General features: G+C 40.1%; 1 protein-coding gene across 1 annotated transcript; it reads right to left on the bottom strand.

Moving 5' to 3' along the window:
- Nucleotides 1–44,282: 44,282 nt before the first annotated feature.
- Nucleotides 44,283–126,970, bottom strand: LOC126198698 (cyclic AMP-responsive element-binding protein 3-like protein 2). The gene is made up of 6 exons (XM_049935198.1): nucleotides 126,472–126,970; nucleotides 126,014–126,389; nucleotides 82,002–82,397; nucleotides 64,835–65,006; nucleotides 58,948–59,228; nucleotides 44,283–45,801 (listed from the first exon to the last, which is right to left on the bottom strand). Exons 1-6 carry the CDS (start codon nucleotides 126,592–126,594, stop codon nucleotides 45,443–45,445), a joined length of 1,707 nt encoding a protein of 568 aa, XP_049791155.1. The 5' UTR covers nucleotides 126,595–126,970; the 3' UTR covers nucleotides 44,283–45,442.
- Between the last annotated feature and the right edge of the window lie 17,209 nt (nucleotides 126,971–144,179).

Genomic DNA, 144,179 nt, shown 5'->3' with positions numbered 1-144,179 from the left:
TTCCTCAAATCCTGCCCTGAAATGAGATCCATCCTTCAGGAAATCCTCCCCACTCCACCAAGAGTGTCTTTCTGCCATCCGCCTAACCTTCGTAACCTCTTGGTTCATCCCTATGAAATCCCCAAACCACCTTCCCTACCCTCTGGCTCCTACCCTTGTAACTGCCCCCGGTGTAAGACCTGTCCCATGCACCCTCCCACCACCACCTACTCCAGTCCTGTAACCCGGAATGTGTACACGATCAAAGGCAGGGCCACATGTGAAAGCACCCACGTGATTTACCAACTGACATGCCTACACTGTGAAGCTTACTATGTGGGAATGACCAGCAACAAACTGTCCATTTGCATGAATGGACACAGGCAGACAGTGTTTGTTGGTAATGAGGATCACCCTGTGGCTAAACATGCCTTGGTGCACGGCCAGCACATCTTGACACAGTGTTACACCGTCCGGGTTATCTGGATACTTCCCACTGACACCAACCTATCAGAACTCTGGAGATGGGAACTTGCCCTTCAATATATTCTCTCTTCCTGTTACCCACCAGGCCTCAACTTCCGCTAATTTCAAGTTGCCGTCCCTCATACATCACTTGTCATTCAACAAAATCTTTGCCCCTGTACTTCTGCCTCGACTGACATCTTTACCCAACCTCTTTGCCTTTACATATGTCTGCCTGTGTCTGTATGCGTGCGGATGGATGCGTGTGTGTGTGTGCACGAGTGTGTACCTGTCCTGTTTTCCTCCTAGGGTGGATCTTTCCGCTCCCGGGATTGGGGTGACTCCTTGCCCTCTCCCTTGGGGCCTACGTCCTTTCATCTTTCCCTCTCCTTCCCTCTTTTCTGGTGGGGCGGCCTTGGGTTGCGAGGGCTTGAAGTTTGTGTGTGTGTTTTTTGTTGTCTCTGTCAACATACCAGCGCTTTTGTTTGGTGGGTTACAGCATCTTTGTTTTTAGATATATTTTTCCCACGTGGAAAATATATATGATTTTGTGACTTGCCAAACGGGAGAGTGCTGGTGGATAGACACAGTGAAAAGCACACAAGCGCACACGCGGGTTGCAGGCTTTCGCGGCCCATGGTTGCTTCGTCGGGAGGGGAGGATGAGGGGGTGTGGGTTTTGGGGGGAGGGTGGGGAGTCGTTCCGGTCCTGGGGGCGGAGGGACTTGCCTTTCGAAAGGGGGGGGAGGGGGAGACAGGTGTGCACTCGAGCACACGCACGTGTCCATCCGCACATATGTGCGGATGGATATGTGTGTGTGTGTGTGTGCGAGTGTATACCTCTCCCTTTTTCCCCCTAAGGTAAGTCTTTCCACTCGCGGGATTGGAATGACTCCTTACCCTCTCCCTTAAAACCCACATCCTTTCGTCTTTCCCTCTCCTTCCCTCTTTCCTGATGAAGCAACCGTGGGTTGCGAAAGCTTGAAATTTGTGTGTGTGTTTGTGTGATTTTTATTGTCTATATCAACATACCAACGCTCTCATTTGGCAAGTTACAGCATCTTTGTTTTTAGATATATGTTTCTATTAACTAGTTTGACTTAAGGTCGCGCACTCATCGTTGCAGACGATCTGTCGCAGCCATAGTCCTGGGTTCTTAGACAGTTACTGCAACATTTAACTATTTGATTAAATGGGTATTTAATCCTGTGTTCTGTTTTATTAGAGTGTTTATTATGACCTCAAAGAAAATCAAAGCATCTTTACAAAACTCAAATAAGTAGTAACATACTTATAATAATGAAATGAAACATATTGAACAAGCTACATGCTTTCTGTCCAACTTCACACAAAGTACTGACTCCCTTGCCAATATGGCTGCCTCTTTATATATAAATCCGAGCAATCCTCACTATTGTTATAAAGCGTTTTTTAATAAAATTACAATTAAAACTGTTATCTAATGTCTGATTTCATCAGTTGCATTGGCACTTATAGAACGAATACATTTAACAAACTTTAACCATCTGATATTTTATAAATATGAAACTACTCAAATATGAAATATTAACAATACTTTGGAAGTTTTTATTAATTACAGAAGACTCATACTGAAGTGAACATTCCTACCAATTACAGGACCTACACTCTTCAATTCAATTTCAGTGTACTAATTATCTTATTAGTAACTATTCCACAAGTACATGTCTATCTACACCCCTATAGTATTTACATCAGAAATTTTCTGTTATGCTCAAAATTTATTTATTTTTTAATCGGTTTTAATGGACTGTTATGTCTCAGGTGGTGCAAAGCATTTGTGGATTCTCGTAATGTGGACTGTTTCACTGGGCACTGGTCCACTGCGGAGACATTGTCCATGTGGCACTGCATTGAAGGGTGTATAATAATTATGTATAACATTTATATGTTATTTATGGTTGTGTATAATAATTGTGTGTTATTTATGGTTGATCAAAGCAGAAATCCAACAGAAAAATATGTAAAGACTTATTATAGATGAAGTGAAAATTTTAGAGACTTACACATTAATCCACAAAATTCTGAAGCAAAGCAGTCGAACAAGGAGGCAGTTGTCCAGCAGAGTTTGCGCAGCAGCAGTCAGCACTTTGACAGATCAATGACTGAGCAGACAGGCAATGTTTCCAAAAAGAACAATGATCAGCACAGTTCGCATATCAGCAGTCAATGCTCCAGAAACTATCTGCATACTGAACTGATGTGCATGATGTATCTGGCGACAGAAAGGTACGACAGGGCACTGCCCAACCTCACCAGCATAGAGGTAAAACAAGGAAAGCCAGCATGTGCATTGAAATTGGTCACATTCCTGCCCAATGTGAGAAGCATAGATCAGTGACCAAACAGTCAGTCACTGCCCTAGAAACATAATGACCTTGGAAAAAACAATGAATAAATACCTCCAACAAATGGTCATGAAGGGAGTGCTCTGAGGGGGGAGAGAAGACAAGAAGAAACGTTGCCTGGACAGACGGATGGACTGATGGTTAGTCAGAGGATGTCATACTTTGCTACAACAGCTTAGCCGCTACACTGCTCGACAGATGATGATATTGATCCTGCACCAATAGGTAAACATGGAAGATGCCATCCCAGATGTTACCAGAAAGAAGTTAGCGTGATACTGTGGCCTCACTGAAAGGGTCACCTGTGAACCTAGAGGCTGATGAACTCTGCCAGAAAACATTGAACCTGAGCGTAAACAGTGAGTGAATTCACAAAGAGAAGACCGCACTACCGCCACAGAGGGTCATGGGCATGGTACTGAGGGAAGAATATGCTGCCTGGTGCTCTGCTGCAACATGAGCCGTAGCTGCATCAGTGGTCACTGGAAACTGCATGCTACAACCCTGTGCCGTTTTGCTGCTGCAAGGAATTGAGCTAGTTAAAACACATTGTATTACTCTGTTTGTTTAAAGCATCTTATGTCTCAGTAAATGATTGTTAGTGGAACCACCAATGTTTCACTCACACCTCACCCACTGAGCCAAGGAAAGAGCCCATCCACCGCCCACAATGTGTCACTTTCCCTCCCACCATCCCTGACAAAATAATGACCTTTGTTCCCCTCTGGCACTGATGCTCAATAGCTAGTGTCACAAAACCCTGACCCATTACAGAATGACACATTGAAGCTCAGACCCTCAGAGTGTGAGTTTACTGCGCTTCTGCTGTCCCAGCAAGATGGAGCGATAACTGCATGGCCACTGCTGTGGCATGCCGGAGCACATGTGGTCTGCAGTGTGTTGTTGCAAGTACCTCACAGCTGCTGTGCCAGTAATAGAAGTGCATTCATTGTGAAACCAAATAAACTCGCAATCCTAAATCCTCACTTGTAATCTGCTCCTGCTTAACCTGATGTTCAGGTCTAGCTGCTGGGAAAACTAAATTTGAGACTCAAGACCCCAGTTGTGATAGTTGTAAATGATAGCACATAATACTTTGTGTTAGGTGACAATTATTTGACTTCAGTTGTTGTTGTTTTAAATAAAAATAAATATAATAAAATAATCTCTGATGTACTGATCAGATTTAAAATAAATTTAGGTTGATCATTGGTGTAGCAAATATAAATAATATACTCCAGCTAAAGGTGGTTAGGTTTATCAAATAAAGTTTATAATTCTTGATGTCCCACAAAATTTCATAGGGTGTTGGTAAACTCTATGAAATTAAGTTAATTTAAATTTAGCTCAAGCCCACAATATAGGGTTTGGCAAACACACTATGTAAATAAAGCTGGAGACACAGGTGGTGTTCACAGCTAAAATTAACAGAATTCAAACTCCACACAAGCAAAAATAAATATTAGCCTAACCAACATATGATGCAATAATCTTAAGTGCCAATGAGAGACAAATATAATCAAAGCCACCATTGCCAAACTGAGTTAAAAATCAGAGTCCAAATCGACTTCACTCACAAAAATAACAGTTCTGCTGAAAAGCACCTGTAATGAAACAGAGTCCTGACCACTGCAGAATATCTCTATGGCCCCAGTGATGTGAGGTGCAGTATTTCAAAGTGTCATGATGGATATCATGAAAATTTATGTCACCAGAAAGTGTGCAGCCGGATCACTGCTCAAACTAGCTCTTGCCTCTACTAATCCATCTGAACATTGCAAAGGAGGGTAAGATGTCCACCGCCATTTTCACACTAGCATGGCCCAGTGGAGGCTAACTGACCATTTTTTATTTTAAGCTGCTAATTTCTTTCATGCTTGACACAGTCTATTCCTGTGATTTTATGACTTTTAATTGTTTTAGAGGAGGCTTAACCTCCTTTAATTGCATTATTTTGTAATTATAAATTTTCAAAATAATTACACATTTACAATTGGTGTCACTGATGTGGATTATCATTCTTGTAAACTTTGAAGTACCCATTGTTGGCATCTTGTTATGAACAGCAGTAAAAGGCAATCTGCACGATGTTAAAATAAATGTGTGTGTGTTTTCTTTTCTTTTTTTTTCATTTTCCATATACTTTGTATTTGTGTTTCCTTTCATTTTTCTACAGAAGATCTACAGGTTATGAATCTTGGATCATTGATTCACAGCAACAGGGAGTGAGAGCACCATTTAAATAACGTGACAAGCTAGAAGATCATTTGAAATGCCATGGAACTTTGAGAACTGGAAACTTTTTCTGCTTTGTGGACTGTAAAGAGGATTCATATGTGATATTGCAAAAATCAGCGTGAAAATGAAAAACAGTATTGAATTCAACAAAAATAAGCAGGAAACTTTTCTTACTGCTGAATGTATTTATAGCACCTAAGTAAAAAATCAAACATGTTGTATGAGCAAGATAATTACCACCACTGGTCCAAAGAATTAAGGTAGTTCACATAAGTAAACAGTGTTGGGTGCAATTGACTCTGGTATGAGAAAAACACCCAGAGTGGATGGACAAAAAGCAAATAAGAGTAATAGGGAGTCAACTAACAACAGTAGATGATAACTCACTTGAATATATACAAGACTGTGAAACTGTGAAAGAAATGTGGCATATGCTGGAAGATTTACATACATATTTTGATTTGTGGAATGGAATGCTTGTGTTAAAGGAATACATGAACAAAAAGAAAGCAAATGAATCAATGTTAGATTGCCTTGCAAAGTGCTGTGCAGTGCTGTTCAAAGTACATGGTTCCATTGTACAGACAAGCAAGCAGTTGTGTATACCTTGATGGGTCTACCTTCCAAATACAAAACTTTTGTAAGAAGTATGGAGAGTGATGATTCATTTTTCTCTCATAAAAAGTTCAATAACCATCCTTTAAGTTAGAGGCAGAATGACACAAAATGTGAAAGTGAGGCGAGAGCATTAAAAGCTCCCTCAGCCAGAGGAGGCCAAACTGCAGCGACGGCAGCCTGCAATTCTGTACAGTGTGGTGCACGAGTGTTTTACGTATGTCTCACGCCACCATGAGTCTTCAATTTTGCACTATAAAAATAGTTCTCCACTGGTTGCCAGGAGCACTGTGTTTCATATATTAATCCCATGCCATTTACTCGTAGTTTATAGCAATTTACATGTTCACGTTTATTATACACTCCTGGAAATGGAAAAAAGAACACATTGACACCGGTGTGTCAGACCCACCATACTTGCTCCGGACACTGCGAGAGGGCTGTACAAGCAATGATCACACGCACGGCACAGCGGACACACCAGGAACCGCGGTGTTGGCCGTCGAATGGCGCTAGCTGCGCAGCATTTGTGCACCGCCGCCGTCAGTGTCAGCCAGTTTGCCGTGGCATACGGAGCTCCATCGCAGTCTTTAACACTGGTAGCATGCCGCGACAGCATGGACATGAACCATATGTGCAGTTGACGGACTTTGAGCGAGGGCGTATAGTGGGCATGCGGGAGGCCGGGTGGACGTACCGCCGAATTGCTCAACACGTGGGGCGTGAGGTCTCCACAGTACATCGATGTTGTCGCCAGTGGTCGGCGGAAGGTGCACGTGCCCGTCGACCTGGGACCGGACCGCAGCAACGCACGGATGCACGCCAAGACCGTAGGATCCTACGCAGTGCCGTAGGGGACCGCACCGCCACTTCCCAGCAAATTAGGGACACTGTTGCTCCTGGGGTATCGGCGAGGACCATTCGCAACCGTCTCCATGAAGCTGGGCTACGGTCCCGCACACCGTTAGGCCGTCTTCCGCTCATGCCCCAACATCGTGCAGCCCGCCTCCAGTGGTGTCGCGACAGGCGTGAATGGAGGGACGAATGGAGACGTGTCGTCTTCAGCGATGAGAGTCGCTTCTGCCTTGGTGACAATGATGGTCGTATGCGTGTTTGGCGCCGTGCAGGTGAGCGCCACAATCAGGACTGCATACGACCGAGGCACACAGGGCCAACACCCGGCATCATGGTGTGGGGAGCGATCTCCTACACTGGCCGTACACCACTGGTGATCGTCGAGGGGATACTGAATAGTGCACGGTACATCCAAACCGTCATCGAACCCATCGTTCTACCATTCCTAGACCGGCAAGGGAACTTGCTGTTCCAACAGGACAATGCACGTCCGCATGTATCCCGTGCCACCCAACGTGCTCTAGAAGGTGTAAGTCAACTACCCTGGCCAGCAAGATCCCCGGATCTGTCCCCCATTGAGCATGTTTGGGACTGGATGAAGCGTCGTCTCACGCGGTCTGCACGTCCAGCACGAACGCTGGTCCAACTGAGGCGCCAGGTGGAAATGGCATGGCAAGCTGTTCCACAGGACTACATCCAGCATCTCTACGATCGTCTCCATGGGAGAATAGCAGCCTGCATTGCTGTGAAAGGTGGATATACACTGTACTAGTGCCGACATTGTGCATGCTCTGTTGCCTGTGTCTATGTGCCTGTGGTTCTGTCAGTGTGATCATGTGATGTATCTGACCCCAGGAATGTGTCAATAAAGTTTCCCCTTCCTGGGACAATGAATTCACGGTGTTCTTATTTCAATTTCCAGGAGTGTATGTTGAGTACTATCATGACTGACACTGTGCATAACTCATAGTATCCAGTCAACAAGAGTCTTATTCATCTTGTCAGAGTCTTACCTTGGCATGCACTGCATGTAAAAGGCATTCTGTATTACTCGACCTACAAACGAATCAAGTCCTTGTTGTTCCGCAAAGGAGTTATTGTTTGTGTGTTATTTATCATAAACTAAGCAAGCTAACCAGTTAAACACACCAGTAATCAATCCTATGGCCAAATTGGTAGCCCAAACATGATATACACCTACCTGATGCATAAATTAGATGAAGGACTCTCACAAGATATTGGAAACTCTGACAATGACCAACTCTGCTGTGTCCTGGCTTACCATACAATTACCACCTTTCTAGCCTCGCAATCTGGCTCTTTGATTTACTCAAATTGTAGCCAGTTTCTTTTATTCAGGGATGACTACTGATGCTATGAAGTTCATACTGGTAATAAGCCAACTCGATCACCAGTATGCAATTGAGGTGCAAGATGTGATTGCTGTGCCATTAGAGCATAATTCTTATGACCAGTTGAAGGCAGAGCTCATCTGTTAAGTATCAGCTTCACAAGAGCGCATCCACCAAGTTCTGAGACAGGAGGATATTGGGGATCGGGGACCATTAACCATCTCAGTGCTTGTAGCACCTCTGAAACAAGATCAACTCTGGTACCATACCGAACCCTGCTGAGAACCATCTGGAGTAGTCCGTTGCCACCTTACATCAAAGCAATAATAGTGTTTCAGTGTAAAATGTCTTTATAAATGATGAGAGAACTAGCAGACAAGGTGCAACTTGCCATCTCACCTGCATCTGTCAGCATAGCAACTGTGCAGTGCATGAACACATCTGTCATATAATCACACGTCGGCTACAGTGCTCTGATAGCAAAGGTAGATGTTTTGACACAGCAGATCAGCCTATTAATGTCTCGTTGTCATGCCGGTGGTGATAATTACCAATTGAGATTCCAGAAGTGCTCACAAGGCATATCATTGACCGCCTCATCAGTGCCTGTGACTGCAATGCAGCAGGAGGTATGTTGGAACCACAGAAGATTTGATGATCAAGTGCATCACTTGCACATACCCAAATACCAGCAGTGATTCGACAAAGATAATTTGTCCAATTGCCGGTCTGCACCACAGTATCTGTTCATGAGTGAGCAGTGTATAGGCAAGAAGAACAAGGTTGACACAGGCTCCAATCTGCATATCTTTCCACGAACAATGCTACACTAGAATAGGCTGCATAACTCATTCTGTCTAACTGCAGCAAACAATTCTTCTATCGTAACATATGGCACATACTGATTTGACCTGGACCTAGGCATACACCGGGCATTTGTGTGGGACGTTATTATCATGGACATTGCAGAGCCAATAGTTGGAGTGGACTTCCTGGGATACAACAACCTTCTGTTTGACATCGCCAGCACATGCCTGATGACCAAATCAACAGACTGATGACTGCGGGATTGTGGCACCACACAACTGTCCAATCCTCCAAGCTGACTGAAGCTGCAGACAGCAAGTACGCTGCCCTATTTTGAGGTTTTCCTGCACTGACAAAACCTACAGGCATGCCCAAGGAAGTGCAGCATAATACTATTCACTGTATAAACACCACTGAGGGACCACCATTATCCTGTAGGCTGTAAAAGATTGGTTAACAACTGCCAAGGCTGAGTTTGACAGTATGATTCATGAGGACATCATTTGACCATGCAGTAGCCTCTAATCTTCAATGTTGCATCTTGTGCTAAAGAACAATGTTACATGGTGTCCATGCAAAGACTATAGAGTGCTCAATGCCTGTATAGTGCCAGATCATTATCCTATACTGTTACTCCATGATTATAGCTATGCACTGTGAGCTGCCTACCTGTACAGTGTGTTGGATGGCACCAAAGCATACATGCATATACCTGTCCCCAAGGAAGAGGTCCCAAAGACAGCCGTGATTACACTCTTTGGCCTGTTTGAAAGCCAGTTTATGCAAATCATGACATATAGCCTCAGAAATGCTGCACAGACATGGCACAGACTTATCAGTTCAGTGTTGCAAGGCCCACCATTCTGTTTTGGTTAGCTTGACTACATACTGGTATTCTCAGCCTCACCAGAACTACATCATCATGATCTCATAGAAGTTTTCTGTTGGCTGGACAAATACAACCGTGAAGTATATTTTTGGCCAGTCACAAGTCAGTTTCCTCGGCCCACCACATCTCTCTGTCAGATAAAGTGGACACCATCTTGCAGATCTCCCATCTGTCCACAGTTAAGGAGCTATGATGATTTCCAGGGATGTAGAATTTTTATTGCTGATATCTACCATACACAGTGGAAATACAAGAACTGTTAATGGTTGTGCTAGCAGGTCCAAAATGCAAAGGGAGCACAGCAATTATGTTGACAGACCACATGACTGCTGTATTCGAACAAGCTAAACAACCAATAGCGGATGCTGCATTACTGGTATGCCCTGAGCCAAGTATACCATTAGGATTGGTAGTAGATGCAAACCATATGGCATTGGGTGCTGTATTGCAACAATGATGTGTGGCAACCTCTAGCCTCCTTTCCATGGAAACTGTCAACATCTCATCAAAAGTGGGGAACACGTAATCAAGAACTGTTAGCATTGTACGAGGCAATCAAATAGTGTCATCATCAGCTGGAAGCCCATGAGTTTACCATCTTCACAGATCATGATGAACTGCTGATGTATGGCTTCCAACAGTACAACATCAACTGTTCACTGAGGCAGCACATACAGCTGTTGTATATTGCACATTTGAGCACCAACGTTCCACACATATCCAGGAGAGAATGTAGTGGCAGCCTGTCTCTCCCGTGTCAGTAGTATCTCCACCATAGACTATGTGGAACTCATAGAAGCACAATGTACAGACCCGGAAGTGCAATATCTGTTGCATGAAATAAAGTCGCCATTGGATGTGCAATTAGTCAACATTCCTGGCACTGGCATCAAGCTGTACTGAAATGAGTCCACAGCAAAATCAAGATCTTTTTTTCTGGCAAGATTTGAATCTTTGCACAACCAGTGCCATCCTGATCTGTGACCCATGATATACCTAATCTTAGATCGCTTGTGTGGCCAGGATGAAGAAAGATTGCTGTGAATGGACATGATGCTGCATGTGATGCCAGTGTAGCAAGGTTAGCTTGCACCTGCATGCGTCAATCAGCAATTTCTACAAGACTGCCATGCACATACATGTTTACATCATGGAACCATTACCACCTTTGAAGAGTCAACAGTATCAATTGATGATGATCGGGTGATTCGTGCATTGGGCAGAAGCAGCATAAATCTTGGCATATGTTTTTATATTAAACTGGGTGTCACACAATTAGGATGTTCTCTGCGCATTACTACATACTGTGGTAAACATTTTGAATCAGATTATTTCACCAAGCTTTCCATGGAATGAACCATCACAAAACAACCAGCTACCACCAAGCCAGTAATTGAACGATAGAGCATTGGCACTGAACTCTGAAAGCAGCTCTGACGTGCTATGATGCTGAGTTAGCAGAAGTTCTCCTGATGATTCTGCTTGGCTTACAAAATATGTAGAAGCCTGATCTGGAGGGTTCCCCTGCAGAACTAGTGTACATAAACTCATTACAGTAGCCTGAAAAATTTGTAGATATGGCAGTCTGATACAAACCCATCTAGCTTCATCCAGTATCTCAGATATTATGTCAAGAAAACTGACCTTCACAACCATCTAGACACAGAACTGTTTCCAGGCTCATCCACAAAGATCTCAGTACATACACACATGTTATGTGATGACATCAAACTGGCCCTCCAACCACCATACTCTAGGCCACATTGAGTCATCAATAGGGGAAACCACACCCTGGGCATTCTGGTCAATGGAAAAATTACAACTGTCACAATTGACAGGGTCAAGCCTGTATACATATTCAATGAGCCACCTGACACCAACACTCAATGGACACGCCATTGCCCAGCACCTGGTTGAACAGCAGCAATGGACACAATGTCAGCTCCAGGGGACCAGCACACCACGAGACGTGATCAGTGCTTCCACTTCCTGGTGTGCTTCTTGGATGGCACTCCACTTCTGCCAAGGGTACTACTGTGGTGACCACAGCCAGTAGTTCTGTACAGTGTAGTGTACAAGTGTTTTTGTGTGTGTGACATGCTGCGAGCGTTTGATTTTGTGCTGTCAAATTAGTTCCGTGTCAGTTGCCAGGACTTCTGTTTTTTGTCTTTTAACTCTGTGTTGTTTGCTCTTAGTTCACGGCAGTTTATGTGTTCATGTTTACTCTATGTTGTGTTCTGACATGACTGTTGCTATGGAACCAGTCAAGAAGAGTCTTTATTTGTTTTCCCACAAATCTTGTCTTGGGGGACAAGACATTCTGTATTACTTGACCTACAAAGAAATAAAGTCCTTGTCAACCTTTTATTTATCATAAAATAAGCAGGCTAATTGGTCAGACGGGCCAGTTCTCAGTCCTATAGCCAAAAACTCAACAAATCAAGGTGTAAGTGATCAAGGGGATGATGCTGCAGCAGGAACAGCAGTATAGTAACAGTCACAGCAGTTACAAAAGTATGACCTTGGTGCACAAAGTTTCCATTGTCAGGTGCATGGACATAATGGTAAGTATTTTCCACAATTTGTTCATCATGTTTCAAACAAGCAGCAAGAATACTGTAAAAGGGAAGTAGATGAAACATGTTCAAATTCTGTAACACTAACTGCTAGTGAAAGTGCATTACTGACGTCTAAACATAGCAACACAAAATGTCGTCCTACAAATGAATTAAGTGTGACCATTTTGGACACTGTTGTGTATTCACATGTGACATAAGTGTAAGTTTCTGAGAAAATGAAAGAAATGTGTAGATTCTGGAAAGTGGACCATATGATTTATCCATTTGCCCAATTCATTATTTCAACCAAATGTAGAAAGTCAGTAAAAGTAGATAGTGGTGAATATTTGCAAAGCACTGATTTCAGCATTATGTGCATATACCTATTGGCAGAATGTGGAGGACAATCAGTCAACTTGCACAATATGTTGTACATTCCAGACACCGTGTATAAGAGTCATTATGAGGTGCTGCCCCATATGTGTTTTCTATAGCATCCTAGATATAGCTACGATCAATGTCCACACCCTTATAAGTTGATAACTAGCTCTACCATCTCTCAATAGTCTTTTATAATGCAAGATGTAGAAGATTTTTGGGGTAATAATAATGAATTCTTGCCTTCAGTAAGCCTTGGCCTCAGGAATTCCAGACTCTGTCCATTAGGACTGCCAACAAAGTAGAAGAAACATCTGAAGGCACTAAATGAAAAAATTGCCAAGTTGGATCATGCAATAAAAACAGAACTAGAGATAACTGTTTTATTTGTGAAAAAAATAAAAAAAAACTTTGTTGTCCATACCTAAGCAAAAACATATGCAAAAAGTGCAACTGTGATTTTCTGATTGTACAGAGTTCTACATATTGATGTGTGTAGTAAAACATTACTTATTTGTTGCAGGATAAATGTAGAATTAGTGAATAGCTACACTATTCTATTATAATAAAAATTTTCATGTATTGCTACATGATGTAAAGCACAAACTCAGAAAAAGTAAGCAATTTTATGATGCTCTAATACAGTGACATCTATTTTTATATAGTGTAACATAAAAATAAAATTTAGCAGTTTCAAATAAAAATGTTTCCACATTATCATTATTATACACAAAAAATAACAACAGTAATATTAAAGACAATAAATATGAAGGATTGTTACATTTTGTAAAGAAAAAGGAGCTTAAAATGTGATGAACACCTCACTTGTCAATTGATCCTCACTAGGATTCTAGGGGAAAGTTCAGAACTGGGAAATATGGTGTAAACACTTGCCACACCCCTATCCACAAAATCGAAGCCTATACCCCACTTAATGACTTCATGCTATCACCAGCCTCTTGTACAACATTTTATACATAAATGCAATTAAAAATCTAAATGTGTCATTATATGCATGCTACAAATCTAAACAAAACTGTTGGCTTATAGTTAAGTGTACATACAGTAGTTTGCCGACAAAGTAATTTTAAACAATTGCAAGTTTTAGCAGCAGTAATCAAAATAATTCATCCTATCTGTGCCTGCCCTAACTCCAGCAAAGATATGTATGGCCCCTCTATCTCACAGAAAACGACCTGCTCTTTCCATTGCCACAATTAGAATTAACACACCTTTAATAAGTTTTTAATTATAGGGAAAATATGCAAATTTATAACTAACTGATTAAAAATGACAATTAAAAATGTAAATCTTACAATGTAATGTTGTAAGTGATGTGTATGCACGTCTGAAAACACATACTGGCTTGCTAATGATGGAGCTGTGTTGGATGAAATGATATGCTGATTTTAATTAAATGTTCAGTTAAAATGTCTCCCACAGGTTAATTAATTATGTTGTGAAATATCTGAATAGCTCACTTGATGTACATCACTGAGAACTACAAATAAGAATTGTAAAGGTTATTAGTTATTTACTGGATTTCAGTTAAACAAATCTACTCAGTGCTATATCTTCCCACAAACTTTGTCTCAAGAGCATATCTGTATATCAACAGAACCATATTTACTTCCTCTTTAACATCACATATTGTACTTCTCTGTATCTACGATAGCTTGCACTGCCCATATGTAAATATTAACAATAAAAATCTATCCTTCATGCACATTTCTGGAGGCAACTGACATCATGTCCAGAGCGTTGAAATCTGAGAGGAGCACATGAGAGCCCTTAGCCTCATTGCTCTGCCCAGCTGTGTGGCCTTTGCTGGTTGTCACAAACACCAGATATCCGTCACGGTCACAGACACCTGGCTCTTGTGATGCGGAGTGGACCATCCAGAAGCAGCGTTTCACCAAAATTAACCACTAATTTTCAGATATGACAATTTTTGTCTCACATGGTGGAATTCCTTGTGATTATAAGGAATTGTGTGAACAAGAAGTAGTAAGTCAAGGACAGAAAAATGTTAAGGAAGATCTTATGTCTAATAAGAGATTGATAAAGTCATTACAGATAATAATAATGGGACCATGTATTCCAGCAAAAACCATAAATAAGCTACCACTAGATAAAATTTAAAGAGTTACTTATTTATGATTGTGAAATGAGAGATGACGAGCTACTAATTTTTTTTGTGTCAGCATTAATCACTTTGACAATCACTTGAAAAATGTTGATTATATCTGCAGAAGTTCAGTTAACTGTCAACCAATTTACCAGTACTTTTGCCTCCATAAAAGTACAGGTTACTGCTGTATGGATCAGAATTAATGATGAGCCATTTACTGTAGTAATGATACCTCCCTCCTGAGAATGATCATTGCACAGAGATTAGAATACTCCACTCTGGTATTTGAATCTCTCTTAAAATTGTTTTTTATTTCTGTGGAAGTCTGAATAATACACTGCCTGACAAAAAAATGAATAAATAAATAAAAAGAAATGAAGACTCCAGAAGGGGAGGAGGAAACAAAATTAAATTTAATGAGATGAGAGGGAACATGGTGCTATTTCAGTGATTACAAAATTGAGTTGAAATTACAAAGAGCTTGATGGCAAGTGCCCATTTACCAGTATGACATTGCATCCTCTGTGACCTGGATCCAGGCAGTGATTTTATTGGGAAGTGTACCATAAAGCCACTGTATCCTTCCCTGAGACAAGCTGGACCATGACCGTTATAACTGATACTTAACATCAATAGACTGGCCCAGGGACAGGATTGATGTCTGACCTGGTCCCACATGTTCCATCGCGGATAAATCTTGGGATCTTTTTAGCCACAGGAGTACTTCACTATCATACAGGTAGTTCATGGACACACATGCCATGTGCAGATAAACATTGTCCTGTAGAAAAATGGCTCCATGATACCATCACATGAAAGGTAACATATGATCATTGCCTTGACAACAAGAATACCTGTCCTCATGTTCCCATGCAGCCCAAGATCAAGCCACTGTCACCTCCAAATGCCCCATAAATCTGGACATTGCATAATTCAATCAGCTGGGCTAATGGAGATTCATAAGGAGGCTTCTTTGAAACTCTGTGATGTGGTGATAACATATGAATGTCCAGCATCCCCATGTCCTTCACAATTATTATTCAACATCCAATGCTGTCCTTGTCCCTTATATATTCTACCAAGTCTGGTAACAACAATAAATATTTTCTACCTGACACAGAGAGAGGATTGCAACTATAAACATACCTGCAAACGGTGCAAACATCTACAAATTTACACTGGCATCCAACCATGACTTCTGGATATTTCACTTTCTTGATCAGGCAGTGTATTTTTCTCACAATAATTCATATTATATCCTAGATACAGGAATGCTAATATTGCCATAGCTGTAAATGCACTAAAATTAAACTTCTGTAACTATAGAATTGTAAGCAACAGTGTCTAAACTAATGATTGTCAAACTTTTTTGCTCAGAAGCCAATACAGACATTGTGGGGTAGCACTTTGGGCTGCCTATCTACCAATCTTATCATCAATTGGTAACTTACATAAATTAGTAAGCTATGGCCCCCAAATAAACTAGCAAAATGTGGAACCCACACAACAGAGTCCGTGTAAAATAAAGTGTGCAGATATCGTAAATAGTGTGTCTTCTTCAGTAATAGCTCAAAAAAACAAATTCGATATCCCACTACAAAACGGTGGTCATTGTGAAAAACAAACTTCTGCTGCATACAATAAATTTGCTCCCAAGACCGCAAAGTTAACACAGGTTCATAGTTATCAAAAAAGGTTACCGAATGTGCAAAAACAGAATATCTCTACACAGCAAAAACACGTTTCAAAACCTTCTAGCCCCAAAACTGTGATAAACAAAAAAATTTGTGTGCTTGGTGACAGTCATGGATGTGGAATTTCAGCACTATTGAAAAATAAATGTAATTTAATGGTAACAGGTTTTGTGAAGCCAGGAGCACAGTTTTGTGAGGTAAATAAACTAACAAACTCTACTGATGTATCTCACTTAAGTAATTGTGATTTTGTTGTGGTTCTAGGTGGTTCAAATGATATATATAGGAATGAAACAAAAGGGTTTGCAAAAGAAATGAAGGAATGCTTAAACAACCTATTACATACAAATGTACTCATTGTTAACATTCCTCATCGTTATGATTTGCCTTCCTGGTCCTGTGTCAACCAAGAAATTTACATTGCAAACAAACTGATATCAGAAATATGTTCTACATTTCATAACGTAGAGATAATTGATACATACAATTTAGGAAGAAGATTTCATACAGCTCATGGACTACATTTAAATATGTTAGGAGAAGACCAAATAGTAGAAAAACTCCGAAATCATATCCTGAAGAAATCAGCCCCAAGTATCAAGATCGCCAAACAACCACAAATTACAAAATGGTTTAGGCCAAAACAGAAGCTTTGATGGAAGTAGAACTGAACTCTGCTACTGAAAATTGCGTGCAAGAAGCCACACACAAAAATAAAATCTTGGCCAATTTTTTAGGGTAAGTGCTGTGTCAGAAATACCTTTAGGAAAGAAATTAATTAAACCCTTAACTGAAAAGTCACAAAGTCCATCATTTCTTGCATTACACCATAATGTCCAGTCATTCAGAAATAAGATTCAAATGCTGGAAGTGTTACTTCAGTCTCAAATAAATCCAGATGTAATATGTATTACCGAACACTGGCTGTCTAAAGAAGAAATTCAGTCAACCTCTATTCCAAGGTACTCATTAACAAGCTTTTATTGTAGGAATTTCTCCACACATGGCGGTACTGCTATATTTGTAAAGGACCAGATAAAATTCAGTGAGGTAGACCTAAATGAACAGATTGCATTATCTGAAGATAAGGAATTTGAGCTTTCTATGGTTAAGCTGCCTGAACTAAACTATATTATTATAAATGTATACAGAGCACCAAGTAGTAATATTCCAAATTTTATGACCAAATTAGAAGTTCTGCTGAATAGTGTCAGCTCATTAAATATGAGAATAATACACTCCTGGAAATTGAAATAAGAACACCGTGAATTCATTGTCCCAGGAAGGGGAAACTTTATTGACACATTCCTGGGGTCAGATACATCACATGATCACACTGACAGAACCACAGGCACATAGACACAGGCAACAGAGCATGCACAATGTCGGCACTAGTACAGTGTATATCCACCTTTCGCAGCAATGCAGGCTGCTATTCTCCCATGGAGACGATCGTAGAGATGCTGGATGTAGTCCTGTGGAACGGCTTGCCATGCCATTTCCACCTGGCGCCTCAGTTGGACCAGCGTTCGTGCTGGACGTGCAGACCGCGTGAGACGACGCTTCATCCAGTCCCAAACATGCTCAGTGGGGGACAGATCCGGAGATCTTGCTGGCCAGGGTAGTTGACTTACACCTTCTAGAGCATGTTGGGTGGCACGGGATACATGCGGACGTGCATTGTCCTGTTGGAACAGCAAGTTCCCTTGCCGGTCTAGGAATGGTAGAACGATGGGTTCGATGACGGTTTGGATGTACCGTGCACTATTCAGTGTCCCCTCGACGATCACCAGTGGTGTACGGCCAGTGTAGGAGATCGCTCCCCACACCATGATGCCGGGTGTTGGCCCTGTGTGCCTCGGTCGTATGCAGTCCTGATTGTGGCGCTCACCTGCACGGCGCCAAACACGCATACGACCATCATTGTCACCAAGGCAGAAGCGACTCTCATCGCTGAAGACGACACGTCTCCATTCGTCCCTCCATTCACGCCTGTCGCGACACCACTGGAGGCGGGCTGCACGATGTTGGGGCATGAGCGGAAGACGGCCTAACGATGTGCAGGACCGTAGCCCAGCTTCATGGAGACGGTTGCAAATGGTCCTCGCCGATACCCCAGGAGCAACAGTGTCCCTAATTTGCTGGGAAGTGGCGGTGCAGTCCCCTACGGCACTGCGTAGGATCCTACGGTCTTGACGTGCATCCGTGCGTTGCTGCGGTCCGGTCCCAGGTCGACGGGCATGTGCACCTTCCGCCGACCACTGGCGACAACATCGATGTACTGTGGAGACCTCACGCCCCACGTGTTGAGCAATTCGGCGGTACGTCCACCCGGCCTCCCGCATGCCCACTATACGCCCTCGCTCAAAGTCCGTCAACTGCACATATGGTTCATGTCCATGCTGTCGCGGCATGCTACCAGTGTTAAAGACTGCGATGGAGCTCCGTATGCCACGGCAAACTGGCTGACACTGGCGGCGGCGGTGCACAAATGCTGCGCAGCTAGCGCCATTCGACGGCCAACACCGCGGTTCCTGGTGTGTCCGCTGTGCCGTGCGTGTGATCATTGCTTGTACAGCCCTCTCGCAGTGTCCGGAGCAAGTATGGTGGGTCTGACACACCGGTATCAATGTGTTCTTTTTCCATTTCCAGGAGTGTACTTTGTGGCGATTTTAACATTGATTTATCAAAAATCAGTAATGCTAAACTTGATTTGTTAAACATGACCAAATCCTTTAATATGATCCCCACAATACACTCTCCAACAAGATCAACAGAGCATACTGATTCAATAATTGATCAAATCTTCGTAACTGATACTGGTTACAAATTCACTGGCGAAGTACTGAGCATGGGATACAGTGACCATGATGCTCAGCTACTGAGCGTTGACATGGAAAATAGTAAAATCAGCCCCAAAAAAGTATTTCAAAGAAGAAACTTTTCAGATGACAATATTAGGATTTTTAACTTCCTATTAGCTAAGGAAAATTGGGACAGTGTTTACATGCAAACAACTGTTGATAATATGTTCTTAAGCTTCCATAACACCTTCCTTTATTACTTTAATACAGCATTTCCTTTTGAAACAAAAACTTCAAGCAATCAAAATAGAAAGTCGTGGGTAACAAAAGGAATCAAAATTTCTAGTGAGAGAAACAGATTTCTCCAATACTGCTCCAAAAAATACATAGTCACTGAAGAATTTTCTGACTATTGTAAAGCCTACAAAAAAACTTATCTTAGAGTGATTAGACAGGCAAAACTTTTATGGAATGACAATTTCATAAAAAAACTCTTCAAACAAAATGAAAGCTATGTGGAAAGTTATTAAAAAAGAAACTTGTAGTTCAACACCTAAAAAGGAAAACATTTCTCTAACACTTAATGACTCTAAGGTCACAGATCCATACACAGTTGTAAACAAGTTCAATGAACATTTCACCTCACTAGCAGAAGATCTCATTCAGTCAAACTGCAAGGTATCATTCTTCAATTCCACCAATACGTCAAACATCACTAATGCTACAATGTTTGTTTATGAAACAAACCCTGATGAAATTAGGAACATAATAAAATTGTTACCCAATAAAATCTCTAGTGGCTATGATGAAGTACCTGACCTCATATTAAAGGTGTGTGCTCCCCATATAGTAAAGCCATTATCAGCCATCTACAACCAATCATTAAAAACTGGCATTTTTCCAGATGCTCTCAAAATAGCTAAAGTCTCACCATTACTAAAGAAAGGTTCCCCTAATTTAGTATCCAATTATAGACCATTATCCATATTAAGCATCTTTTCAAAAATCCTGGAAAAACTTTTTTATGGCAGGCTTATAAATTTCATAAAAAACCACGCACCAATCAGCATTCAACAACATGGTTTTAGTAAATCTTTATCCACCCAGACAGCAATTTTTGAACTGTTGGACCACATACTGAAATCAATTGACCAACATAATATAGCTGCAGGTATCTTCTTAGATCTCTCTAAAGCCTTTGACGTACTAGATCATAAAATACTGCTTGCTAAATTGGAAAGAAGAGGAATAAGAGGTGTGGCTCACAACTGCCTATGCTCTTACCTACAAAACCGCAGACAGAAGGTATCACTTCAATACGATATTAATGTACAGAATAAAATAAATAATACAGTTTTCCTCTCGGAGGAAAGAACAATAAGATATGGTGTTCCCCAGGTTTCTGTTCTAGGGCCATTACTTTTCCTCATTTACATAGATGATCTTGTTGAACATATGAGCCCACAAAAAACTATCCTGTTTGCTGATGATACAAGCATAGTGTTGACTGGATCTAGCCCTGAATCCCTTCAGACAATATCTGATAACTCCATGAAAAAACTTTCTGAGTGGTTTAACAAAAATGGCCTACTTGTTAATAGTGGGAAAACTGTATGTATCAACTTCCATCTAATTCCCACATCCAATCAAAAAACTATCCAAGTAAAGTTAAATAATGATAAAATTGAAAATGTAAATGCAACAAAATTTTTGGGTCTATGGGTCCAACAAAATTTAAAATGGGACACACATATAAACAACTTATCAAAGAAACTCTCATCATTGTGCTATGGACTAAGAATACTAAAATCTACTACAAGTAAATCCACACTAATGCAAGCATACCATGCGCAGTTCCACTCATTGCTCCGCTATGGAATCATCTTTTGGGGAAATTCAACTCACAGCACAAATATATTTAAACTACAAAAAAGAGCACTGAGGATAATCTGTGGCCTCAAAAAGCTGGAATCCTGTAAATGTCAATTTATAAAACTTAATGTTCTAAGCATCCCATCCCTATTCATTCAAGAAACAATCCTATTCACCAGGGAATACCTCTCAAGAACAGGCAAATTAATCCAAAACAATGATGTACACGCTCATTATACCAGAGGGCAATCTAATATCCATCAAATATTTTCAAGGACATCATCATACCAAAAATATATAACTCATCTGGGCGTCGTATTACACAATAAAATTCCAGAACAAATAAAAACTGCTCCAGATCCAATATTTAAAAATAAACTAAAGGCATTTCTGACAAAGCACTGTTTCTATTCAGTACAAGAATTCCTGGAAATGAAAAATTATAAAGTTCCTTTGTAAATACTGTGATTAGAGTAAAACATTCTGTAGGCAAAATAATAACCTAATTTCTACTATACACAACTATGTTTCAGTTTCACTTCCCCAAATTTTTTAACTCGCTTTTTGAATGTACAAGTACACATTCTATTAGTATTAAAACTTAATTGTCTGTGAAATCTCAATGTTAATTTCATGTTTAATGTAGTTTTTAAATGACATTGTCCTTCTGTTGTGTTTCCAGTTGACATTTTCACTATTCTGTAATCTCAGTGATTATTTGTGTAAATTTAAAGTAGCACTACATTGCCTACATGTTTCTGTTGTGTTTCCAGTTGACATTTTCACTATTCTGTAATCTCAGTGATTATTTGTGTAAATTTAAAGTAGCACTACATTGCCTACATGTTTCTTAGTTCCCCATGTAAATTGTTTGTATTCTCTGTATGTGAAGTTACTATATTCATCAATGAACAATTTTGTGTACATTTTTTTAAATGGCAGTCCATTGCCTATTTTTTTCTCCAAACTACATATTTGTTAAGAAAAATGACTTGTCCTATATCATGTGTACTTTGTACAATATGTGATCCACAGGATAAATAAATAAATACAAATACAAATACAAATACAAATAGCTATAGAAAGAGCATGACAAATTGTCTGCTGGCTCTCAGGTATTAATCATTAAAAGTCGAAACCATTTGGAACACTTTGTATCAGCTGTTCTCTGTTACAGATTACTACCATTCTCAGTGAACTCTAAGTTATAGTACTGTAATTGCCTAACAAAGTGTTGTTGTGTTATCTGTGTGAGCATATCATTAACTGATTAATAACATCAACTCTGCGTGTATTTAAATGCAATTTGTACAGAAACCAGATGGCAGTTATAAGAGTCGAGGGGCATGAAAGGGAAGCAGTGGTTGGGAAGGGAGTGAAACAGGATTGTAGCCTATCCCCGTTGTTATTCAGTCTGTATATTGAGCAAGCAGTAAAGGAAACAAAAGAAAAATTTGGAGTAGGCATTAAAATCCATGGAGAAGAAATAAAAACTTTGAGGCTTGCTGATGACATTCTATCAGACCTGGAAGAGCAGTTGAACGGAATGGACAGTGTCTTGAAAGGAGGATATAAGATGAACTTCAGCAAAAGCAAAACAAGGATAATGGAAAGCAGTCGAATTAAGTCGGGTGATGCTGAAGGAATTAGATTAGGAAATGAGGCACTTGAAGTAGTAGATGAGTTTTGCTATTTGGGGAGCAAAATAAAATGATGGTCGAAGTAGAGAGGATGGAAAATGTAGGCTGGCAATGGCAAGGAAAGCGTTTCTGAAGAAGAGAAATTTGTTAACATCCAGTATAGATTTGAGTGCCAGGAAGTTGCTTCTGAAAGTATTTGTATGGAGTGTAGCCGGGTATGGAATGAAACAGGGATGATAAATAGTCTGGGCAAGAAGAGAATAGAAGCTTTCGAAATGTGGTGCTACAGAAGAATGCTGCAGATTAGGTGGGTAGATCACATAACTAATGAGTTGGTATTGAACAGAATTAGGGAGAAGAGAAGTTTGTGGCACAATTTGACGAGAAGGGATTGGTTGGTAGGACATGTTCTGAGGCATCGAGGGATCACCAATTTAGTATTGGAAGGTAGCATGGAGGATAAAAATAGTAGAGGGAGACCAAGAGATGAATACACTAAGCAGATTCAGAAGGATGAAGGTTGCAGTAGGTACTGGGAGATGAAGAAGCTTGCACAGGATAGAGTAGCATGGAGAGCTGCATCAAACCAGTCTCTAGACTGAAGACCACAACAACAACAATATAACACAAATCACAAACGTTTACTACATGTTTTGAATGTCATTTTTCTTCTAATCATTGCATTGTAATAAAACAGCTTTAATTTAATTTCATATTCCTTGCTGCAAATAAGTACTACATTTGAAAACGCTCATGTTTGTAATATGCATTCACAAATCCATGTTACTTACATGTCAAAATCTATACTATAGAAGCTGTTTGGTATAAGCAGCACACACAAGTGAGTTGTAAGTACTGGAAGACAAACATTGAAACATTTCTCCTCTCACATCTTCTAAACTTGCAGTGGCAGTTTACTTACCTTTCTGTCTCTGAGGTAAACAGCCAACTTTACTTGGCTCATGCAGAATCCACCAACACCAATTAAAACTAAGCAAGTTTGTATGTTTTTTTTGTTTTTACTGGGCAGGAAAATTACTGTGTTAGGGATCTCTTAACACTAGTTTACATTTTTGAATTTAGCTGTTAACTGATAGATGCATATTATTACAAAATATAGCTGAGACACATAAATACGGGATTTGGGTATCATGCAGCTCGCAGGTTTGTAATATTCTGGAATTATTCTGTGTTTTGACAAAGGGTACTAGCAATAACATGCACTCTCTATTCACTCATAGGCTGCAGTTTGACAACCAGTGTCTAAACGATTAATTTAGCTAATATGAACATAAATCCAATAATGAGAAGTTTCTCAAGTGCAAAACAGATAATAAATTAGCTGTGACAGTTGCAAGTGTTTGTGCTCTGCTTATAAAATTGAGGCGGAAGAAACATTTGCCAAAATATTGGGTACATCCAGTAATGAGTGCAAGACTAGTAACAGGTAAATTTAGTATGTCATGTGAAGGTTTGAAGTTACACCTTTAGAAATTTTAGGACTACACATATCACTGCTGTTTCCCACTGGTTCAACAATATACAGTTCTACTTCACTGTGAACAAACTACTGATATGCATGTTTGGTGTTCTGAGATACTGTATTTCTGCAAAAACTTAATTTTTACTCACAATTTTCTGTAATCATTCACTGTTTTAAGGGAGGGTACTAGTAATTATATAAAATTGATGTTTTTATCAACTATCTCTTTGCTTTTCTTCTTCAACTTTGCCAATAGTCATTTTCATAGTTACGAGGGCAGTTCAATAAGTAATGCAACACATTTTTTTTCTGAAACAAGGGTTGTTTTATTCAGCATTGAAATACACCAGGTTATTCCCCAATCTTTTAGCTACACAACACTATTTTTCAACGTAATCTCCATTCAATGCTACGGCCTTATGCCACCTTGAAATGAGGGCCTGTATGCCTGCACGGTACCATTCCACTGGTCGATGTCAGAGCCAACGTCGTACTGCATCAATAACTTCTTCATCATCCGCATAGTGCCTCCCACGGATTGCGTCCTTCATTGGGCCAAACATATGGAAATCCGACGGTGCGAGATCGGGGCTGTAGGGTGCATGAGGAAGAACAGTCCACTGAAGTTTTGTGAGCTCCTCTCGGGTGCGAAGACTTGTGTGAGGTCTTGCGTTGTCATGAAGAAGGAGAAGTTCGTTCAGATTTTTGTGCCTACGAACACGCTGAAGTCGTTTCTTCAATTTCTGAAGAGTAGCACAATACACTTCAGAGTTGATCGTTTGACCATGGGGAAGGACATCGAACAGAATAACCCCTTCAGCGTCCCAGAAGACTGTAACCATGACTTTACCGGCTGAGGGTATGGCTTTAAACTTTTTCTTGGTAGGGGAGTGGGTGTGGCGCCACTCCATTGATTGCCGTTTTGTTTCAGGTTCGAAGTGATGAACCCATGTTTCATCGCCTGTAACAATCTTTGACAAGAAATTGTCACCCTCAGCCACATGACGAGCAAGCAATTCCGCACAGATGGTTCTCCTTTGCTCTTTATGGTGTTCGGTTAGACAACGAGGGACCCAGCGGGAACAAACCTTTGAATATCCCAACTGGTGAACAATTGTGACAGCACTACCAACAGAGATGTCAAGTTGAGCACTGAGTTGTTTGATGATGATCCGTCGATCATCTCGAACGAGTGTGTTCGCACACTCCGCCATTGCAGGAGTCACAGCTGTGCACGGCCGGCCCGCACGCGGGAGATCAGACAGTCTTGCTTGACCTTGCGGCGATGATGACGCACGCTTTGCCCAACGACTCACCGTGCTTTTGTCCACTGCCAGATCACCGTAGACATTCTGCAAGCGCCTATGAATATCTGAGATGCCCTGGTTTTCCGCCAAAAGAAACTCGATCACTGCCCATTGTTTGCAACGCACATCCGTTACAGACGCCATTTTAACAGCTCCGTACAGCGCTGCCACCTGTCGGAAGTCAATGAAACTATACGAGACAAAGCAGGAATGTTTGAAAATATTCCACAAGAAATTTCCGGTTTTTTCAACCAAAATTGGCCGAGAAAAAAAATGTGTTGCATTACTTATTGAACTGCCCTCGTACATGATTATTTTTGTTTCCTTTTTTCAGAACATCTACAGCTGTTCAAAACTACATGGGCTGTATTGGTTTCACACAACTATATTACTTTAATTGTGTTTCAAGATGCCATTGTGTTGGATGGGTCTTCTGTGCTTAATGATTCTGCTGCAATTGATGATTCAACTGTAATTGAATCTTGTATGTGTATGAGGATCATTCTGAAAGTAATGCCTCCTATCTTTATTCATGAAAACTACAGGAGATACATAAATCACAACAGCACAGCTAAATAGAGCAATATTTCAGCTAGAGACTGTCATCTTTTCACATAGTCACCACCATTCGTTGTGCACTTTTGCCAATAATGCCGCACTTGTAAAAATCAGAACCAGCTGCATGCCATGCTTGTAAAAATCAGAACCATTCCATGGACTGTCTTCTGGATTCTGACTAATAGTGGTGACACCATGTCTCATCTCTGGTGAAGACGCTATTCAGAAAATTGTCACCTTCAACTTCATACTGGTCCAGCAGGCCCCGAAAAATTTCCATTTGATGAGTTTTTTGTTCTCCTGTAAGCATCTGCGGGACCCAGGATATTCCATCATTGTTTCCAAAGCATTACAGCTGAATTTCATATTTGCACACAACTCTCTAGTTGTTATCTGCTAATCAGCATGGATGAGTTGATCAATATGCTCTTCATTGTGAGGGCTGACGGCTGTGTAGGGTCGACAGAGCTGTGGCTTTTCACCACCTTGAAAATTCTCTACCCATCGCCTCACATTGCTCACATCTATTGTATCCTCTCCATACACCTTTAGCAAGTGTCAATTGATTTCAGGCAACATGGTTTCTTCAGCAGTGAGGAATTCAATCACATCACAGTTTTATATGCGCATCCATATCTGATTCCATTTTGGAACACTCTTCTGCTGTCACCAACTATGGCAGAACAACAAAACCATCTGCAAATGAAAGAGAAAGATTCAAGCATTAGCACTACACCAACGACATCTGCTGTGTACATCCAAAGTCACCACAAAAAATAGGAGACTTTACTTTCAGATGACCCTCCTAGTTTGGGAACAATGATGGTGGTTTGCCTTCCCTTTATAATGTATGTTTCATAAAAAGCAACCAGTCAAAATATTAATATTTTTTTGCTTTCTTGTGGTTCACCCAGACTTCATGTCCCACTGTGCATACTGGTGTCCTCCTTTTTAAAGCAAGTTATTAAATTTAGCCAGTGATTTTGGATACATTCTGTAAATATTAAAATACATTCACTATTTCAAGTGCCGTAGTTTGTGTAGTAATATATATCACTAAGATATTACAATTTGTCCACAGGGAACAGATTCCAGTCATTATACTTCCAAACTTTTTTTGGTAATATTGATATTATCAAAATAACAACAGTATTATGAAATACCAACTCATCACTCTGCTATATTGTGAGTAGCAGCTATCCTTTTCATAATGGTATTATGATAATGATAGATTGCTACTAACCAAATGGAGACAATGAGCTGCAAACCAGAATAATGAAAAGACTGAGAAACATTTAAGCTTTCTGAGAAAGAAAGTTCTTCTTCAGAAGCAAACAACACAGGTACTCTTCAATTTAATTCAATTTATCATCATCCATTTTATCATATACATAATATTGGAATTGTCATATGGAGAGAGAGAGAGAGAGAGAGAGAGAGAGAGAGAGAGAGAGAGATTTATATTTTTAACAATTAAGGGAAATAACATTTTATTAGTTACACTTTGCATATTTTGTCTTTTTTTTTCTTCTTTTTTACATGCAAGATGAAAAAAACAAAGGTTTATACAGAAAAATCAAAAGATGAGCACTATCTGTTTAGATAGCGAAGAAATTCATCAACATTATAGAAACTTTCACCTAATAGTAGCCTCTTCAATTCTTTTTCTAAATATATGTTTGTTTTGTATGTCCTTTATTTCTTTTGATAAGGCATTAAACATTATTTTGGGTAGATGCATCACACTATTTTGGTCCAGGGCTTTTGAATGTATGTTTCTATAGAAAACATGCCTGCTTCTGGTTTGATAGTTATGTAATCCACTGTTTAAAGAAGATAATTCTTGATTTGACTTGAGGAAACATACTGATTCATACATGAATAAACTAGGAACAGTCGAAATTTTCAACTCCCTGAAGAGTCCTCTACATGGACTTTTGTAGGCAACATCCTTCAGAATATGAATAGCTCTCTTTTGGAGCTTAAAACAACTTTTTGTGTAACCTGTATTCACCCAAAATATAATGCCATATCTTAGATGGCCATGTATGTAAGAGTAATAGACACACAGTACTGTTTCAAAATTGCAGTTTTCTTAATATATGACAGTACTTACTGAGTTTTTTATTCAATAGTTCAACATGTTTTTCCCATCTTAAGTTGTTGTCCAGCGATACACCTAAAATTTTTGTAAAAGAAATTTGTTCTATTAGCATTTCCCTGTCTTTTCTCTTATGTTATTTTTTACTCTGTTCCTTATGTGACTAAAATTCATCCAAGTGGTTATTTTGACATTTATAATTAAGTACGAGGGCAGTTCAATAAGTAATGCAACACATTTTTTTTCTCGGCCAATTTTGGTTGAAAAAACTGGAAATTTCTTGTGGAATATTTTCAAACATTTCCGCTTTGTCTCGTATAGTTTCATTGACTTCCGACAGGTGGCAGCGCTGTACGGAGCTGTTAAAATGGCGTCTGTAACGGATGTGCGTTGCAAACAACAGGCAGTGATCGAGTTTCTTTTGGCGGAAAACCAGGGCATCTCAGATATTCATAGCCGCTTGCAGAATGTCTACGGTGATCTGGCAGTGGACAAAAGCACGGTGAGTCATTGGGCAAAGCATGTGTCATCATCGCTGCAAGGTCAAGCAAGACTGTCTGATCTCCCGCGTGCGGGCCGGCCGTGCACAGCTGTGACTCCTGCAATGGCGGAGTGTGCGAACACACTCGTTCGAGATGATCGACGGATCACCATCAAACAACCCAGTGCTCAACTTGACATCTCTGTTGGTAGTGCTGTCACAATTGTTCACCAGTTAGGATATTCAAAGGTTTGTTCCCGCTGGGTCCCTCGTTGTCTAACCGAACACCATAAAGAGCAAAGGAGAACCATCTGTGCGGAATTGCTTGCTCGTCATGTGGCTGAGGGTGACAATTTCTTGTCAAAGATTGTTACAGGCGATGAAACATGGGTTCATCACTTCGAACCTGAAATAAAACGGCAATCAATGGAGTGGCGCCACACCCACTCCCCTACCAAGAAAAAGTTTAAAGCCATACCCTCAGCCGGTAAAGTCATGGTTACAGTCTTCTGGGATGCTGAAGGGGTTATTCTGTTCGATGTCCTTCCCCATGGTCAAACGATCAACTCTGAAGTGTATTGTGCTACTCTTCAGAAATTGAAGAAACGACTTCAGCGTGTTCGTAGGCACAAAAATCTGAACGAACTTCTCCTTCTTCATGACAACGCAAGACCTCACACAAGTCTTCGCACCCGAGAGGAGCTCACAAAACTTAAGTGGACTGTTCTTCCTCATGCACCCTACAGCCCCGATCTCGTACCGTCGGATTTCCATATGTTTGGCCCAATGAAGGACGCAATCCGTGGGAGGCACTATGCGGATGATGAAGAAGTTATTGATGCAGTACGACGTTGGCTCCGACATCGACCAGTGCAATGGTACCGTGCAGGCATACAGGCCCTCATTTCAAGGTGGCGTAAGGCCGTAGCATTGAATGGAGATTACGTTGAAAAATAGTGTTGTGTAGCTAAAAGATTGGGGAATAACCTGGTGTATTTCAATGCTGAATAAAACAACCCCTGTTTCAGAAAAAAAATGTGTTGCATTACTTATTGAACTGCCCTCGTAATTGTCCTTGAACCATTCAGCTGTCTCATTCATTGTTGCAGTTATTTTTCTTGTAGGTCAGTTTCACTAACTCCCTTGATAAAAAGGCTCATATTGTCTGCAAAAAGTACTGATTGTGCTCTAGTTAGATGGCTAGGAAAATCATTAATAAAAACTAAGAAGAGCAGAGGGCCTAGAACCAAACCCTAGGGAACACCACAGTTGACTTTCTGATATGTTGAGTAATATTTTGTGCCATTAAGTATTATTTCAACACTTTGATATCTGTTGCACAGATACAATTGAAACCAGCTGTATGCTTTTCCACGGACTCCATAGCAATACAGTTTCTCTAGCAAAACATTATGGTTGATGAGGTCAAATGCCTTGGATAGGTCTAAAAATATTCCACGGTTAAAAGTCCTCATTATCCATTGCAGTTAAAACCTGTTCTAAGAAGTGACATACAGCTGTTTCTGTAGACATAGACCTGTTTTTCCTGGACCCATTCTGTGGATTGGTCAGAATTTTGCATTTGTTTAGGAAATTCAACAGTCTCTCATAACTTTAGCAAAACCTGATAGTTGTGACAATGGTCTATAATTTTGTACGGTGTACGGACAGTCTTTTTTATAAAGTGGCTTTATTATTGATTTTTTAAGTGCAGAAGGGAATTCACCAGTTTTAAATGGTATATTAATAATATCAACTAATTCAGTTATTATTTTGTTTGCTCTATGTTTTATGACCTTATCAAGAATACCATCACATCCACAGGATGTTTTATTTTTCAGCATATTAATTGCATTTCTTACTTCTGAATGTGTAACTGGGTACAAAAACATTGACCTTTCATTTGTGGGAACTTTTGACTTGCCCTCCAAGATTTGTTGGTTCATTGGTTGATTTGGAGGAGACGACCAAACATTGAGGTCATGGTTCCATTGGATTAGACAGGGATGGGGAAGGAAGTTGGACATGCCCTTTCAAAGGAACTATCCTGGCATTTGCCTGAAGTAATTTAGGGAAACTGTGGAAAACCTAAATCAGGATGGCTGAATGTGGGCTTGAACCTTTTTCCTCTTGAATGTGAGTCCGGTGCACTAACCACAGTGCCAACTCACTCACAGCCCTCCAGGAACAAGAGTAGCATGCACAACACCATCTCAAAAACTCTCCAATCTTTTCACTGCCTACTTCCGTCTTGGGCTATCACAATCCACAACCTAAACCAGAGCCTCTGTCAAGCCTCTCCCATATCACCTCATAGCTGACAAACATCAACCGATGAAAAGCCATGTCATGCTTTGTGTCCACCTCCACCAAACACTTGGTGTAAATGTAGGCAAGCTGAATTTTCTGGCACCCTGCATGAGTTTACACACAAACATTCTCTTCATTTGTCAGTTATGGAGGCAATCAAACCTATTTACAGAGATTTGGCAAATCCTGAGCTACTAAAGAGGTGTTTACATGGGAAGACCCAGAATGTGGATGAATCTTTCAATAATGTTGTGTGGTGCCGTGTGCCTAAAAATGTATTCGTTGGCCTTATGACTCTAAAGTTAGTAGTGTCTGATGCTGTAATAACTTTTAATGGTGGGAACTATGAAAGACTTAAGGTTCTGGAGAAGTTAGGGGTTAGATCTGGACAGAACACAGCTAAAGGACTGTGGGAACTGGATGATTGTACATGAAGCAGAGTTAGCTGCTCAGCAAATGACGAAAGGAGCAAGAAAGAAAAGGAGGAGGCAAGCATTGGGCTGTTGTGACACTGAAGAAGACACATACCATGGGTCAGGGCAATTCTAGTGCATAAAATACGCAGGAATGTAAGTCTGGATAAGAATTTGTAATAAAAAAAAGTTTTAAACCTCAATATCTCTGAACTACATTTTTTGCAATAAATGACCCTTTTTTTTTAAAAAAGTACTGATGGTAGAGACATGAAATTTTCACAGCATGCCAAGTGTGGGATTCAACACATATGGAACTAGAATAATTAAAATATTCTGAGTTGTTTTGTTTTTATGTTCATTTATTTACGAAATTCTGTCAAAAAATTGAGTGTTTGAAAAAAAGATAAACATGCCCCACAATACAATTTTAGTAATAATTCTAGTTCAGTGAAATCTAGAAAGATGCATTCAACAATTATGGAAAATTGTAAGTTGGGGTAACTTTTTAAGTTTCCAAGATAATGGGTCACAAAATTCGATAATTTAATGTTCGTGGCACAGGACATACAATGTCCCCTTAAGTTTACACATATTTGCTACCATCATTGTTGACAACAGATTTAAATCAGAAGTAATTCTAATGCCATTCAAAAATAGAATCCAGTTAAAATATGACTGTAACTAAGAAACTACAAAAAATATCCTGTCTGCCAGACCTGATTTTGAAAATAATATTTTGCTAAAATGGAGTACATTTTTAGTAAAGCTAGGAAATGTTTTAATAATAATTTATATTCTGTAACTTGCAAATAATCCACCAGAAGGTAATATGTATTGCTATAAATATGCATCCAACTATTTTCATTCTGAATGAGACTGCTTTATAATGAATGTCATATATTATGTAATATAATTTTATTTTATGATTTATTCAGTGTTATTTAATGTACTGTTATCTGTGGAAATTCATTGCAATTCTTTAAATTTCTGTTTTTTGCAATTATGTCATTGTAGCAAAACCTATACAAGGCCCATGTGGGGCCACTGTAGTATGCCCAGTTTTGTTTGAATTATCGAGATGGCACCTGTGCCAGTCAGTTTACTTGTAATCAGTTCTAAATGGCACACACTGAGCCAACTTAGCCATGCGGGATTAGCCGAGCGGTCTAGGGCGCTGCAGTCGTGGACTGCGCGGCTGGTCCCGGTGAAGGTTCGAGTCCTCCCTCGGGCATGGGTGTGTGTGTTTGTCCTTAGGATAATTTAGGTTAAGTAGTGTGTAAGCTTAGGGACTGATGACCTTAGCAGTTAAGTCCCATAAGATTTCACACACATTTGAACATTTTTGAGCCAACTTAACACAGTCTGTAACACCAGAGCTCTAAGGCTCTATTAATTTACTTTGCCTTTTTGTGTTTTATTTAATATTCTGTAGCTAAACTGTTGTAAACATTGTTTGATTATATCAATAACACAAGAGTGTTCACTTTTTCCTTTGTAAAAACTTTGATGTCATGGTTTGATTCTATCCAATGTAGTGTATCTATCATTTAAATTCTTTGTCTCATTTGGAGGGAGACAAAACTTACTGTCTATATTTGGAATTTGGGTGAATTATTTTTTGTAAAAATGTCAATATGTGCAAATGTTCTGTTTTATTTAACATGTTTGGTTGCTGTTATGTAATTGCTGAACCTCACTTAGGGTTATTAGTTCTTTATATGTATAAAAGGTGTTGTAGTTCCCCTTGGGAACGGAACTGTGTAGTGCGTGCAAAATGTGGTTGGCATGGATAGAAAGGTGGAACAAAGGGTCAATCAGACACGAGCTACTGAATCACTAATGGCTCATGTAAAGGTTGTGATTTGTGCTGGTGCCGAGAGGGGCTTTTAGTGCTGTATTAATACGCGTCAAAGCCTCGGATGAATGGAGAAATATGCTGCCAATACTCTGAAATTAATATCTATCTTTGTCACCAAGAAATGACAGAGTCCAGCTTGGCTATCTGCATCTCCATCCAACAACGTGCACTCACCACCACAATGTGCAATCACTGAAAAGGGATCAGGAAATAGTAGAATTGTACAGTGAAGGATCAGCTCAATGGATTTTTCAGTGTGCTCAAATATAAGGTAATTTATACCTGAACTCTTGTACCTATCCTGATTTTTTATCCTCAGTCACTTACTCAATCAGGGTCATTCCCATGTTAAAGCGCTTACCGAGTATCCTAATTGAAAGAATATCAAATCCCAGTGTGTTATATTAAAAGGCCTCTTTAAATGATTAAAAGTTTTGGTTAAAATTAATGTGGATAAAGAATGTGCCATGGTAACTGTTTGTTGAAGTAAATTTTGCAATCAAAGTTGTTGCTTGGAAATCTATGGGTTTTCAAAGAATTATCGAAAATATAGAAGCAGATAAATTCAATTAGGTCTTAAAACAATTTGATAATAGAATACGTACTCTTACTGAGGCTACAAAATTTTGTTCAGTTAATGAATAATACAGCTTGTTGTCCACTGTACCAGGTGAGTCAATGCCTGATGTTTTACGTTAACTTGTGTCTTACTGCAGTAACAGGTCAAATTACTCATGAAAGTTTCATCGTTATGTTTACTAAAATAAGGACCCCATGTGTATAGGAAAGTGATATCATTAGTGAAATAGGATGTACAGTTTGTTTATTGTGCTCACTAGTAGGAAACATTTGATAGATAGACCATTTGTTATGATTACAGTAACTGCTTTCAGTCATGGATCAGTGAGAAAGTGTTTGTCAGTGCATTTCATTTAAATTTTATTCTAAGTAAAAAGTATTTAGTTGAGAGAAACTTAACCTATGCCCAATTCATAATTTTGTAGTGAACTATGTTTACAATTTTTTTAGATAGAAAAACAGTTGAAAATTAAGACAGAATCTACATCCAATTCATAATTTTCTAGTAAATATTAATAGTAATATTATTGAAACCATTCAGTTTGACTAAGCCCTGAAGGCAATAGTGTGTGTCATGGTCTGTTGTACTAATGCAAATAGCCCTGTTCTTCTATAACTGTTGGCACTTTCTTTAATGTCAACATATGTTAGTGACAGAGTTCACTGCACTCTTGTGTGATAAAGTATAGGCTGTGTCTGTCCATTAAAGTTACTCATATTTAGTTTCTTGAACAAACAATGGAAATTCAATACATACAAGGATACATGATATGACACACTTGAGTCACTGAGCGAACTGCTGCTACCATCATCCATCATGTGCGCTCATTACATAGATGGTTTGACAATATCTGAGCTGCAGGGCAAAATTTATTGAGTTAGAAGCACATATGCAAATGAATTAACAAAAATACAAGAAAGTGTAATTGTAGCTGTGGCAATTCTCGTCTACAAGACTAAAATCCCATCGTTCGAGTTGGCCAACTGTTTGTTAAGGAATATTGTTGACAGGAGGGAAGGCTATCTCTTTTCAAGAGAGTAGTTTGCAAACCATTCTCTTCTTAATGCGGCCTGCTTCGAGTAATTATTGTTGCTAATGTCAATAATTATTACTGTCAATGTTAATAATTATTGGTGTTAATGAAATAGCGTCATCACCAACTAAAACTGATCTTATAGCATGCCGAGTGTTTTCGATTGTGCACGCAATATGATATGTAATTTCAGTTCTGGCGACAGTGTATTACAGTACCTTTATTCTTATTGCATAATTAACTCTGTTTAGAAGCAAGGTGAACAGTTCTGGTGACATTCTTTAAGATAATTAAAACAACTTCTTGGTTCTTCTGTTATAAATTATTTCAGCAAGGATGCTGAGCAACCGAGCTGACGTCTTTTCTTCATCCAGTCACGAATCGAAACACGTTTTTTATTTATTTGTTTTCCCCCTTATGTAGCGATTCCACGCAACAAGTTTTAACTCCATTACAACTCGTGCGACTTGCAGCTGCCAAAACTTTCATTTCAGACACGACTCAGGGACCCATAAACAACGGAACTGAAGTGTATTCTGTGTCGCCGTGTCTACAGTCATATATGAAACGATTTGCGTGCAACTCATTGCACGTAACGAGGGGCGCAACCCAATGTCGTCGTGTAAACGAGGCTTAATGGTTTCGTTAGGCAGTGGCCTCTCGGTTAGTGATTGCATGCAGTTCTAGGTTGCGGTCAGTCGGAGACACATCAAAACTAGATAGAGGTATATACCGCCCGTCTAAATATTTGAAATATTGTAAACACAGAGGAAAGATATGCATCGTCACTGGTTTTTAGTTAAAATATGCAGTAACCGGTGAAAAGGAGCCAAATATGCAACATGCAAATGCATATAATCCGGTTTCTAGAATAAAATAATCAGCACAACTACTATATGCCAGTGCAGTTTTCACATGCGATCTATCCTTGATTGTATACGAAACGCACATGACTGAACAACAGTGGAAACCTGTCAGTCTTCTTGAATAAACTAGAGGTTCTGCTGAACATGATCAGTACACTAAATATGAAGATAGTGCTTTGTGGGAATTTCAATATTGATTTTTCAAAAGAGAGCAGCACCAGCGATGCTTTGATAAATATGACCAACACATTGAATATGGTCCCCACAATACACTGCCCAACAAGATTAACAGAATGCACAAACACCATTATTGACCAAATATTCATCTCGGAAACAAATTACAGATTCACAAGCAGAGTACTAAGCATGGGTTATAGAGATCATGAGGCACAGCTGCTGTGTATAGAAATACCAACAAGCAGTAGCAGTTCCAGAAAAGTAGTTGAAAAAAGAACTGTTTCTAAAGATAAGATTAGAATTTTTAATCTCTTAATGGCGAAGGAAAACTGGGAAAGCATCGCCACTCAGTATAATGTTGATATTATGTACATGAGTTTTCAGAGCATCTTTATTCACTATTTTAATGTATCATTTCCAAACGTTGTAAAAACAGTAAAACCTAACAATCATAAGCAATGGATAACTAAAGGCATAAAAATTTCAAGTCAGAGAAACAGATTTCTGCAGCACTGTTGTAAGAAATATAGAGTAACCCAAGAATTAGCAGATTACTCAAAAGCCTACAAAGAATCTATGGTAGAGCAGTCAAAGAGCCAAAAATTATGTGGAATGACTCTTTTTAAGAAACTCATCAAACAAAATGAGATCCATGTGGAGAGTTATAAAGAAAGATATTTGTAGTTCAGTGCCAAAGAAAAAGACTGTATCATTAACACTAGAAGGCTCAAAAGTCACAGACCCAAATTCAGCTGTGGAAAAATTCAATGAATACTTCACCTCACTAGCTGAAGACCTCATTCACGTACACTGTCAAGGACCAGTCCCATGTTTCTCCAGCAAGTCGGTGATCTCGACTGCTCCTATTTATGTGTATGAAACAAACCCCAATGAAAGGAAACGAAAAAATTTAGAGAGACCTTGAAGGGAAAATGGAAAAAAATATTCCACAAAATGGGTTCTGAATTAATACCCGAACAGATATCCCCATCTGTTAGGGAAAATATGAGATGAAATTAATGGTTTTATAATGAATGAAATACTCGTGAAGCATATTTCCTGTGATCATCTACAGTATTATAGTAAACATATGTAGGCTAAATCATTTGGGATCTGTAGGTGGTGATAAAATGCATTTGATACTTCATAATGGCTAATCTATTCACCTTAGTGACAAACTGAGAAAACTGCAAATATTTCACACCATTGTATCACAGATAATTTCTAATGAAAAGTGTCTGCATGGGGTGGGTTCATCAGCGCTCTCCTCACAAAATTGTGGAATTGCCGTAGCAACCATTTCACAGCTAACAAAATAAATGTACTGCTGAAAAATGTGTCCAGCACAGAGAATAACTGACAGTCAAGTCTGTCATTCTGTGAAGAAGCAGAACAAATCTTCTTGTAAAATTTGAATTTTTAATTGTGCAAAATATACAAAAACAACAACATGAAGAATGTGGCCAGCTACAACAGACATCTCAATATGGAGAGTCCGCAGTCAGACTAGCAGTAAGTGTGAACATTAAAATATTGATTGTTGACATTGTCACACTTTCAAGGGGAATCATCTTTTTTGTATTTATGAGAAAAATACCTCTAATACCACCCCTTGCTGAGAATTTCAAGTCACACCATGTTCTAAACAAAGTCGTACTGCAGTCTAACACACAGTTGCGACACTCGCTGCTGTGGAAGTTTTTACAGTCCTACAGTTGGAATGGCCCTAGTGCCCCTATAGGCAAAAAAATCCAGCTGTAAAAGTAATGTTTGTTTTTAATTATTTTTCTACTTACCAGGTGTAGAAGTGCAAAATTTCTTTATATATGGCACTAGCCTTCAGTGTATGGCCTGAGAGACCGTGTCTGCAGCGCCATCTGCTTTATGTAACAGCTGACAACGAATATCAACATACAGTAACCGAAGTTCCATACATCAGTATCTATTTCAAACCTGTAAACATGTCGAGCTTTGTGCCTACAAACTATGATTTGCACGCAGCACTGGTTTTCTGTTACCATTTGAAGAAACCTGCTACAGAATGACATTGAATGCTTGTCAAAACTTTCAGTGAACATGCTCTTGGGAAAACACACTGTTTTGAGTGGTTCAAAAAATTCAAAAGTGGTGATTTTTATGTGAGAAACGAGTGCAGGAAACCACCAAAAAAGTTCAAATACAACAAATTGCAGGCCTTATTGGGTGAAGACACTACTCAAACTCTACATGAACTCATGGAACAATTGAATGTGATGCAGAAAGCCATTTCTCTTCAGTTGAAAGCTGTGGGAAAGATGCAGAAAGTGGGAAAATGAGCTCCGCATGAACCGAATGAAAGTCTGCAAGCAAATCAAAAGATTACTTGTTAAATGCTGCTCACCAGATACAAAAGAAAGTTGTTTCTTCTTTGAATAGTGACAGGTGATGGAAAATGGATATATTTTGAGAATCCTAAGCGTCATAAACCATGGGTGAATCCAGGCAAACCATTGACATCTCCTGCAACACCAAATCACATTGGATAGAAGACAATGCTCTGTGTTTGGTGGGATCAGAAGAGTGTGATCTATTATGAGCTGCTAAAATCTGGTGAAACCATTAACACTGATCGCTACCAACAGCAAATGATTGATTCAAATTGAGCATTACATGAAAAACAACCTGAATATGGAAAAAGGCAACACAAAGTCATATTGCTCCATGATAATGCCCCATCACACACAGCAAAATGGGTCAGAGAAATGACCAAGGTGTTCAGTTGGGAAATACTAAGGCATGCGGATTATTCTCCTGACTTGGCTTCATCTGATTATCAATTATTTGCATCACTGGGACACGCTGTCACTGAACAATACTTTAGTTCGGATGTAAATGTACAAAAATGGCTCGCTGACTGGTTCACTTCAAAAGAACAGGTTTTTTTTTTCTTTTTTTCGTGGCATCATAGCCTGCTGGAGAGGTGGGAGAAATGTATAAATAGCAGTTGAGATTATTTTGAATAAAATATTGTTTATTTGTTTCAAACAACAGACATGTAACTATTGCAACCAAATTCCAGTTTCATACTTCTACAACTTCTGGTAATTAATGAGATAATTGTCATATTTTTGCGTTCAGGCATTAGTGAATCATCAAGAGATATGAACGATCATTAAATAAATGTAAATAACAGCCCATCTCACTGATTCATTGACATAAGCTATAACTTATTCATGTACAAAATACTTTCAGATGTGTGTGTAATTGCAGCTTACTCCACTGAGAGCAACAGAGTATGATCACAAACTTCAGGCATGTATTTTCTTTGTTGCCTGTTATTATTGTGGTAGGCACTTTCTTTGACACACAGTAATTTTGTGTGGAGTCTAATGATTTGCATATTGTTACACTTTTCTTGACTTTCTAATACATAAATATTTTTGTGAATGTAATTAATTTTCCTTCAAAACAAATGAGTTGAACATTCTTGCTGTTTGTGGCTCAGATGTAATAACAATATTGCGGAATTGGTTCCTTGTGTTGGGAAACAGATTTAGTGCGCTTGATGTTTTATTATTATACCTGCATATTTTTTGCTTCAGCTACAGTTGTGGTGGTTTATTTAGTATGCAAAACAAGGTAGGTATTGTATTCCATAGAAGTTTTCTATGTTTCACATTCATTGATTTGAATGGAAGTGTAATGATGAAAACTTCACAGTGTTGAGTACATATACTACACCTTTCTACAAAAGGTCAGGTTTTCTGCTGTGTACTAGCCTTTTTTGATCTTAAAAGAAAATGACATTCTTCCTCAAATATCTGTAATGTTACATTTCATACCTCCAAGAGTCCTTAGGAAACTAAAGAAAGACAAATGCGGTGTCATATTTTAATTAATGCCGATTTTTATTGTGCTACATACACTTTGTATTGTAAAACTGTATTACATATCAACAGACGTGATACTATTTGCACTCGTCTGATATCGTATTCAGAAATGCAGCTTTCTGTCCGCAGCTTTCTGTACAAAAATATAACACAATATTTGACACCAGCTCTATAAGAAGTTGTTGAGTTCACCCACATAGATAGCAAAAACTTGCCACAAACAGCGAAGTTTCTGTATACTGGCTGTTGATGGCTAAAATAATGATGTGGCCAAGTCAGGGATAAAAACCCCAAATACTGACGAACTCACATATAGTTGCAGACAACATCAAAAAATAGGCCTGAGCTGCTAGTCATAAAGACATCACATCATTCCCAAATATGACCACGTTTCTCTTCAGTGCCTGCCTCGTGGATTTTTAACTTCATCATTGCCACAGTCTATAAGGAGCTGCATCTTTGTTCTTAATGTTTTCACATACTTTTGATAGCTTCTTTCAGTGTAGTACCAATGAAGGTAAATAATTTGTTAAAAATATTTCTTTATCAATTACAATTCTGTGCACATTTACCAGGGTGTGTTCTCCCAGGTTTATTTTTCTGGGTAGCTGAAGATGTTGCACCTACCAGGCTCACTGTAAAATTGTTGTATAGTTTGCAATGCTAACCAAATATACTTTTCTTCTAAGTAATAAAGGATTTTACAGAAGTCACATGTCATCTTTCACAAGCTGCAATAGAATTTTTGGTACAAGCTGATAAACAAATCTGATATTAAATGCTTTTGGAAGTCAATGACATGTGAACCAGTAGTAGCTACCCATATATGTAGTGTTCACTGAGTCAGTAAGTATTCCAACATTTACACAGGGCAGCACATCAACAACCCTCATTCACAGGTGCAAAATTATAGGAGACATATTTTAGACGAATGTCATTATCTAATACCTTAAATACATCTGAAATGCATGATTTCAGATGAGGCAATACCTGTATGTGTGGGCTGGTATATTTTTATGTGGATATATACAGTTTCATGTCTCCATGTGATACTGTGAAGTCACCGAAGTACAGATGGCATTCTTAATGCTTAGGTACATTTTTATACCAGTACACATAATGTCAATTTCATTCTACAAAATGACAATTTCAAGCATACTTGTCTCCTACATTAATGTATTTCATTCCGAACAATTTAACACGGTACTATGAGCTCCAAATCTCAGTCCTTGAGACTATGTTTTGGTTGTTCCAGGAAGGTGTCACTGCTACTTGTTGCAATCATCCTCACCAGCCCACTGCTGCACTGAGAGCAGCTTCACAAGAAAAGCAATCAATTTTTCTTATTGGCATTGTACTAAACTGACACATCTGTTTTATATATGTTCTAAGTTTTAACATTAATTCTTTCCCTGGAATTGACTCTCCATGTTTTATTGATGTTATGTTCTAAACTTTGCCTAAGTTTCATCACATTCAAAAGAAAACTTTTTGAGCTTATGAAAATGTGACTTCATGGCTCAGCAGTGAATTGCCTGAATACAGACCCATAGCTCTGGTTTTCAATATCCGATCAGTTCTTCGGGTCTTAACTGTCACTTATCACTTTTCTCGCCTCTGGAAATGTTTGTTAATGTGAAAAATGTTAAGTTGCACCTCAGTTTGGAGTCCACATTGAACTGTAGGTTCTCCTATAACTGCGTAAGTTAGTTCAAAGGTTCGAAGAAGGCATTGGCGTGCCAACTCCAAAAGCACCATTCCTAGTAAAGCTCTGTGGTGTACTACCAACTTTTGGTTCAATGACACTTTTACCTTTACCTTGAGGTTGTGTGACACTTTCCATAGCTTATTAATTTCTCTAGCCCTTCTCAGTTGCCTACTTTGATCCTTGTTCTCAACCCAATTCACTGACATTAGCATCACTGTAGTGCCACAGGTTATTTTGTAGCAAATAGAATGGCACACTCAAGATCTAACTTAGCTGACAAAATATGTCAGAAGATTAAGTTTAAGCAAAAAGACTGGACAATCCACTGTGAGGTATATTCTGTACAGAGATGGAGTAATCCATGGATGCTGTATGCCTGGGGAGCAGAACAGGTGTTAAAAGACCGCCACCTGCTGTGATGCGGTGTCGCCTTACTCCATACTGCTGCCACACCAGATATGAGCTCAGTGGATGGAATACTGCTGCAGACAAGAATGTGTGACTGGCTTCTCTGTGCAGAGATATCAAATGATGTTGCTTTGGGCCTTGGGTGACACTCTATCAAATAGAGAACATTGTCTGCTCTGGCTATTGTGATACTTCTCTGGTGTTCTGCAAGATGTTAATGTGAAATGTTGTTTTTGATGTTGAAGAATATTTAAGTTAAACTGACATCTGAGTATTTGTTGAATTGGTGACATTGGTCAGAGAACAGCCTTTCTTACAGCTCTAAGCATAACTACTAAGTGAAGAAGAATGATTAGCACTGCATACTGCAATTGATAGCAGGTCTAGTCCACTACTGCAAACAGCGACTGAATTATTTATGAAAATCGTGAGTATACAGAACACCAGATGAGACAGTGTACGCACTGGCACACAGTATATGCACATGTACAAGCATAAACCAAGGCTCTGCGACACCATCAGTCCCAATTTTTTGTAGCTCTGCCCCGAACATTTTCAAAGGTAAATCCAGACACAGTCCCAGATTTAGTCCACCTGTATTGGTTTACATTATTATTATTAGTTTTAGTTATGTTGGTGAAACTGCTTGGCAAAGAGATTCTAGTCTTGCCATAGAGTACCCACTCCACCGAGTGACATTAGTTCTTTGAACTCAAAAGGAAAAGAGAGATGCAATTCATGTGCTTTAAGATTTTAAGTAACAGTGTCACTCCTCTGCCTTCCTGGCACTAATTCTGCTACTGACAGGGTATTTTCCCATGTGAATAATATATAGACCAGTGACAAGACACAGCTTGCTGTAGAAACTATGAAAGCAATGTTAATTACTAGAGGGAACTGTGATGAAACTTCTGGTGAATTTTTTAATGCTGTTGGAGAATACAGATGTGCTGAAGAAAATTCACAGCAATGATAAATACAGTTGATCTGCCCACATTCCATCTTAGAAGATACTAATAAAGGGTAAATGAATGAACTTTTGTAATACATTAAAATGATGTTTTGTATTTATTATATTTAATTAAGACCTTTTTTGAAATGTGTCCTGAATTAGTATCTAATCTTAAACACATTTCTTTCTACCTACCACAACAGTAATCATATTTTTAGTCCACTTACACACATCACTATTCCTTATAGATTCTCTTTTTCCATCCTTGGACTTCCTGTCCTTGACACTGTTTTCTTATTTCTCTCCATGTGCTTTGCCTTTCTTCATATAATATGTGGCTGGGAGAATTGTTGTGGTCTTCAGATCAAAGACTGGTTTGATGCAGCTCTCAACGTTACTCTGTCAAGTGCAAGCCTCTGCATCTCTGAATAACTACTACAAACTGCACAACTGCTTACTATATTAATCCCTTGTTTTTCCCTCTACAACTCCCCCCCCCCTCACTTCCTACCAACATCAAATTGCAAACTAATAATTCCTGGATGGCTCAGAATATGTCCTATCACCCAATCCCTTCTTTTAGTAAAGTTGTGCCATAAATTCATTTTCTCTTCAGTTCAATTCATTACCTCATCATTATTTACACAACCTACTCATCTAATATTCAGCATTCTTCTCACATTTCAAAAGCTTCTGTTCTCTTGTCTGAACTGCTTATCACCTGAAGCCAAGTTCCACTTCTGTACAAGGCTACACTGCAGACAAATACCTTCATAAAAGCCTTCCAAACACTTATATTCTATGTTAACAAATTACTTGTTTTCAGAAATGCTTTCCTTGCAACAAGAAGTCTGAATTTTGTATCAGGTATTTTGCTAACCAAATAGCAAAACTCGTCTACTACTTTTAGTGTCTCATCCTCTTATCTAATTCCATCAAATCACCTTATTTGACTGCATTCCATTAAGCTTGTTTTACTTTTTTTGGTGTTCATCTTATAACATACATGTAATGGACAGCAAAATATCTGATGATGGCCAAAGTACAAAGGATACAAAATGTAGACTGCCAATAGCAAGGAAAGCATTTCTGAAAACAAGTAATTTGTTAACATAGAATACAAGTGTTTTGAAGGCTTTTCTGAAGGTATTTATCTGCAGTGTAGCCTTGTACAGAAGTGGAACTTGGCTTCAGGTGATTAGCAGTTCTTTTCAAGACTCTATCCATTCTGTTCACCTGCTTTTCCAAGTCCTTTGTTATCTCTGACAGAATTACAGTGTCAGAGAGAACTGTTCCCAATAGTATATTCTTATTCTTCTGCTATTCTATATTCCCTTCTCTATTCCCGGCTTCTTGCATATTTACCTCAGATGAAACACTGGTTCATTTCACGCACAATTTATGGAAATGTTATCAAAACCTTCACGTGCCCTTCTTGCTATTTAAAACATATTTTGTATATTGCGAAACTGAAGTCCAGTGTTTTAAGTAGCAACTAATGAATAAGCAAAGTTAATGTACAGGTATTTTATTTCATATGGTAATACATATCTGAAAAGCAGCTGATTATTTAGCCAATATGAGAATAAGTATGTGGTCAAGGTGGCAGCGGAACTCCAACATGGAAATGAAGACTTAGTCACTGGTCACAATTTGTATGTTTTTACCTGAACTTATGGAAATAGTGTGTTCCATCTATTAAATATGCAACTACATGCAATAAAAATTCCATTACTAGAATTAGCACATACTTATTAAATTCACACACATGTTAGTACATGGATTCAATAAATGATGTAGATACATACAAAAACTCCAATAGAAAAATATTATAGTCATAAAAAAAGGAACTCTCTCGCTCTCTCTTTCTAAAATATATGCACAAATACACATTATAATACATATATTTGCAGACACTGACAAAATATAAATACAGTTTTAATAATACAGAAACCCTATCATGATTCTGCAATGGAAATGTCCAGGGAATCTGAGGGAGTTTTTTCTACAAAGGCCACAATTCTGAGTTGCACAATTCAGCATATCTGTGAACTGTATTCACTTAAATATATGTATTGCTAACTGAAATACTATTTATAGCTAAAACCCAGACTGTGGGAAATTTCACAACAGTCAAGTCTTTTTATATCTTAGAATAGCATTACATTTATGCTTCTGCAAACAAAAGAAACCATTTATAGTTGTATTAATAAAATTACAACTTCACTATTTCATCACTTCCTTCATTTTGAAGTTATTTTGTGCAATTCACAACATACCTTTAGTTCACAATAAACTTTCTAATCCTCAAATCACCTCAGAAATTTTTAACATCCTAATAAAAGCACAACAGACTAGTTTATGCAGCAGCATCTGCTACAGACAAAGAAAGTTTGATGTGTCACATAATGCCACTTAATTTCCTTATCAATTATGATAGTAACCCACTCAATGTACGAAGCTTCTTGCCTGACCACCGAAGTTTGAAAGTCCATAGAGAAAAATCCAATTACTAAACTAATAGACACTGCTGACAATGGGCAGTGGTTTTTTAAAGTTATGGATTAACATATGATCTGAACTCACAATACTATCTTGGTGTCCTGCACCTACATTTTAACATCACATATATCTGAATTACAGAAATATGTAATTATTTTCTGATATAAATATTACTGTTCTTGGGGTACTTGTAGAAGAACAGTCCTTGTGCCACCAGCATCTGTTACATTTACTTTCACATCTTCCACAATCTCTTCCAGTTTTTCTCCAATCTTCGAATTTCGGGTAAAGGACGAAGACCAAGAGTCATCCAAAGAAGTCATCATGTTGTCAACTTTATCTGCTAATAAATCAGGTGGTAAATCATTTTCACGGAAAAGAAATGATCGGGCACGCTTGGCAGCTGGAGGTTCATAGTCATGGTCTTCCATCTGGGAAGTTTCTCTGTTATTGGAGACAGTATCTGCTGCATCAGTGCTGAGTTGTTCATCCTGTAAACCTGATGTCTGGAGAAGAGTTCTTGATCGACCTGTGAAGGCAATCATTCATATCATTTCAAAGACAGGATGCACAAATCTCTACGCATAAATTGAAAATAAATTTCCTATGTCAGCTTTCAGGTGATTTAAAATTGGCGGTACAATGAGAAACTCTTACAACTTTTTGTTCTACTCTGGCATCAATACACAAAAACAACAAAAACATTTCTTTTCGGTTTGTGACACAGTAAGAAAATATTCTAAATGAAATAATGAAAATGAGAGAGTCCATTTAGACCACTATTTTACATATCTACATGACTGTGGCAATGAACTTTCATCTTCAGAATGATATTACAGATTTAACAAGTTTATGTCTACACTGAACCATCAAAGGCTTTATGAATTCTAAGACAATATACAGCAAATATCGTAAAATGAGTTTTTTAAAATATATTTGCTATCTGACTGCAAAATATCAAAAGCAGTTCACGTACAAATGATAAATCTTGTTTTGAAATAAACCTTTTCTTCAGAAACTGAGAGATTCCTCAATAGTGAACCATTAAAGACAGAACATATGAAACATGCCAGTACTTACTTTTATCTGAAAGGAGAGATGAATAAGTTGGGGAATATCAAAAAGGAAGGGTAGGTCACTCGGACACCAGGATGAGAGGGAGTAACCTGTAGTGAGGATGTGGTAGCAAAGAGTAAACTGAATATATGAAAAACAAAACATGAATTACTTTCAAACTGAGCATGCAAAAGGTAGGTGCAAAGCATAAAAATTTCAACTGCACACAAATTCACTAGCACAAAGTACCATTTTCCACTGCATTCTCTTGATTATTGTTGGCCAACCTGCGTTTGTACATTAAATACCCACGCACGACGCAAAAAAGCATTAAACCAGTGTGAAAACAAATATAGTTAGATATAAAACAAAACTAATGGCATATGAATGTTACATGGTTAGTGTGGAAGGTTTCTGCCCTCCTAAACATTTTTTTGGTGTGAAAGTGAATGAAAATGACAGAAAACCCAAAGGGCCAGAATTAAATATGCTGAACAAACACTTTGAACTTCAGAGACTAAAAGTCGCTCAAGCGAATTGTTAAAAGATATTGGCAGTCGCTAATCACGAGTCTCACTGAGAAATTACAGTGCAAATCAAGATCTGCCCTTATATTTATGATTGTACAATTTGAGAAGCAGACAGGTGGTTTTCACAATTGTAAATCATACTGGGCAATGCTTGGTGCCAGATTATTATTTAACAAATGTTCTCAACTGATCTTTCTTTGTTCCTGGAATCAACTATTAAAAAAAGGCAATACGAGTCCTCAGTAATTAAAAATGGACATGAATTCACTATACAGGGTATAAATACTAATTGTTTATAGCATATCACAGTGATAAAGAGGACAGGTGAGGTGCACACGATGGTCAATATTTTCCTACTCTCTGATGGCAAACTATTGGTTGTAGATTTTTTTAAAAAATGAATGAGACATTTTAGGAAAAGTGTTGTCGTTTAATTTCGCGTTGGGACAAGTTTTCACAAGATGCCACGGCTTTTTGAGTTATTCAAGGAAAATGCATAAAAGTGGCCTTAAAACGCACACCTACCTCCACAGAACCCCCCCCCCCCCCTCCCCTCCCCTCCCAAAGTCAATACTTTTAGTGTGCTGTTCATGGCACTTACCACTGAACAAAGATTTGTGATCACACAAATTACTTCCCATACTCGACCATTTTTGGTCTTCATTTTGTGAGGTATTATTACACCACCGGCTTAGCTGTGTACTTACAAACTGTAAAACTTATTTTTCTGTAAATTTTACCTCACAATTTTGTGAATTTTAACAGCTTAAAATTAAATCTTTTGTTTATCTGGCCCTCTTATTATGAAAGTATTGCACTTGTAGGGTTTAAGTTGAGATCAAACTGCAAATGAAACTTGTTTAAGCATAACATATACAAAAATCTTTTTTCTTTCAGCACCCTCAGAGGAAACTTTATTAATTTAAAGTTAATGAAATAGCCAACAAGCCGGTGACATATTAACCTTGTTAATGAAGACAGAAAAGGCTGACTACAGGGAAGAAATTTGTGTAGTTAGATGCTTTTGAACAGTGGTAGGACAGAATGCCATGAACAATATACTAAAACTCCTACTCATTTTTTCTCTAGGACCAACAGAATATTGAATATCTCACATAGCGCACATGCACCATAGCTTAGGTGGTTTGTGAAAGCCAATATGTGGCAGTTTCCCGACTTGATGGACCACAAGAGTCCTATATCAAATTATTTGGCTTGAATTCCTCTATGCTACTGCTGTACATTGTAAATAATTGTTGTTTACACCCTATACCAGATACAAAAAAGAAAAAGAACTTGTAGTCAGTCAGGAGTCACTAGAAAGTGACAGAAAGGAACACTAGCCACCACCCTGAGTATGGTGCTCATCTACAGCATAAATTTTAAGATATCAATTCTTTTGTAGTTAAATAAAATTACTAGTTATGCTCTTTGGTAGGGAAGTTGGATAATAAATTGAACAGCCCAAATTATAATAGGACAAATAGAGAAATAAATATTTAATTGATATGTTATAATGGAATTTTACCCCACATTTTTCACGAAGCTGTGCTTGTGACTACACGTTTGGCCATGTAATCTGAAGTTCCAAATGTCAATCTGGTCAATTATCACAACTAAGCATCTTTACAGAAATAGTATTACATTACTTGAAATATCAAGATGAAAACATGAAACAAATATGATGAAAGACTTGGCTGTGACTGAATCACTTGATGAAGACGTATATAAAAGCAAGATATTCTCAACTTTCAAATGAACACACACACACACACACACACACACACACACACACACACGGCACTGTGTGAGGGGAGGGGGAGAGGTGCTCATACTTAAACTAGCCAAACAGTTGTACCTTGAAAGCTAGTAATATTTCTGTGTTGTTATACATGTGTGTGCACAATATGCAATTCAATAACAAGTACGTCATCGTCTTTCTTAATTTTGTTTACAAAAACAATACTCATGTGATCACTGCCAGTACGCATCACTGCCACTCCATCAGTTTTGATGTTACGTGGATTTTAAGCTTGACACCCAAACACTGAATGATTCATCTCCTGACTCATTACTTAAGTTACCTTCATCAGCTTCTACTTTGCAATAGTTTTAGGAGTGTCAATGGCACAATAGACCCCTTAATTAAGTTAACTGCTTTTAAGCAAGACATGTCCTGAAAACAACCTACACTTGTCTACCTCACTGCTTCTGCTAGTAATATACATGAAGAGCCAAATAAACTGGTACACCTGCCTAATATCGTGTAGGACCCCCGCGAGCACGCAGAAGTGCCACTACACGATGTGGCACGGACTCAACTAATGTCTGAAGTACTGGAGGGAACTGACACCATGAAACCTGCACAGGGCACCCCAAACATCCGTTAAGAGTATGACAGGTTGGAGATTTCTTCTGAACAGCACGTTGCAAGGCATCTCAGATATGCTCAATAATGTGCATGTCTGGGGAGTTTGGTGCCCAGCAGAAGTGTTTAAACTCGGAAGAGTGTTCCTGGAGCCACTTTGTAGCAATTCTGGACGTGTGGTGTGGCATTGTCTTGCTGGAATTGCCCAAGTCCGTTGGAATGCACAATGGACATGAATGGATGCAGGTGATGCAGACAGGATGCTTACATACGTGTCACCTATCGGAGTCGTATCTAGAGATATCAGGGGTGCCATATCACTCCAACTGCACATCTCACACCATCGCAGAGCCTCCACCAGCTTGAACAGTCCCCTGCTGACATGCATGGCCATGGATTCACGAGGTTGTCACCGTACCCGTGTACGTCCATCCGCTCGATACACTTTGAAATGAGACTCGTCCGACCAGGCAACATGTTTCCAGTCATCAACAGTCCAATGTCAGTGTTGACGGGTACAGGCGAGGCGTAAAGCTTCGTGTCGTGTAGTCATCACGGGTACACGAGTGGGCCTTCGGCTCCGAAAGCCCGTATCGATAATGTTTTGTTGAATAGTTTGCATGCTGATGCTAGTTGATGGCCCAGTATTGAAAACTGCAGCAGGAAAAGGGTTGCACTTCTGTCACACTGAATGATTCTCTTCAGTTGTTGTTGGTCCCACTCTTGCAAGATCTTTTTCCTGCCATACCAATGTGGGAGATTTGATGTTTTACTGGACTCCTGATATTCACGGTACACTCGTGAAATGGTCGTATGGGAAAATTCCCACTTCATCGCTACCTCGGAGACGCTATGTCCCATCACTCATGCACCAACTATAACACCGCATTTAAACTCATTTAAATCTTGATAACCTGCCACTGTAGCAGCAGTAACTGATCTAACAACTGTGCCATACACTTGTTGTCTTATATAGGCGTTGCCCACCACAGTGCCATGTTCTGCCTGTTTACATATCCCTGTATTTGAATATGCACACCTATATCATTTTCTTTGGCGCTTCAGTGTATATTTCACTATGAGATCAATCTGTGGGGATAAGCAAACTGAAAATATGCATTGAAACTAGGACAACCAACTCTGTGGAGGCAGAGCGCATATACTTAATACTAACAAAAATGGACCAACTACATCTGAGCAAAGAGGAAGACAAAATAGTTATGATCTGGACTTTGAATACCTTTTCCAGTAACTTAAATATCAATTTTGTGAAAATAATTTGACAGAAAAGTGGCACCAATGTCAAAATAACTGGGAATCCACCACCAAGAATGACATACAAACTTTTAATGACAGAAAATACATTCTACTGTAACTTCAATTCCAATTCTCTGTTTGTAAGTCCTAACTGTCAGTTCTAACTGAGCTTTTCTTGTTCCTTCTGTGCCTAGTTCTTTCTTATCTTTTTTTCCTACACTGGTTTCAGTTACAGTGAAGGAGCTGCAATTTCTGAATTCTAAAAATTTGTGTAATTCACAATTAGTGACAAGTGCACATAGTGAAAATTAATGTGACACCAAGTGTTCAAGTTGAAGAAATGTAATGCATGTTATTCGGTTTTTGCGTGACCATTAACATTGTTTATTCTTTGTTTTTTGTCATTGCTATGTGTCTCCAGAGATATCACTCACTCACATTTTCCTTTATGCAGAGTTCGTTAAATGGTGGAAACAAAAATCTTGTTATAAGACCCAACGTTTATTGGTGGCCCTGAAGTGATCATAAGATAACCACACCGGATACCAGCTGAGTGTAAGAAACAACCTGCCATGCAACATGAACATGTAACAGTCACACCACATATTTCCTACTTGATTTACATAAAATACTAGACTTCACCAGCGGCAGCATCAACAACCGCAGATGACATGCCAGTGACGATGACAGTGAGCTGCACTGCAAAAGCCATCTCCACTCTAGCAATAAAATATGGTGCTTTGGTTCACGCAGCTGGAGAGCCAGTTTGTGCTGGCACATGTTATTGCTGCTAAGTCCAAGTATAGTTTCCTTGTTGCAGCACTAAACAAAGAAATGGCCACTGAAGTGCAGGACATTCTAGCCATGCCGTCAACAACAGAACTTTATACAGCTCTTAAAAATGCACTGATTGAGTGCATACCACTGCCTGAAACTAAGAGATCAGTGAAGTTGCTGCGGACAGGAGACATACGTGAATGCATACCATCACAATTAGTACATTGTTTGTGGACATTGGCGAGCTGCGCACTCAACAATGATGGTTTGAAAAACATGTTGTGGTTGCATCTGCCATCAGACGCACAAAAGACATTCACAGAGTTTGTGAGAGGACTGGACATGCTGACTGCATTGTTGAAATGTATCCGTTTGCAAATGTGGTGGCTGTAAGCCCAGAACCAGATAACGCCACCACAGTGACATTTACGTTTCAAGCACATCTGGCAGAACGTATTATACATGTTGCAGCTTTGCAGGTGAATAACAGCTGGCGACGACACTATTGTTGTCGCTCACCTTCAGCTACAAAATTATACTGGTCTCATAGACTGTTTGGCACAGAGGCAAGAAAGTGCAACTCATTGTGTGAAATGCAATGCGAAGTCGGTAATTATGACGACTGTCTCTGCCGGAGAGGCAATCATTCTTGGTGAAGAAGACATGTCCGTTTACCTTGTCATCCTCCTGCCTCGCTGCAGTCATGATGATTATCACCTGTTTGCACCAATGCTTCCACTATTCAGTCGTATGGAAAGGTAATGTTTAGCCCTCAACCTGGGTCTTCAACGTAGATTTGAACGGCAATTCTTAGCATCCAATACTAGGAGCAGACTTCTTGTCATTTTTCGGGCTGCTCCCAGATCTTGAACTCTGCCGTCTTCTGGACATGACAATCAGCCTATGCAGCCAGGGCCTATTTTGTCATTAAATGCGCTGGAGTACAAATGATAACAGGAGATTTGCCATGTATTAGATTACTTAGGCAGTTTCCAGAAATTATGTGACAGTCGCCCATATCTGCACCAGTGCAACATAATACAGTGCACCACATATTGACAATGCTAGGCCTGCCGATTCACGCGCGACCACAACATTGGAAACCCCAAAAGTTCACAGCAGTAAAGTAAGAGTCTGCCATCATACTGGCACAGGGAATCTGCCTATCTAGTAGCAGCTGGCCAGACCATACAGTGCCAAAGAAAACTAATGGATGGTGTCCCTGCAGTGACTATTCTCAACTTAAGGGACTACACCTGACCGATACCCTTTGTTGCATATTGAGGACGTCACACATAATGTCCATGATAAATGTGCCTTCTCAATGATAGATCTAGAGTGTGCATTCTACCAAATACCGGTTATACCAGAAGACAATCCCAAAACAACCATGTGTGCACCATTTGGACTTTTTGAACTCACCGGGATGTCGTTTGGTCCATGTAATGATGCATAGACTTCTCAAAGATTTATAAACGACGTGACTTGTGACTTTGAATTCTGCTTTGTTTACATTGACGATTTGTTAATAATGTCAGGGGTAGAACATCCAGAACATTCACATAAGCCTTTTGGCTGTCTTTGTGCACACATTTTGCTAATTAATCCAGTGAAGTGTGTTTTCGGAGCAATAGATGTGCAGTTTCTAGGCCACACCATTAATGACCATGGAACATGGCATCCACAGGAGAGGGTTAAGGCAATAGTCAATTATCCACAGCCAGAAACAATATGTGAGTTATGTTGGTTTCTGGGAGTCACGAATTATTATTGTTACTTGATTTCAAACCATGGACTCTTAGCAGCACCACTAAACGAGTTCCTATAAGGGACGCATAAATCCAGTGACAAAGTAGAGTGGACTGACTAAGCACTATCAGCTGTTGCTAAACTAAAATCAACTATTGCATATGTCAGACTGTTGACATCTCCCGTTCTGCAAGCACCTCCTGCCCTCATGGTTGACACTTCCGGGACAGCAGTGGGTACAGTGTTGCAACAGCAGATGAATCAATGTTGGCAGCTGTTAGCATTCTCTTGCACAGCAAAACTGGTCCACAAATGACTGAAGTATATGCAGCGTATGCTACCATTAAAAAGTTTTGACACATGCTTGAGGCGCAACAATTCACCCTGGTTATGACCACAAACCTGTCATTTCAACAAAGGCTTGACAAAGCTTCGCCATGCCAGTTCCATTAATTAGATTACATAGTTTACAATGGGCAATTCACAACCAACATTGTATGTATACACTCACAGGGAAAGGGACGTGCTGGCCAATGCCCTATCTCGCATCCAGGAGATTGCAAGCACCATGGATTACAAAGCTCTTGCAAAAGCACAACTCAATCTGGACTTACAAGAGATTTTAATGCAACCTTAAGCTCCGTGGATTACAAAGCATTCGCAACAGCACAACGATTCGACCTAGACTTACAAGAGATTTTAACACAACCTTCCGGTCTACAATTATGGCACATCCAGCTACTGACAACAAATGTATGGATATACTGAGCTGTGTCAATGTCAAGAGTATGCCCTTTTGTGATAACTGGTTTCTGCAAACTAGCCATCACTTCATTACATTAACTGCAACAGCAGCACTACCCAACTGGTCAAATGAGCTTTTGTGTGGCCATGTTTAAGTGCAGACTTCAAGACTTGTGTACATCAATGCACCACCTGTCAGTGCAATAAAATTACTCGGTACATTCTTGCGCCACTTGGTAAATTTCTACTGCCTAATCAATATTTTGAACACATATATCTGGATATAATAGGATCACTGCCACAATACAAGAGTTTGCATACTGTCTTACTGCAGTTGATAGATTTACACACCAGCCAAAGGTTTTCGCCATGGCAGATATCACAGCTGAGACAGTAGCTACAACCTTTTTCCACAGGTGGATCACTCATTTCTGAGTGCTTTTATGAACCACTACAGATCATGTCAGACAGTTTGACTCGTACGTTCAAGGCTCACACCACACTATGGGGAACAAAGAGGATTAGAACCACAGTGTACTACCCAGCAGAAAATGGACTGGTGTAACGATTTCATCAATGTGTGAAGGCGTCATTATATTGTCACAATTCACAGTGTTGGATAGAAACCCTACCCATCACTCTACAGGGCAGCCAGGCATCTGTAAAGGAGGATTAAGGGCCATGGTAGCTGAGATGGTACACAGGCAAATAATCTGCCCACTAGGCCAATTCTTCGGCAGTATTCCTAGTGAAATTATCAAATCATTGGGCTTCATCACTAAGCTATAGTCGCAAATATGCCAATTACATCTGGCAGCTATGAGGACATCTCATCATCCACTTCTTTTCGGTGAGTTGTCAAAGGCAAGCAGGTTTTCATTCAACACAACACTGTGCATATGAGGGTATAGCAGTCTTGTCATCCATTTGTTTTCAGTGAGCTGTCAAAGTGCAGGCGGGTTTTTGTTCGAGATGATGCCTTCCACAAACCTTTACAGCCACTTTATAATGGGTCTTACAACATGCTCAGCACAGGTGACAAGCAATTTAAGTTACATACTGAAGGAATTCCAGCTGCAATTTCAGTCAACAGACTAAGGCCCATTTACTACACCACTTATACCAAATGGGACAAAGCACCAATACAATTCAACATGGACACACCAACCCTGCACTCCACTCTGTGTCCTAGTGCAGGTGCATCACAACAGCTGTCAAGCAATTATGCTGGTAACACTTCAAGGGGCAAAACCAATCTAGTTCTTACATGGTTGGGTTGCCACATGCGATTCAACCGACAATACTGTTAACACAGGGGGGCAGGGGGACACTGTAGTGAAAGTACACAGAGTGGAATTTCTAGTGTGATGCAAGCACACCACCAGGGTCACAGAGTGGCCACAGCCAGTCACAGTGCACTGATGATGAGGGGCTGGTGTGAGGTAAGTCAAGTGCAGGAGTCCGGAGTTTGTGACCGGGTGAGGGCACAGCAAGCAAAGAGTGTGTTCCAAGTTAGAGGGGTGTAATACCTTGTTATTTGGTATTTGCATGACCATTAATGTTGTTTATTCTTTGTTACTATGTGTATCCAGAGATATCACTCAAGTATTAACTTATATCATTCACTCACGTTTTCCTGTATACTGTGTTCACTAAATATTGGGAATAAAAATCTTGTTATAAGACCCAACAAACTATTGTACTTGTGTTACTGATTATACTACTGTACTATATTAAGTAATCTATACTATATTAAGTAATCTATACTATATTAAGTAATCCACCTCCTTGGCCAAGGTTGCTAAACCATGCTTGTGAGATGGTGCTCAATCTGGGGTTAAGTTAGAATCCTGGTGGTGGAAAAAATTTTCACTGCCAGTATTTGACTGGCACGGGGAGGACACGTGATGGCGTAAAGCTCCTGATCGCCAGACTTTGAGCCAATGTCCCAGTTTACATACAATACCTCACTGCAGTGTCTCATAAAGTGGGGTATGTGACACTGCTGATGGTGAACCACTCGTTGGATGGGCACGTTATGCTTGGCAGCCCCCTTGGTGCTATTTGTGAGGAGCTGGCTACATGCCAGCACCAGGTTTCACACTCTCCCTTCTCTGATTCTCATCATCTTCATACAGTACAAACATTACACTCCACTTCATTCTATACACCTACCTACATGCAGTATTACAAATACTGTAAAGGAGCATGTTGCAGATAAATTAAAAGAATAAATAATCTACATTAAGTATCAGATCAAAGGCAAGCACCATTCATTATTATTCTCTGATTACTTTATCATTGTGATACTGTCACCAGAAATCAATATAGGGCAGTCAACGAGTACTCAAAACAGAAGAGTGCCTCATAAAAGATCTGATTTTTCCAAATTTCTAGTATGTTGCATGTAGGTGGTCTGTAGAGTAAAATCTAAGTTTCCAACCTTGGGAAAGCTGTGCTAATTTGAAGGAAACCAAAAACCTGCAAAATTTGACACAATTTTCTTTTTTAAAAAATAATCCAACCCCCTTCCCCGATCCAATGTTTGATGCCAGAAAGCACTCGGACCTTTCTTACAGAGCATTAAATTTCTTTCATTTTACACTGGTTAAACATATTTCACACGAATACTTACTAGGACACACAGCTTCAGTTTTACAAAATTTTTTAAAGAATAGTGGTACACGCCTCTGATGGTTGACATTTATCAACCTGAGAAGCCCCTTGCCCCCCCCCCCCCCCTCCCCATCAATGGAATGTTCATTTCAGCTTGGGATGATCAGGTCAGTTATGTTATTGGAAGATTCAAAGTGGTTTGTACACTTCTCATACCATTCTCCATCACAGCTTGGACCAATGTTCAAAATGGAGTAACTCCCCCAAAGTTCTGTGCTCTTCAATGTCATGCAAATTCAATTAGCATGATATGTTTTTCCATATGTGCAGTACTTATTTGTAACACTACTTCAACCCCCTTTTGACAAGGGAAAAAGAAAGCTCCTATCTTTTATGGTACAACCCTTCGTTATCTGACTTTATTTCAAACAGGCAAGTGTACAACATATCAAATTCTGAAGCAGGGGAAGCTTTCTTGTGACACTGTATGGTGGTGAGAAACATTGGATGATATTTGCTGACAATGATTCCCTAATTCAGCAGCAGAAATCCAAATTCCAACTTCCAAAACTGCTGCCCACTTAATAGGCCACCAATGCCATTCTTTTTATACCTACCTAAACATGACTGGGTAATTAAAAGATTCTATCGCTTTGGTGCATCTCTACCTCACATCTCTCAGACCCCTGTGACTGATCTCTCACTGCCAGTCCCCCTCCAACAAGCTCCAACCACCTATTCAGTATTTGTACTTAGTCCCATATCATTATTTTCTTCTTTGAATCAATTTTCTTTCTATTTTTCTCTCCCACATTGTTTGAACTTTTGGTATTCTAATTAATGAATAAGAAACAAGAACAACCAATGGCTCACTCACAGATGATTGCAGGCTGGTGCATAGGAACACATACAACATCCAAACACATCACTGGCTTTGGAGCTTCTGCGACTGTGGTCACAGGTAGGGGTGGGGGTGGGGACAGATCTGGGGCAAAGAGAGAAAAAGTGAGGGAGGAAATGGGGAGGCAGATGGCTCTCAATGACAGTTCGAAAATGCAATGTGAAGATTGCAGAGGAATGAGGTATGAGCCAGAAAATGTTCAGAGAGAGAGAGAGAGAGAGAGAGAGAGAGAGAGAGAGAAAGAGAGAGAGAAAGAGAGAGAGAGAGGGAGGGGGGGGGGGAAGTGGTGCCAAGGGAGTAGGAAAAGAACAAAGTAGTTGGAAGGAGGAGGATGAGACTGGAGATTTGCAATTCAGGTGAACTGGTGCTTGAGGGACATTACAAATGATACAGGTACTGAAATTTCTGCAGAAGTTTTCAATGTTGTAGTGTAGTGCATCTTCAGCAACAGGTGGTGAGAGTTTGCAGTTGGCCATAGTTTGGTAGCAGCCTTTCAAGCAGGTACACAGCTTGTTACCTGTCATAGCAACACGTAATACTGCACAGCAACTGTAGTACATCTGTCAATGAGATGGCTGCTTTAGGCCCTACCTTCTACAAGCTAGTAAACATTTATGGCCCAGCTACATTCAGAGGTGGTAGATGGGTATGTGAGACCTGTCTTGCGTTTGAGTTCTCCACAGAAGAATGATTCGTGGTTTGCAGGACTGATAACAGGAAATATATATACGGATTCACTAAGAGAATGTTGGTTGGATGGGCACAGGATAGCACTAGCTGGAGACAGGGATTTTAATTTTGGTGGAAAATTCACTATACTGAGGCACAATGAGAGGTGCTCAGACCATAGAGAAGGTGTATTCGGAAATGGTTCTGGATTTGCTGCACAAAATACTCCCTGCTTGTAAGACCCCAGCCAAGTTATCGACATATTTGCTTTCCACTGTATGAGATTTTAGTGGAGAGATTTTTTCACCTGGAATGAGCAAAATCTATCAAAATGGAGTTATTGCTGGTGGCCAGTGCATATGATAATGAACAGTTTTTATGGATGATGGAGACCAATGTCCAACATAGCAGCATGCTGACCTGAGAAGCGTCAGGTGAAGCAGTTTTGTAAGAGGGTACTGAGGTTCTTCATGAAAAAGGAGAGGTTGCTCCTTGGGGTTCAAATATTAAATATCTGCGCGAACAGAATTTTCTTACTCCTAATGCATTTCCTAGACAAATCACCTTCTTCCTGCCTGATTATACTAATCTGTGACAAATTAAAACACTCATTTGTCATTCTTCAGTGTCTGAATTACGATCTATCCCTTCATCTCTCAAGTGCACGTACCTCCTTACAGTCAAATTCTTAATGACAATCCCTTCTTGCTTTCCATTTTTTTAAAAAGAAAGACTTGCTCTGAAAACTCGACACTGAAGCCAATAGGAAGCCATAACAATAGTGAATGACAGTGATAAGTTTTTGTGCACAAAGGAAGCAGCCCAGCCAGTACATTACATGCAGTGAACAATATGTCAACTTTACACATCCTGGACATGCCCACAGTTATACAAGCACCATAAAGCTGTGATTTTAAAAATATTCTTTGAACTGAGTGTATTTCATGGTCAGAAAATTGCACAGCAAAAGGAATGACAATCATGCAAGGAAAATAAATTGAATTCTACCTGATGCAGGTGATGCTCCAATGTCAGAAGACAAGCCTGTAGTATCTTCAGATCCATCGTCCGCCATGGACCGTTGTCCAAGTCGCAGGCTGGGTGCCATTATAAGTGCCATTGACATCATAAGCACCATCAGGCAAGTGGCAGGCTGCACTGTTTTTACAGAGCTGCGAGTCACCAGCGCTTGAAGCCTCCTTAGCTGAGTTGTCAGAGATTGATTCTGAGACTGTAATATCTTAATTTTCTTTACAAGCTCTATATTCTCCTCCGTGCACGCTTTCACCCTAAAAAGTCAATTCTGTAATAAATGCTTCTGCTGTTTTTATGAAATTCATAAGTTTGAAATATAATTATAAGCTCAAAATGTGTCATCTTTTCATCTGCATCAGTGTTACTGTTTATTATTCAAATAATAATTTTTTTTTTTTTTTTTTTTTTTTTTTGTAAAGCTTAGTATTTTCCAGGTGCCAATAGCAAAAATCATGGCTGCAGCAAAATTATCTGCTGTTCATCTATATACACTAATATTTCATGAGGATATATACAGAGAAGTGTTCTGCTAGCAGCATGGGCAGCACATATGGAATTTTACTTTTATGTTTGTGTACCATAGTCAAATTTTAAGCATACCGTAATTCTGACAATAGCAGGACAGTTTATCACTAAGCAACTAAAAAAAATTCCTGCATTTTCATACTCGCCCTGTTGGTTTGGATTGCAATTAAAAGGTGCTTTTCATCTTCTTTATATTTAACTGATTTACAGACATAATTGATTATTAAATACAGATGCTGCAAATTGAAAATGACAAACAAGCTGCTAAAACTAACATGTGAGCAGATATCTCTAAAATTTAATCAGAAAGCATAAATTTTACAAATTCTTGTACGGCATCCTGTTCAAATCCCACCTCTCCTGCTCCCACCCCACTGTCACTGGAATGAGGTCAAAAGGCTCCAACTAGATAACACCGTTTTCATTTCAGCACTCAAAATATTTAATTGAAAGAGTTTCTTTTGGGTGAGAGCAATTACAGGAATGCAGCTGAGTTGCATCATTGACAATCACTTTTCTTTTGACAGCTGCACACCGTCACTTTCAAGGCAAAATTGCAGCAAGCATGTGATGTGCAAGGGCATTAAAAACTCAGTTTGCAGAGCAATTCCAGAAAGATCAAATGCACGCACGCACCCACCCACACTCAAAAGCGTGTGGAAGATGAACGACGTCAGAATTTACTAACAGTGAAAATTAGTAAGCAACAAGTCAGGTAGCATAAACTCAGTCCCTCTGTTTTTTGACAAGACAAAACAAGATTCCAGGCAGAATTTGAACAAAAACCTTCATCTTTATCTATCAGGTTACTCACTAACTTAATTTCACCTGCTTCCTTAGTAACACTATCCCAATAGGCGGAATGCATGCCAGAATCTCTGTGGTGTTATAGTCTACCTTGCTGTAGTATAAGCTTCCACTCCTCAGTTTGGATTGAATAACTGACAATCAAGTAAAGCCTCTTGTGGTGGCCTGAAGATATAACAATTGAGCAGGGCTGGGCACGATCTGGGCTGAATATAAGGCATTTCAGAACTTTTAAATCAAAGTAGTTAACAGTTTTAAAAACTTGCAGGTATGCATTATAATAAAACAATAATACCTTCTGCAAGATTATGTTTTACTTTTTGGTGAGAATTACTGTGTTCTGCTACTTGATCAGCACTTCACTATGTCATACAGCATTCCAAGTAATCTTTCAGCCCTTTCATATCCAAAAACCCTCTTAGAATCACATTAGCTATGAAAGACTGTCCCTCGAATTTATTTTTTGTTGGCAGTAATGAGTGTTTTCACACAATTCTCTGGCATCTGGATTCTAGATTTTTTGTCTACTGTGACTTATTTTTAAAAGGCAGTCTTCTTCATTTCTGTAACATTCCAGTAAACTATGGCCCATAGTGTGCTCTGCTGTCAGTTCCTGTGATAACTATCTTGCATTGGTCTTACAGAAAAACAGCATTGCTTAAATGATCTGAAATACATAACCATGAAAAATCTGTAGAGCTTACGAAGTCATCAATGGACCCTCATTTGCTTATCAGTAGTATCTCGTGTTATCACTGAATATTCCATTCAAGACACCATTTGAAGGGCACTCAAATCCCAGTTATCTCATAATATGTGGGTAACCCTTTTTAAATAGCCTCATCTGCTTAAAAGCAGTTCTACATAACAAGGCATTGGGCCTATGTATTGCAAGCCGACAACGTGTTACCAGCACATGAGCTCACTGTTCCTCGTTGTTGCACAATGCAAGTGGTGAAGCCATTTTTTACAGCCAATTTTGCACAGTTTAAGAGTCATGAAAGAAGTTTGTATATGTGGAAGAGGCCTGAAGACACAGGGAGGTATCAGATAGTAAGACAGATATTTCAACCAGATTTTTAAACACACATTTTCAGGGGCAGATGTGGACACTGACCATAATTTATTGGTTATGAACTGACAACACAGGATTAAATAGGCCAAAAACAAGGCACAGCAGAATTCCTTGGATAGCATGTGAGACACCGAATTTAATTGATGGAAGGAGAAAATATAAAAATGAAGCAGGCAAACGGAACCATAAACATCTGAAAGATGAAACTGACAAAAAGTATAAAATAGCTAAGCAGAAATGATTTGAGGGCAAAGGCATGGTGTAGAAGCATATATGACATGGGGAAAGACTGTTGCTTCCTTGAGGAGGATTAAAGAGACCTTTGGAGAAAAAAGACATAGCTATATGAATACCAAGAGCACAGATGGCAGACTGATATTAACTAAAGAAGGGAAAGCTGGGAGATGGAAGGAATATGTACAAGGGCTACAGAAGAGAAATGAACTTAGAGGTAATATTACAGAAAAAGATGACTTTTGGTCAGGCTTCACTGTGACTTGTTATTAAAATCAAATAAATAATAAGTTTATTGTTAGCAGTTGCAATGTATTTATTTACTTTCAAGGCATTTTTCAGAGGTTTAAACATCCATCAAGGGGATTTATGTGGATTAATATGGGACGCAAGTGTCATGTTACGGCTTTGGGGGAACCTGTGGCATTGTCTCCAGTGATCATAGGCACCTTTTTCTATCTTGTTACATTGCATACACCACCACACTCGGTAAACACTAGTGTATCTTTTCATTCCTGTTCTCTGTTATACATGTAATGCACACACCATGATTACCTAAAACTGTTAATACTTCTCCACACTTGTGTTACATCCAACTTCATAGTTTTAAGACTTTCAATTATAAGAATATAATCAATTTCTGAAGAAACATTTTATTTTAAAATATTTTAAATTTGCGGCCCACAAAAGCTACGTGATCTTCAAAATTCTGTTTAAATGCACTCATATCTATTTTTCTAAGGAATATTTTACTTTTCCGTTTTATACTTTTTAAAGTACCACATTCCAGAAATTTCAATCTTAAAATGTGAAACTGTCAAAATTCTACTATTAAAGTTTAGTTGTCCTATTTTTTTCTGTTTCCAAAAGTGTATAGTTTCCCCATAATAACATGTTAGTTTATGAAATATTCAAATTAGAAAATTTAAATTTCCAGGAAATTCTTGGCAGGCCTTGGAAATCCCAGTGCACATTAAAATATCCATTCCACAATTATGTCATTTAAAAAAAAAATCATACTGCTTATAGTTAATCAATTTCACATTAGTGTATAATTTGCTTTTGTATTTTTCACTTTGGTTATCTTTTATATTAATAAACATAATGGCCTTGCATTTTAGTGCATTGTCAGTTCTACACCACACATATCTTTATACAGATATCGTATACAAGGCTACAGTCAGTACATTCAGTCATCACTCACTACACAAACTTTGATGGCAGAAAGTCTTGGGTGAGCAGTTACAGTGTTGAGTTTCTGTGTTAGCTGTCAGTGTCGCCACTTTTAAAATTCCGCTAAACCACTCACACATTATGTGAAGTGCTGACCTGTAATATATTAACTGTCAAAATTACTAACTGCAAACCTCATCGTAGCTTTAAAGCAATAAATGAAAATTAAAGAAATAAGTGAACTTGACTGTGTTGTGATGTTAAGCTATTATTCACTACAAAACCATCTGTTCAAGTAATTAGCTAAAGGAGATTGTGAAGACTAACATCAACAAGACTAATGAGGCCCAAAAAGAGGTCTGTAACTTTACACACTCCACTTCCCATAACTGAAATAAAGTAATTTTCAAGGTTTGAGATGGATATTTCAGTATTATAATCATTCAATTTTTTACTCATACACATTATTTTCTCAAATATAGACACTTTCAAGAGAATCACGCCTTTAATGCACTCTCATTTTTTAAACCAACTTATGAACTGACAATTGCTGCACTTTCTACTTACTACATGAAATTCTAATAGCATCTATCCAAAAGTTAAAAACACAGATAACTGTATCAAAAGGAAAATTCTATCAAAAGAATTACAAATTTATGGGACAAAATTTCTGACCAGTGCTTATTTCACAGGAAATGTCAGAACTGCCGGTAGACACATATAAACTAAGGTTTGTTCCTTGGGTAGGAAAAGGAGAGACTAGGGAATGCCACCCATGCCCCAGGTTAAGAGGAGCCCATCTGAGAAAGTGGGCACACATACACACACGTGCACACGCACACACACACACACACACACACACACACACACACACACACACACAAAACCACAGAGGTATTCTGCTGCCCACCCAACCTATGCAATATCCTTGTCTTGCTCCCAACCCCTTGCCCCATGGTTCATATCCTTGCTATAGATCTACATGCAAGACCTGTCCCATGCATCCTTCCACAACCATCTTCTCCAGTTCTGTCACAGATATCTTCTACACTATCAAAGGCAGGGCAATCTGTGAAAGCAGCCATGCAATCTGTCAATTTAGCTGCAACCACTGTGGCACATTTTATGTATGTACGTCAGTTAGCATGTGTCTGTCTGCTTAAATGGCCACTGCCAAACTGTGGCAAAAAGACAGCTGGACTATCCTGTTGCTGAGGATGCCGCACAGCACAATCCGCTTGCCGTCAATGACTGCACCACAGCCTGTGCCATCTAGATTCCCTAGCAACATCAGCTTTTCTGAATTGTGAGGTTTGAACTCTCCCTGCAATATATCCTTTGTTCCCACAAACCCCCTGGCCACAACTTTCACAAGTCACCATCCACCACCTGTGTATCCCCTTCGCTGCTCCCACTCCCACACGTGCCTTCTATTCCACCAGTGCACCTGCATAGTCCTTTCCACTTCTCTACTTCCCTCCTCTCCCCTTTCCCCTCCCCCCCTCCACAATCTCTCCTCCCTCCTCCCAACCCCCCCAGCACAACCTCCTGATGCTGCACCTGGCAGACCATTATTGTGTCACTACGACATCCCTGCACACTCTGACATGCAGCACTAGCCTTCTCCTACCCCTGCCTTGCTATCCCCCTCCCCCTCCACAGCCAATGCCTCTTCTGTACCCCTCTATCCACCCCAACAAAGATCGCTGATCATCTGAGATCCAGTCACAGATGGGCCTTGGTACCCACAGACAACAGTAATTATGCTTGTGCAAGTTATGCAATTGCAAATGAGTGTGTGTTTTGTTTTATATGATTGATGAAGAACTTAACCTGATAACTAACAATACCTAGCAGTCCTTTTCCAATAATCCTGTCTGCCACTTAGTGCCTCTTCCCTGAAGTGTGTCTATGACCCATTCATCAACTGGTGAGTGTTTGTTAGTCCTCGTTTATCATGCCTTCATTGTTCTTTGCAATCTGGAATTTCCAACTTGAACATTATAACTTTAAGAAAAATTCAAAAGAGTTTATTGCATTCATTACCTGTCTTCTAATCCATCAATATACTCTTTCTTCCTTTTTCGTGAATCCTGTGCTGAGATTTTATTCCTTATTTTGCGCCTAATTCTCTTCAATTCACGCTCTTCGTACTTGGTTAATGGATAATGTGTTGGCAAATTCACTCCCTCTTTCTGCAATAGGCGTTTCTCCTCAGCTGAAATATACATTTGGTGTCAATTAATATAATGGCAGATAAAAAAGATCAAATAATTACACAATTACAAGGGGGCAGAATAACTCTTCAGGAGGTGATATTCCACTACTGACAACATCCAGAGTTAAAATTGCTAAAGACATCGACGTGACTAATGCTGTGAAGAGCAGATGGTTAATAAGGTGCGGCTTCACCTAACATCTGATGAACATTTAAAACTGTTATCACAAAGTGCTGGTGTCAGTCGGGCGAGGGTACACAGTTCCCCAATAGCTGACAAGCTGCTCTTTGCAGTAATAGTTATGTGGATAACAAGAAAACAAAGGGAGTGAGAAAGATAAATTAGCTGCAATGAGACCATATTTTTAAAAAAAATTCACAAATTGTGAGGAAAACTATGGTTTGGGAGAGGTTATAACCACATATGAGATGCTCACACCTTTCGGAAGGCAATGTTCATTTGTTCAAGATATACTAAACATACCAGCAAACTACATCTTGAAATTGTTTACCATATGCAATGCTACAACACTCTCTACAGCATCAGTTGAGTTATACTGTGGGACACAACCCGATGGCCCTTACAAGGTGTCAAATAAGCCTTATGACACTGTACATTGACTGGCAGAAACTCTGAATGGATCAAATTGGAATCTTACTTTTGATAACTGGTATACCAGTTATCCACTGGCAGTCTCACTTTTGCAGAAACATACAACTTGCATTGGAACTCTGAAATCCAGGAATACCGTGTCTTCACTGTTTGGATACCAGAGAAATATCACAATAGTGTCACATGTGCTGTTGCAAAACAGTAATTCAGTGAAGAAATAAAATTTTGTTGGAACCAGCTGGGAGCATGCTAAGTGGGTACACAACATGGCGTAACCTACGTCAAACTCAGAAGAACGGAAGTAAAACAGACAGGGAGCTTACTGCCCCACAGTGTGCGAGAAATAATGCCAGGAACCCGATTCAGCACTTAGACAACAATGCAGAGCAGACGCAACAATCTTCTATAATGAGGATACATTTAGGAACTCCGAGTGCTGAAAGGCTCAGAAAACGGGAGCACATTTGGTCACCCATATGGGGAGTATCACGTCACTGACTGCTATAAAAGCCTAGCCTTCCTTCCACTCACTCTCAGTGTGGTGTCACCGCTAGACACCACACTTGCTAGGTGGTAACTTAAATCGGCCGCGGTCCTGTAGTACATGTCGGACCCACGTGTCGCCACTGTGTAATCGCAATCCTAGCGCCACCACATGGCAGGTCACAATACACGGACTAGACCTCGCCCCAGTTGTACGGACGACATAGCTTGCGACCAGACGTACGAAGCTTTCCTCTCATTTGCCGAGAGACAGATTGAATAGCTTTCAGCTTAGTCCATAGCTACTACCTAGCAAGGCGCCATTTGTATCAGTGCTTATAGCTAACGAATATTCAAGAGAGATGTATTCCAAGGATTCATTAAAGTTAAGTATAAAAGAAGCTCCCTTCTTTTCTTTATAGTTTTCATCCAGTATCCTGTTTCAGACTTCACGCCCGTCTGCGTTAGTTTAGCGTGCACCTAGCTACCTCATTGTGTCTATGCTGTAGGAGCAAGACACAACATTATTTGGCGACGAGGATGGGATGCCGCGCCCACGTTGCTTTACTTGATTGTACTTTGCTCTGATTTGCTTGTGTCATGGCTTCGCCACAATCTCCAGATGTACTGTCCGAATTTTTTCGCTTGCAGAATCAGCAGACGCAGGCGTTATTGGAAGCCCTTGGACAGCTCGTCCAGGGTCAACGTGCGCTGCAAAACGATGCGGCGGCCGCCGCTTCTTCGCTACCGCTGCTACAAAACGCTGTTGCACCTCCTTTTCGGCCATACGTGGCGGCCGAAGAGACCTGGCACGAATGGTCTCGCCAGTTCAACTTTCACCTAGCAGCATACAGAATTCAAGGTAAAGAGCGGCAGCCGTTTTTGCTTTCTTGTGTCGGTGTGTCTACCTACCGTGTGATAGTGAAATTGTTTCCCCGACGCGACGTAGCAACTCTGTCCTACGAAGAAATTTTGTCTGCTTTAGATGCCTATTTCAAAGAAACAGTCAATGTAGTTGCAAAACGGTATACGTTCTTTCGTACAATACGTACGGCCGGTCAGACTAATAGGGAGTGGGTTGCAACTTTGCAAGGACTTACTAGGGAGTGTGCCTTTGAATGTGACTGTGGCCTCCCTTATTCAGATACTATGGTGCGTGATGCAATAGCACAGAACGTTTCTGATGTTCGCATACGGGAACAGATTTTGAAACTCGTAAATCCCTCCCTTCAACAAGTGATAGACATATTGGATAGGCAAGACACACTTGACTTTGCTCAGGCATCATTTGAAACTTCGCCAGCAGTGTGTCACATTCACCGGCCTGCCGGGCCCGCTGCACGGGACGCTAAACGGCCCTCGCGCCCGTCCGCACAGCAGCGGCAGCCTACCTTGCAAACACGTGCGCCGCGTAAGCAAGCAACTGCCGCGGTGTGCAACTAGACATTCGCGTGAAAATTGCCCGTCACGCCAAGCTATTTGCTTTTACTGTCAAAAGAAAGGACATGTACAAAGTGTTTGCCAAAAAAAGCTTCGATCAGACAATCACAATAATTCCAGGCCCTTTGCTTTGCGCCGGAATCGACCCCAGGACAATCAGGCTCGTGGACCTTCACCCATGGACATTCATGTAGTTCATTCCCACCCGTCCAGTGACACTTTAGCTAACAGTGACTGTGTTCGTCCCACCAAAAGTGTGCGTCGACGTCGCCGAAACTCCCGTAAAGTCGCAAGTGCTTCTGTACCTGTATCAGTTCAAATTGCACGTGACAGTCGCTCTTGTCGTCAGCAGGACAATAAACTTTTTGTGGACTTAGACTTTGACGGCAAAGTGATACCATTCCAGCTCGATACCGGAGCTGCAGTTTCATTGCTCAATCACGACACGTACAAACAACTGGGCAAACCGCCATTGCGTGCCGCCAATGTTAAGTTACATAGTTATTCAGGACAGCCGATCCCTGTGTTAGGACAGTGCAGCCTTATTGCAACATACAAGGGACAGACAAAACTTGTATCATTTTACGTTCTTCGTTCTTCTAGTGCTGTGAACTTGTTTGGTTTAGATTTGTTTCAATTGTTTAATATGTCTATAGTAAATCAGGTCCTATCAGTGAATCAGACTGTGCCTTCCGCCAGTGTTTCTAGTCTTTGTGAAGAATTTGCAGACATTTTTGCACCGGGCCTTGGTTGCGCTAAGAACTATGAAGCGCATTTGGAACTGAAAGACAACGCGCAACCGAAATTTTTCAGAGCGCGCAATGTTCCCCACGCATTGCGTGATGAGGTCGCAAGAACATTGCACGATTTAGAATCTCAAGGTGTAATTGAACGTGTGCAGGCTTCTCTTTGGGCCTCACCCTTAGTCATTTTGCCAAAACCTTCCGGAAAATTGCGACTTTGTGTGGACTTCAATGCAACTGTGAATCCACAACTTGTGACTGCTTCTTTTCCTTTGCCCCGCCCGGAAGATCTTTTTGACAAACTGTGCCCGGGAAAATATTTTTCAAAATTGGACCTCGCAGATGCGTACTTGCAGATACCTGTGGACGCAGAATCCCAGCGCGTCTTGGTGGTAAAAACGCATCTTGGCTTGTATCGCGTCAAACGACTGCCATTCGGGTGTGCATCCACACCTGCTTTCTTTTAGCATTAATTCCAAACAGGTTTGTGCGCAATGCTTCTTCCATTTCAGCTCCGCTTCATCGCTTACGCCGTAAAGGTGTTCCGTTCGTCTGGACGACGGAATGCGAACGCGCCTTTCGCCAGTTGAAATCGGCGTTACTTTCAAATACTTGCCTTACGCCATTCGATCCCCGAAAACCTCTTTTGTTGATGGTCGATGCATCGGATTTCGGGATCGGTGCTGTGCTTGCGCACAAAGATGGCTCGCATGATCGCCCTATTGCCTTTGCGTCAAAATTGCTCTCATCTGCGCAACGAAATTATTCACAGATCGAGAAAGAAGCTTTAGCTCTCGTGTTTGGTGTTACCAAGTTCCATGACTTCTTGTATGGTCGTCACTTTACCATCATCACGGACCACAAACCTTTGACATCGCTTTTTCATCCGCACAAGCCTGTACCTCCACGTACAGCGCAGAAATTCATTCGCTGGTCTCTTTTTCTCTCGCAGTACCGCTACGATATCTTGTATCGGTCCACTGCTAAGCACGGAAACGCTGATGCGTTGTCCCGTTTGCCTGTTGCTGAGGATAAAGCATTCGATTCTTCCGAACTTGCTTGCATGTTCATTGATTCGGAAACCGATGACGTGGTCGAATCGTTTCCGATTGATTTTCGTCGTGTAGCTACAGCCACAGCTGCTGACCCTGTCCTTGCTACTGTCTTGCGTTTTGTTGCTACGCAATGGCCCTTGTCAAAGTCACGGATCGAAGATCCTTTGGTTCGCCGTTTTTTTGCTCACAAGGAGAGACTTTTTGTACGACGTGGTGTTTTGTTGTTGCGTTCCGATAATGATCAATCCCGAGTCGTGGTCCCACGTTCGTTACAGTCCTCTGTCTTACGGCTTCTTCACCAAGGACATTGGGGTATAGTGCGTACGAAACAACTTGCTCGTCAGCACTGTACTTGGTTTGGAATCGATGCTGCGATTACGAATATGTGCTCCTCTTGCGTGGCGTGTGCCGAACAACAATCCGCACCGCCGCGGAAATTCTTTGCATGGCCGAACGCCACTTCCCCTTGGCAACGCTTGCACATCGATTTTGCTGGTCCATTCTGGAATGCTCGATGGTTGGTTGTGGTCGATGCTTTCAGTAATTTTCCTTTTGTTGTCCGGATGTCTTCCACGACGTCTTCTGCCACAATCCAAGCCTTGTCTGCTATCTTTTGCATTGAGGGTCTTCCGCAGACTATTGTTTCCGACAATGGCCCACAATTCATGTCCGCAGAATTTCAGTCATTCTGCAAGGCCAATGGTATTCAACATCTGACATCCGCGCCGTTTTCGCCTCAGTCAAACGGTGCCGCTGAACGATTGGTCCGGACTTTCAAGTCACAGATGTTGAAATTGAAAGAATCGCATTCTCGGGAGGACGCTTTGTTACTCTTTTTGTCATCGTATCGCTCTCAGCCCCGCGATGGTCGCTCGCCGGCTGAATTGCTCCATGGTCGATCTCATCGCACCCTGATGTCTTTGCTGCATCCGCCACATCAGGTTCCTGTGCAGCGGCGGACTCCTGCTTTTGCTCCTGGCGACGTTGTCTATTATCGCAACTATCGCGGTTCACAGCGTTGGCTCGCAGGGCGCATTCTTCGCTGCCTCGGCCGCGCGATGTATTTGGTTTTGGGGGCCTCTGGTGAGGTGCGTCGGCATCTCAATCAGCTGCGCCTCTGTCGTCGCCTGGGTTCTGCCGCTCCCCGTCTGCTTTCAGCGACGGAGCCGTCAGGTCAGCGCCCTGGGGACCCATCTACTGGCTCGCCTCATCCCCAGGTGTTACCGACGCTGCCTTCCATTTTGCCCCATGGCGTCGCGCCGCCGCCGCCGCAGCCGCCGCCGCCCGCAGCGGACGCTTCGCTGCAGCCGCCTGGCGCCTCCCTGGGTCACGCGCCGCCGCTCGCTTCCCGTGCCCAGCCGTCCTCCACCATGGACCTCTTGCCCGCTCCGGACCAGGTGTCGTCGTCGCGCGTCGGCTTCCCAGACCACATGGAGGTCGACCCTTCGGCCCCTATTCCCTCCTGTGTCATTAAATGCGCATACACCTCATGTTGACGTGCACCCTGGACTAGGTTTGCAGGCGTTTCCTAGCTCCCCTCGGACCGAATGGCCGGGTGCGGGTGGCACAGCCTCGCCTGTTGTTAGGCTCCCCACCTCATCGCATACGTCAACATGGGGTCCTCCCCACGGCGGGCGGAAGCCTTATCTCACGACCGTTCGCCGATTTGCGGGGGAGGAATGTGGTGTCACCGCTAGACACCACACTTGCTAGGTGGTAACTTAAATCGGCCGCGGTCCTGTAGTACATGTCGGACCCACGTGTCGCCACTGTGTAATCGCAATCCTAGCGCCACCACATGGCAGGTCACAATACACGGACTAGACCTCGCCCCAGTTGTACGGACGACATAGCTTGCGACCAGACGTACGAAGCTTTCCTCTCATTTGCTGAGAGACAGATTGAATAGCTTTCAGCTTAGTCCATAGCTACTACCTAGCAAGGCGCCATTTGTATCAGTGCTTATAGCTAACGAATATTCAAGAGAGATGTATTCCAAGGATTCATTAAAGTTAAGTATAAAAGAAGCTCCCTTCTTTTCTTTATAGTTTTCATCCAGTATCCTGTTTCAGACTTCACGCCCGTCTGCGTTAGTTTAGCGTGCACCTAGCTACCTCATTGTGTCTATGCTGTAGGAGCAAGACACAACACTCAGAGTTAGGCAAATCCATCTGCATCACATACAGGGTGTCCCAGCTATCTTGTCCACCCAAAATATCTCTGGAACAATAACAGCTATTGGAAAACGACTTTCACCGGTATCAATGTAGGGCTGGGGCCCATGAAGGTACATATTTGGAAACATTCCAAAACGAAAGCATATGTGTTTTTTAACACAAACTTATGTTTTTTTAAATGGACCTCTTATATTTTTTCTTCAGCAATCCACAGCATGACAAAGCACATACACAATGGCGATGATTGCATCGCAGTATTCCCATTACATCCCGAGATATTGAGACGCGAAGTTGACGCTTGAAACACCCGACATGCGCTACTAGCGCACGTCCTGAGGCTTAGGCATGAACCCCATGCTGCCCGTAATCGCGATGTGATTGACATTCGTTTCAGACCTCTTGATAAGTATGGAGGTGTGATTACACATGTCAATCACATCGCGATTACGGGCAGCATGGGGTTCATGCCTGAGCCTCAGGACGTGCGCTAGCAGCGCATGTCGGGTGTTTCAAGCGTCAACTTCGCGTCTCAATATCTCGGGATGTAATGGGAATATTGCGATGCAATCAACGCCATTGTGTATGTGCTTTGTCATGCTATGGATTGCTGAAGAAAAAATATAGGAAGTCCATTTAAAAAAACATAAGTTTGTGTTAAAAAACAAATATGCTTTCGTTTTAGAATGTTTCCAAATATGTACATTCATGGGCTCCAGCCCTACATTGATACCGGTGAAAGTCGTTTTCCAATAGCTGTTATTGTTCCAGAGATATTTTGGGTGGACAAGATAGCTGGGACACGCTGTATACTGATGGAACGTCAGCTCTACTAGTTGCAGGATGCTATGATGAATACTTTCAAGTGTCTACAACCACCGTCGCCTCAAAGTCCACTGCTATGAGTCTACAGCCATTTGGCTGTGGAGGAAACTTGTATTCTGTGAGGTGCACTCCCGCTCGTTACAACGGTGACTGAATGAAGGTGAGGGCTGTGCTGATCTTTCAGAGAAGAACCGATTTGTGAGCTGCTGGGCTTGGGAGCAGGATTCCTGTGCTGCCACTCCTGTGCAGCACAAATACTGGCTTACCAGCTGTGTCCTAATGCCTCTCGAGCCACCCTTTGTGTCGCTGTTGGGTCCTCCACGTATATGCCATCTTGACAACTTACATCAGGGGCAGGCAGATTTCTGGGGCCAAGCCTAAGTGGTGCTTTACTCAATGGGAGTGTGAAGGCTCCAACAGGCATCCACAACCATGCTGGCTGTAACAACATACTGGCTGCCGCACACTCCTACGACAGAGTCACAGCACTGACCCGTGACAATGAGAGCCTGCGCCTGCAAATTCCTCACAGAGCACTGTAGTGCTACTCTGCACCTTCGTGCAGCATGCTATCAGTACTGTCGCTGCTAGGCAGCGCCAGGAAGAAAAAAAAAGTGAACGTAAAACTCTAGCTAATAAATGACTGTCAATTGTATTATGTCTCATTAGCTCCCCATCGCCCCACAGAAGTCCGCCGCTGCATCTCCGATCGTGTATCATGTACTCACATAAGCAGGGTATATCTGGTGGGCTCCTACAGTGGGTGGCCGGGGTAGAAGAGGTGCTACTCTGTTAAGCTCCATGCACAATGAAGGCACAGTTGATGAGGAAACTAACAAACCTCACATAGTCATGAGCAACAACATGGCGAAGGGAGGATTTGATACAGTCAACTAGATGTGCTGTAAATACCCCGTGGCTTGAGTAACAGCTGGGATAACAATGGCTGAACGCTTTGCTTTACTAAATATCACAGGTATCAGTGCCCAAATATGATTTCAGTCCAATGTAGAATACCCAAGAAAACCAAGAAGAATATTTTTGAAACTACTGTCTCAACAACTTATGAAAGCTCTTTTAATTACAAATGTTACATTCTGATGCTTCCAGATGGTCTCAAAATATTTTTGACAGCTTATAAACTGGAAGAATCTTGAGAATCGGAAGAGCCTTCAAACAAAAAGAAGAGTCACTGTGTTATGTGTGGTAGGAAAAAGAATGTTGTTATCACAACTCGTCATGGTCAGTGTAAGTTGTTTGTTTGCAAATAGCATTTTTCTATCATCCGTGAAAAGTGTGCATGTAACAATATGGATGAGTGGAAGAAACAAGAAGTGTAAATTTTGTTTTACATAACAGCAATATCATCACATCTAATAAATAACCAGAATACGATATGCTACATGCTGTATGAGTAACATGTTTCTGATAAACACAGGCAGGCCTAGTACAGAACCGTGGACAGAGTCAACCATGCAAACCACTGATGTTACACAATCAATTTGACCAGTTCAGGGCTAATAAATTTTTTGCTGTGATACAGACTATGAAGAAAATAGAAGACTAATACTAGTAACTGAAAGGTCTGGTTGGTTTGTGGGGGTTGAAGGGACCACACTGCAAAGATCATCGTCCCAACTGAAAGGTCTACCACTTTTGAGATGCTTCTTGAAATTGCAGCACCCACAGTCTTGTTGAAACTAGCCAACATCGTAGGCAATGCCCTAGGTGTATCTGTCACAGTTTCCGCTTTAGCTGAGCTCCAGCTTCAGTTCTTCTATGACTTTCAAAAAGAGAATTACAAATTATCTGCCAGTGCACCTGAAGTGTTTGGATTTATGCTTTTACTCTTAAAGCCTTTTTAGCTTGTTCTTGTGGCACTTTATAGAGAGACACCATGATGTCATCTGCCAGTACTGAGATCACAATACTGGATTTGACAAGGAAATGTGTTATCACTCATGTGCTGAATGCAATCACTCCATCTGAGTCTATGACTCATTACAGTGTCTTCTAGAGTGTTCATACTTTTCTCATAAGTTCTGTAATATTATTTATATAGTCTTCACTGAGATTCAGGGCATATATTTCCAGACTGATTGAAACGTGTTTAGCATAATTCTAGCACAGATATGTGCAATGGTATATTGGTGACTCCCTTTGTTCACTCCCACTGACAGCGCAGACAATGTGCCACACTCGTCAAAGGCAGCAATCAGCAAAGCTCCTGTTAGTTAGCATATTGTGGCGGCCTTTTGCTGCATAACTGTCTTAGCATTTCTGTATGTCTCTAGCTCACTACAGCCATCTACTAAGGTGGCAAGTTTCTTCCTTCATGGATTTACTTCAGTCCTAAGCTGTTTTTCCTGCCATGCGACCAGATACCTACATACTATAGTTGTTGGCTACCAGTACAGGACAATAAATAATTCAGTCCCTAGCAAGGCTTCTGCCAAACTAGCCTCACTCTCAGTCTTCACCTTCTCCTCACAGCATCAACATTGGCTTCAGTTCTGTGCTTGCACTGTGATGGACAAGCAATGCAGAGATGCTTATCATGAAATTTCACAACACATCCACGTCATCTCTATGCTTATTGTGCAGCTGGGTGTGTAAATCAATGTTTTGTGCTGCATCTTCTACCAGATATGATTAATTCTGCACCTCGAGGTGAGAAATATCGGTGTCATGATGGTGATTCTCTGAGGCAAGCTTGTGACTTTGCTCAGTGTCATTATTCCAAATGCACCATGCCTTTGTCTGGTGCCATCACAATGGCGGGTGACTTTCATCAGCATTTGTAAATTTTGAGAGTGTAGCATTTTTCATAGTAGTGTAGTCATTAAATAAGTGTGTTTCTTAACAATTTGTGGACCCTGTTCCTTGTGCAGTGGCCCCTTTGCCTTGTTTCACTATTTTGTAATCAAACTTGTCAGTTAGGTAACAAAACATTACTACAGCATCATTGCCTTAGTCTAGTGCCCAGGCTGGTAACTTCTGCCACAGATAAGACATTTGACAACCATGCCTTCTGGAAGCCATGCACCCTGAACCGCCACGAGTCTGTCTTTGCTCTTGCTTCAACAAATCAACATCTCCCAACTGCTCTCTTGGCAGCTCAACTCACACAATGCCATGTGGCTTGTGCCCTTGGCTACCGCCTCTCACCAGAGTTTGTTTCATCAGTGAAATTTCACTTTCGGAACCAGTTTACTATAGTTTCTCACAGTTCAGTATGTAAAAGGTATTCCACCACATCTTCCACACCTCTTTTTTGGGCTATGCTTTCTCAGAAGACTCCATGGTTCTGAGTGAAGGCTGATATTGGACACCTGGTTCATCCTCCATGTATCAGCACTGGATTAATAAGTGAGTGCAGCAATCACAACTTCAGTGCAGTTACAACCAAGTACCAAGAGTACCAAGTGACTACCTTACCCGGTTCACGCCCGGTCATTCAGGCACTCCTTTCCCACCACGTGCACCACAAATCCGTTTCAGACCGTTCTCACTCCCTTCACCATCAGATGAGTCTGTTTCACTTCATTAATTTAAATATCTGCTCTCTTTTTATTTTACGCACTTTTTACTTTACTATTATGCATGAGGTACGAATGCTAGCTCGTGAACCTCCAATCCGCCTAAATGTAACAGGCTCCCTGTGCAATGATTTCAGTTTAATATTTTTTAGCATTCATTTCTGGAACTACAAGATGTGAACTTCATCCCAACAACATCATTTGCAATAGTTTTATACAGGATCTATTGATATATATTGCCTTAGCAAGGGATGCAAACACTGTAATTTGTTGCTAACTAAACTACACTACCATGAGCCTAGATGCTATTTAATTCCATAAGTTAAATTCATTATTCTCCTAAACTTTCTGTTTTGTTGTTGTAGGTAGATCTCTGGAATAAAGTAGAGATTACTTTTGTCAAAATCAACCTAAGTTCCATTTCTGTCCCCATGAGATTCTGCCAAACAGCTTATGCATTCCTTTCAGTGCTTAGTATTATTATGCTGTTCATTTACTTGTTTAAATTTACACATGCTTAGAAGCATGCTTACAGAGCTAGGCTATGGATCTGATTTCTGCAGTTTTAGTCACTAACAATAAAAAAGGAAACAAAATTGCTCCTTCAATACAGAGCACAGATATGACAATATTTGCTGTGGATACTCTCAAGTCCTTTACTAAAAATTGTGACTATTATGGCATCTTTACAAATCGACTGGTATGGTTTGTACTTTCCCATATTAAATGGATCAGACTACTTGTTCTGGTTTTGAGGAGTAGCCCTCTTGCTTTTTATGAGGTTTTGAAAGCTATTTCCTGGGGAATGAACCTTTTATCAGTTCAGACTTTTGAGTGGTATAAAGATTGCTGTGGTGAGTACTGAAGAAAATCTTCTGCACAAAGGCTTTATGATTCTGCAGTGAGTTGAGGTCATCCTTCCGGTGCCTCAAGATGTGTCGAACCCCAGTAAGAATGGTGATATTGTACTCGTCCTTCAGATTTTCAGCTGAGGAGAGTATGTATTCATAAAACTAACTTTAATCCAGCATAAAAATTGCATAGCTGTCTAGCTCTCATTGCCATCAGTTACCTTATACTTCCCTTATTTTGTCCTGATATTTGTTTTTCACCTCCTGAAAATGTATCTTCTTCACTCTAGACAATGTAACCTTAGATGGAGGTAGACAGGTTTTTCTTTTATCTTCATTGAGAGTTAAAATTTCATTGTTGCTTTCATCAAACCGGTCTTGTGTTTCCCTTTTCTCTACACTGATTTTCTGCTGATCCTACAAAGTCATTTTCAAATGTGGTCCATTCTGCATCTACTACTTTCTTTTTGCTGGGTGCTGAATCAGCAGACCTAAAATACAATTCTGGTACCCTGCGGTGGCCATTTCATTCTGAAGTTTTAATACTTCAAATTTCATTCCAGATGGGTTGATGTATGAATATTAACTTTTCAATGTATAAGATAACCTGAGGCAAACAATAAGAAGTTTGTGGTCTGTTCGACAACTGCCAATCTTATCCATTGTCTTTGTAATGAAAATAATTTCTTAACATGTAACTGCGTGATGACTTGCGAACAGATCTTCATGTGCTAAAAAACTTAAATATATATTATTTTTTATGTACAAAAAATATGCATCAAAATGCAAAAGTATTTTGTTTCAATATTACAAAGCTGTAAATATGTATGTTAAAAAATCATTCACAAATCAACCTGACATAGCGGTGGATTCAAACAATTCACTGTTGCACTGAACTCTCAAAGTTTTCCATCACAAACTGATGTCAGTTGATTCAAAACAATGCACAACACTGCAAGAATGATCTTTCGACATCGCGTGATGATAATCTTGCCTATTTCATCAAAGGAATGTCAGTGGCAAACACATTTTCCATTTCACCTAGGAAATTTTACAAATAGTATGAACTCCACCATTTTTTTGAACACATTTTCAAATTTCTGTTTAATGAAATCCACTTTTGGACCTTTGAGTGAATTAATTTTTTTCTCAATGTTATTGACTTCATTAACTGTCTCAATTAACAAGCTGATTGATGTTTATAATTTTTTAATGAAACAAAAAACTCAAATTTGCTGACATGTAAGACAATTCATTTCTTAGTGTGCTGTCATTGAGTAAATTCTGAAGAATTTCAGCTGAAGAAGCATCATCTTTAATTAGTTCATCAGTCACCAATTTAAAATTCCAAAACCATGTCCTCCAATGAGTAGCGATGGGTCTATGAGGAAGTCCAAAATCTGGATTTTTGGCTTTGATAAATCTGTTCTTGGTACTTTCACAAACACCTTTTTGCCATTTGAGATCAATTTGTCCACTTCACGATATAATTTACATACCCACTCACATACTTCATATAAACCATGTACTATACACGTTGTGTATATCATATGTGGGAAGATTACAGAAAGACCTTCGGCTGACTGCTTCATGTATGGTGCAGCATCCATAAGTAAGAGGAAAACACTAACTAATTTCGTGTCCTTTGGTCATAAAAACTGCAGAAATTCATTGAATAAGTCAGCCACTGTTACATGATTCAAGGATGGTTTTTCTTTATAGGGTAATAGAAATCAGCATTTGGAAACCATGTTATTATTTACTATCACTCCTACCACAATGTTTTCCACTTTCATTTTGCTAGAGTCTGCCGATTTGTCAATGCTTACCTAAGTATTTTTATTTTTGCAGTCTGCTCTGATCTTTCTTAGCATTTATTCACAAAAGGCGGCCACATAGAATTTTTTAAATATTGATTCTTCTGCTGCTTCAAAATTTGTGTATTTCAAGAGAAAATTTTGGGGCACTGGACTTCTCAATTTCAATAAAGGAACATCACATGAAAGAAAAGTGTTGCATGAATCTGCATAACATTTGGAACTTTTTGAAACTATGGTTTCTGAAGAGGAAGCTGCTTCACCTGAAACAACTTGTCTAGAAGTTGTTCATGAAATGGCCATTCTATGTTTACTACCCACTAAATGCTGCAAAACTTGAGATCACTAGTCTGTGTTTACTATTTCCCACATTTCTGAGAGAGCAGAATTCTTCCTCCACTTGTAAAGATGCTATTAAATTCAGCAACATATTGTTGCAAACAAGCACGAAAACCTAACTTCACTTTCGGCTTTATGTTGCCACTTAAGTTACCATACTGTACAAACATTGTTTTTAAGACAACGGCAATGACTGCAGACTGTTGTGTACACTAGATCAGCAGTGCACATCGTAAGTAAGTTAGTCCACTTCCAGATCACAAAGTAACACATGTAGTGGAGATCACTCACTATACATTACATTCATGAATAAAATGTATTTTTATGTGAAATATAATTTTATATATGACTGAAGTGTGCTGTTTCAGAAATTTTTGTGTTATTACAGTTTTTTATCTATGAGAAAAAAATTATTTACATAATAATAAGTTCCCTAGTGATGATGTAATCAATAAGATACTAATATTTGCATTTACATATGCATTTAATTGCATAATGTTCTGGTAGATAGAACAGAGTGTAAGTGGTGAGGAGCTCATGATCAGCGCAAAGATCAGGAGATATTAACCTACTCCCCTACAGCTGATTGGTACTTTACTATTAAAAGTCACCAAGTAATGGGAAGTTAATCCACCACTGGCATCTTGTGGAAAGACTGTTAAGAAGGTCTACAAAATGCTTCACAGAATGCTCATAATAATTTAAGGTGGTAGTGTAAGTGGAAATTAATGCCATAAAATTGTATCTACACAAAGGTATGATCCAATCACTTACTGCAATAGAAGCAAGCCAATGTTCATTTATAAGCTAGTTTTCATTTGAAACTAATATCATGAATGTGACTTCGTCCATTTGATTTCCGCATACAAAAAAAGATGGTGCACTCTATTCTGCTCTTAATGATCTTCACAACAAGAATTAGGACAGGGCATTACTCACATCACAGATGAGGCACTGTGCAACAGACAGGTACATTTGAAAGATCGTTTGACAGTAGACAAAGTTAGAGGACGAAATCCTTCTTCAGCTTTAGAAAAACTCATGCACATTCATACACAAACTTACTCTCTTGTAAAAGTTGTCCGAAGGTGGTTAGTCACTGAAGTCAACCACTTTAAATTCTAAGGACTGTGGGTAGAGGTAACACTTCCTTAGAAGTCTCTCATTTAAGATGATGCGCTGCTACCTTCACTACAAGAATGGTCTGCACTGCCCCTGACACTGGCACCCAAAGGCTTGTTTACTTTCGTTACTTTCACTCTATTATCTCGTACTGTACAGTATTTTGTGGCAACTCTGTACATTCACAAATATTCTCAGCTCAGAAGTGGACGGCCAGACTGATCTGTGGTATCAGTTCATGAACTACGTGTAGGTCACTGTTCAGGTGTCTCAGAATTCTAACTGTTGCCCCTGTTCATGTATTCTATCATGGTATTCATTGTTGACAATATTGACTTTTTCAGAAGAAATTTTAACTTCATTCAGTGCACACCAGCTGGAAAAATGATGTAAACTTTGACAACATTTCCTTAAGCCCTGTGCAGAGGTATGTGCATAATTCAGCAGGTTTCATTTTCAATAACCTTCCAGCAAAACTAAAAATTTGAGTTACAAACCCCAAGTATTCAGTATTCAACCGTTCCTTGTGGCTCACTCCTCCTATACTGTACAGGAGTTTGTTGCAGTAGTTGAGAACTTTTCTTTGTAATGTGATATTTATTTATGCACACTTTTTTGTGTTTTATTAATTCATTAATTCCTTGTCAATAATGTTTTAATAAGCATTCTGTAAACTGCATACTGAGTTGTTCCACAATAAAGTAGGTTGGCTCATATGGTCAAATGGAACTTGCTATGTAAATAAATAAAATAAATCAACACACATAGCCACCGCCATCTCTCCGAGAACAATAAGTAGTATCAGAGCCACAATGGGTACTGGTCCAGTCACCAGAAGCTTCAGGTATCACAGTATGGCACAGCTCGCGAACTTTTTTACTTTTATTTATTTACAACATGCTCCATTACATTATTTGTAATACTACATGAATATACTGTGTGTGTGTGTGTGTGTGTGTGTGTGTGTGTGTGTGTTGGATGAAACGACGATGATGATGATGATGATGATGATGAGAGAAGGGAGAGGGTGAAGCCCGGGCCTGGCACATAGCCTTCTCCTCGCGAATAGCCCCAAGGGGGCTTAACGTCTTGGTCCAATGGACGAACCCCATCAACAGGGTCACGTGCCCTCACTTCATTAGATACTGCAGAGTGGTTTGGTACTGAAACCAGGACAATGGTGTAACACCTGGTGATCAGGAACTTTACACCACCACCTCTCCTTCCCTTGCTGGTCAAACACTAGCAGTGAAAATTTCTTCCACAACCAGGATTCAAACCAGCTTACCCCCGGGTCCCACATAAGCATGCATTAGTGACCTCAGAGGTGGGTACAGCTCGTGCATTGAAAAGGAATCATCAACAAATGCAATCACAATAAACGCTTCCTACTCATTTTTATTAAGAAACATAATCTGGAGAAGTTATCCACATCTAACAATGAATTAGTCAAATTAGTATAGGCAGTAATAGTAAGATGTTTAATGACAACATACTTGCACACTCTTGCACTTGACTGACTAAATATGTAATGGAATTATGAGACAAAACTCCTAGCCTTCACTTTCCTTCTGGAGGCAAAACACTTAGTACCGCCAACAGACACACACAAAACGAAAGAAACTGTTGTAGCTTTCAGAACTATTAATTCCTTCCTTGGAGAGGAGTGAGAAATGTTAACAAGGAAGGCAGGTCATACAGACCCTGAGTTTGAGAGGAATCCACCAGCTGTCACTAAGCAGTTTCCCTCATCTTGTTCTCGAGTCTGACTGAAGTGCCAATCCATTTTAACCTTCCCCAACCCACGTCTCCCTTCGCCCCATGGAAGAAACCATTAGTTCTGAAAGCTAGGATGTTTTCTTTTATTTTTATATGTGTCTATCGACAATATTGAGTATCTTACCTCATGAAGGTAGTCTGGGGGGGGCCAGCAATTCTGTTTCATAATTTTATAGCTGTACTTTTTGAAACACATCAAAAGTTCATACACCAACCTGTCAGCTCCAGTCTTGGGTAACTGCTGTCTGACTCATCTCCAGTTTCTTCAGAATGGCTTCCTTTAGATGAGCAGTTACTTGACATATCATCAGCTGGCACAAAATTTTCCACACACATTGTCTGTACGTCAAAAACTGAACCACTTTCGTGAAGTCCATTGCTTGCTGTCTTGCGAGGACTTTTTGTTGGAAGATTTGTGCTTGTAGCATTAATAATCTTAATTGTTTTTACGTCTGATAAGCTATTCAATTTGACAGGTAGAAGAATAGATCGTGGGTTGCCAGATACAGATGTTAACCGCAACACTTGTTGAATATTACTGGTCTTCAAATTACTTATATGTGCATTTGTGTTAATAGCTTGTTTCAGTTTGGGTGTTTTGACAGGGACGTCTGTAAATGAAAAGTTCTTGACATTCTTCACAGCAGATACTGTGTGACATAGTAGCTAATGAAGCTAACAAACAAAACAAAATTTATTGTTAAAAATACTAACTACAAATGAAGTAACCTCAAATATGTAGGCCCATTATAAATATTATTAAAGAATAGAAAGTCCACTATGGACTACTGACAGTATTTTGAAAATGATAGACTGCTACTCACCATTTAGAGGAGACGCTGAGTCGCTGACAGGCGCAATGAAAAGACTGGTATACATTTACCACACAGAGAAGATGCTGAGTAACAGACAAGCAGAAATGAATAGCAGTCTTTTCATTGTTCCTATCTGATATTCAGTGTCTCCTCTCTATGGTAAGTAGCAATCTATCCTTTTCATAATATTTTTATAAACATTACTGTATCACCAACAAGTCAGTTAGTAAATTAATTCCATGTTGCAGAGCTCATTCAAACTGTTCCATCACAATTTTGTGTCGAATGAGCTGATTAATTCCCTGGCCCTGCTGTTTGATGATGTGGAAGAGAAATGTTATTTGTAGTTTCTACAATGTTGAAACTACTAACATATGAATTTTGTGCACCATTAATGTGGCACAGCACTCACAGGATCATTCTATGGTACAGTCTATAATAATAATAATAATAATAATAATAATAATAATAATTGTTTGTGAGATTGCTTCTTTCTTACTAGTTCTGGAATACTACAGAGTACTTCAAAATTTTCACTAAAAATTCCTTAGGCATGAAAAAGGCACTGAAAAAGGAAATGAAATAATATGCATGAAAAAAAAAAGCAACAACAAAAACAACAACAACAACAACATTGTGTGCCACTTGCCCGCATATTTTTGGTAGAAGACTGGCACAAATTTTTCTGCCACTTTGACTATATTTCATAGCTACCAAATGATGTACCACAATGGTTAAGTAACTGGGCTCTCATTAGAGAGGAGTGGGATTCAAATATCCATCTCACCATTCAGATTTAGGTTTTCCATGGTTTCCCTAAATCATTTAAGGCAAATGTGAGGGTGGTTCCTTTCAAAAGGACACAGTCCATTTTCTTACCCATTATAGTCCCATTTGAGTTGTGATTCATCTCAAATAGCCTTCTTGTTGATGGAATATTAAACACTAAACCTCCTTCCTTTACATTTGTAACCTGTTGACTAATACGGTAATGATACTACACACTAATGTATACCTGGAGCTTACTGAACCCATGTGGCCCATTCTTCTTCCCTTATATTCCAAACAAAATTCCGTTGCTGCTACTGTAATTAGCACTTGATATTGTTACTGCACTAATTAGCTGATCAGAATGGAAAGTTACATGTTCTTGTATACAAGTTCAAATTAAAATTACCATACACTTAGCACCATTTACATTTCCTTGGGGTTTGTAAATTGAATTTACGAACAATCTGAATTTTAGATTATAATAATTAAGGTGCAATCACTCTACTTTTCTGAGCAAAAAATTATCTTTATTCATTTTATTATATGAATGATCAAATTAGTTTTCCATGAACAATTCTAAATTGCTATGTAAGAAGATGATAATATCATACATACGTGGGGAGGTAACTATTAATAATTGTAGATTTTTAAATAATGGGCAACATGATTGCCTTGGATGTACAGCTCACATTGCTAATGATTCTTTTCTGCAATTCTATTATTCCAGGATTTCTACATTTAGATTAAATGTGCTAACTTGTAGCTCTGTCCAGGCTAAAATGTTTTATTTTGCTACCATTTGTCCCCACAACATCTACAGTTATTCTGCAGTTTTGTTTGTGACAACTAATTGTTCTAACATGCATAACGCAAACATAAATTACTGACACTGTATGCAATGTAACCTGATCACCTCGCGTGCTTTTGGAGAGTATGTAGGTAATAAATCTGTCCCTTTAAGCATCTGGATGGAATCGAGATTCTATGACAAAACCACATAATGGGTGGTAGAATAGTTGTGCCCATGTATGCATGACCCATTTTTCTGACTGATTCATAAAGATCTGCACTCAACAGAATACTTCATTCAGGACTTTCTACATCACTCAAAAATGGGTACAAATTTCATATAAATGTGAATGTATATTAGATATGTTTGTCGTATGAGTGTGGATGGTCTTTCCCAGAGTTGTACCCTGAGGTATACAACTGAGGTTCAGTCAAAACTACAGCCTTTTTAAGGCCAACACACATAAATGATCCTGTTGACCAAATGGCAATGTGCTGAGCCAAACATTGCTGTATGAGGGAAGATCTAGATTGACTGAAATGACTCAGCCAGTCAGATTTTCGGCAGCTACAAAATTCACCACAATTCAACTTCCCATGTGTGGGGTGATCATGTGTCACTTGTATCTGAGTTGTGCACTACTCTTGCTGTGTGTGCATGTGCTGCCTCAGAGTTAAACCCCAATTAATTGACGCACAGTCACAGAATGTTGTTTCTGTGACAGCTGCTGCTAGTGGATGAAATTTTGTTTTAAAAGCAACGAAATATTGTAGGTTTCACCTGTCTGTACCAAGTATCAATGACTATCATGACAAAGTGAAACAAAACTGTGCTCTGGATGAGATCCTCAAGCAGTTTTGAGCAAAGGATCATTGACCCAGCTGTAGAACAGTACAGAAAAAGCTGTTCACCAGTTGAGGTTATCATAACAAAGACTAGTTATGGTAACAAAGTGATTTATGGTGTAGATATAATTACAGAGATGCTGTGTGTTCCTGATAGTCTATGTCAAATGATCTACCTGTCCTACCTCAAAAAAGCTGTAACCATCAGGACACACAATCATGTATGCACCTAGTTTCTTACATTTATCCAGTCTCTTGCTACTGTGAAGTAAGTCAAGCCTTACTTTATTTTATCCATGATAAATCTTGTGCGCCTTTGTGGTTATTATTCAATTAGGGATTACAGAGGGGGAACATAAACAGCCAAAAAGACTTTAAGAGGAAATGCAAAGAGTTTAAGTAGAAACAGCACACACATATTACACAATCGGCTGTGGCTCATGCAAATTGCAAAATCTTCTTTATGACAGTTGCAGCTCATACATATGCTTTATATGCAATGGTTTTCTTTACAAGTGAAGGTTAGCCTCCAAGTGAGGATATCACACATTTCCTGACAAGCAGAGACCGCAACTATCTTATTTCATTGTACTTTTTTTCCTCCAGATGACTTCCGACAGCCATTATGTATTTCAGAAAATGCATGACACAAAGCTGTATTAATTGTTCTTTATTGTTACAACCAGTTTTGATAAAACAGCATCATCACAGCAGCTGCATCAATGAAAAGAAAAAGGCAGCTACAGAAAAAAACACACAAAAACTTTGTAAGATTAGTGGACAACCAAGAGTAATATGAGGAACAATCAAATGAAAACTGAAAACCCACCACAATGAGACCATTGAATGGCTCCATTCAAAATTAATTATCACGTGTTGGAACATTTACCCCCCTGGGAGACAAGACAATAAGTTCCTGTGTCACATAATGTGGTTGGCCGCTGATGCATCCACAACCTCACATGGCTGAAACCCATATCCATGCATGTTTTTCTTTATGTCACCAAATATGTGAATCACATGGTGACATATCTGGGTTGTGCGGAGGATGTTGCATTCTTTCCCAACCATATTGCCAAAGTGTAGCCTTCGTCCAGTTGGCAGTGTGGGGGCAGATTTTATAGTGCAAGAGGATGAGTCTGTCCAACAGTATTGCTGGGTGTTTTGACTTTATCATGTGTTGAAGTTTCTGCACAATGCAAAATGTCTTCATAGCACTGAGCACTGATAGTGGTTCCACGATCAAGGATCTCGACAAGCAGAGGGCCCCAACAGTCAAAGCTCATCATGACCTTCCCAGAACTTGTGTAAACAGCTCCGGATTTATTTGGTGGAGGAGATGTGGGATATTTCCATTGTTGGTTTTGCTCTTTCTCGTCAGGATGTCAGAACACTGTTGGACAGAATCATCCTGTTTCACGATAACACCTGGACCCCACTGCCAACTGGACAAAGGCTACACTTCAGCAATTTGGTTGGGAAACACTGCAATATCCTCCGTACAGTCTGGGTCTTTCAATGTGTGATTTTCATATCTTTGGTGACCTGAAGAAAGACATGAGTGGATGTTGGTTTCAGTTGATCAAGGAAGTGTAAGAGTGGGTGTGGTTGTGTGTCTGTCAGTGACTGACAGCTTCCTATGAAACAGGAACTGATCATCTTGTCTCCCAGTTGGATAAACTTCTTAACATATGTGATGATTACTTTGGAATTGAACCATTCCATGGGCCCATTGTGGCAGGTGTTTGGTTCTCATTTGACTACCCCTTGTACCTACAAAAGAAGACTACCTCATATGTCATTTCACATACAGACATGGAATTCCACGTGATCTATGAATTCATCAGCATGGTCAGTCTTCAGCATAACATATGATGTTCTATTAGAGAATATACAGTGATGCACAGTAACCTATTAGATAGCAATTGAAAACTGATGTGATGTAGTGAGCAAATACTAAAAAACAGACATCAAAGGTGACTGGTAATGGAGACAGATGTACAGATATGTAACAAAATATAGTACATACTCTAAACAGTTGGTCTGCTCATATCCTTTGACAATACCAATATAAAATCACTACTAAATATATAATAGTTACCAGGCAACTCAATATTAAACAAAAATGATTAGATAAAAGTAATCGAATAATAACAATTAATACTATGGCACTACCAAGTCCGCTGTAACATAATAAAACAAAAAAGGACCACTCATTATTATTATTATTATTTCCCCCCCCCCCTACCCCCACACACTTCTGAGACTTGGTGATCGTAAGTGAAGTGTAACAAAGCCCCACACACATTTGGTTGGAACAAATATATTGTCACAGAAGAAGCTGAGTAGCACAGCCACTGTGGTGTAGTGGTTATGATACTAGACCGTTGCATGGAGGGTCGTGAGTTCAAAACTCACCTGAACTATAAAATTCCAATTTCTATATGCGGTTCAAGGACATTCTAGAAGTATCCACAAATGTCAAGAATCATTGTACTGGAATGTTCTATATATATATATCTAAAAAGAAAGATGATGAGACTTACCAAACAAAAGCGCTGGCAGGTCGATAGACACACAAACAAACACAAATATACACACAAAATTCAAGCTTTCGCAACAAACTGTTGCCTCATCAGGAAAGAGGGAAGGAGAGGGAAAGACGAAAGGATGTGGGTTTTAAGGGAGAGGGTAAGGAGTCATTCCAATCCCGGGAGCGGAAAGACTTACCTTAGGGGGAAAAAAGGACAGGTATACACTCGCACACACACACACACACACACACACACACACACACACACACACACACACACACACACACACACAGATATATATATATATATATATATACACACACACACACACACACACACACACACACACACACACACACACACACACACACAGTACGTGCTCTGGCCAGAGGCAGTTTGCTCTGCACTCCTGTATGTGCAAGTGCTGAATAAACATTTGTTAAGTGAAGTTAGTGTTCGTCATTCATCTAATTACACCTTCTTCTATGTGACATTATTCTGGTGGTGGCGCTGGGTATTGGGACTTGTGACAGCGTACAGTGGCTCCAATCAGGCCACGACAGAGCCGCTGTTTACATGGCAAGAAACCAGAGTTCGAGCCATATTCAACAGATCGCAATCTATTGGAGACAGAAAAATAAGAAGAAGAAGAAGAAGAGGATGATACAATGACTGCAACTGTGTGCCACCACATGAGACATCCTTCTGGGTTCTCTGGTGATGATGGCCAAGATCCAAACAAGTGGCTGAAGGTATATGACATTATAGACAAATTTAACAAATGGGATGACACCATGTGTTTGGCTAACATATTTTTCTACTTGGAGGGCACTGCCAAGTAATGGTATGAGAACAACAAGGAGAAGTTCACAAGCTGGGAAGCATTCCAGGTGGAACTGCGCAAGTATTTCGGCGACACACAATGACAGAAGTGCAAGGCTGAAAATAAATTAAAGTGCAGGGCACAGTTTTCAGGAGAAACTACAGCATTCTACATTCAAGACATCTTGGAGCTGTGTAAAATAGTGGATCATAGAATGAAGGAGGAAGATAAGGTTGCATATATCATGAAGGGTGTTGCTGAGGACATGTCTCAAGCCCTACTCCTGAAGGAGGTTTCGGCGGCAGACGACTTCATAAAATGGTGCCAGTATATCGGGCCAATGCATCAAAACAGAATCACACACAACAGGTATGAACGGCTTCCAAATGTCATATTGATGTCTGTGATAGAGGAAGAAACTGATCTCACAAGTGTTCTTCGACAGACAGTGAGAGTGGAAGTTCAGAAGGCACTTGGAATTGCACAGCGAGCAAAAAACTGAGACACTTCAAGAGGTCATAAGGGAGGAAGTGGAACAGACATTGAACCCAATCTCTCGTCCTTCATTTCCCTTTAAAATAGAGAAAAATTCGAGACCCAGGCAAAGTTACATTCCTACAATGCCGCATGAGGAACCTGTTTGGGCACCAAGGAAGACTGATATCTGGAGGACCCAGGATAACCAACCAGTATGTTTCCACTGTGGATAACCGGGACATGTGCTGCGCTATTGTCGAGAAAGGTGGTGGATATTTGATGACGCCCACACCAGAAGACAGCAGACCTATCTTAGCCGACGCCAACTCCGGGACGATGAAGATGAACAAGAAGATGTGGGTGAAGGACGACATAGGTCACCATCACCGCAAGCTAGCTGCTGGAGAGGATGCTCCCCAACATGCCGATCAAGGTCTCCACCACCGTTTAGAAGCTCCAACCGATCACCTAGCTGCCACAACATGGAAAACTAAAGGGTGCAACCTTCCTTGGAGGTGAGGTCACCGAAGAGAAAAATCCTCTGCTGTCGATCACTACAAAAATGATAGGAAACTACGTAGATATTCTCATGGATGGCTGACCAGCCCAAGCTCTTGTGGACTCCGGAGCATCATATTCAGTCATTTTGGACAAGTACTGTCGCCAGTTGCAGAAAACCATATTCGTCGACAACAAAACATCTCTGCTGAAGGTGGCTAATGGGAAATATGTAAAACCTACAGGAAGATGTGTCATTTGTGTGGGTATTAAGTGGCCATATACAGCCCTTAGAATTTATTGTCTTACAAGAGTGTAGTCATGACGTCATTCTCAGATGGCACTTTTTGAAAGCTTCTCAGGCAATTATAGATTGTGGTCACTTGAAGATTATACTAGAAGAGATGAGATACTGTGGGCAGGAGGTTGCACAGCCGAGTGAGTGGAGACTACGTGTGCCGGATGAAGTGATCATTTTTGTAGTCAGCACTAGGAAGGTAACTGTCATGTGTCATGCCATGCATCAACCCACAGATCTTGTAGTGGAATGTAAGAGAAGCATACTACTGAAGAATAACTTGGTCATTCCAGCCTCTGTCATCTCATTTAAGAATGGATTCGGTGAATTGTTGATAATGAACTTTTGCCGAGAACCGCAGATCCTTCCAAGATGCATGTGTGTAGCAAATGCTGAGCCGTTAATTGCAGAACAGCTGAGCATCATAAAAACCTCCCATGCCGAGTCTGTGGGTGAAATTAGCACTACCATTATGAGACAAGATTTTCTAGCTCGACTATCACCGGATCTCACTAAGGAACAACAGAAGAGGCTACTTTCCATTCCTCAAGAGTTCTCTGAATGCTTCAGTCCACAGGTGAAGAGCAAATTAGACAAATCGACAGTGAAGCACCAGATTAGCACTGGAGACCATCAACCAATAAGCCAGAGAGCATACTGTGTGTCAGCAATGGAACGTCGTATAATTCGCGATGAGGTAGAGAAAATGATGAAGAATGACATCATTCAGCCTTCAGGGAGCCCCTGGTCATCACCAGTGGTTCTCCTCAGGGAGAAGGATGGCAGTTGGAGCTTTTATGTTGATTACAGGAAGCTTAATAAGATAACTAAAAACGACGTTTATCCTCTTCCATGAACTGACGATATGCTAGATTATCTGAAGGGGGCTAAGTTTTTCTCAACCATGTACATGTACTTGGGATACTGGCAAATCGAAGTAGATGAGGCTGATTGTGAGAAAACTGCATTCTCAGCTCTGAGGGCCTGTATGAGTTTAAGGTAATGCCAATTTGGTTTGTGTAATGCACCAGAAACTTTTGAATGGATGATGGATAATCTTTTAAATCACCTGAAGTGGACGATGTGTCTTTGTTATTTAGATGACATTATAGTGTTCTCAGAAATATTTGATGAACACATAGAAAGACTGAGGGCCGTTCTTAAGTGTCACCAACAAGGCGGACTGAAACTTACTCCAAGAAAGTGTCTCTTTGCAGCAAATGAAATCAAAATACTTGGACACCTTGTGTCAAACGAAGGTGTGCGGCCAGACCCAGAAAAGGTGAGGTCTACAAGGGAATTTCCTATCCCTAAAGGTATTAGAGATGTGAGAAGCTTCCTCAGATTATGTTCTTATTACCGTCGTTTTATCAAAGACTTTTGTATCAGAGCCAGGCCATTCCCAGAGTTGTTAAAAGATGATGCTAAATTTATCTGGAGTGGTGCACAACAAGATTCTTTCAATGTGCTGCGAAAAGCTCTGACAACTGACCCTGTACTTGGTCTTTATGATGAGAGAGCACCTACAGAACTACACACAGATGCCAGTGGGTACGGAATCGGTGCTGTTCTGGTGCGAGTATCGGATGGAAAATGCTTCTAGAACACTTACAAAAACCAAGAGAAATTACTCAACTACAGAAAGAGAATGTCTTGCTGTGATCTGGGCCCTGTGCAAATTTCGACAGTATCTCTATGGAAGGCCATTCACAGTTGTTACAGATCATCATTCACTTTGTTGGTTGACAGTTCTTAAGGACCCAACAGGATAACTCGCTGGGTGGGCGCTTCCTCTTCAAGAGTATGACATTACCATAGTGTACAAAAGTGGAAGAAAACACCAAGATGCCGACTGTCTCTAAAGAAACCCTGTGCAAGACCATCAAGACTTTGATGAAGATAATGACTGTCTTGCTGCACTCCACGGTCTCTCTGCTGAGCAGAAGAAGGACGCCAAGACGTCTCATATTATGCTTGCCTTAAATCGGTCAGAGGATGTGAAAGGACAGTAGTTAATGGATTACTTTCCAAAAAATACCTGTGATCCGTTTGGAAACAGGTGGCTACGAGTGATTCCTAAACACATGCACTTAGATGTTCTACAGATATTCCATGACTCACCTGAGGCCAGACATTTAGGATTTATTAAGACATACGATAGGATATGCAAGAGATTTTTCTGGTCGGGTTTATTTAGGAGTGTCCGTCACTATGTGTCACACTGTAGAGAGTGCCAGAGGAGAAAGGCAGTTCCTCAGAAACCACCTGGCCGACATACCAATTTCACCACCCAAAACGCCTCTCCAGCATGTTGGAATTGACCTCCTCGGAGGATTTCCAATGTCTGCTAGTGGCAATAGATGGATTACTGTTTGCACTGATTATCTGACACGCTATGCCATTACAAAAGCCATGAAAACAGCTGAAGCATTCGAGGTAGCCAAATTCATTTTGGACGACATTGTATTAAAACACGGTGCCCATAGGTTGTTAATTACGGATAGAGGGAAAGTTTTTCAATCAAATCTTGTGACAGAGATAAACCGTTGGTGCAACATTACTCATCACATGACGACTGCCTACCATCCGCAAACTAACGGGCTTACTCAACACCTTAATAAAACCTTGGCCGACGTGCTATCAATGTTCGTCAATGTTGAGCAGAGCAACTGGGATGAGGTGCTACCTTTTGTGACATTTGCCTACAACACCACCAAACAAGACACCACAGGATTTACGCCTTTTTTCCTGGAGCATGGGCGTGAGGTGACTACGATGATGGACACTGTGTTTCCGTTACATCCTGATGACGTGGACGATGACTACATCGGCCAGGTGTTAACCAGAGCTGAGGAAACTCAGCAGATAGCTTGACTCTGCACGCTGCAGGCTCAAGAAAATGATCACCGAAGGTATGACGCGAGTCACCACCCTGTTATCTACCAGCCCGGCGATCTCGTCTGGATCTTCACTGCTGGTCGGAAGGCTGGTCTCTCTGAGAAACTCCTCAAGCGCTACTTTGGACCTTATAAGGTTGTAAGACAGTTGTCTGATGTTACTTATGAAGTTCAAGATTTCGACCCTGACACAAGACGATGAAAGATCAGAGATATGGTCCACGTCCTTCGAATGAAGCCCTATAAGGATCCTGCAACCAGGGTAAATTTGAAGCTCCAGCCCACGGGAAACAAGCGCAAAGGTGACAGAGAGCGTAGTGGCAAAGTAAGTTCTAAGAAGATCATTGCCAGGGCGAACATCAGTCATCGAGAGTCGGAGTATGCAGGACCGATGACTCGTTCCTGGATTAGGAGGACGTAACACCAAGATGCTGTTCTCTTAAGGAGCGAGCATTGTCGCAGAAGAAGCTGAGCAGCACAGTCACTGTGGTGTAGTGGTTATGATACTAGAATGTTGCATGGTGGGTCGTGAGTTCAAAACTCACCTGAACTGTAAAATTTTAATTTCTATATGCGTTTCGAGTACATTCTAGAAGTATCCACAAATGTCAAGAATCACTGTACTGAAATGTTCTGTAACTATATATATATACACCATATGTGTTATGGCCAGAGGCATTTCGCTCTGCGCTCTTGTATGTGCAAGTACTGAATAAACCTTCGTTAAGTGAAGTTACCCCCCACGAACCATGGACCTTGCTGTTGGTGGGGAGGCTTGCGTGCCTCAGCGATACAGATGGCCGTACCGTAGGTGCAACCACAACGGAGGGGTATCTGTTGAGAGGCCAGACAAACATGTGGTTCCTGAAGAGGGGCAGCAGCCTTTTCAGTAGTTATAGGGGCAACAGTCTGGATGATTGACTGATCTGGCCTTGTAACATTAACCAAAACGGCCTTGCTGTGCAGGTACTGCGAACGGCTGAAAGCAAGGGGAAACTACAGCCGTAATTTTTCCCGAGGACATGCAGCTTTACTGTATGATTAAATGATGATGGCATCCTCTTGGGTAAAATATTCCGGAGGTAAAATAGTCCCCCATTCGGATCTCCGGGCGGGGACTACTCAAGAGGACGTCGTTATCAGGAGAAAGAAAACTGGCGTTCTACGGGTCGGAGCGTGGAATGTCAGATCCCTTAATCGGGCAGGTAGGTTAGAAAATTTAAAAAGGGAAATGGATAGGTTAAAGTTAGATATAGTGGGAATTAGTGAAGTTCGGTGGCAGGAGGAAAAAGACTTTTGGTCAGGTGATTACAGGGTTATAAATACAATATCAAATAGGGGTAATGCAGGAGTAGGTTTAATAATGAATAAAAAAATAGGAGTGCGGGTTAGCTACTACAAACAGCATAATGAACGCATTATTATGGCCAAGATAGACACAAAGCCCATGCCTACTACAGTAGTACAAGTTTATATGCCAACTAGCTCTGCACACGATGAAGAAATTGATGAAATGTATGACGAGATAAAAGAAATTATTCAGGTAGTGAAGGGAGACGAAAATTTAATAGTTATGGGTGACTGGAATTCGTCAGTAGGAAAAGGGAGAGAAGGAAACATAGTAGGTGAATATGCATTGGGGGGAAGAAATGAAAGAGGAAGCCGCCCTGTAGAATTTTGCACAGAGCATAACCTAATCATAGCTAACACTTGGTTCAAGAATCATAAAAGAAGGTTGTATACCTGGAAGAATCCTGGAGATACTAAAAGGTATCAGATAGATTATATAATGGTAAGACAGAGATTTAGGAACCAGGTTTTAAATTGTAAGACATTTCCAGGGGCAGATGTGGATTCTGACCACAATCTATTGGTTATGATCTGCAGATTGAAACTGAAGAAACTGCAAAAAGGTTGGAATTTAAGGATATGGGACCTGGATAAACTGAAAGAACGAGAGGTTGTAGAGAGTTTCAGGGAGAGCATAAGGGAACAATTGACAGGAATGGGGGGAAGAAATACAGTAGAAGAAGAATGGGTAGCACTGAGGGATGAAGTAGTGAAGGCAGCAGACGATCAAGTAGGTAAAAAGACGAGGGCTAATAGAAATCCTTGGGTAACAGAAGAAATATTGAATTTAATTGATGAAAGGAGAAAATATAAAAATGCAGTAAATGAAGCAGGCAAAAAGGAATACAAACGTCTCAAAAATGAAATCGACAGGAAGTGCAAAATGGCTAAGCAGGGATGGCTAGAGGACAAATGTAAGGATGTAGAGGCTTGTCTCACTAGGGGTAAGATAGATACTGCCTACAGGAAAATTAAAGAGACCTTTGGAGAGAAGAGAACCACTTGTATGAATATCAAGAGCTCAGATGGCAACCCAGTTCTAAGTAAAGAAGGGAAGGCAGAAAGGTGGAAGGAGTATATAGAGGGTTTATACAAGGGCGAAGTACTTGAGGACAATATTATGGAAATGTAAGAGGATGTAGATGAAGACGAAATGGGAGATAAGATACTGCGTGAAGAGTTTGAAAGACCTGAGTCGAAACAAGGCCCCGGGAGTAGACAACATTCCATTAGAACTACTGATGGCCTTGCAGGAGCCAGTCCTGACAAAACTCTACCATCTGGTGAGCAAGATGTATGAGACAGGCGAAATACCCTCAGACTTCAAGAAGAATATAATAATTCCAATCCCAAAGAAAGCAGGTGTTGACAGATGTGAAAATTACCGAACTATCACTTTAATAAGTCACAGCTGCAAAATACTAACGCGAATTCTTTTCAGATGAATGGAAAAACTGGTAGAAGCGGACCTCGGGGAAGATCAGTTTGGATTCCGTATAAATGTTGGAACACGTGAGGCAATACTAACCTTACGACTTATTTTAGAAGAAAGATTAAGAAAAGGCAAACCTACATTTCTAGCATTTGTAGACTTAGAGAAAGCTTTTGACAATGTTAACTGGAATACTCTCTTTCAAATTCTGAAGGTGGCAGGGGTAAAATACAGGGAGCGAAAGGCTATTTACAATTTGTACAGAAACCAGATGGCAGTTGTAAGAGTCGAGGGGCATGAAATGGAAGCAGTGGTTGGGAAAGGAGTGAGACAGGGTTGTAGCCTCTCCCCGATGTTATTCAATCTGTATATTGAGCGAGCAGTAAAGGAAACAAAAGAAAAATTCAGAGTAGGCATTAAAATTCATGGAGAAGAAGTAAAAACTTTGAGGTTCGCCGATGACATTGTAATTCTATCAGAGACAGCAAAAGACTTGGAAGAGCAGTTGAACGGAATGGACAGTGTCTTGAAAGGAGGATATAAGATGAACATCAACAAAAGCAAAACGAGGGTAATGGAATGTAGTCAAATTAAATCGGGTGATGCTGAGGGAATTAGATTAGATTAGATTAGATTAGATTAGATTAGATTAGATTAATACTAGTTCCATGGATCATGAATACGATATTTCGTAATGATGTGGAATGAGTCGAATTTTCCAATACATGACATAATTAGGTTAATTTAACAACATACTTAAGTTAATATAACAACTTTATTTTATTGTGTTTTTTGTTTTTCTTTATTTTTTATTTTTATTTATTTTTTATTTATTTTTTAATATTTTTTGTTTTTTTTCTTAATTTATACCTAAAAATTCCTCTATGGAGTAGAAGGAGTTGTCATTCAGAAATTCTTTTAATTTCTTCTTAAATACTTGTTGGTTATCTGTCAGACTTTTGATACTATTTGGTAAGTGACCAAAGACTTTAGTGCCAGTATAATTCACCCCTTTCTGTGCCAAAGTTAGATTTAATCTTGAATAGTGAAGATCATCCTTTCTCCTAGTATTGTAGTTATGCACACTGCTATTACTTTTGAATTGGGTTTGGTTGTTGATAACAAATTTCATAAGAGAGTATATATACTGAGAAGCTACTGTGAATATCCCTAGATCCTTAAATAAATGTCTGCAGGATGATCTTGGGTGGACTCCAGCTATTATTCTGATTACACGCTTTTGTGCAATAAATACTTTATTCCTCAGTGATGAATTACCCCAAAATATGATGCCATATGAAAGCAATGAGTGAAAATAGGCGTAGTAAGCTAATTTACTAAGATGTTTATCACCAAAATTTGCAATGACCCTTATTGCATAAGTAGCTGAACTCAAACGTTTCAGCAGATCATCAATGTGTTTCTTCCAATTTAATCTCTCATCAATGGACACACCTAAAAATTTGCAATATTCTACCTTAGCTATATGCTTCTGATTAAGGTCTATATTTATTAATGGCGTCATACCATTCACTGTACGGAACTGTATGTACTGTGTCTTATCAAAATTCAGTGAGAGTCCGTTTACAAGGAACCACTTAGTAATTTTCTGAAAGACAGTATTGACAATTTCATCAGTTAATTCTTGTTTGTCAGGTGTGATTACTATACTTGTATCATCAGCAAAGAGAACTAACTTTGCCTCTTCATGAATATAGAATGGCAAGTCATTAATATATAATAAGAACAACAAAGGACCCAAGACTGACCCTTGTGGAACCCCATTCTTGATAGTTCCCCAGTTTGAGGAATGTGCTGATCTTTGCATGTTACGAGAACTACTTATTTCAACTTTCTGCACTCTTCCAGTTAGGTACGAATTAAACCATTTGTGCACTGTCCCACTCATGCCACAATACTTGAGCTTGTCTAGCAGAATTTCATGATTTACACAATCAAAAGCCTTTGAGAGATCACAAAAAATCCCAATGGGTGGTGTTCGGTTATTCAGATCATTCAAAATTTGACTGGTGAAAGCATATATGGCATTTTCTGTTGAAAAACCTTTCTGAAAACCAAACTGACATTTTGTTAGTACTTCATTTTTACATATATGTGAAACTACTCTTGAATACATTACTTTCTCAAAAATTTTGGATAAAGCTGTTAGAAGGGAGATTGGACGGTAATTGTTGACATCAGATCTATCCCCCTTTTTATGCAAAGGTATAACAATAGCATATTTCAGTCTATCAGGGAAAATGCCCTGTTCCAGAGAGCTATTACACAGGTGGCTGAGAATCTTACTTATCTGTTGAGAACAAGCTTTTAGTATTTTGCTGGAAATGCCATCAATTCCATGTGAGTTTTTGCTTTTAAGCAAGTTTATTATTTTCCTAATTTCAGAGGGAGAAGTGGGTGAGATTTCAATTGTATCAAATTGCATAGGTATGGCCTCTTCCATTAACAGCCTAGCATCTTCTAATGAACACCTGGATCCTACTATATCCACAACATTTAGAAAATGATTATTAAAAATATTTTCAACTTCTGACTTTTTGTTCGTAAAGTTTTCATTCAATTTGATGGCAATACTGTCTTCCTCTGCTCTTGGTTGACCTGTTTCTCTTTTAATAATATTCCAAATTGTTTTAATTTTATTATCAGAGTTGCTGATTTCAGACATGATACACATACTCCTGGATTTTTTAATAACTTTTCTTAATATAACACAGTAGTTTTTATAATTTTTGATAGTTTCTGGGTCACTACTCTTTCTTGCTGTCAGATACATTTCCCTTTTCCGGTTACAAGATATTTTTATACCCTTAGTAAGCCATGGTTTGTTACAAGGTTTCTTACAAGTATATTTAACTATTTTCTTGGGGAAGCAGTTTTCAAATGCATTTACAAAAATGTCATGAAATAAATTATATTTTAAATTGGCATCAGGTTCACGGTACACCTCATCCCAGTCTAACTGCTGTAGGCTTTCCCTGAAATTTGCAATTGTTAAATCGTTGACTGAACGTACTACTTTGGAGGACTGTTTAGTATTGCTGAATGGAGCTATGTCATATATTGTAACTAGCTGTGCACCATGATCAGAAAGACCATTCTCAACAGGCTGAGCATTTATCTGGTTAAACTTATCTTGGTCTATAAAGAAGTTATCTATCAGTGAGCTGCTATCCTTTACCACCCGAGTAGGAAAATCAATAACGGGTGTCAAATTGAAAGAACCGAGTAATACTTCAAGGTAATTTTTCCTATTACCCTCTTTCAGAGAATCTACATTGAAGTCCCCACAAATAATAATTTGCTTCCCCCTGTCTGACAGATAGCACAACAAGGAGTCAAAATTTTTCAGAAATAGATGAAAATTTCCTGATGGGGACCTATATACAGCTACAATTATAAATGTGCCTTTATTTAATTTAAGCTCACAGGCACATGCTTCTATATGTTTATCTACACAAAACTTTTTTGTTTCTATACTTTTTGCACAATGATAACTTTTGACATATATGGCAACTCCTCCTTTCTCCATATTTTCTCTCATTACATGTGCAGAGAGCTTATATCCACTTACATTTACCTTATCCATATCAGTAACAATGTGATGCTCAGACAGGCATAGTATATCTATTTCATTCTCAGCTTCTAAATCTTCTAAACAAACCAGAAGCTCATCTACTTTAGTCTTTAAAGTCCCAATATTTTGATGAAATATACTTACATTATTTTTAATTATACTTTTATGAGAACCTTTCCTTATTCTAACATTTGCAGTACTCTCCTGTCTGAGTTTCTCATTGTGCTTAGGCCTAGTTCCTATACCAGTGGTCACACGGTGTTCAGAGAGGCAGATTATGTCAACTGGGTTGGGTGACTTTAATTCATAAATGCAATTACCTAGGACTGAGATACAACTTGGTGGAGATAAAATTTCTGGTGATTGGTGAAAATTTATAATTGATAGCTGTGATTGGTGATCCAATGTGCTAGAATTGTGTTGTTTAATTTCTTTCCTAAACTGAAGATTTGTTTCAATCCTGACCTCTCGTAGAACTTGACATCTTTCTGTCTTACCTATCCTAAAAAAGGTGCTGCTCCAACACCTGTAACCACTGGTATTTTACCATTCATGGCAGTGCCTCCCCCCCTTAAATTTCCTGCTATTACCCCAGCCAGTTTCCCCTTCCCTTTCCTGTTGAGATGTAGGCCGTGCCTGGTATAGTCCCACCTACTGAGATAATCAACAGGAACCACACCAATATGAGCCCCCGCACCCGACCCAAGCAGCCGTTCCAACTCCAAATTAACTCTCCCAATAGAAGAGTTCAAATGAGGCCGGTCATGGCGTCTCAGGACAGATACAAATTCAACATGGGTGTGTCTCGATGCCGACGCAATCTTTACCAGGTCACACTCTATACTGTACCCAGGATCTCTGTCGATGCTGTTCCCTGGCCCTCCCACAATAACCACGGTGTCTTCCCTGGTAAATCCTTTACAGAGTGAACCTAAATCCTCTGTCACCTGATCCAGACTAGCACTTGGTTTGAAAAAATTTGTGACCTGGTATTCTGGTCCTAATTCCTCCTGCAGAAGTTGGCCTACACCTCTGGCATGAGAACTGCCTAACAACAAAACTTTCTTCCTTTTCGATGACTTTCCTACATTCTTTTTCAATTTCCTATTGAAAGTTTGTTGTGTCCTGTCTACACCTACCTCTGCTTGAGGCTCATCAGTTTCTAACTGAAGCAACAGGTCAAACTTATTTTTGACATTCACCACAAAACTGTCAGACTTAGTTCTAGGCCTGTTCCTTCTGCTACCTGTTGCCACTTCCCACCTCTCTTTGCCCTTCTCCCTCCTTAACCTGTCCAGATCTTCCCTAGCCTGATCTAGCTCAGCCTGAAGGGCAGCAATTTTCCCCTCCTGTTCCACTATCTTCCTATCTCTGCTGCAAATCCTACAGAACCACTGATGAGCCTGATCCACTTTCCCAACACCCACACCACTGCAATCCCCCCAGTGAAAAAAACTACTACATCCATCACACCAAACCCCGGAACTAACAATTCTACGGCAAGTCAGGCACTTCTCACTCATGGCAAAAATAATACTTTAGCTAGAATAAATCAATTAAATTACCGAAAATCAAAAAAGACGTTACAAGAATTAAGCCTATTCACAAATGTATATAAGCAAGTTTCTGATTTAAAATTCCGCTGTTTTTCTGAGATCTGTATTAAAACAATGAAGGTATACGCTATTTATTGTATATTTCACTTGATTGAATGAAAAAAGGACAATTAAACGAGGTACTTTAACTTTGATTCTCCAAAAACGTTACGAGAATTAGGCCTATAAACAAATGTATATAGGGAAGTTTCTGATTTAAAGTTACGCTGTTTTTCTGAAATCTGTATTAAAACAATGAAGTTATACGCTATTTACGGTAATTTACTTATTTGTTACCGAGAAACTAGTTAAATTTCCGTGAAACAATAAACAAACACGTTTACAAAATTTAAGCCTAAGCGCGACTTCGCGAAGTTACGATCTTTTCGTGTTTTCTGAAAAAATACGCAAAGAAAAGTCAAACCTTTAATGGCAAGACTAAACGATACACTAATGCACGTATTTAATTTGTTGTCGGCGTTAAACTAAATTATATTCCTGTCTAAATCACTTAACTTTCTGGAAATGGTTTCTGGCGTCACTTACTCGGCGGCCATCTTGCAATCCATATAGGAAATGAGACACTTAAAATAGTAAAGGAGTTTTGCTATTTAGGGAGTAAAATAACTGATGATGGTCGAAGTAGAGAGGATATAAAATGTAGACTGGCAATGGCAAGGAAATCGTTTCTGAAGAAGAGAAATTTGTTAACATCGAGTATAGATTTAAGTGTCAGGAAGTCGTTTCTGAAAGTATTTGTATGGAGTGTAGCCATGTATGGAAGTGAAACATGGACGATAACTAGTGTAGACAAGAAGAGAATAGAAGGTTTCGAAATGTGGTGCTACAGAAGAATGCTGAAGATAAGGTGGGTAGATCACGTAACTAATGAGGAGGTATTGAATAGGATTGGGGAGAAGAGAAGTTTGTGGCACAACTTGACTAGAAGAAGGGATCGGTTGGTAGGACATGTTTTGAGGCATCAAGGGATCACAAATTTAGCATTGGAGGGCAGCGTGGAGGGTAAAAATCGTAGAGAGAGACCAAGAGATGAATACACTAAGCAGATTCAGAAGGATGTAGGTTGCAGTAGGTACTGGGAGATGAAGAAGCTTGCACAGGATAGAGTAGCATGGAGAGCTGCATCAAACCAGTCTCAGGACTGAAGACCACAACAACAACAACAACAACAACAACAAGTAAAGTTAGTGTTCACCATTCATCTAATTACACCTCCTACATGACAATATATACCCTTGTGTACCTAACACATATTTTTCAAAATAGACAGACAATACATGTCAACAACTGAGTTACAAATATCAGATACATCAGAAGATAGACAACGTTATGGGAGTATGGTGATAAACTACGCCCAAAGGATGCTTTACTTTTAATACAGTGCTTGAATTAGTATATAAGTTTGATGACTTAGAGAAACAGACCATTAAACTGACACACACACACACACACACACACACACACACACACACTTGACAACAGTTTCCTGTTGCTTTCAGTGGTATTTCTGTTTTGAATTCTACAATGAGTTGGTTAATCAAACTGACACAACTTTTTCTTTTGGTGAAATGGAAATGTTAGAAAAAACTTAAAATGTAATTTGTCTCCTAAACTATGCAATAAAAGTGTAAAAAGACTGATCGTTAATACTAAATTGACTATAGATCAGCTCAAAAGTTGCTCTGCACAAAACAACTTAGTGTCTAACCAAGTAGCTACCTTTATAAGGCAGCGTACTCAAAGTATTCAGAGTGTAAAGGGGAACAAAAATGTAATAAGCATGAGTACTCCATAATAAATGGCATTATTTCCAAGCTTGCTGATGAACAGGCTCTAAGATTAAACTCAGATAAATGAAATACTATTGCTGTTATGTACAACCATGAGTATGTTGAGAAAACCTTAGGACTTTTTGACTCAAAAAAGTTACAGAAGTTAGAAAATGATCTAACTGAATCCTTTCAGAAAGACCTTTAAAGAATGCATAAGTGATTGGCAGTTTTTATTTAATGATTTTCAAAAGGAAGATTGCATTGTTATGAATCTACAGTACTTAGGCTTAGGTCTCGACCTGAAGTTCACAAAGTAGCAACATCAATTAGGCCTATAGTGTATTGTATTGACAGTTTAGGTTACTTGATTAGCCAAAAACTAAATTACACTACTACCACAGATTGTGTGTCCCAGGGAAAGTAAACAATTAAAAAAATCAAGTGGTCTAATTTCTCATGTGAAAGATATTCAGATTCCTGAAAATGTCATGTTCTGTTCATCTGATGTTACAAACTTGTACACGTCCCAGTCCAAGAGTCCACAAGCCTTGTTAGGTAAAATTTTTCAAAATACGCAAAAATGGGTGTTCCAAACATAATGGAGCTAACAGAGGTACTCACCACTGTACTTTACCACAAGCACCTCATTTTAATGGTGATGTCTATAACAGTACTTTTGCCAATATATTCATGGTTCATATTGAACATAAAATTGTACTTAACAATTCTGAAATTACAAGTAAAATCATGTACTATAAAAGATGTGTCGAAGACACTGTTATTAACAATATTAGGAAAAGGATAGATCGCTACTCACCATAAAGATGACCTGTTGAATTGCAGACAGGCACAATGAAAAGACTGTTACACATCACAGCTTTTGGCCAAAGCCTTCTTCAGTAAAGAAAACACACATATGTCAGGCACACATGATCAGTACCACCAGCAGCTCTGACCAGATCTGTCACTGGTAGTGGTCAGCAGTAACTAGCTGTGTGTGTGGGATGTGCTTCTTTGTGTGTGTGTGTATGTGTGTGTGTGTGTGTGTGTTTTCTTTGCTGAAGAAAGCTTTGGTCAAAAACTACTGTGTGCAACAGTCTTCTCGGAATGCCTGGCTGCAACTCAACAGGTCATCTTTATGGTGAATAGCAATCTATCCTTTTCCTAATATTGTTGATATTCCAACCTGGAGTTTCCACTGCTAGATACTATTATCATTCTGAAAAGCAAAATAAATGATGTAAAAAAGTTACACAAATTGTTTAACAGTAAGCACCCTTGTGTTATTTACTGCAGAAAATGAAACAAACTGAGGGATAAATTTCCTTTACCTAAGAATTTCTAAAAATTTTAATGTAAACTTTTCAACTGAAAGCAGCAACAAAAAAAAGTGTTTCAACATCTGATGAATTCATATAATGTTAATGAGTAGTTGACTTTCCCACTAGGATCAAATCTAAGAGTCATACTTTCATAAACAATATATTTATAGATTCAAGTATGTGCCATAGATCCACTGTTATCCCTTTCTTGAATGGGCTATCTGAACACGATGGACAACTCCTTACTCTGCGTGACAGAAAACCTCTCAAGAAAGGTATCTCAACCTGGAAATTTTTAATGTTAATGACTAGAGACTCCCTGGAACTCGATGGAATGGAGCCCAGCACACAAGGTGGATGAGGTTAACACTAAATTTAATATACCCATAAATGATTCTCATTCCTTTTGAAGAGGTTTTTCCAAAAAGAGATTTGTTGGCAACAATACTTCCATGCCCCTGAAGAAAAACCTGTATCACAAAGAGACTTAAACAGTTGTGTGAACAAAGATGGGACTTGCAGCTGGAAAGCTAATGACACAACAGAAATGTACTGTAAGATCCTAAAGAAGTTGATACAAAAATTAAAATGTTATACTATGAACCAGAAACTGACACCTCTAATAATTAGGCAAAGACTATTTCGCATATTGTTAGAAGGGAGACAAGGAAGAACGATAGAACTTTTATAAGTCTTCAAAATCAAACATGAAGGAAATCCTCTATGCAATACCAGTAACACAGCTATTATTTTCAACAAACATTTCTTGCCAGTGTCAGAACAAGGGCTCTATTAATGAACCCTCAAGTCTTATGCAAAATACGTTCCCTGAAAAATCATTTAAATGTACTTAGCCACATTTTCAACGCATCCTTACAACAAGGAACTGTGCCAGATAGACTCAAAGTGCTATTGTGAAACCCCTTTTCAAGAAACATGAAAAACAGAAGTTACAAATTACAGGCCAGTTTCTCTCCTGACTGCTTTTTCAAAGATACTAGAAAAGCTAATGTATGCAAGAATTTTGGAACATCTATAGCCTATTGATTTAATATTCTCAGCGAAGGCACAGTTTGGTTTCTGAAAGGGTTTGTCAACCTAACAAGCAATCTATGCTTTCATAAATAAAGTTCCAGAGTCTCCAAATGACAAAAGGGTGTCAACAGGAATATTTTGTGATTTATTAAAAGTCTTTGACAGTGTAAACCTTGAAATATTATTACAGAAAGCTAACTTTTTTAGTTGTATCAAATAGGTCATTATAGTCATTCCTCAAAGATAGGGAGCAGAAAGTAGTATTAGACAGTACAGACGATCTTTGCAATGGTCTGGCTTCATCAGAATGGAGAAGTATCAAATGCAGAATGCCACATGGGTCATTCTTGTTCCTTAACTGTTCCTGACATTTATAAATGTCTTAACACAATGCACAAAGCTACAGTGCAATTTTACCATTTTTGCAGATGACACCAACATTATGATTGATGCTCATGTGTGTGTAAATCTTCTAACAACTATTAACAATATTCTCATCAATTCAGTAAAAATAGTCTAATTTCAACAAACTCATTAAACTTTAATAAAACCAACTATATTCAATTCACTGAAACTCCAAAACTGAGGGAGAGTTAATTGTTAAATGTGCCACATAGGCAATAGAAAGAGTTAAAACAACAAAGTTCCTGGGCGTTACGACTGACTGCAGATTCGTTGATTGGTTGATTTAAAAGACGGGGGGATGGACCAAACTGCTACGTCATCGGTCCCTCGTTCTGATTAAAATAATTCCTCAAGGATGGGAGTAAAATATCGAGACATAAAAAACACAGCTGAAAGAAAGAAGAAAACCACAAGAATGACAGAAGGGCAACAAACACTGAAATGGACAAAATCAGACAAGAAAACCACAGAGAGATGCAAGAAACATGTAGAAGATATCAAAACAAGAGAGCAGATTACCATGGCTGGCTCCCATGAAAATAAAAATGAGAAGCCAGCCACTCTGCAACACATTAAAACCTCAACCCTACAAGCACTAGGCACAGAGGGACAAAGGACATGTGCCAAAACTTAGATCAATGATAAAATCCACCCTCACGAATAGAACATAAAACTAAAGCTGCTACTGAGGCATTGTTGCCCAACACCAAAGGTAGGGGGCTGGGAAAGTTAAAAGTCTGCCACAGAGTGGCTAAACGTGGACAGTCCAGCAAGAAGTGGGCAACCGTCATTTGTGAGCCACAGCGACAACTAGGTGGGTCCTCGCGACAGAGGAGGTAACCGTGTGTTAGCCACGTATGGCCAATGTGGAGCCAGCAGAGGACAACTGATTCCTTGCGAGAGGACCGCATGGAAGACTTCCACGCATTCGTAGCCTCCTTAATAACACGCAGTTTGTTGTGCGTACTGTTATGCCATTCCGTCTCCCAAAGCCGAAAAACAGACAGCCGAAAGACAGAACGCAGGTCAGTTTCGGGGATGCCCATCTCCAGAAGCGGTTTCCGCGTAGCCTGATTGGCCAGCCTTTCAGCAACTTTGTTGCCTGGGATTCCAACGTGTCCTGGGGTCCACACAAACACCACTGAACAACAGGATCATTTCGGGGCATAGATGGACTCCTGAATGGACATTACCAAAGGATGACGAGGGTAGCACTGGTCAATAGCTTGTAGGCTGCTTAAGGAGTCAGTACACAGGAGAAATGACTTGCCAGGGCATGAGTGGATGTGCTCAAGAGCACGAGATATGGCCACCAGCTCTGCAGTGAAAATACTGCTGCCATCAGGCAAGGAGTGCTGTTCAATATGTCCTCCATGCACATACACAAAGGTTACGTTACCACCAGCCATCGAACCGTCAGTGTAAACCACTTCGTGGCCCCAGTACATATCGAGAATCAAGAGGAACTGATAGTGGAGAGCTGCAGGGTTGACGGAGTCCTTAGGGCCATGCGAAAGGTCCAGAAGAATCTGCGGCCTAGGTGTACACCATGGAGGTGTACGTGAATGGACCTCGAGGATAGGTTATAACGAGGACTCCAGTTCAGACAGAAGGGACCGGACGTGAACCGCAATCCTAAGCCCTGACCTGGGCTGCCGATGCAGGAGATGAACCGCTGTCAGTGGAAAAAGCAGATGGTAATTCGGATGCACATGAGAACTATGAACGTGTGAAACGTAAGTGGCCAGCAGTTGTGCACGCCTAACCTTCAATGGAGGGCCTCCGGCCTCCAACAGGACACTGGTCGTTGGACTCGTTCTAAAAGCTACTGTCACTAGGCGAATGCCACAGTGGTGCACTGGGTCGAGTAAAAGCAATGCTGAGGATCCAGCTGAACTGTAAACCAGACTCCCATAGTCAAGGCAGGATTGAACAAGGCGGCTGTGGAGCTCCAGCGGTGTAGAGTGATCTGCACCCCAGTTGGTGTTGCTCAGGCAGCGAGGGCACTGAGGTGCTCCCAGCACTTCTGTGTAAGCTGACGACGGTGAGGTAGCCAAGTCAATGGGGCGTCGAAAGCCGGTCCTAAGAAATGATATGTCTCCACTATAGTGAGTGGATCATCATTAAGGTAAAGTTCTGATTCTGTATAAACCATGTGACGCAGACAGAAATGCATGACACAAGACACCACAGATGAAAACTGGAAGCCATGGGCTAGAGCCCATGACCGCACTTTGTGAATGGCTCTCTGTAGTCACTGCTCAGCAACACCAGTACTGGAGGAGCAGTACTAAATGCAGAAGTCATCCACATACAGAGAAGGTGAGACCGACAACCCTACAGCTGTTACTAGACCATTAATAGCCACTAAAAATAGAGAGACATTCAATTAGAAGCCCTGCGGAATGCCACTCCTGAATACAGGGGGAATTGTGGGAGGCACCAACTTGGACATGAAAAGTACAGAGCGACAGGAAGTTTTGGATAAAAATCGGGAGCAGGCCACAGAGACCCCACCCATACCCATGGCAAGCAGAATTGAGGGACAGATTATTATCAGTGGTAGAGCGACCATGGCGAAAGCCGCCCTGACATGGAGCCAGTAGGCCACGTGACTCCAGCACCCAACCCAACTGCTGATACACCATATATTCCAGCAGCTTACAAAGAAAGTTGGTGAGGCTGATGGGCCGGTAGCTATCCACATAAAGAGGGTTTTGACTGAGTTTCACCACCGGAATGGTGGTGCTCTCCCACCACTGCAATGGAAAGATGCCATCGCACCAGATCCGGTAGAAGATGATGAGGAGATGTTGCTTGTAGTCAGATGAGAGATGTTTAATCATCTGACTGTGGATTCCACCCGGCTCCGGAGCCAGCAGCTGTGTCAGGGCAATGTGCAATGGCGCTGAGAAGCTCCCACTCTGTAAACGGGGCATTATAGGGTTCAGTGTGGCGTGTTGTGAACAAGAGGACTTTCCTTCCTTTCCATCCGCCATTTGAGGGTGTGAAAGGCTGGGGGATAGTTCTCCGATGCAGAGGCTCGAGCATAGCACTAAGGAAATCACCGGCAATCACGTTTGTGCCGGTACATAACACACCACTGACGTTAATGCCAGGGTCACCTGTTGGAGTTTGGTACCCAAAAAGACATCTGATCTCCGTCCAGCCTTGGAAAGGTAATGTATGGCACCCAATGGTTGACACGTACCTCTCCCAAGTTCCTGTTTCCATCGTTTTATAAGTTGGGAAACGTGGGCATGGAGCCGCTTAAAGGCTATACATGCTCTAGGGAAAGGAGCTGCTTATGGTGCTGTAGAGCTCGCCGACGCTCTTTAATTGCCTCAGCGACTTCTGGCGACCACCACAGGACTGTCTTTCACCAGGGGCACCCTAAATGACAAGGGATCGCACTTTCTGCCGCAGAAACGATCGCTATAGTGACCTGCTCAATGACAACATTGATGGCACCACGTGGGGGAGATTCAACGGTGACAGCAGAGGTGAAGGCTTCCCAGTCCGCCTTGTTTAAAGCCCATCTGGGTAAGCGTCCGTGATTATGGCACTGGGGGAGTGACAGGAAGATGGGGTAGTGGTCACTACCACACAGGTCGTCATGTGCTCTCCAGTGGATAGATGGGAGAAGGCCAGGACTGCAAACCAAGAGATCAATGGCAGAATATGTGCCATGTGCCACACTGAAATGTGTGGGGGCACCTGTATTTAAGAGGCAGAGGTCGAGTTATTACAGTAAATTTTTGACCTCCCTACCTCGGCCAGTAAGCATGGCACCAGCCCACAAGGGGTTATGCGCATTAAAATCTCCCAAAAGTAGGAAAGGTTTAAGGAGATGATCAATCAGTGCAGCCAATATGTTCCGGGGTACTGCACGATCTGGGGGAGATATACATTGCAGACAGTTATTTCCTGTGTCGTCCTTATCCTGACAGCCACAGCATCAAGAGGGGTTTGAAGGGACACAGGTTCACTACATACTGAGTTCAGGGCATAGACACGAACTCCACCTGAAAATCTATTATAGTCGCTACAGTTCCTGTAATATCCCTTATAGCCGCGGAGGGCAGGGGTCCGCATTGCCAGGAACCAGGTTTCCTGGAGGGCAATGCAGAAAGCAGGTGTAAAGCTTAACAGTTGCTGTAGCTCAGCCAGGTGGTGGAAAAACCGCTGCAATTCCACTGGAGGATTATGTGATTGTGAGACTGGGAAGGCAGTCTATGCCTCAGGGTCACCTGCTGCCACCAGATGAGTACCTGTGCGATCGACATCCATTGTGTCTGAGGGCCCAGCGAGAGCTAGGTCCTCAACGGACACCAGAATCTCCACCTCATCCTCAGACACAGAGCTTGTAGGTAGTGGTGGTGTGGGTGCCAACCCAGTGCCTTGGTTCTTGGGGGTATTTTGCTTTTAGGTTTCTCTTGCTACTCCTTAGGTTTGTCCAGCTGGAAGGGCTTCACTGATTCAGTCTCAGGGACTGAGGAGGACTGTGAAGCCCTACAACCAGCTACCTGTGGTTGCTTCAGCCACTGGCAGGTGTCAGCTTTGCCACTGGTAGGAACCTGGGAAGGGAGTGACCCAAGGGATCCCTTCCTGGCGAGAGGAGCCGAAGAAGACTTACGCTTCTCCAGCTGAGAAGTGGGGACTGTTGTCCCCGATGGTTGAGGGGTGTTGCTCCTGAAGTAGGTTGTGCAGGAGCAACAGGGAGGGAAGTGGCACCCAAAATCAATGGGGCAGCTGGAGTCTGATGGCTCTGAAAGCCAACTGTATGCAGCAGAACAGAAGATGGTAGAACCGTTGTCGTAGCGGCGGCGTAGGTCGACGTCATATGCACAGGATGTAGCCTCTCATATTTTCTCTTAGCCTCAGTGTAGGTCAGTCAATACAGGGTCTTGTATTCCATTATTTTTCTTTGTTTCTGGAGAATCCTGCAGTCTGGCGAGCAAGGTGAATGGTGCTCTTCACAGCTGACACAGATGGGAGGCAGGAAACAGGGAGTATTTGGATGTGAAGGACGTCCACAATACCGACAGGCGACACTTGAAGTACAGCAGGAAGACATATGGCCAAACTTCCAGCACTTAAAGCACTGCATCGGGAGGAGGGATATATAGCTTTACATCACAGCAGTAGACCATCACCTTGACCTTCTCAGGTAATGTATTACCCTCGAAGGCCAAGGTGAAGTCACCAGTGGCAACCTGATTATGCCTTGGACCCTGGTGGATGCGCCGGACAAAATGGACACCTCGCCGCTCTAAATTGGGGTGCAACTCATCGTCAGACTGCAAAAGAAGGTCCCTGTGAAATATGATACCCTGGACAATATTTAAGCTCTTACGGGGCATGATGGGAACAGAAACATCCCACAGCTAGTCATAGGCGAGTAGTGCCCGTGACTGGGCAAAGGATGCTGTTTTGATCAAAACCGACCCTGACCGCATTTTGGACAAGTGCTCCACCTCCCCAAACTTGTCCTCTAAATGCTCCACAAAAAACTGAGATTCCCCATCAACTCTCGTACATACACGGTAACGGGGTGAATAAGCTTCGCTGCCATCCTTAGCTTGGCATTCCTCCCATGGTGTGGCCCGGGGGGAGGGGGGGGGGAGGGGGAGGGGGGAACGATTTGGGGTCGTATTTATTAGCACTGAAGTTAGACCTTGACTGCTTAGGGACTGCTGGTGTTTGACCACCAGCAATAGTTGATGTACTACACTTCATGAAGTGTTATCCACCCTGCTGCCACCCACGGGCACTACCCATCCGCAGCACAGGCCACCTGGCAGGATAGCCATTGCCAGCAGTCCCAATGCCTCAGAGTAATGGGCATCTACTTCTTGTCATATATGGGGAGTTAACAATGCAGGCATCAGCAGAGCAATCCCTGTGTCGTCAGGGGGCTACAACCAACAGGGTACCTGGCGGCCCCATCACCATAGACTGGCTACCGTGCTGGATATCAGGCACAAACGAGCTAAGAAGTCCATTATCATCAACAGCACAGAAAGCGATACTGCACAGAGGATGGAGGAAAATGCACCCAAGAGGGTGACCTTGCTCAACAGCTGGAGAATGAGTGGAAGTGCAGATCCACGTTGACGAAGGATGCAAGATGTCACAGCGCATGGTGGACACCATGCACCATGTAAGGTGCCCTCCCCCAACTGGCATGCTCTTCAGGAAAATTTTGAAAAATTGAGATCAAACCCTACAGGGGACTGTCACATAAAGGCCAAAATGTGTGAGACTCCTTTTAGTCGCCTCTTACAACATGCAGGAATACCTCGAGCCTGTTCTAACCCCTGGACCTGCAGGTGGGGTGACTGCACAGTAAACTGATCTTATCAAACAACAAATCTTCACAAGACACTCAGTTTATCAATTTATGTCATACGTTTTACCTCTGACAGTGGGAACTTTAACACTATGAAAGCAGGATACTATGGCTACTTCCATTCTCTAATGATATATGAATTATATTTTGGAGAAGCCAGTCACTAGCAAAGAAAATACTCTTTGTCCAAAAACAAAAAAAAATAATGAGAGGTGAAGACTGTAGATCTAGAGGCAGAAATATTTTTTGGAAAATAAAATGTTCTTGTTAATACTTCTCAACTTACATGCTCACTTATGTGTTTCATCAGTAAAAATAGTGAGTTGTATAAAAGAAATAGTGAATATCAAACAACAGAAAATCCATGATGGAATGTAACAATATTGTGAAAAGGAAAGTTCCTACTCACCATATAGCGAAGTTGCTACTCACAATATAGCGAAGATGCTGAGTCGTAGATAGGCACAACAAAAAGACTGTCACAAATATAGCTTTTGGGCAGTAAGAACTTCGTCAAAATTAGATGACACACACACAATACACACTCGCACAAACGCATCTCACACATGCGTGGCTGCAGTCTCAGGCAACTGAAGCCACAGTTGCCTGAGACTGCAGTCGTGAGTGTCAGTTGCATTTGTGTGTGTGTAATTTTGACAAAGGCCTTACTGGCCAAAAGGTATATTTGTGACAGTTTTTTTGTTGAGCCAATCTGCTACTCAGCATTTCCGCTACACGGTGAGTAGAAATAGTGAATATCTTGAATACAGTGCAAGGGGAAGGCACAATTTACACAATGATTGTAAAAATCTGACAATGGTGGAAAAGGATGTGCAGTACACTGGCTACAGATATTAAATGTATGCCTGATAACAAGTCCACATCTGAGGCTCACTCCTAAGAAATATTACCACGCTAAACCGAGAGGTCATCCCCATATCAACACAGACATGTTCATGACACACAAAGAAAGCAGGATTTTGGCAGTAATTTTAAAAGTGCTTTCGCAGGAGGAAACGTGCAAGCAGAGAGGAACGTTTTAAGAAATGGGCAAAACTCTCGGGTGCAATCTACAACTCAGCAGTATTGGCCTATAGAATAAAAGGAAAAAGAAATAAGGACTGGTATGAGCAAAATTTGGAAGAAATGGAACCAGTCACTGAGGCTAAACGGAAAGCCCTGCTTGCTTACAAAAGAAACCCAAATGAAAGAACTCAAGATGACCTACGAAAAGCAAAGAACAGGGCACAGCAACCATCCAGGAGATGCGCAAATAACTACTGGCTGAATTTATGTGCAGGTATACAGAAAGCGGCCGATTCTGGGGATGCTAAGGCAATGTACGATGGTATTAATAAAGCAATTGGACAAACTGTCAGAAAAACAGCTCCTCTGAAGTCCAAGAGGGGTGAAGTCACTGGAATGCTGGGTTGAACATTACCTCGAATTGTATGCAGCCGAGAATGAAGTCAGCAAGGATGCATGTGACGCCATCAAACAAATGCCAGTTATGGAAGAACTAGTTGCAATGCCTACTATGGAAGAACTCAGTAGAGAAATAGATTCTCTTGCTAACGGAAAGGCCCCAAGTGAAGATGGGATCCCTGCAGAGGTTATTAAGTACAACAAGTCTGTTTTTATCAAACATTTATATCCACTTATCACAACCAGATGGGAAGATGGTTATGTCCCAATGAGTATGAGGAATTAGAAGATAGTTACTCTACATAAACAGAAAGGGAACAGAAGTGACTGTAACAATTACCGAGGCATTTCATTACTAAGTGTAGCCGGGAAAGCTTATGCAAGAGTCATCCTAATGTGATTACAAATCTTAGCTTCCAGAATCCACCCAGAATCTCAGTGTGGCTTCGGGCCTGGCCCATCAACCATAGATATGATCTTCTCCTTAAGACAGCTATAAGAGAAATGTCGTGAGCAGCAGAGGCCACTTTATATTGCTTTCATTGACCTTGGTAAAGCGTTTGATTTAGTGAGCAGAAATGGGCTTTTCAAACTGTTGCAGAAGATTGGACATGCCCACGTAAACTACTACAAATAATTGTCTCTTTCCATGAGGAAACACAAGCAACAATCTGCTTCAACGGTAAAACATCAGAAGCATTCCCTGTTAATAGCAGTGTGAAACAGGGGTGTGTGTTAGCTCCTACATTATTTGGGATTTTCTTTTCCCTTCTTCTCAGATTTGCCTTTAAAGACTGTGAGGAGGGAGTGTATCTACATACGAGGTCTGATGGAAATCTTTTCAACATTGCTCACCTCAAGGCCAAGACCAAAGTAAATACAGTTGTTATCCATGAGTTGTTATATGTGGATGATGCAGCTCTAGTAGCGAACACAGAAGATGAGCTGCAGTATATAATTAACAAATTATCACACGCCTGTGAAAAATTTGGTCTACTCATCAGCCTTCAAAAGACTAAGATCATGGCGCAGAGCACTGCCAACCTTCCATCCATCAGCATTGATGGCAATCCTCTCCATGTAGTTGATGACTTTACCTACTTAGGATCCACAATATGTAGCAACTTGTTCATGGACACTGAAATTACTAACAGAATCGCAAAGGCATCATCTGTCATGGCTAGATTGAAAAACAGAGTATGGAACAACGGACTGCTTACCACAAAAACTAAATTATAAGTCTACAATTCTTGTGTTATAAGCACCCTTCTCTATAGCTGTGAGACAAGGACAACTCTTTCTAAGCATGAATCTCGACTCAACAGCTTCCATCTCCGCTGTCTACAGAAGATGCTTCAGATCTCTTGGAGAGATAGAGTACCCAACACCGAAGTCTTTCATCGTGCAAGCACAACCAGCATCTTTGCACTCCTGAGTCATCGACATCTAAGATGGTTGGGACATGTCAGGCGCATGGATCCTGAACGGATACCAAAGCAACTGCTGTACGGAGAACTTCAGGAGGGTGTGAGGCCAGTGGGACGACCGCATCTTCGTTTCAAGGATGTCTGCAAGAGAGACTTGACCAAGACCAGAATCAATCCAAGTTGCTGGGAAATCATTGCAGATGACCGTGTCAAGTGGCGAGTAACTGTGCACAACGGCATCAAGCTCTCTGAGGACGAACGCACACAGGAACAAATCAGGAAGAGGACAAAGCGAAGAGACAGAGCGGCTTCTGTTCGAAGTCCCTCAAATTTCACATGTCCAAACGGCAGTAGGGACTGCCACTCTTGAGTGGGACTTTTTAGCCACAACAGACGCTGCAGACTCTGAACCAAGCATGTTACACCATCATCCCTCAAGAATGGACGGATGCCATTAATAATTAATTGACTTGTTTAGAAAGATAACACAAACTGTCATATAGACTGGGGCTGAGGGAGGAGGAGGGGAATTTGCAACATTACATTCTTGTGAGCTTTCACAGACAGAGCAACAGAGTAAGAAACAAACAAACAAATAAATAAAACATCACTACAAAAATTTTTGTAAACCTAAAGCCACTGGTGTTTTTATATATAACGATTCTCGCCACCCCATTATCTACAAGCATACGCTTTTTCACTAAATGTTGAAAGGATCAGTTAGATTATTGCTATAAGATGAAAATGTTAGTGTTGATCTTACTATATTACAACACATAACTGTGCAAAATGGTTATAAACCATATTTTTTTTTTTTTTTTTTTTAGACAGGTTGTGTAAGGACATTAAAGTAAAAGAAATGGCAGCCTCAAACAAAATAACATTGTAGAAAATAAATGACAGAGAGAAAATTGGATATGCTGTCCCTTCCACATTTTGTATTAGTTTCAGAGAAAAATAAGCAATTATTTAGAAAAGTATCATCACTGTCTCCTTTGAGACTGGCAATAATCTTGGTCCAAAGTTACAATATACTATTAAGAATGAATCAATATATGACCACACAAGTGTTTATAAAATAAAATGTCTGCAGTGTGACAGTTTCTACATAAGTCATATGGGGAGAAAGCTTAAAACTAGGTCCAAAGAGCACACCTATGAAAATAACAATTCAACTTGAGGGACACATTCAAAAATTCACAAGCTCTTGTTTGGTAATATGAGAGACCAAACAGAATTGCTACATAAAGCCGTTAAGGATGTAGACATGACTTTGCCTGACTTAACAGAAATACTCTCCAATACGCTTAAATACCAGATAAAATTTTCAATGAACATACTGATTTATTTTTAAAAATAGGAATTACTTAAATAATTTCAGTGATTTATTTAAAACAGTTTGGCATATTTACATAAGCCCAATGTCAAACCCTTAACTTTGGTATAATTATTAGGGAGTGCTTCTGCTGACCATTGTGTTCCACGTCATGCAGATTCCTTGTTTAGGAAAGGCAAATCTTGATGTAAAATATTTTTTAAAGGTGTCATATGACTGATTGTTTTACAATGGCAGATTACAGCACCTGGTGTTTTCTTATTTTTATTTGAGTAAGTTACTAACTGTTTGTATTAAATGACTTATGTGACTGGTATTAATTTGCTGTAACATTCTCTACTTCTGGTTCCTTTGGCCACAATCGTACTACCTCCTATTACTGTTTGTCAAACAATAGCCTTATTGTTTGGCATTATGAAAATAATGAAATATTTTTCAACAGACTTTGTGCTTCCATTATAATATTTCACTTACACTAAGGTACCAGTTACAATGTATTTAGAATATATAATACAGTATTATGTACAGGTGATCCATACAGTGACTATAGCAAAATGTTTCATATCTTTTACCACATTTTGTGGTACAGTGGTTAGTGATTCTTAAGTTATATGAGTATTCTTTGATAAGGTCTATTGCTTTTTATAAAGATAATTAAATTGTTTTCCATTGACACTGGGCCTTTAGGTCATACAATCATTTTCTGTACATTTTAGTCATTCTTTTGGTTCTGAAGGGTTAGACCACACTGACTGTATTCTGTAAATTAACTGTGTATGTAGTTTCATATGGCATAATGTTCACAAATGGAAGGGCCCAGAAAACCATCTCTGGTTTTTCTGGTTTTGGCTTCAGCCCCTCTTATATGTGTCTGTTTTGATGTGCTGGAAAGAAATGTTACAACAGACTGCCTATCTTGCCATTATAAGAAGTGCTGAAATGAAAAGGTATGAAACATCGTAACAACCAAACTGGTAGAGAGCAAACGGCCTGGCCTGATCTGTTCTGCTCAAGGAGGGAATGATTGTGCTCCATGATAACACATGTCCAAACGTCTCCAAGGTCACACAAAGCATAATGACCATCTTCAAGTGGGAGCAGCCTGAGCATCCACTTGCAGCCGTACATGCCTCCAGCGACTTCCATGCGTTTGGTCCATTATATAAAAAAAAAAAAAGCAAAGTGCTTCACATCATACAATTAACTGAAGGACACAGTGGAGGACTGGCTTGTTTCACAGCCACAGGACTTCTGGGAACAGGGAATTCTTCGGCTTGTAGAGCTGCGGTATAGTTGTGCTCAGGCTTCCAGTTATTACTTTTGAATAAAGACTTCAATTATACCCACAGTTTTGTTCCATATCTTTTCTTTTGAAAACCCCTCTCATATAATGGTGCCTATGATAGATGGCTTCATACAGATTTGCTGGTTTTTTAGAAGATGGTTAATAAGTGTATTAGTTTGTGAAGTTTTTACTCCAACTCTTCAACAGCGCCCTTTAGGTTTATATCATTCTTTATCTTACCAATGTGCTCCCAAAATGTTAGACACATTATGTAATGAAATCTAAATTGTTGATATAGAAGGTTAGTGTTTTACTATGATGAATCCATTTCGACTATATTCCCATCCTCAGACCATCTGCAGAAGCTGCATAATATTTAATTTCATTTTACTATAATGTTGGTTATCATATTTTCAGATATACAGATTTTGTGCTTCCATCCATACATCATCCGTGGTCGCTGTCACTCTGTATTTTGTTATAGTGCAGTGTAAATTTGGGACACTTATAACGTAAGTTGTCTTGCGGTTTTCTGCTACTGTTAATCGCTCTTTCTCATAATTTTTTATAATTTGATGTTTTATCATCTGATTTGGCAGATTGACAGTTGCCCAAAGATGCTATATGGTTACAGTTGTTATAGTGTGTTGATATAATCGTTTTGGGTGTATATATGATATCTGTAATTGATGTGTCTGTGGGTTTTGTTTGTGTCTATCTGTTATCTTTTGATGTATTTCATGCAAAATTTTATTGAATTTCCAACCAAAGACACAAGCAATTACCCACAGACACATCAATTACAAAAATCATCATGCAGCCCAAAATGATAACACAAACACATCATAGCAACTGTAATAACTGTAATATTTAGCAATCTGCCAAATTTGACAATAAAAAGTCAATTTATAAAAATTATGAGAAATGATAATTAACAACAGCAACAAACTGCAAAACAGCTTATAACTTATATGTTCTAAATCTACATCATGTTGCAACAGAATACAGAGTGATAGCAAGAACTGATGATATATGGACATAAGGACAAAGTTTGTATATCTGAAAATACAATAACAAACATAACAAAAAATAAAATACAATATTATGCAACTTTTGCAGATGGTCTGAAGATGACAATCTATTTGAAGTTCAACTCGTATAGCAGCAAATTTGGATTTCATTACATAATGCCTCTAAGAGCTATCTTCAATGCTGTGGGCCCATTGGATCATCAATCCCAAAATGGTGTTGGAGTATCCTCTGACTTATCTGATATTTGAGACTCAACTGTTGTCAGATTTTGTCTATTTATTTTGAAATATATGTATTATGTACACAAGGATATATTTATTCATACCAATCTGACATGATGTGGGGTATTTTGACATTTCACTTACAATCCCCAGTGTCAGAAGGGGGGAGGGGGGGGGAGGAGATGATAATAGTAATAATAATAATGAAATGTTCCTCTCTTGTTTTATTGTGTCACGAGTGCCTTGTTAGTGCCATAGTACTAACTGTTATTATTCAATTACTTGCTTAATGCTATCCACACTTACGCCATCTAAATTTAATGGAGGAAGATGGTAAGGAATCTGCTGCTGTATAGTTTTACTATACAGCTGCTGTTTATCTGCTTTTAGTAGGTTAATATTTACTTGATTACAATGTTATCTTTCCAACAAAAAAAATAATTTTTACACTTATAAATACTGATCTGTATTATTACTACCAGTCATATTATTATTATTATTATTATTATTATTATTATTATTATTATTAGTAGTAGTAGTAGTAGTAGTAGTTGTTGTTGTTGTTGTTGTTATACATTATTACTTGTTACACAAATTAAAATATATATATATATATATATATATATATATCTGTAACTAGCCAGGTAACAGACAGAAACTATAAATCCCTGTACCTATATATTTAGATTTTTGTTGAAAGATTGTATAAGGAGATATATTTTAATTACTAATACTAATCCTAAAATACTCATGTGAATGGAGAATTAAAAATAACTTGTAGATATTCCATACACCTAGAAAAGGCAAGAAAATCGAGTTCATCGAAGAACTAGAAACATAAGATCACATACTCATTTCCTATCAAAACATTCTTAATAACCATTTTGACCTAGCTAACAAACAATACTCATTTGACATACACTACTATAAACACCCTTACGGTTAAATATACAACATAAATCTCCAGCTGCACAAGTATTTTAACGGCACACACAATGCGGCAGACATTGCTAAATAGCTCACATTCTGCAACATCCAAATCACCACCACAAAACTCAGCATATTATTAGAGAGCCAAGAGATACACAGACAATAGATCATACAACACACAGACATAAATAATGAATATACAGTCATAAATATTTCTGTATTATGTAATCAGCCCCCCCCCCCCCGCCACCTTTTCTCTCTCTCTCTCTCTAACCCCCCCCCCCCGCCACCTTCTCTCTCTCTCTCTCTCTCTCTCTCTCTCTCTCTCTCTCTCTCTCTCTAACCCCCCCCCCACACACACACAAAAATCAAACATGGAATGCGCATTTAATTTTCATCAAAATAATAGCTCTCTGCTTAACCCATCAGGTGTAAAGTTAACAACTTATTTCATTTCAATCACTACAATAATAAAACAGAAACAAACATAATTGTAAATAAAGGTCGCAGTTGGAAACTGAGCTACAACTCCAAAATGCGTCAAACAATAATAAGAAAGTAAAGAAACAGTAACTGGGTATTGTGTTGAATTATTAAGAGACATTCACATAAAGTAAAAGTCAAAGCTGCCCAACAAAAAACAATGTGTGTCAATAATGATAGCACTTAATATGTATGGGTCGAATTTTTCATTTATTCTTATTTACAAAGTATTGACCCATTTCTTAAATGTAATCAATAACGACCCTCCAAATGCAGAACAACTTTCAATACCACCAAAACTAGACCAAGTGTTAGAACAACAAATAGCTAAACAGATTAAGCAACCAGTCTTCATCGCCACGCAACTACTGAGAAACCCAAAACTACGGCTTGACACTTTTGGCACGAATGTCACAGGGAAATTGTAATCTCTGCCAACATCAATAGTGGATTAATGACAGAAAATAATGAACAATACACTTTTCTTGACAGAGAGAGTATAGGTTAAGATCTTGCAGTGACTGCGCAGACAATCGTGCCTTCATCAAGCACATAAGAGGAAACTGCAATGGTAGCTAAATGAACAAATTCTTACCCATCAATGCCATTATGACCGCAAACTACAGTTCTGAGTGGCTCCCTGATTCCCTACACAGGTCAAAGATATACTGCTCTTTTTCCGTAAAACAATAGGTGTCTTGATGACTGTGAATGCAAGTGTCAAGTAATAAAATGAAAGAGTCCAGTTCTACTTTGGAGTTTTTTTTTCCATTTAACATTACTGTCACCTCTGGAAGTGCTTCAAGTGTGCAAGATACACAAGACTGACATGGTTGAGTTCAATTTTATGCTCTAGCTGTGTGGTAAGGTGATATTGTTATTTGGTGGAAGCGAGTTGAGCTACACAGTTAAAATAGGTGTTTTTCTTGAGGGTCACTCCACGCCAAGGGGACCAATACTAAAAAGTGTCCCCACTCAACCCACTCCAAATCTAATAAAATTTGGTGTGAAGGTTCTATATGGTCTTTGATGGTTAGATAGCAAATTTCAGCCAGTATGTTCAGTGGTTGAATTTTTGGGGACTTTTAAGGAGAGGCTACTCATCTTTGTATTACATACAAAGGTGCAAACGTGCCAACTTTGCTAGGCATTTTTAAAAGTTCTAGCAGACATTTGATCATTTGCTTTAATATACATAGACAACTTTTTATGCTGAATCACATCCCGGCAAAAAATAGGGATTTAACCACTCCTAAACATAATATTGTTTAATTTCTGGCTCTTGCGCATTGATGAGTAAGAATACCTATCAAAAGTAGGGAAAATGAATTATCAATAAATACAAAAAATTAATACAGTTTGAAGTTGTAAAAAAAATGTAATTGTAGTGTCTTTTAATAGTGCAATTTGCCTGTGGTTTAGGGGATGTAACTTTGCTAGTAAGAAGTGTTTTACATTATTTTCCAGTATAGAATACAAATATAGTAACACCTCAGAAAATGCTCTTCAGATTATAAAATCTAGAAGATCATGACGGAAAGCTATCTTGCTTTGGAACGTTTTAATCCTACAAGGCATGGTAGTGCATATATGCATTGTCAGTCAGTTTATATCAGCATTATGAAGCAGCAATATTTTTGTAAGGCTCTATTCTTGCAGCAGTGATACATTGCTGAATCATCACTTTCAATTGTTGCTTTCTTTATTGGCAGTTTTCACACTATCAGTCTTCTGTACAGTGTAATTGTTGGTGTTGAGATTGTACAATCTTAGTGCTGAATACTGAGTGTTTGAATAATCAATAGTTGTTGTAGCTGAAGGTAAGCTCTAAAACAATATGTTTTGATATGCTGATTTGTATATTTTTTATACAAACAAATCTGAATCTGCTATGCTTCAAACCAGCATATTAATAAGCTTTCAAAACGGCATGTTATAGGTTAATAAACTATTGTATAAAATGAACCAAGAGACCTTTGCACTCTGCTACTTTGGTGGATCAGATGGAGCTGACTGTCATAAGTCATCAACATTCTATTGTGGGAAAAATCAACTATGATCAGTTAAGGAAATGTCACCAGTGGACAAAGAGCTTCTACAACGTAGGTCTAGGCTTGAGTTTACTGAAGTTGCCCAAATTTGTCTCTACCATAATGCCTTGTTGATGACAAAATTTCAATTCCTGCACAAAACTTGCTGCAAGCCGTTTGGTAAAGAAAAACGTAATCTAGAAGGCTTTAACACCAGTAACCATTGCAATGTCTGATACATTGACGTTACTGACTAACGAAGTTTTTAAATCTGGTCAGAAAATTGGTACCAAATGTAGACAAGAAGTGGCCCACAAAGAATCATCCCCCAGGGTAAGCAAGAATCATCATCCACTGAAGATCTGGATGTTGCTGATGCTTCCTTTCCTGCTCATACTTCATTACCATCACTTGGTGAGTCACCATTAAAGCTTCAACAGATCAGCAAAAGGGATTCAATGGGATACATAAAGCACAAAGTTCTGAAAACCCAAGGCAGCATTGCTAAAGTAATTGCCACAGCTGCTGGTGTGAGCCAAGTAGCTACTGCTCAAATACAAACAGAAGAGTGCCCAAACTGTAAAGATATGGACATCTTAATTGAAGAACTTAAGATTAAGGTTCAGACTTCAAATAATTGCAGTAAAGTTCAAATTTTGAGCCTGGCCCCAAATAGCTCGACTATTGAAAAAAATGGCTAAAGAATTTGCTGTTTCAACTAAAAAGGTGAAGAAGCCTAGGAAACTAAAGATGGAAGATGGGATTTTGGTAACACCTGCAAACTGAAAAGGAAAAAAGCTGTGTGGAAGTAAAACAAAATGTCCTCACCCTTTTTTTTTTTTTTTTTTTTTTGTGAAGACTATGAGTTTTCTCGTTGATGTCCTGGGAAAAAGGATTGTGTTGCAGTAATAATAAATGGGGAAACGGTTCACAAGCAGAAACGCCTGCTCCTTTGTAACCTGAAAGAAATGTTCACTGTTTATTGTAAACAATATGGAAATCAACTGAGCTTCTCAAACTTTTGTGAGCTCAGGCTGAAACGGTGTACTACAGTTGGTGCTTCTGGATCACATTCAGTTTATCAGTTTAGTATGTGCAATTTGTCAAATTAATCTTGGCTTCAGCAACATCCGTCCAAGTTGACTACAAGGATTTGATGGGGGGGGGGGGGGGGGGGGAAGCTGTATGCAGTTAGGAATCAAAAGATTGTATGCTGCAACATTGTCAGGTTGTGAGGAATGTTCAGGAAAAACCCAACTAGAGGCTTTTCATGAAGATTCTTTTAAAGACTATAATCCTGAAGAAACAGTAGAATAGAAGCAATAGGTCCATACTGACAGAGATACATTACAGATATGTCGGAGAACTGCTGAAGATTTCATGGAGGTACTAATTTTGAAAATTACCAATTTCAGAAGCCATCATTTTGTGTCAAAACACCAAAGTTTATACCTTAAGCAACTAGAAAGAAATCTTGCAGAAAATGAATTAATTATATTGATAGACTTTGATGAGAATTATTCATTTGTTGTTCAAGATGCAGTGCAAGGATTTCATTGGGAGAATAAGCAGGCCACATTACATCCATTTGTTGTGTATTTTGGGGACAAAGAATGTCAGAGTATTAGCATTTGTATGATCAGCAACTGTCTCCGTCATGAAACCACTGCTGTTCATGCCTTTCAAATAAAGTTAATAGCATATTTAAAGACAAAGATTAAAAACATTAAGAACACGTGTTACTTTAATGATGGTTCAGTTGCCCAGTATAAGAACTTAAAAAATTTCATCAATTTATGTCTGCACAAAAAGGATTTTGGCATCACTACTGAACGGAATTATTTTAAACCAGCCATGGTAAATTGCCTTGTGATGGCACTGGGGGAACAGCAAAAATACTAGCAGCCTATGCTAATCTGGAGAGAGGCCCTTAGATAACCAAATATTGACTCCATATGATTTATTCAAGTTCTGTGATGTTAGTATTCCAGGCATAAAGTTTTTTTATGTACCAAAAGAAGAGATTGAAAAAATTCAGCCTGATCAAGAAACAAGGTTTGCCATGGGACATACAATACCTGGAACAAGAGAAAATCACCAGTTTAAGCCAATTAATTGTAATCAGCTCAGAGTAAGCAGAGTTTCCAGTGATGCTACAGCATTCACAGTTCATGCCTTCGAAGCAGATGAAGAAACGCCAGCAATCTCGATTGCAAGTTTACAACCAGGACAATATGTTGCATGTATGTATGTATGACAATTTTTGGTGGGTTGGAAATGTTTGTGAAGTTTCACATTAACAACAAGATGTCCTCAACAGCTTTATGCTCCCACTTGGCTCTACTCGTTCCTCCGACTGGCCAGCTGCTAAAGGCACCTGCTGGATTCCTGAGCAACATATTTTCTTGATTTTAGAAGCACCATCAACATCATCATCAGGTAGACAATACAGTTATCCACAATTTGCCCTTGACAAAACTGAACTGTTTAACCAAAAATGGAACTGACTCTCAGCATTTTTGTTTTGCAAATTTGATGTGTAGTGTATTACACTTGTTTTTATGACATGTGTTAAATTAATGTTTGAAACTGATTTACATACTGAAATAAAAAATCAATTATGGAACTTAATCAGCAAAATATTTCACTTTTCAATCTTCTTGAAGTGCTAAAATAATAACTTTTGAAAAGTATTCTTACTCATCAAAATGCAAGATCCAGAAATTAAACAATATAGCTTGCAAAACTTAAAGCATCCTGGGTCGACAGAAGCGTCTGATCCCACGCATCGGCTTTGACCGGTGACGTAAGGGTGTTGTCGTGTGTGACGTCATGACGGCGCGGAGTTTGGTTTGAGTGTGGCTGTCTCCAGTTCTGTTTTATCTTATTTTATTTACTTTTCTGATCTGTTCATTCTATCTCGTGAGATTTTTTTTTTTTTAATTTAAAAACACTTATTACTTATTTTAATTATCTGTTTCCTCCAATTTCTGTTTTAGTTTATTATATTTATCTTTCTGATCTGTTCGTTCTATCCTGTGAGATTTTTTTTTTTTTAAGACAAAAAACACTAATCAGCTACTGAAGCACCTTTATCTTCTCCCCTGGGGAGGTGGGTGGGTATTCATGCATGGCTGTCTTCACTTACACGTTGTAGCTACGCAAGGTGTCTAAATTTGTTTATATTTAGTTTGCCCCCCACCCAAAACACCCCATTTCCCATGCTTGTCCCGTTAGTGTCATTAGGCTTCTTGTGGAAAGTGTGTGTGTTTGTTTTTGTTTCCGCCATATTTGTGACGTCATGGGTCAAAGCAGACGGGCGGGATCGGACGCTTCCATATTTCCAGCATCCTCTTTCCAGCTGTAGCAAGAAAAAAAGGATTGAACAGGGCACAGCTGAGATATTGCCTCCCAAAAATACCCTAAAATTTGTACACAGAAAATTTTGGAGAAGCATATCTTTTCATGTAGGCATCTTCTTAATCAAATTTGATCCATATATAGAAATAACAGGTAGGAATAACCCTCTGAAGATTTGGTGTGATTGGTCCATATGAAAAGTAGCAATTGACCAGTCAAATCTTGGCTCTTGGAACAGTGCACTGAATTTTTTAGTCACTTTAGAGGCTTATATCTGTATTTCGGCGGGGCTAAACCCATAATTTCTGCCTGGTGAGATTCAGCATAAACAGTTGTCTATGTATATTAAAGCAAATGACCTAATGTCTGCTAGAACTTTTAAAAAAGCCTGGCAAACTTTGCACATTTGTATGTGATGCAAAGATGAGTAGCCTCTCTCTAAAACTCCTAAAAATTCAACCACTGGAGATACTGGACAGAAATTTGCTGTATAACCATCAAAAACCATATAGAATGTTCACACCAAATTTTATTAGATATGGAGAGGCTTGAGTGGGGATCCCTAGTCCCCTTCACGTGGAATGACTCTTAATTTAAATCACAGACATTCCCTATTAGTTGCTAATCAATAATTATGACTCTTTTTCTTAATCAAATCAATTCTTTAACAAATACTGCGTCAAATTAAGTAAGTTCTACGATTTCTGTGTGTTCACACACGATATCAGACTGCAAGCCTATGATTGTGTAAAATGATATAATGTCCTAATTGTCTATAGGCTAATGCCTATTCTTTTTCATGCAAATGTAGAGACATGGAATATGAAATGTCTGCATGAAACATTTAGTTGTTCCACAAAACAAAATTGGTATGAATTATGCCATGAAGCATTCTACACACAATGTAAATGAAGTATCATATATGTGCCATATTCATATTTATTCTCTCTTCTTGTTCTTATGCATCAATTTATACAAAACAAGTCTTCTCTGAAAGCGATGTGCATGTCATAAGGCATCAGTGCCGTGGAAATTTAATCAAGAAGTTTCAAATAGGTAATGCAAACTCACCAAAACTTATGAAGGCTGTAGGATCTTCAACTTCAGCATCAAGATTGATGTTTGTGTCTGAGGAATCTAGCACAATCTCTTCACCAACTGGTGGAGGTGTGGTATGTTCATCAAAATCTAAAATATGAGAAGCTGCAAAGTTTTCTCGTCCCACTACTTCAACTTGTTCCTCAACATCTGGTAAAGGTGGTGACAGACGTTGGTCACTTGACATTCCACTATCTGAGGAACTGCTACCTGGCACTGAACTGTCCATAACAGATGGGTCTGTTAATAGATCATCACACTCCAGGATATTGAACGGATGATCCTCTAATTTTAATATTGACTCTATAAGGTCGTCATTTACATCTTGTTCTGAAGGCCAACTTGTACCCTGTAAACAAAATTTTCTCTAAAACTGTCCAACAATTTTCAAGATATATCAAGATAAGCGTCATGGAAAAAAGTTCACTCACTGACAAATTGTCATAGCATTTTGGCTCATTTTTGAAGGCCGATGCCTTATCACTTATCGTCAAAACCGGATCTTCTCTTTCAAATAAGTAGTCCATCAGGCTTATGTCTGATGGTAATGCCATTATGAGACTAATTTTCTAACGTACTTAATATAGATGCAGTGAAATTCACTTGGATACAGGTAAAACACAATATAATAAGTTCATAACCCGTTGTTATTAAATGTCTTCTAACTTAATACCATAAAAAGAAAGTATGTTTACATGTGACAAGGGGGTGTTCCTACAAAAATTCACTTAAGCAGAAAATGCGTGACAGGAGTAAATTATTCATGGAATAACCCTACATAAAACAGAGCAACATAAGTTCACGCAATAGATCTTCTGGAAATAATCATAACACTAAAATACAACGTAATTATATTCACAAAAACAATATGTTGTCAACATTTCGAATACACTTCACATAACTTCCAGCGTGGAACAAATTACGTCACTTTTTTTTTCCATACTCCTTTGCAGAAGTCACACTTGCAGGTTTCCTATTGGACAAAAATGCTCTTCCCAGAGACCACAGCCTTGTGGGAAACGAGCCAACAGTTTGTATTTTGTTTGTTTTCGTGCAGTGCAGGAGAACTGGGTTACTGATTAATTTCGTAAGTTTTGGCAGTTGCAGTGTGTTAAAAAGTGAATAAAATTGAAAAAAAAAAGGCAAGTGACTTTTACATATCGAATGTCAACATGCACATAAATGGACACACGATGGCGAAGACAATCCTAGTGAAATGGACGCTGTATCATGAAGGAATTCAAAAGTTCATTACTTGCTGTATAACGTTGTTATTTCTTGCAGGTCTTTTTACTTTCACCAGTATTTTCAAATAATCAAAGTTAATGGGGGTCAACAGAAACCTTCGATCTTACTCCGACGGGTAAGATCGGACGCTTCTGTATTTCCGTTAATGGCGCAGGATTATTACTGTCCTATTAGTTTTTGTCGACATCTTTCTGTTTCAGTCTGTTAACTGAGCGCAACGTTTACAAACCTGACTCGCCAAGTAAGTTCATTAAGTAATGGATCTGTTATATTTGTTTGCGCATTCCGCGGAATTTGCCCTAAATTTAATGAAGTAGGCCTAATGGATGTAGTGAATGGTCTTGACGGTATCTGGGCAGTACGGTTGGACAGCGTTGTTATAACATTTGCGGAGTAATTTAGCAAGTCACAGTAGTACATTACAGGGTGCAACAGTTTGCAGATTGATATAGCGGTCACCATCATCATCATAATTATTTTGTATTTACGTGTCTGTTTGCTTGTCATCAAATAGTGGCTCTTGCAAGCATGATATTTCTGTGCAAATGTTAAAACACATATGATTGGTCTGGCAATCTAGGAGCTGTATAGACACTAAATAAGTAATTATCATTCGTATTTACAGACGTTTACATCTACGTGTAACTTATAATTTCTTTAGTTCAGTACAGGCTGTTTCATTTACAGGTAGGCATACTACTTTAGGTAAACACAGTGACTATCGTTAAATATTTTTTAAAAAAATGGTGTATTTCAGCTTCAGGTCACACAACTGGTATCAGTAGCTTTCAGCTTATCAGAGATCTGCTACTCTGTGTGTGACACCTGTGCAGAATGTCCCAGATCAGGTACCCTCCATGTCTTTTAAGAAAGTAACTTGACACTTTGCCGTGCACAGTAATTTTCAACCAAAAGTACAAATCGATAGATCTGAGCTCATTACACAGATACTGCCCAGTGAGCTATTTTTCCATTCTCATATTGATAAGCTGCTGCTTTTAACATCCCATCAAGCTATCTGAAAACCTCAAGCCCAATATTTTAGGGAAATGAAAGAAAACTTAAAAGAAACCCACTGTTTAGTGATTGGTAATTTTTCAGAAAATTATACATTTATAGTGCCGGATGAAATTCACAGGCGTCACTGGACTAATATACAAGTGACACTGCATATGTTTGTCATCTACCATAAAAAGGAGATGTGTTGCAAATCAGTTTATGTAGTTAGTGAACCGCTTGTTCACAACACCACAACTGTGTACACATTTCGACATTACTTCATTATGGAAATTAAGAATATCACACGTAATATTGAAATGGTCGTTTACTTTAGCAATAGTGCAAGCAGCCAGTACAAAAATAAAAGAATCTTCATTAATATTTTGTTTTACTAGCAGAGTGGAATTTCTTTGTCTCATCACATGGAAAGAATTATTCTGATGGGATAGGCTGAACAACAAACTGAAGTTACACAAGCTCCCCTACAAAGACCTTACACAGAACAGATCCCCTGATTCTGCAAGATATGTTCAAATACTGTCGTCAGAATGTTACTGCAGTTAAATACGTATTTGTTTCTTCACCTAAAATTGAACAAATCAAAACAAAACTGACTGAGAGATTTGAATGTTTGCCAGTTAAAGGAATAAGAAGCTATGCAGAAGTGTCCACATATGTGACAATCAAATAAGATGTTTTTGTTGCTTCCAAAGGCTCTAACTTTGATGCTTTTAAAGTGCAATACTTTTTACATACAAACATATCATCTTTCAAAAATAATGATTTGTTGTTTGTATGTATGATGAGACTTGGTGGCTTAGAAAATTTGAAGACAAAAGAGAAGATAACAGTGATATTTGGCGCATCTCTTTCACCCTTCTGGACCAAAAACTGCCTTTCAACTTTCCAAAAGTGATACTGCTGGATGCATCTAAAGAAAATAGTACAAAAAACTAAAAGTTACTCCATTGTAACTCTTCAACAGTGTCTGGTGGAACACAGAACATAACTGATAAATTATGCAATGAAATGTCAAGTTTGTTTAACTCTTTTTAATGTAAATGACAGCTGGCTAGTAGGTACCACTGAAGTTTAAATCTAAACACATGAGAAACATTGTGTGTATACTGTACACAATGTGTAGTACAACAAATGTATTGGTGCCCTTGTTTGCTAACTTGGCACTAAACGAGCATCGAGAAGTGTTGGGGTGTTACTGAAATTCACTGCTCTGTTACTATCTGTGTAGGTGAGTCTCAGTCATAATCTTTTTATGAGGTATTCCTATAAGTATAAAGTATAAAGAATATTCTGTAAAATTTTTTAATTGTTTTCATTCAGTCCCTTTTTAGATATTGACCTGTAAAAAGTGACATTTAAAGGTTTCCGTCCATTTTTGAAAAGCTCTTGGGTGGGGGTGGGGGGACCAAACAGGAGTGCCATCTCGGGACTAAAACTTTTACTGCAGGTAGTTTTGTAAGCACACAACACAGAAATAACATGTTATTAATGAGTCTCACTTCCTTCATAAAAATTTATGGTCTTAAAAAGTAATGATTGATAAATTTTTTGAGAGTCTTTACAAAAAGAGCTTGTAGACACTCTTGCATGAGAGGAAAATGTGTTTCTGTAGTTCATTTTACACTGAACACATTGGCTTTTGAATTAGCCTGATATCTTTTACAATAATAAACTTTCTGCAAACCACGTTTCCCATTAAAATTTGCCCAACTGTCATTTTAAAAATGGCTGCCAGTAAAAAGCGTCATGTTGGAATCGTGGTTCATGGTCGTTTCTGCCATATTTGTGACTTCATGGGTCAAAGCAGACGGGCGGGATCAGATGCTTCCGTATTTCCCATTATCCTTTCAAGACATTGTCCATTCCGTTCAGCTGCTCTTTGCTGTCTCTAACAGAATTACAATGTCATTGACAAACCTGAAAGATTTTATTTCTTCTCCCTGAATGTAAGTGCCTGCTCCAATTTTTTTTCTTTGGTTTCCGTTTCTGCTTGCTCATTGTACAGATGGAATAACACTGGGGATAGGCTACAACCCTGGCTCACTCCCTTCTCAACCACTGCTTCCCTTTCATGACCCTCGACTTCCATAACTGCCATCTGTTTTCTGTACAAGTTGAAAATAGACTCTTGCTCCCTGTATTTTTCCCCTCCGAACTTCAGAATTTCGAAGAGTGTGTTCCAGTCAACTATGTCAAAACTTTTTTAGATATTGACCTGTGAAAAGTGACGTTAAAAGGTTTCTGCCCATTTTTGAAAAGCTCTAGAAAAAAAAGCAGGAGTGCTTTCTCGGAACTGCAGCTTCTTGCTTGGAGCTTGGAAGGGGGAGGGATGGCAGGGTATGGCTGGGGAAAGAAAAAACAGCACTGCCTGATGGAATATGTAGGGTTTAGAGGTGGCAGGACAGGGTTGAAGGAGAGGGAGAGGAAAACAGGGAGGACAAAGGAGAGGATCAGAGAAGGGGAAAAGACCAGTGAATCTACCAGCAAAGGGTAGTGCACAATGAGGGTCAGGGGAGGTGAATTGTGAGGTGGTGACAGGACAGAGCGGGTGGAAACGGTTGGGTTACCATAGGTTGAGGCCAGGATGATTTCAGGAATGGAAAATGTGTTGTAAGGATAACTCCCATCTACGAAGTTCAGGAAAGCTGGTGGTGGAAGGGAGGATCCAGATAGTTCGGCCATTAATATCGAGCATGTTATGTTCGGCTGGATTGTGCCAAAGGAAGGTGCATTTTGCTCTAGGCCACAGTTTGACTGACAGTGGTCATTCATCCTGATGGACGGCTTGTAGATAGTCATGCCAATATAAAGAGTTGAGCAATGATTGCAGCAGAACTGGTATATGACATGACTGGTTTCACAGGTAGCCCAGCCTCTGATGGAGTAGCATAGACCTGTGACAGGACTGGAATAGGAAGTAGTGAGTGTATGGATTGGGCATGTCTTGCACCTATATCTTCCTGAGGAATATGCCCCTTGTGGCAAGAATTTAGGATTCGGAGTTGTGTAAGGATCAAGTTGGATGTTGTGAAGAGGTTTAGTGGATGATGGAACACTGCTGTAGGATGAGTGAGAAGGATCTTGGATACGATTTCCCTAATTTCAGGGCATGACTATAGATAATCAGAGCTCTGACGAAGAATGTGGTTCAGTTGTTCCAGGCTCGGTGATGGAGGGGGCAATACTTTACAGCTGGTTTGTAGGGATAGTGGGAGAATTGGAGGCATGTGGGGATACACCTTGGGAAATCTGTTTGCAAGTCTGAGGGATAGTACCTGTCTGTGAAAGCATTTGTGAGACATTTAGTACACTGGACAAGGGAGTTCCTGTCGCTGCAGATATGCTGTCCCTGGGCAGCCAGGCTGTTCAGGAGGGATTTTTTGGTGTGGAAGGGATGGCAGCTGTCGAAATGCAGGCACTTTTGGTCATTGGTGGGTTTAATGTGGTCAGAGGTGTGGGTTGAGCCATCAGAGAAGAGAAGGTAAATGTCCAGGAAGATGGCATGTGAAGTGAGTGGCTAAGTAGGTGTTGAGGTTGTGAAGGAAAGAGGATAGGGTGTCCTTGTCCTGAATCCAGATTGTGAAGATATTATCTGTGAACCTGAACAAGACGAGGTTTGGGATTATGGCAGGCTAAGGAAGGTTTCCTCTAAACGATCCAGAAATAAGGCGGCATAGGAGAGTGCCATTTGTGTACTCATTGCTGTGCAGTGGAGTTCTTTGTATACCTTCCCTTCAAAGGAGAAGTTGTTGTGTGTTAGGATTAGTTAGTGCAGGGTCTTAGGAATGAGGCAGTGGGCCAGGAGTCTGAAGCATGTCTGGAGAGGTATTGTTCACTAGCAGCAAGACCATGGGCATGAGGAATGTTGTATAGGGGTGTAGGATCAACTCTGATGAATAAGGCTTCAGGAGGAAAAGGGGTGGGGATGGTGGAGAGTCAGTGATGATGGTGATTGGTGTCTTTGATGTGTGAGGCTAGATTTCAGCCAATATGCTGGGGGCGTTGGTCAGTGTGGGCCGATATGCTTTCAGTGGGAAAACAGTAACCAGCAACAATAGGTCATTTGGGATTGTTAGGTTTGTGGATTTGGTGAGCATGTAGAAGGCAGGTGTACAGGGTGTCATGAAAGTGAGGAGGGAAATGGATGTATGGGTAGGTTCTGGGAATAGCCTAAGGCTTCAGGCAGGAATGGGTGTTTGTGTTGGACCTCTTGGATGGGATCACTCGAGCAGAGTTTATAGGTGGAGGAGCCAGATAATCGGCAGAGGCCTTCTGTCAGGCAGTAACTGCAATTAATAATGGCAGTGGTATGACCTTAGTGTTCAGATAGGATGACTAGGTCAGGATTTGTTTTGAGGTTGCGTTTGGCTGTCCTTTCCTCTGCTGAAAGGTTGTTGTTCTTAGGAAGGGGCCTGGGGGAGGATGAGGAGGCCGAGGTGGAGGAAAGGACTTCCTGACAGATGACGAGGGGGTGGTTATGTGGGAAGTGGATCATTTTTGGATGATGGTATGAACTGAGAGAGGCAGTGTTCAGTGTTTTGATTAGGCTGGCATTTGTTGGAGGTATTGGTGGCAGAGGAGTGTTTGCATTGCAGGGATTGCGAGATGGAGAGTAGGTCTTGGTTAAGCCCCACAAGGTTAAATTTGTGTGTAGGGCTGAAACTCCTGTGCAGCTAAGGATTTTTGTGGAAAGGTTAACTTCAGTTTTCTTGGATTGTTTCAGCCCTGGGCTTAGAGGAGTTACGAAGGGAGTTTTGGAGGTGCGTGGCAAGTTGAAAAGATCACCTAGACAGGGTATGTGTGGTACAAGGGGTTGATGAAGAGGCAAGATTGATGTTGAGTGGTGCCCCCAGGCAGCAGTAGGATGCCAGCAGGCTGAGTAACTTCCAGAGGTGGTGTCTGGAACGCCCCTCCAGGTGCTGTAATGCAAGGGACTCAATTTCAAAGGTGTGCTTGCACAGCAACAGTATCTTGCAGAGGGAGCAGAGGTGGTTCTGGGATGCCTCTGCTGTGGAGAAGTGTTTCTGCAGTATCGGATTTGTAAGTGACAGGGGCTGGCAGAATCTGAAAAGGTGAAGGTCATTGTGAAAGGATGGATTGAGATCCAGAGAAAGGAATTTTTATGGTTAAACTGTTTGGGGGAGATCCAATGGTTTAGGCAGCCTTAAGGAACAGGGTGTGGGACTGGGCTGTAGCAACGAAGGCATTAGGTGGTTGTGATGGGAGCTGGATAATCAGTCAGCAGCAACCAGTCGAGACACAAGGAGTCACAGGGAAGTAACCGATTTTGTGACATTTTATGAATTCCTAACCAGGAGCGAATTATGTAATTTCATCTGTGTGCGTTACTAGTTTAGCTTCTTGAGTTTCTGCCTGTTAATTTAATATTTAATAGACACAGTTCTCACTTTTTTTTTTTTTTTGCATTGGAAAGTAAATCGATTTTGTGACATATTCAAGCTCCTAATCAGCAAATTATGTGGTCTCACCTGTGTGCTTTAGTAGTTCAGTTTTTGAATCTCTGAATGTTAATCTAATTTATTAGAGACAGTTTTGTGTTTTCCTTTGTGTCTACAGTAGGGTTCCATAGTGTGTGTCGATTGCTGTTGTTTGTCTGTGTAGTGTAGTTTTCCACGGTCTTTAGTACAGATAGGGACTCTGATGGCTGTGTGCAGATGCAAGCCAAGTTGGTGACACTTCGTTCTCAGCTATAGGCTGTGATGGCTTTTGTTACATAGTGGATGGGCATCACTGTTATGGGCCGGCCGTGCAAATCCTGTGGACCTCCAGCACAACTGAATCCGCCGATCGGCCCATGCACTGGAAACCAGCCCAGTTACTGCTGCGCTGAGGTTGACCACTCACCCATGGTCAAGTGGGTGGTTGCCTCATGGTGTGGCTGCACATAAGCTCCCTGGTTAGTCTGACAAACAGGTTCCAGGTGCTGTCTGTGGTTGACACTGTCCCTCAGCCAGATGTATTTGCTTGTCCTGTTTCAGAGGAAACCTCTGAGCCTGCAAAATTTGGGCAATCACAGAGGGTGGGATTATTGGTAGTTGGGAGCTCTGGTGGTAGGTGCATTATGTGCCCCCTTAGGGACATGGCTGCCAAGGAGTGGAAGAAAGTGAATGTGCACTCCATGTGCATACTGGGTGGAGTCATTCCAGACACAGCAAAAGGTCCTTCCAGACGTCATGAAGAGCACAGGGTGCAGCCAACTGCAGTTGGCGACTCACGTTGATACCAATGATGTCACTTCAGATCAGTCAGACCAGAAGAGATTCTCTCTGGTTTCAACTGGCTAACAGAATTGGTAAATGCTGCCAGTCTTGGTAGCGAGATGAAAGCAGAGCTCTCCATTTGCAGCATAGTCAACAGGACCAATTGCGGACCTTTGGTACAAAGCCAAGGGGGGTGGGGGTCTGAATCACATGCTCAGACAGTTCTACAGCTGTGTAGGCTGCAGATTTCTCGAATTGTACCATAGGGTGATGGGGTTTCCAGTTCCGCTGAATAGGTCAGGAGTACACTACATGTACGAGGTGGTTACACGGGTAGTGGGGGCTGTGTGCTGTGGACTGGGTGGTTTTTTAGTCAGAGGGTCTTGGGGAAAGACAAAAAGGGCTTCAGTCTCAAAGGATGCAGGTCGAACATAGGAAGAATGTAGGTACAGGAACCATTGGTATAACAGTTGTAAATTGTCATAGCTATTTTGTAAAAGTATCTGGGCTCCAAATGCTAACACAAAGCACTGATGCTCAAATTGTTATAGGCACTGAAAGCTGGCCAAAGCCGGAGATAAGTTCTACCAAAATTTTTGTGAAGAATCTTATGGTGATCCGAAAGGATAGGCTAAACTCAGTTGGCGGTGGTGAGTTTGTTACTGTTAGACGTACAGTAGAATTCTGTTAATCCGAACTAATTGGGACTGGACCTTGTTTGGATTACAGATTTGTTCAGATTAGCCAGATTTACAGTGACGAGTTTCTAGAATCAAGTATACCAAGCAGATAAGTAGGTACACCATGGTAACAAGTGTGGGAACAGTGGCTCACTCTCACTCCCTGATCTTGTTGTTGTGCATTGTTGAGAGCTTTGTAGTGTCTGAGGTCAGCACACTGCCAGGTGACTCACAAAGTGATTGGTTATTTTAGTTATCGATCGCTGGCACACGTAACAGTTGTGTTGTATTCGTTCAGGTGCAGTGGTATTTTCGTCATGAGTAAATGGAAACATACAACTTTAACTCTCAAAGAAAAACTGAATGCTTTGAAGTGGATAGACAATGTTGAGAATGTACCTAAACTGGCAATGGAACTGGATGTTGGTAAAGCAACAATCTGTGATTGGAAGCAGAACCGAGTGAAGTTTGAACAGCCCTGTGCAACGTCTTTGGGAAAAACACTCGAAATTCGGCAGACTTTGAAAAAGTCCCAGTATGATAAAGTGCATGTAGCTCTTTGCTTTGGTTTACGCAGGAAAGAGAAGGGAACTCCTTTTAGTGGAGCACTGGTTCAGGAGAAGGCTGTTAACCTGAACTAGTTAATGAATGGTGATGAGCGTTTTAGTGTGAATACTGTTTGGTTGGACTGATTCAAAAAACATCATGGAATCCGTCAGCTAATAATTACTGGAGAGAAGCTTTCTTCTGACCGTGATGCAGCGAAGGAGTACTTGGGTGAGTTTGAAAAAATGATGAGAGGGAAAGTTTTCTCCCCAACAAATTTATAACGCTGATGAGACTGGCCTTAATTTCAGGGAATTGCCAACAAAAAGCCTGGCATCGAAAGCAGAAGACCATGCTCCTGGTTTTAAAATATGCAAAGATTGTGTGACTTTATTAGCATGCAGCAACGCTGCTGGTGATCACAAGCTGCCTTTAATGCTGATCGGAAAATCTGCTGGGCCCAGAGCTTTTAAAAACTGCAACAGGAAGTCTCTGCTCGTTTATTATCGTAACTAGAAAAAAGCATGGATGGATGGATGGATGGTTAGCTGTTCAAAGAATGGTTTCATGGCCAGTTTGTTCCCTTTGTTCGATGGTTTCCTAAGGAAAATCATTTGTCTCCCCGTGCAATCCTTTTGATTGATAACGCACCATTTCACCCCAGCACTGCACTGAGGAATTATGTGGTGGAGAATTTTGGCGAAGTTTTTGCCACCGAATGTTACTCCACTTCTACAGCCGATGGACCAGGGCATACTGCAAACATTAAAACTGATTTACAGAGAACATTTATAACCCCTCTAGCCGGGAGCCAGAGTATGTACTCACGCGCTGCGAATGTCCACACTGGCGGCATCCCGACCACGTACTCTCCAGTTGCAGTCTCAGAGGTAAAACTGCATTCCTCTGCCATCTGTTGACAGCCGATACTACTTCGTCAGCTAACTACAGACATATCTGTGCTGCTCTGCATCGAAGATCTTTGTTACGAAGTGAGGCAGTTTGGAGAAATTAGGTTCGTATGAGCAGTTGCCAGCGGGCTCGTGCGCATGCGCAGAGCTGAATTCGCGTATGAGCAGTGCCTTCCTCCCACTTCTGGCTACTTGGAGCGACGTGTGTCTTGCGGGCCCCGAGGAATCGCTTCATGACGTCATCAACAAGGCTGAAAGCGCGACAGCGCTGCCTGGTGACTAGACCTGTAAACAACTCTGTTGACGTAAGTGACGTCACACGTTGGCTACAGTGTTTATACAGACTTGCCTTCAGCTGTTGTTTTGGAATGTCAAATCAATCCAGATTGTTTGAATGAAGCTTCCGTTAACAGAATAAAATGTAGAAAGAAGGTTTAAATGCGAATAATCTGTATTATGGTGACATGATAAATCCGCAGCGTAGTCAAGGTTACATATTAGAGCTGTACGTGATTGATTGAAACCAACTCATTACAAATTATTGGTCGAAAGGCAGAGTGATACGCATTGCGGACAATGTGTCTAAATGTTTTTAACGCATTAACTGCTGCTTACTAATGTAGGCTAACTACCACTGAGACGTTTGCAGCACGAATTTGTCTTTGAACCCATACCAGCAGTAGCAAATGCGGAAAAACGAATCAAATATGGTAAAGGATGCATAGTGGAATGCCCATTGCATTTTTCCAGTTTGTGTACAATATCTGTACGTAATATGCATAAAAACACGTCGGATGCTTGTTCATTTTCTAATATATGTTTTTTGGGGATGACCTAGTAGTTTTATTTTTTTTATTATGAGAAATGCGTTAAATTTGGGAAAGTGCATTTAAATATGCCACAAACAAATATTAGGCAAAGACACACATCTGTCTTTACCACAACCTTTATTTCTCATTCGCTGTGTTCCACAACTGTAGACCTCAGACTATGCTACAAATAAAGTTATTACTCCAGTCAAGGTTTCTAGGGAAAAGGGGGCGAAATCCAGTATAGTGCTCTTGCCCAGATATGTGCTCTTGCCCTGTGTGCGTTACCGATATGCTTAAATTTTGATCGTTGTTTTTCTGTAAACAAACAGCTATATGCCAATCACATCTTCCTGTATGTAGTTTCTCAAAAATCCAGTTTATGTGATCTTAAAATAAAAAGAGCTCAATGAGGGAATATTAATAGATCGAAGCAATACTGACATCTCCAAATTGTAAGACTGCTATAGATGGAAGTCACTGATTGTCAGAGTGTGTCAGTGGGACAAAACATTTGAAGTAAATCATGAAGCTTTAGGTTAGTTCAACTATTACTTCTTAATGTAGTAGGCAGTCACAGTTTTCTTCCGTATTTTTATGTATATAAATACTACACAAGCAACCAAATGGTACCGTTCCACTCGCAAATAGAGAGAGGGAAGAAAGGCTGTCTATCATCCGAGCCTGATTTCTCATGTCTTCTAAATTTTCTCAATAGTGTTATACAAAATAATACTCGCACATAGTTTGAAACTACTGGTAACCTATCTAGCATCCAGCCTCTGAGTTGCTTCAATGTGTTGCTTAAATCTGACATGGATCTCAAACTTTGGAGCAGTACTCATCAATGTGTCATATAAGTGTTCGATACGGGTGGTCTAAGTGATCTTCCCCTCATTTCCAGTCACAAAACATATTCATCTTCCCAGAGGAAGGAAGTAATAACCCTGAAAGCTAGAAATGGTTTTTTTATTCAAGTGCTGTTTCTCTCATACTTTGTACAAAGTATTTCAGAATTTTACAATGAGTACTGGCAGCCCTACATATAATGGTAACATTAAAACCCTGTTAATTTGAACCTTAGTGTTAACTATCATATGCATCCTTGAGTAAGAACATTACGTTTAATTATAATTATAGAAGGAGAGGCTTATAAAATAATTTTTTTACTTTGTATTTTATTAAAATCTTAAGACTTTCAGTTTGCTGCCTGATGTCTTGCAGCAACCTCTTAAAGACTTTCAATCAGAATTTGAAATTCCATTTCCTTCCAGTATTTTGCAAGTTCATTTCACTGAACAGAGTAAAATTACCCCTATTATGGACAACAAATACTATTAGGGAGTAAATATGTTGACATGTAAGTGAAAGACTCCGAAGTGTTGACATGTAAGTGAAAGACTCCGAAGGCCCTGAAGAGACTTCTGTAAGAAGCTGCACTATCGATTTTACACAATAATTTTACTCACATGGATCAAAAGTTCTGTTAACTTGCCATATCAGATTTGAATAATATCGCAAGCTTTTCATAACAGCCTCCATCACCGTCACCAGTAATGGTACTGGTATGTAATGGTATGGTGTACTGTAGCAGCACATTAAAAGTGTTTCAATTAAATTGATTCTGCATTATCTCTCTTCCCCATGTCCTTGACATTAATGCTACCAAGTTATTTTCTTGTACGGTAATTAGTTTCCATGTTATTTTATTTATTTATCGTGTTAGAAGCAAACTAAAAAAAAAACTATATTAGATACATTACTACATACATTATGGTTTATAAATTAAACTAGTCAAGAATGAAATAAATGATTAGACACAGATTGTGTTGTCAAACATAAGGTAATTTTAATCTATACAGTGGATGCCCAAAAATTTGCAACGTCCAGTGCACTTCGTGTAGCGTTTACGAGGTCCTCCATGGTGCACACAGTTGGAGGTAATGTGCATTGTAGTAGATGTGTTGATGTCTGCACGGCAGCTCCGCAGTCATGCTGGAGAGAGTCCACCTGGAAGCCCCACCCCTCCAGATTACTCTTGGATCTTGTGACAGAAGAACGCAGGTGGTTGAGTGATTTCCAAGTGGACCATTTCTCTGTGTGGCCTGGGGGAACTACTTCTTGTGGGATCAGCCACTCCTCCAGATGCTGGCATCTGACCTGCCATCTCTTCTCCCGGTGTTGATGTGGAGTGTCAGCGAGTGGTTCTGTACTGTGAAGGAAGCTCTTTCTAGACACAAGTCTTTGCTGTGCCAGTTGGTGGCCATGTAGTGGGTGGGCTTCGGATGTTAATGCCTTTTTCATTTCACTCCGTGCTGCTGTATCTCTTCGGATGTCCGGGGGGGGGGGGGCTATGCCGGATAAGCAGTACAGTTTTTCCACAGGTGTGGCTCTTAGACAACCCGTAGTGATACGACACATCTCGTTCGGAGCAACATCAACTTTCTTTGTATGTGTAGATCTGCACCGTACTGGGCAAGCGTACTCAGCTGCAGAGTAGCAGAGGGCTAATGCGGATGCGCGCACTGTGTCTGGCTGTGCTCCCTATGTTGTTCCAGTCAGCTTCCTAACCACATTGTTCCTGGCAGCCACTTTTTGCTTTGTTTTTAAGCAGTGTTCCTTATATGTAAGAGCACGGTCCAGAGTGACTCCGAGGTATTTTGGAGTCTTGCAGTGTTCTAAAGAGGTTCCTTCCCAATCTATCTGCAAGGTTCTACTAGCCTGTCTGTTTCGGAAGTGGAAAGCACAGGTCTGGGTCTTAGAAGGATTTGGTTTCAATTGATTGTCCCTGTAATAGGCAGTTAATTCTTTCAGAGCATCAGTTAGCTTCCGCTCCACCCTCTCAAAGCTGTGATCTTGTGCTGTGATTGTTCGGTCATCTGCATATATGAAGCTTTGTGTTCCTTCTGGTAACGGCTGGTCATTAGTGTATATATTGAAGAGGGTGGGTGCCAGTACACTGCCCTGTGGCAACCCATTTTTCTGCTTCCTCCATCTGCTTCTTTGTCCTTGATATTCCACAAAATATCTTCGGTTCTGCAGAAGATTTCTAATTAGACAGGTTAGTTTATAGTCCTTGGTGAGGTTGTATAGCTTCAACAACAAGAGTCTGTGGTTGACAGTGTCGTAGGCGGCTGAAAGATCTATAAACACCGCTCCTGTTATCTGCCACCTTTGGAAGCCGTCCTCTATATGCTGTGTCAAATTCAACACCTGTGCTGTACAGCTCTTCCCTTGTCTGAATCCTGCCTGTTGAGGGATCAGTAATGGTTCTATCATATCTGTAATTCTTTGGAGGATCAACCTTTCCAATACCTTATACAGGTGGCATAGGAGGGAGATTGGCCTATAGCTTTTGGGGTCATCCCGGTCTTTCCCTGGTTTATGTATAGCTATAATTTTTGCTTTCCGCCAAGATTTTGGCATCTTGCCGCTCTTGATACAATTATTCATTAGCTCGAGTAGCCAGCACTTAGCGCCTGGACCAAAGTTCTTGATCTGTTCACTTCTTATGTCATCTATCCCTGCTGCTTTTCCGACTTTGCACTTATTTAGAGCTGAGTCGAGCTCATTCAAACTGAATGGTCGAGACAGAGTGTTTCCCTCTTGTTCGGGCTCCCTTTCCAGGGTTCGTCTCCCGATTATACTGGTATGATCAGGTTTACCATTTTTCAAAAGCTGGTATGCGATCTGGTCTGCCTTCACATTTGTATGCGTATTGGGTTGGGAGGGATCATTGTGAAGGTGTCGTAACAATCTCCAGGCCTTTTGACTACTACTACTCATCTCACATTCTGTCATCAGTTTAATCCACTGTTCTCTCTTCGCCTCAGAGATTGAGGAGAGAGTATTTTGCGCAGCCAGATAAGTCTCCTCGCTATAAGGGTTTTCTTCATATAGTCGATAGCAGCTGTTTCAGGTGTCACACCCTGCAGATACATTGTCCTACACTCTCTTGGAATTGATGCCCGGGAGCAATGTTTGACAGTTTGAAGAAAGCTGTCATACTCTTCAGGAATAGATCGCACAGACTTAATCTCCTTGTCCAACATCTTAGCAAATTTTTTCCAATCAGCTTTCTTGAAATTGTATCTCCGTTTGAAATTCACTTCCTGTGGCCTTATTGCTGGAAGAACTTGACACAGTATTGCCCTGTGTTGCGTCTTTGGTATGGGCGAGCACACTGATTTGGAGCAAAGCTGTGTGATGTCTTCACTCACAAAGAGGAGGTCAGGGTTAAATCCACGTTGCCACCTGCCACTGTTGAAGGAAGGGGGGTAGCTTGCTGTCATGTATAAGAGACAACTGGCAGGATTCAGCCCAGGAGAGGATTGCCTCCCCATTTTCGTCATCTTCAGAGTATCCCCACAAATGACTATGCTGTTAAAGTCACCGATTACTACAGACGTCTTGCTGTTATGGAAGTTCCTGGGTGGTGTGAAAGAAAATGCAGCCGAAGGGGGCTTATACACAGAGGTAGCCACGCAGTTACTCAGCTCCACTGAAATGACTTCGATGTTATTTTCTACGGTGCAGTGAGCACTGATTATCTGAAGCCCTGGTCTTACAAATATAGCACTTCCATACTGAGAGTGCGGTGTTTCTGCAGCTAGTTTCATGCCCGGTATTTTTGGTCGTCTCTGTCGCTCATCTCTATGCGTCTCTTGTATACACAGTACGTTGCATTTTTTGTCACGGCATAGGTTGGATAACAGATGTTCTTTGGCTGATGATATGCCTTCAATATTTATAGATATGATAGTTAAAGTTGGCTCTGATAAGGACCGTTTATTTCCATGTTATAACATGTTAAATATAGAAAGTTTAACTGTAACCAAGCAGTAGTTTTCTTTGGTGACAATATCAGTTCCAGTGCACAACTGAATTTAAAAATCTGTCTTGTGGGGTGAAAATCCGTTACTGCTGCTATCTTGTGCTGACAATGAGGTGACTTTCATAGAAATACTGAGTTATTTCATTTGTAATACAGTTTCATAGTTTTTGTAGTTGCTCACAATCTTTACACTTGCATGTAATGGGTGTAGCATCAGCATACAGAACTATCCTTGAATTTGAGGAGCAGTATTTTGTCATTTACACAAATCAACAAAAGAAAGTAGCCCAGTACAAAGTCCTGGGTACCCTGTATTACCTATCAGTAATGTTAGATCTGTGTGTGCCACTCGCCATCCTTATGAGTGAAAACTGATTTGTGTTAGATAAGGTTTTATTAAACTGTGAACAATTATCAGCATAATTACCAGCCGTTTTACCTTAGTATTTACTATCTCTCTTTACAAGCAACTGATAGAGATTAGCTAAAACAAATCTGTAATTTCAGATGGAGGTCTCTCTATATCTAAAATTATGTTTCCTTTCCCATCTACAGCTTATCGCAGAAAGTTGAGTAACACCTTCAACACGTAGGAATTACATCTTTGAGCACCAATTATTGCCACTTTTTGCAACATTACCATAAGGTTTGATATCCCTACTGAAAGATGAGCAGAAATTCTTTGTTAATGGGTGCATAATAAGATTCTTTTTTGGTATACCAATGCTCAGTAATAACTGAAACATCTGGTGTATTAAAACATGCTACTATGTCCAAATTATTGTGCTTATTTCCTAGGCTCGTAAAGTTTTGGAGGATGATCTTGGTTTGCAGGTTGCATTGTATCCACATATTTATTTATTTATTTATTTTTTGTAACCATAAATATCCCCATTAAGCAAATCAGATGTGCTTGTCAAACTGGGAAGAGGAAACAAAAAGGCCACACATGTACAAAATAATAATAAAAGGAAAGATTCCAAAAGAGTTCCTGACAGCAAAATGTAAAACTTAATTGTTTTTGGATATATTACTTCTTATATCCTTCATTCAAAAACTTAAGAAGGCTGTTAGTTTAGTGTCTTCAAGGCATAATGCTGTTGAGCATTGCAACAATCAAGTCTGAGATAGTAGTGTACTATGATACTACCTATGAAGAAATTGATGCACTGGATGTGAAGTGCACAGTTTAGTCTACCCAGCAGGTGTTCCAGATGATGTCCCTGCACTGTTCTATACCATCATGAATATATCTATCATTGATGATATATTCATCAGTGACAGAAAATTGAATAATCACATTTTTGCTTCAAGTTTCTGAAATGGCAGTTGATGAGATCATATCTGAAGAGACAGCTATCAACCCACACTTTCAGCATGAGGTAGGACTAGCAATTACCAGAATTCTGAAATGTGGATCTTGTAAACCTAGAGTTGCTCTAGGAAAAGAAGTAAGATGTGACACGTGTTCCAGATCAAAGATGAGAAAATAAAAGGTTTATGTATTAGTTATAGCACACAAATATGCAGTGAATAAGAAGTGTGAAATGACTGTGTTCGCCGGCCGCGGTGGCCGAGCGGTTCTAGGCGCTACAGTCTGGAACCGCACGACCACTACAGTCGCAGGTTCGAATCCCGCCTTGGGCATGGATGTGTGTGATGTCCTTAGGTTAGTTAGGTTTACGTAGTTCTAAGTTCTAGGGGACTGATGACCTCAGAAGTTAAATTCCATAGTGCTCAGAGCCATTTGAACCAACCATTTTTTGACTGTGTTCAAAGCTATGTAGACTTGTTTAATTCCTGGTTTAAGTAATTCACATTATTTCATTGCTGTTTCCTGCTGTCATCCATTAATATCTCAATGTCAACA

Source organism: Schistocerca nitens, chromosome 8, assembly GCF_023898315.1.
Source record: "Schistocerca nitens isolate TAMUIC-IGC-003100 chromosome 8, iqSchNite1.1, whole genome shotgun sequence".
Classification (NCBI taxonomy): domain Eukaryota; kingdom Metazoa; phylum Arthropoda; class Insecta; order Orthoptera; family Acrididae; genus Schistocerca; species Schistocerca nitens.
The sequence above is the reverse complement of the archived record's forward strand: the minus strand, read 5'-3'. Positions and strand labels throughout refer to the sequence as shown.

Bases quoted from the DNA above. Each gene is read 5' to 3' on its own strand.
- LOC126198698 (XM_049935198.1), bottom strand. From the start codon at position 126,594: ATGGCATTACCATCAGACATAAGCCTGATGGACTACTTATTTGAAAGA. The intron at 126,390-126,471 runs GTGAGTGAACTT...TTTTGTTTACAG, and splicing joins AATGCTATGACAATTTGTCA to GGTACAAGTTGGCCTTCAGA. The intron at 59,229-64,834 runs GTAATGAATGCA...TTGACTTTTTAG, and splicing joins ATTGATGGATTAGAAGACAG to GGTGAAAGCGTGCACGGAGG.